General features: G+C 36.5%; 8 protein-coding genes, 1 long non-coding RNA gene and 1 pseudogene across 11 annotated transcripts; 4 read left to right on the top strand and 6 right to left on the bottom strand.

Moving 5' to 3' along the window:
• The first annotated feature begins 26,699 nt into the window (after positions 1 to 26,699).
• LOC129370867 (transmembrane protein 106B-like) lies at positions 26,700 to 37,232 on the top strand. 2 transcript variants are annotated; one of them, XM_055047092.1, is made up of 8 exons: positions 26,700 to 26,799; positions 30,639 to 30,845; positions 31,493 to 31,556; positions 31,703 to 31,862; positions 33,345 to 33,485; positions 34,254 to 34,303; positions 34,380 to 34,433; positions 35,750 to 37,232. In XM_055047092.1, exons 2-8 carry the CDS (start codon positions 30,647 to 30,649, stop codon positions 35,868 to 35,870), a joined length of 789 nt encoding a protein of 262 aa, XP_054903067.1. In that variant the 5' UTR covers positions 26,700 to 26,799; positions 30,639 to 30,646; the 3' UTR covers positions 35,871 to 37,232. The 2 variants fall into 2 exon arrangements, with proteins under 2 accessions (XP_054903067.1, XP_054903068.1); XM_055047093.1 differs by having other exon boundaries at positions 26,705 to 26,799; positions 30,642 to 30,845.
• A 3,387-nt stretch (positions 37,233 to 40,619) lies between these two features.
• On the top strand, positions 40,620 to 44,027 carry seraf (Schwann cell-specific EGF-like repeat autocrine factor). Its single transcript, XM_055047353.1, has 5 exons — positions 40,620 to 40,964; positions 41,874 to 41,969; positions 42,038 to 42,142; positions 43,512 to 43,607; positions 43,811 to 44,027. Exons 1-5 carry the CDS (start codon positions 40,742 to 40,744, stop codon positions 43,921 to 43,923), a joined length of 633 nt encoding a protein of 210 aa, XP_054903328.1. The 5' UTR covers positions 40,620 to 40,741; the 3' UTR covers positions 43,924 to 44,027.
• Positions 44,028 to 44,100: 73 nt separating this feature from the next.
• vwde (von Willebrand factor D and EGF domains) lies at positions 44,101 to 64,952 on the bottom strand. The gene is made up of 30 exons (XM_055047352.1): positions 64,702 to 64,952; positions 63,245 to 63,435; positions 62,220 to 62,451; positions 61,384 to 61,613; positions 61,068 to 61,157; positions 60,666 to 60,813; positions 59,894 to 60,108; positions 59,403 to 59,476; positions 59,016 to 59,295; positions 58,116 to 58,312; positions 56,870 to 57,567; positions 56,018 to 56,154; positions 55,752 to 55,904; positions 55,473 to 55,577; positions 54,976 to 55,090; positions 53,800 to 54,056; positions 52,734 to 52,953; positions 52,488 to 52,625; positions 52,209 to 52,406; positions 51,082 to 51,417; positions 49,894 to 49,989; positions 49,676 to 49,771; positions 49,502 to 49,597; positions 48,722 to 48,817; positions 48,543 to 48,638; positions 47,575 to 47,670; positions 46,821 to 46,916; positions 46,057 to 46,152; positions 45,115 to 45,212; positions 44,101 to 44,965 (listed from the first exon to the last, which is right to left on the bottom strand). The coding sequence occupies exons 1-30, from the start codon at positions 64,772 to 64,774 to the stop codon at positions 44,951 to 44,953; spliced, it is 4,968 nt and encodes a 1,655-aa protein (XP_054903327.1). The 5' UTR covers positions 64,775 to 64,952; the 3' UTR covers positions 44,101 to 44,950.
• Positions 64,953 to 65,429: 477 nt separating this feature from the next.
• On the top strand, positions 65,430 to 66,484 carry LOC129371002 (uncharacterized). Its single transcript, XR_008607117.1, has 3 exons — positions 65,430 to 65,606; positions 66,215 to 66,332; positions 66,446 to 66,484. It is a non-coding gene; the product is annotated as an uncharacterized LOC129371002 (long non-coding RNA).
• A 2,757-nt stretch (positions 66,485 to 69,241) lies between these two features.
• Positions 69,242 to 71,008, bottom strand: LOC129370955 (trypsin-like). Its single transcript, XM_055047261.1, has 6 exons — positions 70,934 to 71,008; positions 70,510 to 70,702; positions 70,242 to 70,427; positions 69,882 to 69,943; positions 69,656 to 69,771; positions 69,242 to 69,565 (listed from the first exon to the last, which is right to left on the bottom strand). Exons 1-6 carry the CDS (start codon positions 70,968 to 70,970, stop codon positions 69,413 to 69,415), a joined length of 747 nt encoding a protein of 248 aa, XP_054903236.1. The 5' UTR covers positions 70,971 to 71,008; the 3' UTR covers positions 69,242 to 69,412.
• A 3,695-nt stretch (positions 71,009 to 74,703) lies between these two features.
• LOC129370952 (kallikrein 1-related peptidase b21-like) lies at positions 74,704 to 76,828 on the bottom strand. The gene is made up of 6 exons (XM_055047256.1): positions 76,726 to 76,828; positions 76,311 to 76,503; positions 76,049 to 76,234; positions 75,369 to 75,430; positions 75,145 to 75,269; positions 74,704 to 75,055 (listed from the first exon to the last, which is right to left on the bottom strand). The coding sequence occupies exons 1-6, from the start codon at positions 76,760 to 76,762 to the stop codon at positions 74,906 to 74,908; spliced, it is 753 nt and encodes a 250-aa protein (XP_054903231.1). The 5' UTR covers positions 76,763 to 76,828; the 3' UTR covers positions 74,704 to 74,905.
• A 1,449-nt stretch (positions 76,829 to 78,277) lies between these two features.
• LOC129371039 (anionic trypsin-2-like) lies at positions 78,278 to 80,226 on the bottom strand. Its single transcript, XM_055047388.1, has 6 exons — positions 79,991 to 80,226; positions 79,590 to 79,779; positions 79,320 to 79,505; positions 78,961 to 79,022; positions 78,740 to 78,861; positions 78,278 to 78,658 (listed from the first exon to the last, which is right to left on the bottom strand). The coding sequence occupies exons 1-6, from the start codon at positions 80,025 to 80,027 to the stop codon at positions 78,509 to 78,511; spliced, it is 747 nt and encodes a 248-aa protein (XP_054903363.1). The 5' UTR covers positions 80,028 to 80,226; the 3' UTR covers positions 78,278 to 78,508.
• Positions 80,227 to 83,988: 3,762 nt separating this feature from the next.
• Positions 83,989 to 85,703, bottom strand: LOC129371040 (anionic trypsin-2-like; annotated as a pseudogene).
• Positions 85,704 to 91,307: 5,604 nt separating this feature from the next.
• On the bottom strand, positions 91,308 to 93,064 carry LOC129370933 (kallikrein-1-like). Its single transcript, XM_055047217.1, has 6 exons — positions 92,997 to 93,064; positions 92,570 to 92,776; positions 92,323 to 92,497; positions 91,965 to 92,026; positions 91,744 to 91,865; positions 91,308 to 91,662 (listed from the first exon to the last, which is right to left on the bottom strand). The coding sequence occupies exons 1-6, from the start codon at positions 93,031 to 93,033 to the stop codon at positions 91,513 to 91,515; spliced, it is 753 nt and encodes a 250-aa protein (XP_054903192.1). The 5' UTR covers positions 93,034 to 93,064; the 3' UTR covers positions 91,308 to 91,512.
• Positions 93,065 to 101,902: 8,838 nt separating this feature from the next.
• arl4aa (ADP-ribosylation factor-like 4aa) lies at positions 101,903 to 107,406 on the top strand. Of its 2 annotated transcripts, none has more exons than XM_055047332.1 (2): positions 101,903 to 102,036; positions 105,431 to 107,406. In XM_055047332.1, exon 2 carries the CDS (start codon positions 105,533 to 105,535, stop codon positions 106,133 to 106,135), a length of 603 nt encoding a protein of 200 aa, XP_054903307.1. In that variant the 5' UTR covers positions 101,903 to 102,036; positions 105,431 to 105,532; the 3' UTR covers positions 106,136 to 107,406. The 2 variants fall into 2 exon arrangements, with proteins under 2 accessions (XP_054903307.1, XP_054903306.1); XM_055047331.1 differs by lacking the exon at positions 101,903 to 102,036 and adding an exon at positions 102,364 to 102,683.
• Positions 107,407 to 139,571: the final 32,165 nt, after the last annotated feature.

Genomic DNA, 139,571 nt, shown 5'->3' with positions numbered 1-139,571 from the left:
AAAATGTCCGTTTGCGAACAATAACCTACGTCTGAAAAGAATTCACTCTTGAAACACTTTTTTTTCTGCTCTTATCTTATGAGCTCAAATATAACTTTGGGAAGGTTCCAGAGTATGCACAACTTTTTTTTTAATAGACGTTACGTGAGCACAACCAAATCTTCTCCTCTCAGCTAAAGAATCAAAATCCTGATGAATTCTCCACTGCCACAAAGGCTGCAGCAGAAAGGTCACTCATGTGTTTGTCACTCAGAAAACCTTGACAGCTTAACAATAGTGCAGGAAGTGCCAGCCGATGTACTGTTTGGATGTCTCCTTTTTTTGCTATGAAATGTCAGCTGTGAGCAGCAAACTGCAGTTGGACAGATGGAGCATCAGATGGGAGAGACGTGTGTGTGGAGCCGACAGGGTGCAAACTTATAATCAGCTGCCACCAAAATACTGGCAAAGAAATTTATCAGCTGATGACAAACTGCTCTGCAAATCAGATTTGCAACTGATCAGATTACGAAGAGAGCATCTCTCAGTTTGCAAATGTGCAATCAGAGAAGTCCTGAAAAGAGCAATTACTGTCTGTAGTGGGCATTGAAATTGGTTCAACAAAGTCATTACATAGTGCAACCAGACAAGCAGTCATCATTCGTGTTGCATCACAGTTAACATTTCACATCAATGAGCAGCAAAGGACAGGTGTTACTTTAAATAAATGTCTTCTTCATGCAAGAATGATCAAAGAACTTTCCCCATCTATCAATGCCGGCTGAAAACCACAACTTAAAGACTGATGCACGTTAACAAAATGCCACAGATTAACTACAACGTGCAACAATATTAAGCTATAAAATCCAGCCTGTGTTTGTGCTTAGTACAGTTTTCACAAGGTTAACAGAAACTAACGAGCAGACTGGGGCCATTTCGTTTTAAGACAACAAGAAGAAGAAGCGCTCGACCAATAATTAGAACAGTGCATATTTTAGCTGGCATAACAAAATGCAGGGGAGGCTGTGAGTGGACGCTTTCTCTTTCACCTGCTAATTTACAGCAGGACAAAGCAGGACGCAGAGATCAATCCTCATTGATGTAAGCAATTTAGATTAACAAGTGAAACTTGTGTCCGTGCCCAGTGCTTGAACAGAAGCCAGCTGAACGTCAATTGATTGGTTCTCGAACATGCTTTCACCTGATGCTGGAGGATTCTTACAGAGAACTTAGATACTATGTAGTAACCATAAGGTTGGATGTAATTACATAGTTCTCTGGATCATTTCAATCTGAACCAACGTGACCTCAAATGGGTTTTTATAGGAATCTCACAGCAGTAGATAGCCGCCTCTTTGTGGTTCTTTAATTAGAGATTTTTTGGTGATACAAAACATTCATAAAAAATTTGCCTACTCATCAATTTAGTTTTGTAGAGAATACCTGGACTATTTAAAAGATAATGCACCTGAAATACCTACTTACCGGCTGACATTTGCAAATCAGCCAATCCAGGAGTGCCAGTCATTTTCCTCACCACTGATTGCCTGAATGTTGACTTCTGTGTTGGTATTGTTTCCACATATTAATGCAAATTGAGGTACTTTTGGTGTTTGAATCATTAAAACGGGCAGGTAACACTGTTTTTAGATGGGCTTTCAAGTATTCACAAATTTCAGCAGTTTGCAAGCGGTTACTGAGAGTCCGGTGTAATTGGGAAAAGTTATGGAGAAATAAAAAAAAAAAAGATTTTCCAGTTAAATAAAATAACGTAAACCGCTATAGTTCAGGATCAGTCTGCTCTTCTCACCAGTGGAAGCAGTTTGGAAATAATTGGGCTCGATTTAATCTCAGAATTCAACAGGAAATTGGATTTGGCACACATCATGGACCATGTAGGAATTTTAAATCATATTATATTTAATTATCAATTAACTTTATAGAAGGAGATAATACCAGGATTTTTATGAAATAGTAATATTCCAATTTACAAAATACTTATGTTAAATACAAGAATAATCAGAAATGCTTCCCTGAACCCCAGCTGGCCTGAAGAATACATTTCATTGTTATTTAACCTTGGAAAGAAATGAAGATCCATTGCATATGATAAGCACTAAATTTGTCTTCAGTTGTTTGTTGGTAGTATGTCACTTTAACCATGGCTTGTTTTTCTTTAAATAGAACATCAAGCAATAACAAAACTACACTAAGGGATTAAAACTGTGATGCATAATGAAAATCTCAGTGACTCCCTTTGAAAAGCAAAGGCGTTCCTTTTTAAAGTGACATTACTCATAATACTCAGCAGCGTTGTCTGAAGCCTTTCCAGTTTCTCCCGTTTGCTTCAGATTTATTTTTAGATGCTCTAAAATTACCTCAGGTTTTGATTTCATGTTTTCCACTTCTTATGATAGTGAAATATCTGATGATTGAGAGAATGTGATTTTATCCTCAGTATATATGGCAGTGTCGCTGCTCAATCTGCTGACAGTGTGTGTTTTTTGTGCTGCTCACCCTTGCGTCACATTCGCCTCCATGCATATTTTTAGACATCTGTGGGCTTTTCCATATGTTGAATACAAACACAAAAAACATATGCAGTCTTTAATATTATACTTCATTTTTACATTTTCAAACAGACCTGTGCTGTAATATTAAAGTCAGGCTAAAATAAAATGTGAATCATATTTAATCCAGTTTCTACTTCTTAACCTGCTGCTGAGAAAATCTGCCCTTTACAGGTAAATGGCAGTTTTTTAATTAGTTTTGAGACTATAGCAACACTTTATTATGATAGTGGCTTATGAAACCCAGAGTGTAATATAAATCTATAAAAGGTATTTGAGAATATTAGAACTTGTCGTCGTAAAAAGAATTTATAAAGGAGCCAAAAACGGGGTCAGGCTGTGCAGGAAGTAAGATTTTGGCATAAATATTTGTGCAGTCTACAGCATTATTCAGATCTTTTTCTGCAGCAAAACACAAAAACAAACTGTGCACCATTCGTCAGATGCAAAATTGGTTTGGCAACATTTTGTTTTCCTCAGTTGTGCAGTTCATGTGCAGTCTGATAAATTTGTTGCAGTCAATAGCCCTGATCCAGTAGAATAAAGCTTTTGATGGTTAAAAAATAAAAACAATAAAGTTCAACATCTTTATTGTTATTTTGACACAGAATCCCAATAGGGTTTTTTGTTTGTTTTGTTTTCTGTGAGATTATCATGAGATTATTATTACTATTATTTTGTATAGCCAATACAGGCAGGCATGTATCGAATACTTTTGGTATGAAACCATTAAACCCCTATTGCTCATCATTAATAGTGTGCAGAATATGGTGCCCACTATTCCCACATGCTTTCTTAATACATGTTCTGACATGATGGAATAATGACAATATTCTAATCATATTGAGCATTCTGTAAAAATAGGTGAACATTAGATCATTTATGGTGCACTTAGCTTCCTTCCTTTACTTTAGATTATAAGCATGCCGATCACCTCTACTGTAAGCAGGAGCTGGGTAAAATATTAACCATCCCTTTAATGTCGTTCTTTTAATTTGCTGCAGAAAAACATTTTCCCTCGTGTATTATTGTTTCATTTTTTTTTTTGCTGTTGCAAGTTACTGTTATTTAATTCATCATTAGACCTTAATTTGCAGAGGTTATGTTGAATTATTCAAAAGTGCTTCCTTAGGTTTTTTTTCATCCCGGTAATTTGCTTATCAGGGATTTGTGGTTTCTTTCCTAATAATTAAGAACAGAGCAGAATAATCTATCAGCATTCCTGCAGCAATGAGGTCATTTGTTTCTACCTCTCAGAAGGGATGTAGGAAAGTTCTTGAATAAACTTAAACATTCCCAGTGCAATTCTGCGTTACATTCTGTAAACAAAATAAATTATCCTGAACAGGACGTGGAACTTGTTTGCAGTGGGTCTGTATTAGTTTATTTCCATTGAGGTAGTTCTCATGCAATTTGTTTGTTTTAAGCAACTTGAGGTACTTTTAAGTTTTGCTTGACTGAATGAGAATTTTTACTGCAGGAAAGAAAATTAATCTAGAGCAGGCAAAGTGAAAATAAGGTTTTATATTTTACATCAACATAATTTGGGGGCAAAGGGAACTTTTCTTGTTTTTGTCATTATGAAAATAGGATTTAAAGAAAAGTACATTTATTGTTTGTAAATTTATCCTGGTTATCAAAACTACAGCAGCAGCACATATTCTGCATACCATTATTAATATTACAGTAGGTGTATGGAGGAACCGAAATGCCAAAATTAAAAATACAGTAAATAGAAATATTTACTCTGCAAAAACAAAGATTCAGTTTAGATGCTTAAGATCTGTAAAAACAAATGTAGCATAAGTTCCATGTTTTTAGTTTCTACTTGTAACAATATTTTTAGTTCTTCAATATGGTGTTAAATTGTTAAGTGAAAATATTAAATTTTTTATGATGTATAAATATAGGATGTTTCTCAATTCCATTAGGCTACACACATCTACACTTTTGACACTGTTTCCTATTTACATTTCTGTGGTAAGATGATTAAAAAAACCTCATTTACATCAAATTATCACAAGTAAAAAAAATACATTCCAATTTTTCTTTTTGCATTGGATAGCATGGTCATGTTTAAGAATGCTCTTTATATATTTCTATATTTATTTTTAATCCTGGTGATCCAAGGTCAGCACAGCAATAGTAATAGAACATTTTCCTAATACAACAATTTCATGATCTTTTAAAGATGGTGCTTTAAATAAAATTATTTGAAAAGGAAAATACTTCAAATATCACCTCGATGTTATCATATAATAATATAAATTAAACATTTTTAAAAATAACTATATAAAAGTTGAATATTCAATTTTGACCATGGGTCTAAAAACCTAAAATGCATTTATACAATTTCCAGTTGAACATACAGGATTTTAATGTATTTGATCATTTAAATTAAAGTGTGACTATAAAATAAAAAGAAAAGTTCAAATAAAATATGTTATCTCTAAATTCTGTATCAGTTTTTATGCAGATGGCAATTAAAATAAATAGAAAACCCCCCCAAAAAACTATGTGGCACTTCAAATCATAAGTTCATTTCCAAAGTTGATTTAGTGTTTGAAGTTAAATGTATTCATTAAAATAGAGCATAAGTGCCTGTGCTTTACTCTCCAGGTGTGGGAAGAAAAACAGAAATGTCTCCACATAAACTTCTCGTGCCGATTCAGGTCACTGAGAACATTTCGTTAGTGATACAAGTCTTTCACTCTGTTGTATCACATTTAGCTGCCAGCACCATGTCAAGTACAACTGCTGAACTCAGCAGCGTTTATGATTACAGTGTGATGAAGACGGAGGAGAAAAGTCATCACAGTAATCTCACAGCAGACCAAACACCATTTCAAGGTAAACTGCCCATAATCACCAGGTTGAAAATAAGGAGATACATCTTGCTTTTAAAGGACAAATGACACTATCGGCCCTGCGACGTAATGGCTACTGGATATTCTATGGCTTTCAATGGTTTTCTTCTTGCTCTTTTTACGAAATGTCAAGGTTGCTAATTGAAGTCCTGTAGACTCTGACATCTGAGTTGTGGATCTATGTCTCTCCTCCAGATTTGTCATAAACCTCTGGCTGCCTCCTTCAAAGCTCTCCTTGTCCCTCCTGTCTGCCTCATCTTAAAGGTTTGCTGTAGACTTGGATGTACACTTTCCAGTTTCAGATGATGGATTGAACAGTGACCTGTAAGGTTTTCTGAGCTAACCCTGATTTGACCACTTCTATAACCTTATTCCTTGTCAAAAGCCAGTTGACAGCTTTGTATGGGACAAGTTAATATTATATGCCCCCCAATCACAGCATGCTATGTCTAGTAGAAAATGAATGAATATTTGTCATTTAAAAATATGACTGCTCTTCCCCCTTATTCTTCTCTCCCATATTTCCCTCTCCTTTGTGCTCAATACTATGGTTTTTAAAGGTGACCTATTATGCTTCCTTAAACAGGTTCAAATAGGTCTACATGCTACACAAAGCATGTTCATTAGAAAATCACTTAGATAATGAGATTTCATGCTTTTCAGTTCTGCCTCTGATGCTCTTCTCAGAATGAGATGTTTTAGGGCCTCTGTCCCTATGATTGTAAAAAAGCTGCTGGCCACACCCCTAAATGGTGATCCTGCCATTTGCACTTCTGCTGTAAAAAGATGCGCAATTATGCAAGCATACATCTCTAGAAAGCAGAAAACGAGTCTTCTGAAAACCAATGAGAATGCAGCAGATGGTTTCTGAATGATAAACAACAAAACACTTTTCTTCAACATCAGAAATTACACAGTGCGTACAGAGGTAAAGCCAAATGGGGTGGAGTTCCGCTGGGGTTGCTAGGTAACGGGCTGGGCTTCAGTGGGGTTGCTAGGTTACGGGGAGAATTCCGCTGGGGTTGCTAGGTAACGGGCTGGGCTTCAGTGGGGTCGCTAGGTTACGGGGAGAATTCCGCTGGGGTTGCTAGGTAACGGGCTGGGCTTCAGTGGGGTCGCTAGGTTACGGGGAGAATTCCGCTGGGGTTGCTAGGTAACGGGCTGGGTTAGGGTTAGTGGGGTTGCTATGTGAGGGGCAGCACTTGCTGATTTGTGATGTTACATTCATGCACCATCTTGTGTTGGCTGAACACCGAAACAACTTCAGTTTGAATGTGATGAAATAGAAAACTTTCCTCTGACTTTTGCTGCCTTACAGTTTAATAGAAAGAAAATTATTTAACACTCTTTATGTTCTGGTAAATTATTCCCTCTGAGTATTTGTAATATCCCGAAATGTGCACCGTTTTGTGTAAAAATCTAACAATGTTAGGGCTGCAACTAAGGATTATTGTAGTAATCAATTACTCTATTGATTATTTTGACACATTTTGCAGATTGTTTTTTTAACCACTTCAAAATTTTTCAAATAATATTGGAAATAAATTAAAAGTTGCAAATAAGTAAATAATTTTATTACTTTTTTGAAAACAAAAAAACTATCGCCTAAATGTTACAACATAGCATTCCTTTAATAAATGTTTGATGATTTGCAGTGAAGAATGCATCTGCAGCTATGAAACACTTTTAATAATCTGTTGATAATTTTTTGGATTAATAAATGTACAACCAAAGGTTCTTAATGATTTTTTTTTTTAACAGAATTTGTACTGGGTGATGCTAGAATTACTATTTGAAGAATTCTGGGCAGAACATATTTATAGATAAAGAAGGCTTTCATCTTAAATCCAAATATAAACATCTCTGGAAAGAAAATTAAGAGCCCACGGCACTGAACCTCATTGAAAACCTCCCGGTTATTCCACCAAATATTGATTTCTCAAATCTCCCTCAGTTAAAACATCAGTATTGCTGCTTCTAAATTAATCTGAATTTGTTTTCTTTGCGTTATTTGAGGTTTAAAAGCAATGCATCTTTTTTTTGTATTTTGACCATTTCTCATTTTCTGCCAATAAATGCTACATTTTTGCTTGAAACTTCAGGGACATGTCAGTAGTTCATAGAAAAAAAAGAACAATGTTCATTTTACTCAAACATAAACCTAGAAAAAGTTAAATCTGAATTTTTCCCCAGAGCTGTACAAAATATAATATTCTCTGGCTGCAAGGAGTTGCTAATTTCAGTTAATTTAATTTGAAATGTAATTTATTGATGCATTTAAATTCATCACAGTTCTACTAAAAAGGTTTGGACATTTTATGAATATTCTTTGATAAAATCTCAATTTTTAAGAGTCTATAGACTAGCCCGAAAAAATTACCTAACCAGTAATGAACAACAAAAAATAAAAAAAGAACAAAGATGAAACGGTTGTGAAAGTGGCAGAAAAATAATAAAATACTGTTTCTGTGGAAAAGTTTTATCTTTCAGAGCGAGAATTGGCTTAACAGCTAATCAACTGATAAAATAGAGCGAATTTTTCAAAGACACAGCTCTTCAGTGAATCTGAAAATGTTATTTTATAATTGATACGGTTTCTAGATCAGGGTGGGTTTCATGTGGGTGACCGTCTGACTCGCAGCACAGAGCGAAGGCAGAGTCACACAGCGCCGCCTCGAATCTGGGTCTCCAGACGATGACTCACAAGGTGCAGAGGGGACGCGGCGGTGCAACATTGCTTTGACTCGCCAAGTCACAACAAAGCTCTACAGGAACCGCGTTGATCCTGTTCTATACGCCACCGCCACTGACACAATGAGATCAGCGTGGAGGAGCTGTAGGACATGGTTTGGAATCTGCCAAACTTTGTTATTGGAGCTGATTTGGTTTGCATAGGCAGCAAAAGCAATACAAACACAGTAATGGAAAACAATAGGAGGAAAACTACAAAATTCTCTGAAATTTATACTGCAAAGCACCCCTGGCAGAATACGACGCGTCTCTGGTGTAGTCTCATCGTTCATAAAGCTCCCCGCAACATGATTAACAACTGAATAAGCTTGTATCTGTTGGCGAGTTTTAAAATATGAATGAATTTTATGGCAGAAGCAATAAAAACTGTCTTCTTTGTTTGGTTTGATTTAATATGCTTGGGACTCTGCTGGTTTAGCGGAAGGCTATTATTCATATGACTTTATTTGCTCCTGGTATTATGCAAGTTTGTTTGTGCATACTGCCCATTCTGATGAAGCAATGTTGCTTGTGCAAACAGCTGCACAAAGCTCAGAACATAAAGGATCATTTCAACATTTCTGCTAAATGATTTATGTTGGCGATGTTTGTAAAGCAAAGCAGCTTCATATTCTGAATCTTAGCCCCTCCTAAATCAGGATGCAAATTCAAATTTAACAATAGTCCAAATATTTTGAGAATCTAACTCTGTGTTTTTGCATTGAAAGTTGATAAAGCCAAAGTTGTACACAAAATCACACAAAAGGTAATTTGGTCTAGTTTCTCGTACAAATATCTTCAATCATCATATTCAATAAGATGTACTAGTTCCATTGGCAGATTTTCACTTACAAAACATTTTTCCAATGTTATAATCTGACAATGGAACTAGTACTTTTTCCATCAATAGAAAAGAAAGACTGAAAAAAAGCTCCTATACCTTGCTGAAAAGCTACCTAAAATTTAGTTTTGTCTTATTTTAAGTGTATTAAGATATTTGCACTAGAATCTAAAACATAAATACTGGTAATATTTTACTCTGACCATCTGACCTTTGAAGGAAACTTTACAGAAACACTGCACTCAGCATGAAAAGTCAATATGTTCAAAGAAGCATGCACAAAACTGCACAGAAAGCCTCTCCATTGAATCCGTCTGAAGTGCTGTTAGAGTTGTAATAATAAGATGTGAAGTTTCAGCAATTGCCTGGGGCAATTACAGTGGGAGAAATCTGAGAACAAGTGAGTCCTGAAAGGAAATGTACCAAAGACACTTTGATTCACAGCACACATTTTATCCAGTAACTGTTTGTTGCTTACAACAATCCAACCTCGGGGTTCACCGATCAAAATTTTGAGGTAAATTTACAGCCAGCCATCCAGTAACACTCCACTTACTAGTTGAATCTGTTCTGGCACGCCACTGAAGACTCCAGAAATGTTTTATTGTTGCAAGAGAGTGTTATAGATCTGAAACAGGGTCTCCTACCAGTGGCATGTGCCAGAAAAACCTCCCAAGTTCCACTCTGACCTGTAGATTACATCCAAACCAAGTCAGAAAAACACAATTTCAAAATTAAAATGAATTAGCATAATATTAAAACTATAGCATCTTTAAATTATAGAATCAGTATCAACTTATTTGTGTAAAAAATACAAGAAATTCATTTTGGGTTTGCATGCTCACACCAGCTATTGTCCATTAGAAATGTGTCAATATTCTGCTAATGTAAAAAAAAAAAAAAAAAAAAAAAAAAAAGAACAAATTTGCAGTTTAGTTTTCACTAAATTAGAAACTCACGTCAAAATCACAAGTGAATGAGATTGTTCTCCTGATAAGTCTTTAAAACACATGCCGTACCATCATCTTCCTACCACTTCCTGTCGCCTTTTTCTTTGTCGTTTGAGCCAGTAGTAACCTATGAATATATATACTTTAGAAGTGATGATAGTTGATATATGTATAGCTTTATTTTGCATTGTAGTAAAGTTGATCGAGTTGCCTGAAGGAGTTGCAAATTTTAGTTAATTTCATTCAAAATGTAATTTATTAATACATTTAAATACATTACAGTTCTATTTCAAAGATTTGTACTAAAAACGTAAAACTCTTAGTTTCATTAAAAATTATATCCAAATGCCAACTATTAGGACTTATAAGCATAATTTGATCCGATGGAGGTAGAATATTTGCATTTGCATCATTTGTATAAAGCATATTTTATGGTAAGACAAAAATGACTTCCAGCCAAGGCAAGCGGAATCTGCTGAGAAATCTCTTGGTCCAACCATCTTTGTCATCTTCTCAGAACTGCCTTTAATGTGGGTAAGCCCCACCCATCTGATCCTGCTCGCAAATGCTTTCAGTGTTGTATGAAAGCATTCGCGACTGGAAACATAAATCTGCTCCATCTCAGCCGTATCCCTTTTTGGTGCACTTAAACTGAGATCTGATTACCATGCATTTTGAAACCAAAATCGTCTTCTCTGCAAGCTTCATCAAAATAATCCGCAGTGTGCGTATGTGATCTGTAATCCACACTAATGGATCTTTAAGGGAGCACAAGGTGGGTAATGGCTTAACGAGATCAGTACTGAGATCACAAAGTCTTTCGAGGAGACGTCTGCAAGGTGAATCGGACTCAGTCATGCCAACTTGTGTTAAAAACTTCAGTCATTCTAAATATTCGACAAACATTTCATGTCCATATTACGAAAAATATGAGAACAGTGAATAAAATTACTCTTGCTGCTTTTGAATGAAGAGCCCACTGCATTGAACTGCGTCTAAAACTCTTCCTGAGTTAAAACATTAGAATTGTTTCTAAATGTATATGAACTTCTCTTTGCATTATTTGAGGTCTGACAGCCACACACATAAAAGGAGAGAAACTCACTCCCCACTGGTAATGAACTTGAGATCAGGTCAGAAACCTCTCCACCTTATTTAATCCAAGCTTAAGAAACTGCTGAGAGTTGAGGAGAACTGGATCATTCACAACCAACAAAGTGTTACTCATTTGTATTTTCTAGTCGAAGGAAAACGTCATACAATTAGAATGCCAAACTATGTTTCGTTAGGGTTGGGACTTTACAAAATAAAAGTTAATTCCTTGTCAATTTGATAAATAATCTCACTCTTTAGTAAGCAGATTAATAGTCACTGTAACTGTAGTCCATGTAGAGCTGTGACGATTCCTCGAACGATTCGATTACTTCAATTATTAAAATTCCTCGAGGCAAATTATCTGACTCACAGCTTTGTTAATTATGTTTTATTATTTAGTGCACCGTGTTCCAGTCGGAGGATTATTTGTGTTGTGCAACACAACAAATGCGTGGCAGAGAGTGTCGCGGCGGTACATAGGTGGTAAATGTGTTGACAAAGGAACCAAATCCAGTTGTTCACATGGACATAAAAGCTATAAATAGCTGGGAAAAGTGAGAGTTAATCTGTCAAACTGAAGATGAATACATGAACTAAAAACTGAAGTATAGATGTTTCCTTTAACAGATGTATCTGTGAGCCTGACTCTTCATTAAGAAGTTGAATAAGATTCAGATTTTTTGTCCAGATTAATTTAAAAATTGAGCTATTATTACATGCTAATTTTCTCAGCTACAAAGAATTGTTAGGAATCCTGAAATATGAAAAATCGGGCTGATGTTTATATCTGATATTAATACTGCTGTTATTGCAGTATTTATTTTTATTTGATTACAATAATTGATAGAATACCTGATTACTAAAATAATTGTGTACAACAGCCCAGTCTAAGAGTAATCCTATGTCATTCGATTGAATCTTGTAGATTGGCTGCAAAGTCCCTCTGACTTTTGAACACATTTCTCAATTCTTAAGTCTGAAAGTCACATTTTAGAGCAGACATTAAATCCACAGGGAGCAAAAAAGGTGAAGGGTTCAATCATCCATCAAGAAGGTGACCACTCCAACTTGACCTAATCAAGTGATCACTTGTCGATTCCAATAAGTGTGATGACACAGGAGGGACGTGGTCCTTTCACCATTACATCAAAGTTTCTACTTTATTTTGCCCAACATTGATTACACCCACTCTCCAAAATGAGACAAAGCAGCTCAATCGACTGATGAACTCCTCATAGTACATTGAAGCCTCGAAGACAAGGATGCATATTAATGCAATCATTCATTTGGTTTGCATTCATTTACAGATCCGCCTGTAAACAAACTAAATTAATTCAAGATTTTAAAAAGATGATAAGAACTCTGGTGTGCTCAATTTATTAGGCACAAGGCCTTAAACATTCTCCAAATAAACCATTATATCAAAATATTTTCAGGTTTGGACCAAATCAATGAGTCTTTCTGACCATGCTGCTTTGAACTGAGTGTGATGCAAGAATTACTGCACTTCTTTTGTAAAAGAACTAAAACAATCTTAGTGGTCATATTTTTGCCTCCTTTAGTTCATCTCTTTTCACCTTCTGCCAGTATTTGATAGATTTCCAACACCTACAGTGATCAAAACAACAGATAAATAAGATGTATACCATAAATTCACCTGCAGTTCAGACTGACCTTCAAGAGTGCTGTAGTATAAAAGTTGCACATGAATGCATCGAGAAATGTACCGCACCTAGTGGCCTGATGTCACATTAGCAGAGAAAAAGAAAAATATGTGAAGCAAGTTATTCAATGCTGACTTTTTCCTCTGACAAATGTTGTCAGTATTCAGAAGTCACTGGTTGAGTCAAGCAACCAATTTGGGGGTTTTTGTCCTTGGAAAATTTTGCCAAAAGTTGAAAAATAATATACAAGTAGTATAAGAGAAAACAAGAAGAAATCCCTGCAGTAATGTAAACACTGAAGTATGATCTCCAGTGTTGTAGAAATAGTGGGAAATGTACTGACAGCAGAAACAGGAGATTCTTCTAAAGCTGTACCAGAAAAAGACAGGTGAAGGATGTTCAACTTAGCTCTAAAAAAACTGATAGATTGATAAGTTTACGGTACATTCCGCTATTTGGTTGGTGTACTTATATAAGCAAAACACTTGCATGACGAGTGGCATCTACTGCTCAAAGCATGACCCAATGGAGTTGGTGGCTACAACTGATTTTATTGATTTCTTAAGAAAGCTAAATTACTCTCACTGATAAAGTTAAGCAACTTGAAGAAAACATTTTGTTATATTCACATCTTCACCAAATACCGGCTCTTGCCAAATTCAAGTTTTGACCATTTTTCTTCATGCAAACCCAAAATGTGACCAACATATAAAATGTCCAGCGCTGGAATCGTCTTTTATTTATTTTTCAAACAGAGTTTATAAAAGGTTAGATTGCATTATACAAAGGAAACGGTTGCAATTATGATAGGGCACATAAGTCATATTTGATATATGCAGCATTTTATAATTACTGAAGGTAACATAACTACTAGTGCTATAAAATGACACTATCTGCCTAAAAATATGCAAAACTGCTCCTTTAACATGCCAACTTTACTTTTTAAACAGCATCATCTTCATGACAGCAAAGATCCAAAAGAGAATTAGCCTCAAGCTGAAGGTGTTACAATTCGAGTCAAACTTGGAGAAATAGGATAGTACCCCAATATGTGTTGCTGTTGTAGACAGACTCCACCATTTCCTCAGAATAGGTGTCATACTGAGCACACCACTCAAAACCAATAATTTCCTACAATAAATTCACAACTACAGAGTTTGTAAGATAATAATCACACAGTTTGTGTCCCAAGCTTTAAATACACTCTGTCAAATTATTCAGTGGCACCAAAACCTTCAACAACACCTCATCACATTTCATTTTTCTCTCAAAGACAAATAACAATTAGATGTTTTGCATGAGGTACATTCCTGCAGCGGTGGTGAATAGATTGATATAAAAAAAAGAAAACTCAAGCGTGGGTGTAAAATATACATTTACAGTTTTCTTACAATCAGAGCAAATCTAATTGCTCTAAGATTACAATCTAACAGCAGTGAAGGTTTTTCTTATTTAACCAGTCACTGAATTTTTACTGTCAGCAAGTTCCTAAACTCAACAGCTTGTCGTAAATTAATAGGCTTTGGTGTGTGACGGGTTTGATGCAATTACAGTTCGTTTCCATGAGGGAAAATGTGAGCTTACATAACTGAGCTGTTTCAAGTTATGCAATTCTGCATCTTTTTCTCCAACTCTCCTGTGATATTTAGCCACAGGTCTTTCCAAATAATAATTAAAAAAACATTTTCTATTAGTTTAGTCTAAAAATAATTTGAAAATGTATTGACTATAACAACTTAATATTCATGAATGTGGATGTTGGGATGAAACTATTTTATAAGCAAACAAAGTTGTTTAATCAATAGATAATTACAGTCCACAGTATGTGGGTCAATATCCTTATCGAAAGTTGTCCGAAAAGGGGAGGACAAATGTAGAATGAGGTCAAATGGGAATCGGTGTTTATCAGTGAAAACTTTATAATGTCTAAGATTAAACTGGGGGAAAATGTTTTTGAAATAAAACAGCAGAGCAGTTTTGGGAAATGCATCGATTTTGATACAGCTGAAAAACCATCTCATCTTGGCGCAACTTTTTAAAAAAATTTTTAATCAAAACACGAGTTTTTTCAGGATTGGAGTCTAATTTCAATTTGCGCAATTCTATTATCAATGGAAATACAACTAATGAAATTTACTGTAGCATCTCTTATCTACATTCATCTGTACAGTCCATGTTTCTTTGTAGCTTGTGAAGAAAGAGCCACTGTTCATGCATGCAATACAGCCTATGGTGCAGAAAATCCCAGAATCAGGCCTCAGCATCTTCACGGATCTCCATAATTTAACCCTGTGTGCAAACCAGAGCAGTGAGTGAGATACTTCAAGGTCACTGTCCAAGGCAGACAGGGGGATGGGGCTTTTCAGCGAGATGAGAAGCCATAACTCAAAATGATAGGCTTGGCTGTGAACTGCATCCACAACTGGTCTGCAGACTGGTTACCAGACAAACCTGAGATTCCAGAAGTTTCCTGTTCACAAGTAGGACAGTAAACTTTAATTTCTAATGCAGCTCATGCTTCCTTTAAAGTAAACAGCTTGTTCTTTCTGGATCGTACAAACACTCTTGGCACTGTGTAGTTTAATTAGAGGCATGAAAAACTTGGCATCCTGATTTTGTCAATACCATTACTGACAATTTGACCTAAATAGATGATGGCTGTCTTAAACTCTGCCAAAATAAGATAATGCAATTAGATTTAAAGATTTATGAACTACAGAGAACAGCTATTTAAGAGTGGCAAAAAGCAAACTTTTATTGGCAATTAAAAAACCGGGGATTTTTATTACACTAGATTTAGTGACAGACAGCTACAGTGGTTTGGTGTTCTGGGATCTCAACATTATTTTTCTCTCTGTCCAACATGATGATAATAAAATCCAACCATATATTTCTGTTACAAAATAGTGACTTTGATCAAAGAATTTACCCAGGAGAGATAAAATTCAATATCAAATCAATGGCCAAACCTTTGGACAGACACCAACCCTAAGAAATCATTCAATTTAAAAAGTCACATAGGTCTTTCTTAAGTGCAGTTATTGTTTGTTACCTTTGTTGCTTTATGGTCTTTTAGGATAAATGTTTAAATCTCCCATTATTTTCTCCACGAATATGATCATTGTGACTAATGACCAACATCAACCAGGTTTTAAACATCTTTTCAATATGGCAAAAGAAACTTAAAATGCAAAGTGCATTTTGTAACGATATTTTTCTGTACTAAATGTGACAATAGAGCTTTGGAACCAACGTCACTGCGTACGTTTACAACTCGCGCAGTCGCTTGGTGCCATCTTTGAAGGCCACAGACCAAAGCAAACTTTATTCTGGCGTTTTCATTGCGTTACCGATTTTAGTCTTTTTTTTATTTTTTTATTAATTGGCATTTATCGAAACCATAAATCAAACTTTATATTGCGATAAGAAATTTTTCACAATAAACAATTTGATAAATTGTTTTCTCCACTATGAATTATGGAGAAAACTGTAAAAATAACATGTTAGTCTTTTTTTTTTAAACATTGACTTAAATTTAAGGAAACCATAAATCAAAATTTATATCATAAATGATAAACAATATAATTAAAAAACATTTTAATTTGTATCATAAGAATTTTTTTATAATAAAAAAAAAATCCACCACTACTGTAAATTTTACAGTTTTATACTAAACAATAATTTTTTGGACCATCTTGGAGAAACATTCGCCAAGCAAACTTCAGTTTTAACTTTAAGACCGGAGCTTGTATTAGACTTTGACTTTTTCTTACATGGCAAATCACTGCAATTAATAAACAATTTAAACAATTTATCGATGAAAAACTATTTAATCTTCACTTTTAGAATCTTGACTAGTTGCTCTCATTTTATGGTGCCGCGACGCTGTTAACGCCTGTAGGAGCAACCCTCAGTCCTCTTGTTGCTGCCATGGCAACCATCTTGAAAAAAAAAAAAAAAAAGGAGCCTGACCTGATGTTAATATGAAGTGACAGGCAGGAATGTGCTTGCGTGTGTGTGTGGGTGGGCTTTTATTATATTTTTTTAAAATTAGATACCTAAACACTTTTCTTGTGCGTTTGCGTTGCCATGTGCGAGCATGTCCGCGTTTCTCTGTGAAGCTCATTAACAACTCTGTGTGCCGACGCCACGCTTCTTAACTGAGATTTGAACAACGAAAAAATGAGAGTGGCGGCGGCTTTGAGTCGTCGCCTAAAAGGTTACGACGGTCGTGTCAATTTGTTGTTTCACTGTGTGCACAAAAATAAAAACTAAAAAGCCTATTGTGTCTTTATGTTGTTCACAACTAAAACATCTGAACAACTGCGAGGACTGAGATCATTAATTACTTAAGCTTTTGCAGGATTTGTGTCTACATAAGCATTTTTGTTGGCTGTTTTGTCCAGCATGGTTTTCTCCAGTAGCATTCTGGCAGATGCAAACTCTGATCTCTACAGTTGATTTGGTTCTAGAAAAGCTCCACCCTCACAAAGTGATCCCTTCCCCCACTTTGCTGTTGTGAGGCAATAAATTAATCCAGGGCAGAACAATACATTTACTTTCCATCTGCCTAAAGAAGAAATAAAAAGAACAAAGCAGTTAAGTGAAATTAAAAAAAAATTTGAGGATCTGGAAAGCATTTATTTTTAATAAACATAACTCTCTCAAGTTGAATATGGCTTTTTCTTACATCTATATTTGATATTTTACAGGTAAGGTGTTTCAAAAAATTACTTTACATTATAAGTAGTTCAACACACATAAGAAATTAACTTCTGTTTTTCTTCCTTATATTATTTTTCCAATATTCTGCTCAAATGTTTTCAAGCATTTAAAAAACAGCAATGCTGTGTTCAAAACTAATAAAACAAATACAATTTAATTCTAAGTAGTTAAAAAGATGGGATTTAATTTCAGGATTTGGAGAATTTTTTTTTTCATAATTTTAAACTGAATGTTTAAAATTAATCTCCTTTTTAATTTTAATCTGAATGCATGACTATGACATCATGTAGATTGTGTGTTTTGATAGAACCCTGTCAAAAAATAAATGCAAACATATCAAATCTGTGAGCAATCTATTCAAAGCACACTTGGCATGTTTCTTTTTGTCCAGAAGAAAGGTTAATAAACAGCTGTGTTATTTTACCTGCATTTCTCGGAGGACTTCCTTATGGATCCGGATACTTGAGATAAAAAAGTGGCTAGATGATATGACGCCATCTAAAAAAATGGTTAGTGTAAAAAAGAAATTATTAATTACAAGGGAGACGGTATAAAAATCAAATGGACAGAAAATGTTGTAAGTGAATGCAGAACCTGTCGAAACCTAGCTAACCTAGCTTCTTCCTAGGTGCTATGCGTAGTATGCGTTCCAATTAGCTCGTAAGCTAGGTTTGACGTCACATCCGAGGTAAGGGTTCAGGTTAAGAAGTAGAAATTGACATTTTGATAGGAATTTTAATATGGCGACGCCTGTAAACGTTATTTTCCACAACTAAACACCACTGTTAATTTTTAAAGATTCGGGCGCTACATGTAACATTGACTTTAGACGCACTTGCCCACACTGTGTCTTGTAAAATAAACATGTTTCCATCGCATCTTACCACCGTTGACGCGAGGAGCGGCCATCTTGAAACACAAAGTCAGGTTTACAAGTCGTAGCTGGGGAGTATTCGGAGTTGCTCCCAGTCTCCCTGTGGGGAATCCGACTTCGGAGGGTGTTCCAGTTTGCTTTTCTGACTGGCGTGTCTTAATTTCCCAGCCCTGAGTGCAACTGTAACTCAGCCTACTGAGTTACAGTTGCACAGGTGTAAACAATCAACAGGTGTAAACAATCAAGCAGAGCAGCAGGGGGAGCACAGCACGTTATAAGATGCAAGAACAGTGGGGAGGTTCCCACATTCTGTTTTAAGTCTTTTATAATGAATTAATAAAACTATTTGAAATTATGTTTATCCTTAAGTGTGCGTGCCCTTATAGTAATATATTGAAGCACCTTTTGATTTTATCAAAGCACTCAGTCATTTTATGGCGTCAATTTGGGAATCTATCAGCCTCTTGACCTGATGATATTTACCCAATCTTCTTTCCAAAAACTCTGCTGAAATCTGCCAGACTGCTAGACAATCATGACCATGATGCTGCCACCATCATATGATGATATGTATTAAAATATGAGACAATGACAATAAATTTATTTTAAGAATCAAACTTTAAAAAAAATTCTTTATACTTAATAGTTTTGCGTGAAAACAGGTAATGTTTTGCTCTTCGACCTAAGTGTTTATTTTAACATGGAACATTCTAAAACCTGCTTCAGAAATCTGGTTAGGCATATGGATTTGCCAAGAAATTAGGTTTTAAACCAAAATTCCCACTACAAATCTAGGTCCCACTAATCCCCTTTGCCTTTAATGGAAGCCAGGTCTATTCTATGCATAAAAAATCAAGCTGCAGCAGATATGTGGTGGTAACGAGGTTATATAAAAGCTTTATAAACTGCAGAGAACGCAAAACAGAGCTGCAACGGCTAACAGTAGCTCTGTCCTCCCCTGTTCCCAATTCAAGCTTCAATTTGGTAAATTAAAAGGTGATCAAGGAGATTAGAGTAAATACAGACTGCCACATCCCATTTGACACACTAACCCTGCTGCCAGAAAACCCTGTTTCACACAGAATAAAAAGCCTTTCATTGTCAGTATGGAGGGTGTACCAGCAGCCGTGGTTAATTTAAACAATAGCACTTTGAAATCACATCTTATGCTTTTATTTTAGGCTCCTTCTCCTGCACATTCGATGGTACAGGAGAGAAATGATGTGAGATATTCTTTTGAAATGCAACCAATGGACCCTCAGGAGCTCCTCTTTGGTTTTTGCAGATGATGGTTTTGGGTTGGCACTGAAACAAATGGGATTAGCATTAGCTTCTGCAAGTCTTCGGCCATATTTCTCAGTAGAAAAAAGTTTAATCGCTCCATCCGGGTCTCAGTTTCTGCCTCAAACGTAAAGGTTTTGTGTCTTTTTCCCAAAGTCTGACGTTAGGATAATAATAAATATTGTTTGGTGGGATGCAGGTTGTTCTCTGGTCTATTGTGGTGAAGACCCAAAAAGCTAATTTCTCAGTTGTCTACTTTCCAATCCTCCAGTTATAATAAATGCATCATGATCAGAAAACAAATCTACACCACGGATACAAGTGGCTAAATTTAGCTTTTTTGGTAAAGTAGGTCAATGCATCACTTGTATAATAATTTGTAACACAATGTATATTCAGCTTAGAGTTTAAAAAGTTGGCTGAAACTTTGGGTTTTTATTATGAGTTCTTCACCTGCCTGAGAACCTGCATTAGTTTCCCAGTGGTAAGTGCAGATGCTCAACTGGAAGGTTGATGTAATGTACACTGCTGTGGATGATGGGCTGTGAGGAATCTAATTAGACAGCCATTCAGGCCATTTTAAAGGAGATGTAAAACAAGTTAGGACAGGAAATTGTGTTCTAGGTTGGCTGCTCTGGCTTTCACCACATCCATCATGTACATTTATGGAGACAATATGGTATTTCCATCTGAAGGGTTTTGCATACGATGGTCAATGACTAGATTAAGCATTTTTGATAACTGAGAATGGAGTGGTTATTTCATGTCATTATGCTACAGTATCTAAGATTTAGAGCTGGGAAAGGTAACTTTAAAAAATAAGTTTCTTACAAATGTGTTTAAACTGTCATTGTGTGACAATATGAGACGGATGATGGATGTGTGACAACATCAAGTTTCTCCACCTTTTCCCTGAGCTACTCCTACCTTCAGTAGAAATTAATCGTTCCTGATCAAAATAACAAAACAACCAGGAGGAGTGCCCTATCGCTGTCAATCAAACTCTTATACACGCTGCTAAATGTGCTAATAGCAAAGAAACCACTGACAAATTGTTTATCTGCCATCATTGGCCATGCTAAATAGCCATAGCCTACTTCATGTTGTAACTTGAGTGTTTTTTTTTTTAGTAATTTTGATTTTAGAGATCTGGCACAAATTTGAATTAGGTGTGGCTAATGAAATTCAAAATCTTTTTGAAAAATATATGATTTATTCAAAAGGGGGCAGTTACTTTTCACTGTTTTTGTGAAACTTTTTTATTTACAAACAAAATCCTCCTTTGAAAATTGCCTTTTGTGCAGTTTGTTTGGATATCAAATATTTAAATGTAAGCTGGTAAACATTTTTTTCACAATCTTACATTCCGACTTAAACTTTGTCTTATATAACAAATGAAATTTCTTAATACATCCGGCTTGTTATATAGCTATATTCTTTATTGCAGATATATTTTCTCATCTTTTGTTGCTGCAGCCAACCCACGTCGTCCCTCTTTATTAAAGAAAAAAAAGAGCATCATATTGGATTCCAGCTTGAGTTAAGCTGAAATGCTGGATAGTGCCAGAAGATGAAATGCTGTATAAACAGGGTGAAAAATATCAGCCTTCAAAAAATAATAAATTAAAGGCTGACAAATTTGGACGAAAAATGCGATGTGATTCAGTCAGCCCTTCAGGCAGCCAACTGCGGATTACAATGAAATCTTTTGTGCTCCAAAAAAACATTGTAAACTGTGTCAATTTGCAAAACGATGAACTTAGCAGGTTCTCCATCCATTCAGCCTTTCAGCTCACAGCTCACAGTTTCCAGTAGGAAACATCACTTAGAGCTTAGAGTTGAATCACAGGTCAAGTGTGAAGTAGCTACAGGACACTGCGAGTTGCCAGCACAACTCGCCGCACATCTGCTTGCAGTTGCGTGGCAGACCCCCTCCTGGGGCCGAACGGCCTCTAAAGTGTCTCAGCTCTGTCAGTGATGAAGGCTGCTGAAACCATAAAGGAATAGAATATTTATATTCTCAGCAGCAAACCAATTCAAAGTGCTTTACATGAATTAGAGGAAATACAAATAAAACTACAAACCAAAAGAAAGAAAAAAAGATGAAAGTATAGAACTACATACTAGTTCCTCATGTTTAATAAGAATAAGAATAAATTATGCATAAAGTAGTGGTCTCTCTGGATTCTTGTTCTGATAAAACTAACTGTTGGTTCTCCATGTTTGATTATTTTAGTAAGTATAAATCTAAATGTTGGTTCTCTTTGTTTGCTTCTTGTTCCAGGTTGTTCAGTAGACATTAAGTTTGTCTGGCCAACCCAGTGATGCCAACCCTTTGGAGCATTAAGTTTGTTCTAGATTTGTAAACTAGCAGGTGTTTCTATAGATCTTATTCTGATATTAAAAGTATAATAAGACTTTAGACTTTAGTGTCTCTCAACAAGTTTTTTTATATTGAGGGTAAAAGTTTATCTTTGGATTCATCCATCCAGCTTCTTTCCGACATTCTCCTGATTATGAATAATCTACACTGAGTTGAACAGGACTCTGGAGCTCTACTTGAGTGACTTTAATGCTGCTTTAAAGAGCTCCTTCAGAGATGTTTATGTTCGCCATCACTACTCAGTTTATGAGCCGTACAGCTGCATGTGACTGGAACTGATAGTTATACACCTCTCAGTGATGCCCTGTAATTTCTCATTAGATCCAACAGACTCTGCGTCGCATGCTTGCCAAGTGAGTCGTGGGGGGCTCTCACCATGATGCTGGAAATTGCTTTTAATATACTATTAGAGGTCTGTCAGTCAAATGCGTACTATTTCACTTCTTTGAGAGCAGAAGTGAAGGGGACTCGGCGGCGGCGATGTTTCATTTTTCTTTTTCTCTTTCAGGTTAAGAGCCAGTTGACACCGGACATGAAATACAGCAGACTCAGAATATCCTCCACTTCACCTATGCAATAGGGAGTGTCAAACATTCCCACAGAGGCCGCGTTCCCGGTTTGAAGTGTTGACACCTGAAGTAGGTTGTCATGTCCTCACTACTCACTGCTTCTTATCGAGGACCTGCAGGCTGCATTTTCACTCAGCAGACCTCAGACCAGATCTGCTGTTTTCAGCTTCCAGAGAGACGATCTCTCGGTGTTTCTGTGCACTTTGAATGTGCAGAAGGATTTAATTCATCTTCACCGGCTAGGCGAGCTGCAGTGAGTGTCTTAAAGGTGGCCATGCTTCCTTGAACAGCTTAGGATTGGTCTATGAGCTTTTTTTTTTTTTTTTTTTTTTTACAAAATTATTCTTGGATAAAACATTTTTCGGTCTGATCCGTTCTGGCCATTATAACTCCTTTCAGAATGAGCTGTTTTAGAGCCTCTGTTATTTTAAATTGAACTTTGCTACTGCTGGCCATCCTCCCCAATATCAATGTTTACACTCGCACATAAAATTTGCTGCAAGCAACTTAAAAAGCATAAGTGGAACCTCTTGCACATCCAACAACAATGCATTAAGTGGTTACAGGATGATAAAGCAACGACAAAACCTTCAAAATGTTTATTCGCCATCATAGGTGGCTATGCTAACTTGCTTAGCATTCATGACAAGCTCTGCTGATGGTGGGATTGATTGACAGCATTAAGCTCCGCCTCCTGGCTCTGATTGGCTGTTTCTAGTTAGCACTGGAAGAAAGCAGAGGAGTTCATTGTAGTCACATATTATCTGTCTCATACTGTCAGAAAATAGTGACAGTTTCAACAAATTCTTTACAAACTGTCATTTTATTTTATTTTATAAAAGCTACATACGGCAGCTTTAATTAAAAAAAAAGGAACTATATGAAAATCAAACTTGAACCAATATTTCATGCACTGTACAAGATCTCTAACCTGGTGAGATAAAAATATTCACATTGGTTCAGATCAGAGAAACAGAAATCAGCTCACAGTGATGTCCTCCTTTCAACTGCAACAATAACTGGTTTCCTGCCAGAGAGCCCAGTGAGCTGACATTCCCACCAACGCCTCCTGGCATATCAAGAAGCCGGTGGTAATTTCTAACTCGGTTAATAATAGAAGAGGAAGTGATCTGATCCCGAACTCTCAGATCCGAGCTTCATCTTTTTCATGTCAGCCCCCAACCCCCTCAGGTTCAGCCCTCAGTTAATGTTGCTTCTTGCTGTACACTCATCATATAATCATTGTGAAACTCTGGGGGATTCACAGTGTAGATGGTTGGCAGAACATTTAGAAAACACTGAGAGTGCACGTCATTAAAATCATATTTTCTCTCAAGCAGCAAATCCGAATTTAGGCGGGGATATTCAGAGCTACTGCTGATGTTGATTTCTGTCGTTTAGATCTGGCTCTGGGACAGATGTGATGATGCCAAATAGGACGAGAAAATCTGCATCAAACAGAAAATTTATATATCTTTTTCTACATTTATATGTGATTTATTTGGGTGAGTGAACTGGAGAAAGCTGCACTATCTAACTTTTATAAAAAAATATATATATATGTTTTTTTTTTAACATAATTTCTGAAACTATCACTACATAATGTGTGTTATGAGATAGATAATCTGCTCCTCTGCCTTCTACCAGTGTGCTCAATGTTAATTAGAAACAAGCAATCAGACCCAGGAGGCGGGTCATCAACCCTCCCTCACTTCCTCTCTGCTACAACAGCTAGGATAACTGTAGCTATTGTAGCTACTGTTATGCTAGCGACAATAGCTAGCATAACTGCAATAGCTAGCTGTTATGCTGATTATTGCAGCATAACTGCAATATTAGTTGTTCAATCTCCAAACACATGCTGGTATTTGGAGACCAAACATCCGAGACTGACAATGATAAGGCTCGTAAGCATAGCATTGTTAATGCTAAGGCTAGTAAGCATAGCATTGTTAATGCTAAGGCTAGTAAGCATAGCATTGTTAATGCTAAGGCTAGTAAGCATAACATTGTTAATGCTAAGGCTAGTAAGCATAGCATTGTTAATGCTAAGGCTAGCTAGCATGGCATGAAAGGACAGCAGATAAATGGCTTTCCAGCTTTCTAGTAAGGGTGTGTTGTTTCTCTGCATTAGCGCATTTAGTACTCAGTACATATTGATTGACAGTGCTAAGACCCTCTCTGTGACTGATTGGTTGTTTCTGGTTGGAAGCAATGGATTTCTTCAGATTGCAATAGTTGCTCAGGAAGAAGATTATCTGTCTCATAACAAACTGTCACTAACAAATATTATTTATAAAAGTGACATACTAAAGATAACAACACATAATCACAAAAATAAACTGGAAATGTCTCAGATTCTTAAAAGTGATTAATACATAGAGTTTGTAGCACCAGTGGAGCAGGAATTATAATATATATCAGTCATTCTCTGTCTTCCCCAAACTCACCTATGTATGAAATATTCAGACCGGCCTCTCTGAGATCACAGAGATTAGGACAGATTAGATTAAATCCATTATAATTTGATGTTAGCTCCTGGGTTTTAATGACCATGTTGATAAGAGGCTCGCTGCTGTTAAATTATGATCTCAATCGTGGCAGCACAGCGCCATCATCTGGATGATGGAGTACCTGCACAGACATTCCTGGTATCTTGGTATAAATTGAAAAAAAAAAAGAATATTCTTTTAAAAATTCAATTAATTGATAAGAACTATTTATTACCCAACCCTATGTTATTCATTCAACACCTGTACTTTTTCATATTTTCCTTTGTGTTAGATTTTTATCCACCTTTCTTTCATATTTACTTTTCAAAAGTAAAATTCTTAATGCCGCTTGCTTAGGTTTTGCCAAATTCATTATTAACAAACATTAACACTGCAGATGCTCCTGTAGAAGAAGCGTTACAGGGCAATTTATAAATTGTTTTATGCATGAAATAACCAATTTTTTTTTTTTTGTGATATTAAAAGGTTTTATTGGAGGTGTTTATGCTCTCCACAGAATATGTGGAGAACACAGAATACACCATAGACTGTACAGCCTTTATGCTTAGATTTTTACATTTAATCTACATTTATTATTATCTTCCTTACTATTTGCTTGTCCAGCATGGTGACAAGTAATAGGAAGGGCATCATATTTATAACACAAAAAAAAAACAGGAAGACATTCTTTTCTACTTTGAAGCTGAACATATGAATTCATAACAATAAAAGTTAAATCACACATTAAGAAAATGCAGCTATTTCAGGGTGTTGGTTATAATTTTATTGAAATGTTTATGTGCCATTCATTTCCATCTTTTTCCTGCAGGTTTAGACATTTTCCACATATTTTAAGACATATTCACCAAATAATGAGGTAAATCTTGTCAGATTAAGAATAACAATGGAAGCACTTGTTGCAAAAGATCCTCTCTAAGCCTAAACCTAATTTCTGTTGGCTGACAGTCAGGTGACTCAGATTTAAAACTGCAGGAATCCTCATGCATAATGGTGTCTGGTTCACTACAAACAGCACAGGGTTTCCATACAAAAGCTGCAGACTATTTTGAATTTTTAAGACAAAAATATCACATCATTTTATCTTGATAAAGCCAATTTATTGCTTCAGTATAATTTGTGATTAATAAAACACTGCAGTAAAATTACTCATAAGTAATTTTTTCTTATAAAGTTACTCAAGTAAATGCAACAAAATATAACAGCAAAACTTTGAATTTGAAGAAAGTAACAAAAAATAAACATCCATCTATCTTCTAGTTTTGGCATTTAATAAATAAAAATTATTTAGGGAATTATGGCCTAAAATCAAGATTATGCCTGTGTTTTTAATGCATTAAGTATTTGGTTGCAACTATAGTGTTACAAAACCATCATGTCAATGAAGACTACTCTGATCAAAACTACAAATACAGTTTGGGAGAAAGTTATATTCATTTCCTAGTATTTTTAAGAGAAGTTTAGTATTTATGTGTTTAATAAAAATACCAGATGAGAATACTGAATGCTATATAAATAAACAAACAAATAAATAAAGCTGATACATCAAATAATATTAAAAAATGGATTGGGAAATGTCAACAATACTTTTCATCATGCTTGAAAATGTGGCCAGACATTCACCAATCAGAGGCTCTGATGCTGTTGATCTGACCAATCAGGAGAGGTGAGGGGCGTTTCCGGCCTCATTCCGGTCCGCTTCGTGAACCACAACAAACACGGAGGATTTACAGCGGATGGTTCAGATAAGACGCATTTAAGGTAAGACCCTAAGTTTGAAGAAAAAAACAAAAACAATCACCTGTGTAGTTTTTCCACTTATTTATATTTAACGGTTTGGATTAGAGGCTAGTCTCGCGCGTCGTCGAGCAAATATTTTAGTCGTGAGATATAAATTTGAGCGTCATATTAACGCCTCCAAAGAATACTCTCTCTTCTAAATGTGGAGGAATAAATTAAATAACATAAAAATCCCGTTTAGCGTCGAGATTAAACGAAGCCGAGCTATTCTGTTGTTATTCCCCGGCTGGTCGATGCGTTGTGTTCGCGGTTAGCTCCAGAGGAAGCAACATGGCGGAGGCCTGGTTTGTTTTAAAATTCAACCCGCAAGCAGACAAACCACAGCCTGTTTTCACCTCTCAGTATCACATATGTTGGGTTGAAATTGGTTAAAACTCTCAGTTAACGAGCTCGACGGAGGTTGGTGTGGCCTAGAAATCAGCAGGCCACGACAGACTAAACCTATTAAACTGTTACGTGGAATGAGCCGTGGATTTCCAACCACATTTTAACCAAAATAACCAAAGGGCGCTTCTGGCAAAGTTTGTAAAGGCACACCAAAATCAAAAACTGCATCATAATTGTGCACGTTTTCTGCAGCAATCCTCATGCATAATGTCTGGTTCATTGCAAATAGCACAGGGTTTTCATACACAAACTGCGGACTATTTCGGATTTTCAAGACAAAAATATCACATATTTTTTTTTCTTGATAAAGCCAATTTGTTGCTTCAATATATCTGTAATTGATACCAGACACATCTGTATTCCTATTTTTCCCATCTTTATATTAACAATTTATTGCATTTAGTGGGAATTATTCAGTTATGTTTAATAATAGCACACCAAAATCAAAAACTGCATCAGAATTTTACTAGTTTTAGTGAGAAAGGTTGTTATGGTGGATGAAATTAGAAATATTTATATCCTCCTTGTCCCTTGTAAACTTATGTTTAAACTGGCTCTGTATAAAAGCATAAACTAATTTTAAAACATAGATATTTAGCCCACTTAATAATTTTAATAGCCTCCTTCTCCTGATGCTGCAGAATTAAATTTTTTTTCCTACATGTGTTAAAACTGCCATCATATCATGTCAGTATGTTGTGAAATCATTTAGCTGTCTGAAGAAATGCAGCACAATCAAGTCATCACAACCAATTAGAGCCAGGAGGAGAGTCTCAAAGCTCTCAATCAACCTAATGTATTCGCTGCTAAATGTGCTATTGGTGAAGAAACAACTTACTTCTTCAGGAAAACTGTTTATTTGTTGATACCGAGCCTGGTAGACTGCTGGCTGCAGCGCCACAGGAGGATTATTGACAGCGCTAAGCCCCTCCTCCTGGCTCTGATTGGTTGTTTTTAAATAGCACTGGAAGAAGGCAGTGTGAGTTTTCTGTTTTTCCACAGATTCTGTATTATACTCTCACAACAGTGATAATTTCAGCAAATGCTTAAAAATGATTTTTATAAATTTATTTTCAGCAGTTTTAAGTGCTGACAGTTGAAAACTAAAGTTTACATATATTGAATAAAAAGTTGCACACCTTTTAAACTTGAAGTCAGAACAATTTTCTCTTATTTCAGCCCAGATTTACAAAGATGATTTCTTTTTGCTAAAGGCTCAAAAATAAGAGAGAAAGAAAATAGCGTTCAATAAATTAGAATATTGAAATAAGTTTAAGTTTGCTGTTAATTATGGTGGCTTTCCATTTACGCATATTAAAAATATTTAAAATGGTAATATGACATTAGACCAATAAAAAAAACTTGATTTAAAAGTATGTTTATAATACCTGCATAAATGTTATTTTCAAAAGCCAGTTTTAATACGAAAAATGAGTTACATTCTAAATTATTGAATATAATTTTATATATATTTCATGCTTTTAGAATGAGAGGTTGTATTTGAACTCTTTGACTTGGTTCAAATTTGTTGATTTTCATTCAACTGCTAGAGTTACGACCCATTCCTCCTGACAGAACCGGTTTAACCGAGTTGAGTCATTTCTGCCCACAACTTCTCTATAGGATTAAGATTAGGGCTTTGTCATGGCCAAGCCCAAATATTAAACATACCAAGCTCATTTCATGAGGACATTTCAGCAGTTCAAAGTGCTTTACATGGTAAACATTTAATACAACGTACAAAGAAGAAAGAAACATTGCATTACAATGCGGGAAAAGCCCAGATTATGCAAATTTTGCACAAATTGAACCTTGTCTTCTTTCTTTGTATCACAAAAAAATGCCTTTTTTAAATCTAGTTAGATTTTAAATATTTTTATAATTGACTGTTTGCACATACTTTCCTAATGATGCAAAATATGATTCTAATATAAATCAATTTATAAATAAAAGCTTGCAAATATACATGTGAGGTTAGAAAAGTCAAAGATGAACTGCTGAACTGTTAGAGCAAATATGACAGCTTAAAAAAGTGCTCTGTCTACAAAACTTTACATTTAAATTGATTGAATTGAACAGTTTATGCTGTTGTTATTCACAACAAATGATATCTAAAGAAACTTTACAAGAAAAAGCGTCTAAGGCATATTATTTACATATATAAAAATAAATATACTGGTCAAGACAACAAGCTTTGAGGACAGGAGGGAAATTCAGATTTAATTGCACGCAGCCCCATTTCAACCCTAATAACATAAAACTAAGGAAATTCAGCTAATAGGTTCATGTTCTATAGTGATCAAGCATGTGGCAGCAGTGGACAGAAACAACTTCCTTTTAACAGGAAGACAGATCTTGTGATATAAAGACATAAACCACAGATAGATTGGTCTTACACTACTTTCACTTGTGTGTTGTGAAATATAGCCAGACATTTATACTTTGAGCTCATATTTTCAAAAAATACTGATCCAGAATTTTTTTAAACCATTTTTTTCAGCTTTTTGGTTTTTTTCTAACATTTCTGTCATGAACTTTAATATTTACCAGGCTAACTGAGGCTGAAATTGAGCTTCAGTTTGTTCAACATGATTTCCTGGGACTTGCTGTTGAACAGTTAATGAAGTGCATTTTATTAGCAACACCTGGCTAGGTTTTCTGTTTTTTTCCCCATCTCCTGAACCTGGTAGAGCCAGTTTTGTTCTTATCTAATGCAGGTTGACGGTGTGGAAACTGCTGTTTTGTACATTCATGGTTACATTTAAAGAAGTCCTGGAAAAAAGGAGTGGGCTCTTCTTTTCACAGTGACGTCAAATTTAATTATGCAAATCGTGTCATTCAAAAACTAGAAAATACTGCTTCAGACTTGCCCTCATTGTGTGAATATGTTAAAAACATATGAAGCAGAAACATTTGTAGTCATTAATGAGTCTCTGTCAATGAAGACTAACTGATTTTGACTCAGGAGTTAATTTTGTGGCACTGTGATGAATTCACCTAAGAAATTGTCTGTTAAACTTTTGCTTTTGTGTTGGAAACTAAAACATATTGATGAAACCAGCTGGGATGTAAATGTTGAGAAAATGTGTACCCACCAACAAAGCCTACTATTGACAAAGGACAGTTTTAAAGCTATTTAAGAAATAATTATGCCTATTAACTAGTTAGCTGCAAAATAACAAAAGTATTAGTGCATCCAATAAATATTTGATTTACTAATAAGCTTAGTGTTTGGTGTCACAAAGAATCATTTCATTTGCACCAGCTGCAGCTTGTTATCCTGGGAAAAAATTTTGTGGAATCGGTCCAAGTTTCAATTTCACATCCAAATGGTTCCCTGGCACGTTGCTAGTCAACCGTCACGCTCCTCTGTCTCACTTACTCTCACTCTGTGTTATCTTTTCTGTTTTCAGCAGCAGCCATGGGCAAGGCCCAGTCACACTTGGCCAAAAACAAAGACGAGAGTCAAGACGCGCTGACGGCTGCTGGCGAGTTCAGAGACGGTCAAACGCAGGACGATGAGAAGCATGGAGACGTGTCTCAGTTCCCGTACGTGGAGTTCACTGGCCGGGACAGTGTCACGTGCCCGACATGCCAGGGTACTGGCAGAATCCCACGAGGTAAATGCTTCACTTCATACAAGGCTTGATTGTTTAGCAAGAAGGTCCTGACCAGCTACTGTGTAATTATGTAATGCAAAGTTTTGGTGTCTGCAGAGAAAATCTAGGATTGTTAAACATCTAAGATTTACAAGCTTGACTAAACATGTAAAAAATTTTGGCAAAAATTATTAATTGTGATTGATTTTTTAAATCATGAACTAATTTAGTAATTGATAAATTGTTAACTGGACTATACAGAAAAAGGGCCATTTCGCTAAAAGAACAATTATGTCAGTAATTAAACCAAAACTGTATAAAAAAATATAGAAATTGAGAGTTTAGTCACAAAACAAATATTATAATTTATCAATAATTTTTTGAGCAAATTCATCATCCAGCAAAATTTGCCACAGTGGCAGAAATATTCTAAATATAATGTTAAAAAAAAAGTCACTCCGAGCATAAAGCATAAATGTAGAAAGAATAGAGCTGTTGTGATAGATCGGCACATTGTCACAGATATCTAGAAATGTTTAAAATACCGGGGCCTATGCAGATATTATTACACTGAAACATTTAGCATTAAGTTCTGTTTACTGTAAAATGTTATCTTGTTTCTTACTCAGTATGCTGCAGGACTCTGAGCTGTTTTGTTTTTCTAACAGGTCAGGAGAATCAACTTGTGGCTCTGATTCCATACAGTGATCAAAGGCTGCGGCCAAGCAGGACGTAAGTCTGCACTCACCCCGTTTTATGGATTAGCTGTTTTAGTTTTCCGTCTGATAAAATGAAACGATTCAGCAACCACAGTAGAAAGTGGTGGAAAACCATCAGCTGGTTTCAGGTGCTCACTTCTTGTTTTCTTTCTTCCCCAGGAAGCTTTATGTCACCATATCTGTGGCTCTCTGCCTCCTGCTGTCCTGCCTCGCGGTTTTCTTCCTCTTCCCGCGGTCCATCGACGTCACGTACGTTGGAGTCAAGTCTGCCTATGTTTCCTATAATCAGGAGCAGCGAATTGTCTATCTCACCATTACAGTAAGAATTAACCTAATTTATTTTTGTCATTTTTAGCATTTCCATGAACGATGCAAGGCCTGTCAGAATAACAAATTTTGCTGGGCGGTAAATTGGCCCAGAAGTTATTGCAATAAATATTGTTGTTTTGAGACCATTTTCAAGCAATATCACCTTAAAAATACAAACTCTTACCAAGCAATTTTGGCCAAGTTTTATTGCAAATATCTTAGTTCACATGAAATAAAACAAAACTAACTCACAAGTAGCTTCACAGCAAAAAACAGGAGCTGATTTTAAGTAAAATATTTATTAATATTGATTAAAAATTACTAGCTCCACTTGTAACAAGACATCTTTCCCATGTTATAAGTTAAATGATCTGCCAGTGCAAGTAATACTTCCTAAACAATTATAAACAAGCTACTACATCGTCCTGAAAAGAAGCTTCTGAGTTAGTTGTCTTATTTTAAGTGTACTAAAACATTTCCACTAGTAACTAGACCAAAACTACTTGGTAAGATTTTGTTTTTGCAGTGATATTGATAATGTCATAATAATGCAAAAACAAATTCTCAAAGGTCAGTAAACTTTAAATTCTGATGAACTTTTAAAACTGGAGATGAAAGAAAATTTAAATATAAAAATAAATGAAAAAACAAACAAATAAAATTAAGTATGATGTCTCTGTAAACAAAGTTGTCCTTCAAGAAAAGGCTAGTTGAGACCAAAGCACCAGACTGAAGACTTTTATCATACAGTTTTTGGTAAAAAAAAATAGAGAAACTATAGAGTTTGTTTTAATTTATCATGCATTTGTTTGACTTATCAGTTGTTACAACAGGCCTACACAGCACAAAAATAGAAAAACAAGCACTGCTAACTAAAGAAGCTAAGGTTAAAACAGAATGAATCCATATATTTGTTATAGTTGTTAGACTGAAACCAAACCTTTCATTTTAAACATGGTTAGGTTTATGTGTCATGAATTAGACACTGAGGTAATTTATGTGTACTGTTAACTCTGACAGAAAACAGTTGTCCATATATGGTCTTTCCTCTTTCAGAAATGGGTTTCCAGGGTTTGCCCCAGTGTATGATAAGCCTGGCGGGCCACCAGGTTTACTTGTGTCTCCATCGGGCTCAGCAGTGCTCTTTTTTTTTTTTTTTAATGTTTGCATTTTTTAAGACTTTATAATTGGTGATAAGGTATTAACCTTCCAATTTTTTAATAACATAAATATTTACTGATATTTTCAAATTTTAACTCAAAAACATGTTGGGCCACAGGATGAATGACTGTCCTAGTGCCCAACTGCCAACTCACCGAGTTTTCTGGGGGAAACCTTGGCTTTCCTTTTGTCAAAATGCTCACCACAGCGGATTAAAATGTCCAAATAGCCTAGTGATGTGTAATAAATTCAATCAAAGTTGGCTTTTTAAATGTTCGTACGAATTTTGTGTAAGAATAATTTTATTTCCACTTGAATCTCTCCCCAACAGAACACTCTGAACATCACTAATAACAACTACTACGCCATATCTGTGACCAACATAACGGCACAGGTGCAGTTCTCCAAGACGGTGATTGGGAAAACCAAAATCAACAACACGACGGTGATTATGCCTCTGGATGAGCAGCAGGTAGGCCCAACACCAATAACTACACTGGTCAATGGAAACAGCTTTTAAGAGATGAAGTAGCAGTCACCTGCTTTAAGCTGAAGCAACTGCAGTGAAGAAAATCCAATCAAATGTACAATGATAAAAAAGTTCTGGATAAATTGACTTATAAAATGGGGAAAATGTCTTTGCAAACTAGTCCTTTTTCATCAATGTCATGGAATTATGTACGTGAAAAAGCTCTCGTATTTCGCTCAAAAGTTGCTCATAAGTTTGTTTTGTTTTATTTCAAGTGTACTGAGATATTTCTGCTAGAAAGCAGAAATAAAAAATGGTAAGACATTGTGTTTTTGCAGTGCAGGCCGAGTCTGAAAAGTTCTTAAACTACTTTTTAAAGCATCTCAAATGATTCTGCCCTCAAAATTAGAGATGCACTAATTGGATGTTAATGTTTGTATTGGTTCTGATATTGAAAAAATTTGTACTTCGGGTATTGTGACAGTCCATTAGAGCAGATCCATTCAGTGTAATTCTATGCTGAAACGATGTCAAGCTTTATTGTTTATCTTGCATCATATTGAGGATTCCTAACTGCACTTTCTGAGGCATTTCAGAGAATTTGTTGAAGTTTATTTTTACATTGCTTTTCCCAGCTTCAGTTTCTTCATTATTTATTTTTGATTGGGTGTTTTACTCCTAACTGAACAAATTAATGTTGTTTTTTACATGTTTAGTCAAGCTTGTGAAGTTACTGATGTTTAATTGTTCTCTAAATGTCTTATTTTGCAGCTTGACTACACTGTTCCCACAACCATCGCTGATGAGATGAGCTACATGTTGTGAGTATCCAGGTTTTCTTAAATATTAGTAAATTCTTTATATGTTTCATACTAAGTTGTTTTTTCTGTCCTTTAGTGATTACTGCACCTTACCAACTATAAAAGTCCACAACATAGTGGTCATGATGCAGTGAGTATGGCTTTAAATTTGAAGTTCTTGTAACAGTGAGGGATTTGTTTGAGCCTCATTAGTCGTGAATATTTTCCTGTTCCACGCTCACATTGTTGCACCCACACATGTTGAAGAACCGCCTGGAGCCGAAGCAGCCCAAGACTTCTGCTTCCTCCTCCATTCATCATCTTTATCAAAGCAAGCGTTTCTCCAGAGCTTAATTAGCTCACCTAATTTTATTTGCTCAAAGTCATGAAGCAGGTCTCTATCTTAATATGATCACCCTGAAGTGCAGAAGCAGAGAAACTGCGGCTGCTTTTCATTAGATTTGCAGCTAAACCTTGAAACATTTCATTTATCCATTTTTTTATGTGATTTTTATGGCAAGGACAAAAAATGGAAAACTATTGTATTTAGATGTGAAAGATGTGGAATTAGAATTTATCACTACATTTTGTAACACTTTTATGATAGTGATATATATTTTTAAATGATTCCATGACACAGTATTCAGAGGTCCACAAATATAAATACTGCTCTTGCTACTTTATCGGCTTCTTTAGAACACCAGTCACATAACGAAGTGTGATTTTTATATCACTAAACTACGATGGCATATTTGGGCAGTTTTAGATAGAACAAAGAGGAGTACATTTTTATCAAAAAATTCTGAAATGGAGCTGGAAAAATTCTGAAAATTTTTGGGGGAATTTCTGAGTTGAATAGTTAAAAATTTGCTAAACATTTTTTTAAGAATCTGAAATTTTGAGATTTTCAGAAATAAAAAAATGCAGACATTTCTTAATTTGAAGTCAGAAGTTTGCTAAAAAGAAAAAAAACCCTTTAGATTAATTCCAGAATTTTCTGAGAAAAAATTTATAAAATTCTGAATTTGAACAGTTGAAAATTTGCTGCAAAATAAATTCTGAAATTTTGAGATTGATTTCAGAAATCTACAGGGAAGTGACATTTCTGAGTTTGTGTGAAATTTGCTAAAAGAAAATCAAAAATTTTGAGATTGATCTCAGAAATATTTGAGTTAAAAACTTGGACATTTCTGAGTTTGAAAAGTAAAGAAAATGTTTTAATTTTGAGATTAATGTCAGGAATTTGCTAGAAAAAAACTGATGTAAAAAAATTACTGAACAATAAACAAAAATTACAATAAAAATTTAATAGGATTCAATGCTATTTTATTTTTTGCTACCTTCTCAGCCTCCTACAGCTCCCCCTAGTGGCCGACCACTGAAAAAACCACTGCATTGAGGCTAAACTTGAAAACCAGTCAGTGAGGAGTTGTGCATAAATCACTCAGTGTTTTGTTTTTGTTTCAGGGTCACGGTAACGACGTCGTACTTCGGTCACGCGGAGCAGGTCTCTCAGGAAATGTACCAGTACGTGGACTGTGGCGGGAACACGACCTCCATGCACGGCCATGTTCAGGTCTACCAGTAGGAAGGAAAAAGTGTAAACTCCTTTCTTAGTGAAGATAGTTTCTCCTAAAATACTCATCGGGCCCAAAACGCCGGCCTCCTTCACTGTATTTTGTGCTTTGAAATTTGACGTTTTCCCTTTTCAGACTGCAGAGTTCCTCACTGCAAAAACACAAAACATTACCAAGTTTTGCTGCTCTGGTTTCCAGTTCAAATATCTTGGTAGACAAAATTAGCTTACAAGCAACTTTTCAGAAAGACATAGGAGCTTTTTTTATTTTAAAGTCAATAATTCCTTCTTACTGTGCCGTTACCTAGCAACCCGAGCCTTGCTGAGCCCGTTGCCTAGCAACCCGAGCCTTGGTGAGCCCGTTGCCTAGCAACCCAGCATTAGTTCCACTGGCAGGTTGTTTCACTTTAAAGTAAAATAATCTAGCACTTTTTCCATCAATATTAAGGACTAATTTACTTAAAATAAACTCCCATATCTTCCTAAAAAGTTACGTGTAAGTGAGTTTTGTCTTATTTTGAGTGAGCTAAGATATTTGCACTAGAATTTAGACCAAAAATCACGGGGTAATATTTAGTTTTTGCAGTGTTCCTCCACATTAAACCTGTTGGAATGCAATAGATTCGATGCACTTTAGAGCGTTTTAGTGGAAGCTGGATTGTTACAAACCTCTTTCCTCCGTCAGTAAACTGAGACAGAAAACCACTGGACTACATTTCCACCCATACATAACCTTTTTTTATTATTTTATTTCCGTTATGGTCCTTTGATGTAAATTAGTGCAATATTAACAACGGCTATCTCGTGTCACTTTTTCTTTTCTTTCTATTATCATCAACTACAAATGTGAAAAGTTTTAAAGGAAACTAATTTTATCTAGTGATTTAAAAAAAAAGTGTGTAAAAGGGAAAATGTTGTTTTGGTCCAAATAAATAAAGGCTAAAAATACAGGAATGTGCAAATGTACTCTCTGTCTGGGTTGTTTTAATAAAAATGTAACTTAAATCAACTTTATTCCAACGTAACGGGAGCTTTGTACAGTTTGCTTTTCTTTTTTTATCCACTCTGCACTGTGCAACTTTAATACTCAATCATGAGTTCATCTCCTGTTTGTTGTTCCCCTTTTTACTTTAATCCATTTAATGTGTTCTGAAACTATTAGTTTTTCCAACCCAACTAAGTTTTTCAGTCTAACTTTATTAATAATCATCCAGGTTGATTATTGTTGAAACCTTAATGTGACTTTTCCTACCATTTTTACACTAAGCGCCGTCGTTATTATCGTAACAGTATAGATGTGCATAGTTTTTAACATCAGCAGTTTGTTTTTTGTGGCTTTTGATGCATGAAGTGGAAAATAAAATTATAAGTCGATTCTGTAAGTTTCTGTGTTTCTGTTGGGGAAACTGTTAGTTTTCCTTGCTGCCACTGGGTGGCGCCAAGACCATGTTGCTTTATTAAAGAAAGAGATTCATTTTAGTGAACATTGAATCCTGTTAAAGTGCCAGATTTAATCAGTTATTTAAATTATGGTGTTTCTGGAGTACAATGAAATGTTTACACATCTTGATAAATGTTCATAATTCGACACAGTACATTCAAAACTATTGACGTTTGCATTGATACTGTACAAATTGCCAAAGAAAACCTTGCAATAAGGCCTTTTTAAAACACATATATATGACTAGACTTACAAAAATGATTTTATCCTGGATAATCTGAGCACACAAATGCTGTATGGAGGTAAAGAAGTGAAATACTTTTCTAGTCTAAAGTGGTTTTTATCCTACAGATAAAACTTAACGGGATAAACCTGCAGATAAAAACCTCGTTAGTAAAAGAACAGCAGCTAAACAACCAATGGTGCATCAAAAATATTCTTACTGAAAAATGTCTGGGCCAGTAAATGTTCTATGACAGCGTATTGGGGTCATTGTAGATTTAAAAATTCTGCCAAAATATGTTATAAATACATGCAAGAAAATGTCTGAGCTTGAAAAGTTTCACATTTTCTACAAAAAAATTATTTTTTAGAGTAATTATAGAAATTTTCTAGAAAAACAGGGACATTTTTGTTTAAAAAATGTTACATTTTCAACTAGAAACTCAAATTTTCAAATCAAACATTTTTTCTAACAAATTTTATTTTCTGTACACAATTTCTGAGATTAAAAACAAAAACTTTCTTACCTTTCAGACTGGGAGACTTATTCAATTTCTCTAGACAAAAAATCTGAAAATCTGTTTTTTAAGCAAATTTTCAACTTTTCTTTCTCAGAAATGGCCTTGTTTTTGTTTTTTAATAGAAAATTTCTAGGATTAATCTGAACATTTCTGAGTTTTTTTGTTTTGGCTGAATTTTTATTTATTTTTTATCTTCAGTAGATTTTGTATTTAATGTCCATGTCTGAACACTATTTTAGTATTTCCACTAAAATAGTGCCAGTGTATTAAATACACTCAGTCTTTTGTAGCTTTCTAAAACGTGGGTCCTGTTATGCTCACATCTGCTCAAACCATCAAAACACCAGTTAGCTTTCTGTCTTTTCCTGTAAGAGGTCAGACCCAAAGCAACAACAGAGCAAATGTGTCAAACTAACTATACGGAGAGAAATTATACACGTTTCAGGGTGAAATTACTCTTTTATTCTGCTTTACGTTGCATTTTGTTCCCTCCATGTGGTGAAGTTTTGAAGATACATGAAGTTTGTTTATATAAATTATTTTCTCAATAAAGCGTATTCCTCAGCATCACAATAACTATAATAACAGAAGAATCATTTTCCTCTAGGATCCATTTAAACGTGTTAAAACTTTCCGGAGAGTTTGTAGCTAACGAGCCAAAGTGGCTTCCGGAGCAGACGGCTACATCCTCTCACGTCTGTTGTTGTCATTAAAGCAAACCTTCCTCCATAGTTCATATATATGTCCAGCATTTTTCTTTAACAAGCTGAAAGGAAATGGCTTTTCCACATGTGCTCTCTCAGTAATGTTTTGTTGGAAATCCACACAGGTGCCCTCTGTCTGAAACTAGCAACTCTGAATTTGAAGTTAAAGTTTATTTGAGGGCTGATCCAACCAAGTGATAAAATATCAGATTTTATCAATCTACTGGCAAGTTTTTAAACAGGAAATGTGTTTTTTTTTCTGTTCCCAGGATGAAGATTTATTGCAGCAGCATTAAAGCTCATCTCCTACTCCTTCCCATTAATATCCAATAAAAAGAGCATATTTTTGAGCATTCAAACATTATCAACATGTTTATTAGTATATCTTAAACAAGTATTTGTGCTACCGTCTTAATTATCATGAGTGCAAATGTACTGTTTCCATAGTTATCTCTGTTCTATACATGTGGCAGCCATATTGGATTTTCAAGTTGACGTTATTGATGAGACACTTTCAAACTTTCCAAGATGAATCCCTATTAAAATTTAATTATTCCAACAAGTCACATGTAACACTGTTGAAATTGAACTTATTAAAATAGACACTTTAGTAGACGCATTTCCAGTGGCTATATAATTACGCAAATTGAAATTTGGAAAATAAACTTGCTGTATGGAAACATGTTGAAAAAAATTTATTATGCCTTATGACTTTTTTGAAGTCATAAGGCAGTTAGTGTTCTTCGCAAAACTGCAAATACGCATTTTTTGCATCACATGAGTCATGTGATCAACAACCGAATGTCACTACTGGCGGAAACGACAAAGACGAGATCAGGAAATGGCAGACAATAATGGTGGCACATTTTTTAAATGCTTATTGTTTGAACTTAGGAGCATGAGATTTAACGGAAATGTCACAATTCCTAAAATTTTTTTATTTTATTTGAAATTTACTAAAATTTAGATTGATCTTTAAAAATTTCTACAAAAAATAATTCAAATTCCAAAAATTCCACGTTTGTCCTTATTTTACAAAAAATTTGCAAAAGTGGAAACTCAGAAATATCTTTTTTCCCCAAAGGTAATGTCTGCTTAATTAAATAATTTTACCTTTTTTAGTTTTGGCAAATTTTCAACTTTCGGAGTTAAGAAATTTCCAAATTTTTTCCTATAATTTTCTTTTAAAATAATCTCAACATTTGAGACTATTTTTATAGAAAAATTTGGACTTTTGCAGCTTACAAAAAATCTATTTTTTTAATTTGCAAGTTTCCAATTTGCCTAAAAAGTTGAAAATTGTTGACTTTTCAAACCCAGAAAGTTGTTTTCTAGAAAACATTTAAGATTTAACATTTAAGTTTTTTCTCACAAATTTTTGACTTTCCCACTGGAAAATATCAAAGATTATTTTCTAGAAAATCTTTGAGCTGAATCTCAAAGTTTGAGATTTTTTTTTCTTGCAAATTTTGAAGTTTTGGAGCTGAGTTTTTTTTTGGGCAGAAATTTACTCCTATAAATCAAAGCCATATATTATATTTTTAAGAAAATATGTTTTTTTGTGTTGTTGTACCTAATAGTCCCAGGTGAAGTTTCCTGTTTTTTTTTTTATTTTAGTTTCCTCTGTTTTTTTCCCTTTTTTTTTGTAAGTTTCTTCTGTGTTTTTTTTTTTTTTGTTTGTTTTTGTTTTGTTTCTTTTTTTAGGTTTCCTCTTTTTTTAGTTTCCTCTATGCTATTTTTATTTTATTTTTTAGGGTTTCTCTATGTTTTTTTTTTTTTTTTTTTTTAAGTTTTCTCTGTTTCTTTTTTTTAAAGTTACCTATGTTACCTCCAGCTGCGGCCGGTCAGCCAGCCCCCCGGAAGGCGGCGCTCTCCCCGCCCAGGTCTCATCCTCATTCGGCCCCGCTCCAACTGGAGCCTCGGTGTGGAAACTGGAGAAAAACCGCTGCGTTTCTTCCTTCCCAGCCTTCAAATAAAGCGGAATAACCACCAACCATGAGCCGTTTTGTCCACACTCCAGCCCTTCCTCTCCTTGTCTGCCTGCTCGCTGCTGCCGCTGTTTGCTCCGGAGGGTCGGACGCGCCGCGCGGCGTCGCGCTCGGGTTCGTCTTCGACCTCCAGGCGAAGTGCGACCCGCCGTGCGAACACGGAGGAGTCTGCATCCGAAACAACAGCTGCCTCTGCGCCAAGGGCTACGAGGGAGAGACGTGCCAGTACGGTGAGGAGCTGACGATGTATCTAGGAAAACTCTTTAATCCATCCGGGTACTTTAATTGTTTGATAATAATACAATCAATAGTTTGCATTAATGGCGTGTTTAAAATTAAACTGGATAATTTCACATAATTGCAGTAACTAGTTACATTTACTCAGTTACATTTACTTGAGTATCTTTTTTTTATTTGTATTTTTTGAAAGAATGTACTTTTAGGATTATTTTTAGCATTCTCTACTTTTTACTGTTACTTGAGCAATTTCATTATGAAGTATTTCTGGATTTTCTACCCACAAACATATTTTAACCAAAAATTCACCAGACACAGACACACAGAGAAAGTTTCACAATTAAAATGTATCATTTTGTTATTTTTGCTACTTATATGAACTATTGTCATTTTCATCCTTAAAATACCAACATTTCCTCTTAATTAATAAAATACTTGTAAGCTAGTTTTGCCTTATTTCAAGTGAACTAGGATATTTTCAATGGAAAATAAACCAGAATTACTTTGTAAGATTTTGTGTTTTTGCAGTGTATGAGCTCATTTATATTGAACTACCAATGGAACCGTTTGCAAACCATTATTTCCTGGTTTGCAAGCCAGGAAATAATGATTTTTCACCAATATGCTGACTCTTAAAGAGCAGTAAATTTGGTGTGTAGTTGATAAATTGAAGGATTCTTGATATTTATTATTTCCTTTTTTCTCAATGACATTTTTCACAATTCTGGCTCATTTAAAGCAAAGAAAAGATATTTTTAACAAAGTGAGTTTATGTTTAGTTCAAAAACATATAATAGATTAGTATAATTAAACTACAGTGTTCATTATTCTTTTAGAAAGTCTGAAATTCAGATTAGAGGTATTGGAAAATGATAAATAAGACATTATTGATTCCATTCCAGCAAACTGTTTCCCCAAATGTAAAAATGGCGGCGCTTGTCTGCGACCAGGGAAATGCAGGTGCCAACCTGGATATGGAGGAAGATACTGTCACACAGGTCAGATGATTGACAAATCAATCAATAGATCCATCAGTTTGTCATATTAATCATTACATGTTCCACAGTGACGTGTGCGGGCGGATGCTGGAACGGAGGGGAATGCAACGCCGTCAACGGAGAGGCCAAATGCATCTGTCCGTCCAGCTGGAGCGGATCAAAATGCCAGGATGGTGAGTTTAATGGCTGCACCTGGTCATGTGATCATCACAGAAAGGTCACAGAAAGGTCAAAGGTGCTACATGCACTGCAAAAACACAAAATACCGTCAATGAATTTTGGTCTAGTTTCCAAGGCAAATATCTTAGAAAAACTTGAAATAAGACAAAACTAACTCATAAATAGCTTACTTAATTAAATACTTAAATAATTACTTGATACTGATGAAAAACTTCCAGTTCTATTGACAGATTATTTCACTTCTTACAAAGGAAATGTTTTAAGTGAAATAATTTGTTGGTTAAACTATTAATTTTCATCAATATTTTACTTAAAACAAGCTCCGATATCTTACTGAAAAGTTATGAGTTATTTTTGTCTTAACTCAAGTTTACTAAGATATTTACCTTAGAACGGCGGTGAAAATGTCATTGGAAGTAAAGTTTTAGTTATCTAAAATGCTAAATTTGAATTTACTGCAGAGCTTAAAGAAAGCTATGAAAGGTTTTTTTATACAGTGTGAACAAAGTCTGGGTTTGTCTAAAGGAAACAGTTTGAAATCTCCACAAAGAACAAAACCTTAAAAAATAAATATATTGATCACAATTACATTGAAAAAGATGGAAATACATCAACAGGTCTATTTCAACTTTCTCATAAGACAATCATGTGGCAAAAATGAAGATTAAAAATGGGGCAAAATAACGCGTTTCACATCGTGTTTTTTCATCCCTTCATAAAAACCTTCCTGGATTTTTTTTTTTCATGAATGACGCCATGGAAACCATTCAGCTGTGCTAAACGCCTGCATGGACTTAGCTCCGCCTTCAACGATGCAGCTCCTCCTTTGAGCTGCAGTCCAGAAACTAACTGTCCCACTCAAATCCTTCAGACTAGCCAGCAGCAAATAGCAAACATCTGGTGAAATTACGCATCTGTTGGTCTTTTTTATAACAGCTGTGGTAAAAAAAAGAAAAAAAAAGTGTTGTTAAAGGGTTAATAGAGGAGCCATGTTGTGATGACTTCCTGAAGGTGGAATTTCAGAAAGAGCAGGAGTTTCTTAAAGAGACAGTGACCCAATTTCAGTTACATTTAAGTCATTTTTATAACAACTGAAGCTGACATGGTTACTTGATTGTTCTATAACTTTGTGCTAAATACATAATGCTGCCCACTTAAGAAAGATTTGCAACTTTGTACATTTTTGAACTTTTTTTTTAAGTCAGTAACTTTAGGACACAGCAATCACAAAAAACATCTCAACATCCTGGATGAACCGATGTGGGATTTTGTTCTCTTTGGATGGATTGATTAAATATTCAGTTTGTTTCCTGGCTTCCTTCTTGAACCTTGAGCATTTGTTTGGTTTTATCCTCCAAACAGCCATCTGTCCCCAGGGCTGCAGGAACGGTGGCGTCTGTGTGGCTCCAGGAATCTGCAGCTGTCCAGAAGGATGGCTGGGAGGAGCGTGCCACAACGGTGAGTTCAACACTTTCATCGTCTTTTCTGCTCAGATTTGATTTTTTTCTGCCTTTTATGAAGGCATTCATAAAAGATTTAAAAGGCAGATTTTCATAAAAGGCAGATTTTTTTCTGCCTTTTATGAAGTTTATGAAGTCAGCTTGGGATTTCACAGAAAAAGCTAACAGCTCTTGGTTTTGTTTCCTTTGTGTCGGGTTCAGCGGTTTGCGGTCAGCCCTGCCTGAACGGAGGGAAGTGCATTTCTCCAAACAAATGCCGCTGCCGGCCGCCTTTCTCCGGTCCTCGCTGTGAGGAGAGGAAAAAATCCCACTAATCATTTCCAGACTCCAAAATCAGGATTATTCTCTTGTAGCTCAAACATTGTTCTGGATAATATGTATCACCTTTTTAAGAAATAAATGAAACATTTGTACCATGCTTGTTTTTTAAATACTGTAATTTGTCATTAAATCATAAATCATGTTGTGTCAAACATTTATTTACAAAACAAGTAAATTTATTTGCATTATAATTGCAAAACATTCATGTTTATAATTATGCTTTCAACAATGTAGGCATTAGATGTAAATAAATACAACATACTTATATAAGCGCTTTTGTATTAATGTAAAAACATAACTAATTTATTTTTATGGCAGAATCATAAAACTGAAATGTTAATACATTTTTGCCATCAAATATTTGCTGAAAGTTAATGTTTGTAAAATAAATCTGAGTTAAAATATCATAATTGTGAACAGTTAAACAAAAACACTCCTGTTGTGATTTTATAAAATGAAACCTCGATAAATCTTTAATGTCACATGTATTTTTTTAATAATTCAACTGGAAAACAAGAAAATCTGTTTTTGCAGTGAAGCGTTTTGTAGAGATTTTGTCACAATCTGAGATGTCTGGAGAATATTTGCAAGAACAAATGTTCTCAAATCAAGATGTTTGACAAAACTGAATGATGCGTTTCAATTAAAAATTAATCATTTGAAGAAACTGAAATAAGGTTTTGTTTTTCTGTTGGTTTATACAAGTTATAACAATAATAATATTAAAGGAAATGCTGGAAAAAATATTTTTTATTATGGTTTTGTTTTTTAAAATACAAAACTATAAAATTCATCCACTGCTTACAGAGTCGTATATATTTAAAGTACTTTAAATGAATTCAACAGATTTAACTTTTAGCCTTGAGGTAGTGAAATGCAGGGACAAAAACACAAGTGCAATAAATCATTTCCCTCAGCTGAAATGTGCACAAATTAGCACATTTTGTTCTCCATCATACATTCAAACACTAAAACACATCCGGTTGTTTTCAGCTTTTTGCAGTAATTCTCTTCATCTTCTCATGCATGTGAAGCCTGTGAAGAAGACAAGACTTTAAGAAAACCAGGTTTACACAGAACATTTATTACATACAAAAGATAGAAAATCACCTCCTGTGATTCTGCAAACGCCTCTAAAACCATAAAGTAGTTCAGTTTTTAAGAATGGTGACCTCCCGTCTCACCTTTACGGCGCAGGTGAGGCCTTTGAAGCCTCTCCGGCAGTGGCAGTAATCGGGCAGCACGCACCGCCCGCCGTTGAGGCACGGCCGCCTGCAGGAGGCTGAGCAGAAACACACCGTCAACAAAAAGGTTCTGCAGAAGTGAGTCTCCGATGAAGTTTATTCAAATTCACATACGACAGTTAACGACTGAGAACATAAATGTTCCAGTTAAAATTAATTTGATTGATTTATCTTCTCAAAATCATGAAAAAAATGAAAATGTTTGGAAATTTTTAAAAACAAACAATAGTGTGTGGAAGTATTCACAGCTTTTTCTGAAAATTCATTTAAAACATTTAAGAAACCTAAAGAACGAAAAAGCAAACATAAGACATGGGTGGACAGGTGCCTGATTTTTATTAGATTACATTATTATATTATTAGTGAAACAATCTCCAAGTGGAACCAGCATTTTATATAATTTCTATTCACATTTTCTTTATTTACAAACATGAAGAAACGTGTTTCATCTGTTTCAGCTCTTTTTTTCCATTAATTTTAAGGAATTATTGATTTGAAATAAAACCAAAATAAGTTACAAGTAACTTTTCAGCAAGAAATAAAACGTAATTTTAAGTGTTTTAAGATATCTGCATTAGAAACTAGCAGAAAAAAGAATTCCTTATTGAGATTTCAGAACGGCTTGTTTAAAGAATAAAAAGCAAACAACATAAGACCTATAAATATTAAAGTATTTATTATATTATTAGTGAACTTGCAATTTTTCATAAATTTTAAGAGTTTATTGACTTAAAATGTGTTTTTTTTCTTGATGAAGACATAACATCTCTGAGTGCTCTATTGTGTGTAAAATGTTGATGAAAACATGAATTTATTCCATTTGCAGTAAGTAAAATCTTTTTGCAGTATCGTCTGGGGGGCCGGTGTCATTTATCGACTCACGTGTTTGACAGTGCAGACCTTCCCAGCCGACAGGACACTGACACGTGTTCGCTCCCACGCACTCGCCGCCATTTTTACACTTCTGCAAACAAACGGCTGCAACGCAAACAGGCAGAGTCAAGTCTTTCAAAACTTATTTACACTTTAGAAACACAATGTTTGATATTAGGGATGCACAGATTGTAGGAGTCGAAATTTATGCATCAAAGTGTAATAACGGATTAGTTAAAACAAAACATTAAAACAAGATTTATAAACGATTTAATAAAAATAAGTAAATCTTCATCTCCACATTACACAGATTTTACATTTTATATTATACAAGATCATAAAACAGATGCATTTATGCCTGAAATTATATCTCAACAGAGCTTTTTGCACCTTATTTTAAAGTTTTGCTCTGTACTAATGAACAAATGAGTCGTTATCATCTTAAACAAATGATTACATCTTCAAATTCTGGCAATATGATTGTTACTTTTGCTTTTCAAGTTTCAAATTAAGATTGAAATGATACTTTGGTTAGTTAGTGATCTGATTAATTTAATCAGCATTTGATTATATTAATTATACAACAAAAGGTTTGGGAGACAATAGACTTGTTTTCTGTCTTCTCTGCAGGGTAGAAGTAAAATAAATTCATCTGAACATGCAGACTTTTTAAAAGGATCTTAATTGTTTTAATAAATTATTCCAGAATAAACTCAAATATCTCGATTATTTTTGATTCCGGCAGCATAATCTGTGAATAGAAATAAACTCACGCATGTTGCATCTTTTCCCGCTCCAGCCTGAAGAACAAGAGCAGGTGTTCGGTCCGACACACTTTCCTCCGTTCATGCACGTCGGCTCACAAACACCTGGAACAAAAAACATTTTCTCATTCTTAAAGAACCCTTAATTTTTTTCTTACTTTACTCCGAAGAAGCCGCATAATCCCATTATCATTTGAAATGTTGAGTGATAATCATTCAGTCATTCAGAATGTTTTCTTAGAACAAAAGGAGAAAAATATCAAATTTTCTTAAAATATTGTGTGATCAAAGTTTCCTTAGTTCAGCTGCTGTATGTTGAAAAGCAGCAGAAATCCAAAGAAAAATTGTATCAGAATCAATTTTATTTACAAAGTTTGTGAACAAAATTAAGGAATTTGACTTAAAAACAAATATATAAGGAAGGAAATAAAAATATAGGTTTTCAAATTTTTTATGTTTACTTCCAAAAATATGGTTTTAAAAATAGGGAGAAAATGTTAAAATAGTGAAAAACTGATTGTGCATCAGAGAAAGACTCGTTTTTGCAAATAATCCTCTGTTGCGCCACCATGAAGGTAAAACTGTTTGTGTCCAGGATGTGTGGGGTCTGCAGAGAAACTAGCTGCCATTTTCCTGATGCTACGGCTATACAGGAAGGTCAACCGTCTGTCTTCCAAAGATTGCAGAAGATTTGATGACCTTTGCACTGAACTGAAGTTGCAATACAGGCTCAATAAAAAAACCCAACAGACTGATTACTTACTTTTTTGGCATCTTTTTCCTGTGTAGCCCTCTGGGCAGGAGCAGACGTTGTTTCTGATACACTGACCCCCGTTTTTACAAGGCGGACTGCAAACAGCTAAAACAAAACAAAAAAGAACTAACTTCTTCAACAATAAGTTGATTTTTTTTTTAATGCAACAACCATCTTAGAAGTAACAGAATTTACATTTACCCAATTATATTTACTTGAGTAACATTTTTTGAAAAATTGACTTTTAAGAGTATTTTACTACCCCGTATTTTTTATTTTTACTTTAGTAATTTTATTTGGAAGTATTTCTGCTCTTACTTGTGTAAAATTTCTGTGGATTTTCTGCCCACTGAATGAAAAACACTGGATAGAATTTTAACTACCCACTGTTTTAACCTGAATTTGGTTAAAATTCAGCTTAATTTTAACCAAAAATTCACACCTGAAGCTTTTGTTAAAGTTTCACAAGTTTATTTAATTGAAGGAAACTGATTTGGACATATTTTATTTTGGCTGATTTTGTTATTTTTATGAATTATTTTAATTTTTGTAATTAAAAATACTCCACTTAACTTTACATATTGGTTTTAAATATGAAATGATTGATAATTTGATCAGATTATTAACCAAATACTTGGGTAATTTCTTCAAAGGCTACTTTTTACTTTTACTTGAGTAAAAATATGTTGAAGTAGAATTACTCTTACTTTGGCACAATTTTTGAGTATTTTACAACCTCTGCAAAAAAAGCACACTGCAAAAACACAAACTCTTAAGCTTAATATTTTGGTGCACTTGAAATGAGACAGAAGTTTACAAGCAACTTTCCATCAAGATTTAGGAGCTTGTTTTTAGTCAATATTGTTGATAAAAAAGTTCTAGTTCTAGTTCTAAGTGAAATAATCATGAATATTGAGGAATTAGTTTTTGCAGTGCAAGGAGAGGTGTGTCTTCCAAATGCTTTAACTAAATATTACCAATTTGGCACTGAGAGCCAAAGAAGCCAGTGGGACAGGCGCAGACATTTGGCCTCAGACATGATCCTCCGTTGAGGCAGACGGGGTCACACTGAGCTGCAGGGGAAACAGCTGTTAGCTTAGCTTATGCTCCGTCTCTGAGGTGAAGCCTGTCTGCGTTATCGGGTTTCCTTCCCTACCTGAGCCGCACGTTGGTCCGTACCAGCCGTGTTTACATCTGCAGACGTCTGGAGAAACACACTCACCTCCGTTTTCACAGTGCCTGCTGCACACCACTAGGAGAAACAAATCAGCCCAGTCAGCCCTGATGAATGGAAACATTAGCATAGAGCTAATGAACTGGATCACGCTCTGTCGGGATGAACCGCAGACGTGTTGCTGACTGGAGGACAACTTGGGAGATGTGCGAGAACTTCACTGCAAAAAACACAAAACCTTACCAAGTATTTTTGGTCTGGTTTCTACTGCAATTTGGTTCTGATCTCAGTACATTTGAAATAAGACAAAACTAACTTAAAAATAACTTTTCAGCAAGACATACAATCTTGTTTTACGTCAGTGATTCCTTAATATGGATGAAGAAGTCCTAGTTCCACGGACAGACAGATGATCTCATTTATGACAAAACAAAGACATTCTCCCCATGTTATAATTTCTCGAAAAGTTGCAAGTATTGGCATTTTTTAAAACTATACCAAGACATAACATGTTGTCAGTAAAATGATGTACAAGTAGAACTTTTTAAGAACTTTATACTTAATGAAGGTCATTTTGTATTCTTGAAGGTGAAAATTACTTTTTACTTTTTACTTTTTTCATACAAGTATCTGTACTAGTATTTAAGTAGAAAATGTGAGTTCTTTTGACACATCTGTAATAATGGAGTTGCAGCAACAAAATGAACATTAAAAAAGATCTATAGCTGGAAAAACTGTTTAAAAAGTCAAGGTGCATCTCACTGATTTCGCATCTGGGCCCCACGTAGCCATAGGCGCAGGTACAAAGGTTTCTGGCCAGACAAGTGCCTCCATGTTGACACGGCGGCTCGCAGCTCGCTGCACAGCAAACACAAAAACACCCAGCAGTAATTAGTGAGACGTGTGTCGATTCAGCTCAGGATCTGCTCAGATTACCTTCCTCGCAGGTCGGCCCGCCGAAGCCCACAGGACATTCACACACGTCGGGTTTCACACACCTGCCCTGGTTCTGGCAGTGAGGCCGACACACGGCTGAGAGGCGGGGTGAACACACACAATCAGACGCTGAGATAAACAGGACGAATCTGGAGAGGTGCTGATGAGCTAGTTTTTCTGCGCAAATCGACACAGTGAGAAAGCTCCGTCACTCTCACCTGTGTGACAGTTGTATCCGGTGTAACCTTCTCTGCAGGTGCAGGTGTTGGGCAGAGAGCACTCCATGTTCTGCCCACACGGATATCTGCAAACAGCTGAAACAGAAAATACATTTTCAACAAAACCAGTAAAATAAGGGAGAAAAACTCATAACCATAACAAAATTGTTCCAGAAGTTAAAATGATAAACAATAATATTGTTGTTTTGAGACTATTTTTAAGTAATATGTTGATAATGACATAATAATGGAAGAGCAATAAACCAGTAAACAGAAACAACAAATAATATTAATTATGACGTATCTGTAAACAAAACAATTTTCAAAAAAGAGGGAAACCAAAGCACCACAACTCAACGCTTACATGAAGATGTTCACGAACAGATGCAAAGTAACACAACCATACATTTTTGAAAAGCAGAAGTGTCGCCTCCTGCACCACAAACAAGAGTGCAGACACTGTGTGTGTGTGTGTTTATCTGTGTACTGTTATTAGAAAGAAACTTGTTACAGTGGATGTTTTATTTTATTTTTGTATTGTATATCTTATCAAAGGACTGCAGAGGCTATCATCTGGTAAAGCACGTTAAATGGTGACGTTTATGTTTGAGCTGTATATTGTCTTTGTCTAAGTAAAGATTGTTATTGTTAAGTGGTTTCTGAATGGTAAGTCAACAACAAAACACATTTATTTTTTTTAACCAGCAGGCATTCTTCTGGGCACACAAACCACGTGACCAAACGACCTGAAGTTCAGCCAGGTGACGGGCGGGGCTCGGATGGGTTTGCTAGGTAACGGTAGTGTTGTTTAATTTGACTAAATGAATTTTCCAGACACCCAAAACATTAACTTATTGCTAGAAAACATCCAGATGTTTTTTTTAAGAACTTTTTTTTTTGTTTAGTTTTTTTTAGAATCAGTTGGAAGAACAAAAATGTGTAAAATGTAAATTCTGCATAATAAATCATATTTAAATTTAAAACTGTTCTTCATATTGATTTTATTTGCAATTGGCAGGCAATTATAGGTGGGCATCAAATTGTACATATTAATAACCTACATCAGCCGATCACAGTTTACAACAGGTGTTTGTCCGAAACTAAAATGGCGGCGTTGCGCTGTTCTAAATGTCGCAGTTTGACGTCATAAATCGGCGTCGTTCTGAAGGATTAAATACTTATCGTCACCTTTACATACGACTCCATCCCCGGCGTAGCCGAGCGGGCATCGTCCACACCTGGGGGATCCTGAGCGCGTCGGTTCACAGGTAACACCGGGAAAGCAGGGAGAATCAGAGCAGGTCACTGTGCTATGCTGCCCCCTGTGGACAGAGGGGGAAAATGCTCGAGAACCAGTGGGCTGTTTGTCCCTGAAGGAAACTCTCCTAGTGTCTGGTCTCCACTTCCTGTCTGGAGGTTGGTTGTTTGAGGCAGGAGAAGAAGAAGATGAGGAAGACGAGGAGTGGGTCCTTTCATCGGTGGAATTGGTCCCAGCATATTTTCCACTGGTGAGTTTTTCCTGACCTGCAAGTGCAAGACACTTAAAGTTAGAAAAAGTGACTTTAAAGCCGACAAAAACATTGCCTTGATTTTATACAAATAAGACTCAGATGTTAGTTTTTTTTAATAAAAAAAAAGATCATGATGAACATTAAAAATATTTGTGAGGAGATAAAGTTATGTTTTTCAATCTTTAAATAAAGAAATATAAAAATCATTAACTCCACAACAAGCTTTTTTATTATTTCTTTTTTGAGTTCGTCAAGAGATTAAACTGTAATTTTATGATATGTTTTAGGAAATATAGAGGAAATGTTTTGTTTCTTTTATTCTGATGATGCTTTAAGTATAATAAGCTTCTATTTACACTTTGTGTTTTTGCCACTGACGAGAACTTAATTATTATTTATCCATTTCTGTGCTTGTCTTTTATCCTTTTTCAACTTCTTTATGGAAAAGCAAAAAAATGACCAATAAAGAAATAAATATTAAATATATATTTATTTATTTATTTATTTATAACTGGGCTCAAATGTTATGTCTTTCTCAAACTAGTGTTTTTTTCTCTGAACAATGTACTTGGTGGGTTTAATTTAAATAAAGGCTTGTGCCAGTCGCAGTCTTTCTTCATCGCCATTCTGAAGCATATTTTAAATCAGAATCCTAATATTCCCATCCCCATGATGCAATCTTGGACTTTAATTAATATTGAACGTCTTTGGTTAAAGTGGTATTTTGGTCCAGATGTTTCTAATTTTGAATCTTTAGTTCATAAATCCTGATATGACTTATCTTAAGTGTGACATGAATCTCACCCATTTTTGTGCACGTTTGTCCGTTTCCTTGGAAACCAGGAGGACAGGGTCCACAGGCGAACCCGGCTGAAACATGGACGCTCTCGAAGCACAGAACCCCCGTGTAACACGGCGCCCTGCTGCACGGCGAAGGACCCGGCGGTTTGGGTCTCTGAGAAACCTGCGGCGCCGTCACTGGAGAACCTGCAATGTTTTTCTCTGTGTCGGGGCACAAAGTTCAGAACAATAAGCTGAAAGACGGGTCATGTTTAGCTGGAGAAATGTTAACACTGTGCGTACCTTGGCACATTTTCCCATCACCTGTGGATCCTGATGGACAGGATCCACAGGTGAAGGAGCCCAGAGTGTTGCTGCAGCTCACTGCAGGGAAGCACGGCTGTGACAGACACTCGTCTATATCTTCCCTGCATGTTCGTCCTAAATACCAATGAAACGTTACAGAGACGAATAACGTTCTAAACCACCACCGAGCATATAGGCATCCTATTCACTTATAGCTAAAATAACAAGCTCAGCTCTTCCTACCCGTCGTTCCAGGAGGGCAGATGCAGGAGAAGGAGTTGGGTCGGTCCACGCAGCGACCCAGCCTGCAGGGGTTCGGCTTACAGTCGTCTATGTCCATCTCACACCGCCGACCCGTGAACCCATCAGGACAGACGCAGACGTATTCGCCGCTTCCGACGGGGGAGTTCACGTTGGTGATGCAGGACGCTGCGTTGAGACAATCGCAGGACTGCACAGAAACCTGAGGGCAAAATAAAATCAATTTTCTTTGTATGTCTGCTACTGGATTAGATATTTACATCCATCTGTGACAAACTTGGTCCCACAAATGCAAAAAAAGAAGATTTTATCCATGAGTTTCAGTTAATACAGGGAAAGATTGGTTATGTCTGACAAAATCATACACTTATTTTATTTAACAATTAAACAATTTCACCACTTATGTTCACATAACCTTTTCTTTTTACTGTGAAAAGCAGTGTAGTGTTCAATAATAATTAAAAAACAATAATATTTGGCAAGAAACATAAATGCAGAAAAATAACTGACATAAATTACAGCACATCTATCCTTAAAAATATATAATAGTGCTACATCTATGTTTTAATATGCTTTTATATAAATTACTCAATAAGACGACAAACTAGAATTTTAAAGCTAAATTTTGTTGTAAATTTATTTTAAATAATACAGATTTTTTCAGTTGACTTTGAAATTTTGTGCATTTTTTTACTTTTTGGCTTTTTTCCCCACAACTTCTCACAATTAATTATCATTGTTAAGAGTCTGAAATATGTAGGCTCTGCCAAAAATAATTTATTTTAATGTGCAGTTAAAATAAATATCAAATTAAATTATGTACCGTTAGCACCCTCTAGTGGTAGGAAGTTGAAACACTTCCTAGGGAATATTTGTTTCAATTAGGACTAATTTAGTAATACTGGATTATTATTTATGTTCCAGTTTTTCCTCAAGAGCTGAAACACATTTTTCAAACTTTAAATGTTAGATTATTTTGAAACTCTTCACAGCTGATTTTGATCATTTTAAAGCGTCTAAATAATAAAATGGTTTGTGTCGATCTCACCTGGACAGAGGTGAGCGTCTCCGCACTGCACGCATCACTGACAGTAAACTGGAACGTGTGGGTGTCTGAGGGTTCAGAGGTCGCCTTCCACATCAGCAGTCCGGCTGAAGTGAGCGAAGCCCCTTTTGGACCCGAGACCAGGCTGAAAAGAACCGTGGAGCCTTCAGGGTCGTGAGCCTGTAGCTGGTAGATGAAACTTTCCTCCTGGAAGGAGCGGAGAGGAAACTCTGGCGGCTGGAACAACGGAGGCTTGTTTTCTGGATGAAAAACAAGAAACAGCTCAAATATGGAGGGGGATTTTTAAAAGAATCATAATTATGAGGCTCAAGTTAAAAGTATGAGTGTGAGATACAAGCTTATTTTTTTTCATCAGTGTGATGGAAATGTCTTCCATAAACTCTGCAGTCTGCAGATTATTCAGTAACTCCTGTGAGATTTTGTCATGTTTCTAAGCCCCGGCTGACCTAGTTTGAGCTTCAGAGGTAAAAGTTAGCCAAAAAGTGTAACAATGAGATCTGCAGCCTTAACATCAGCGCCGAAGGACAGATGTGACTTCAATCAGCTCTGAGCTGCTGACAAATCATCCAAACTGCCTCCGGTGAGCAGCAGCCGTCTGATGGAGGACACGGCTGAGCTGTGAGGCGTTCAGGTGTGATTAGAGACACGGTCCAATCGCTCTGAGAGGAAGACAAGCTCGGACTTTGGATTTTCATACACACGGTGTTTTACATGTGGTTTTCTACTTTGACAAAATCCAGGCCAGGAATTAAAGAAAAAAGTTCCTTCACTTTTTTTCCTGTTAAATCTGTGTTTTTAGTTTGTGTCAATTTGAATATTATACAAACTACAAACTTTATCCTGGTTTGCACCGGGATAAAAATGACAAAAAGAACAAGGACCAACTTATATCCACTGTAATACAGGTAACATTATTTTTGCATGTTTTTTGTACACGATTAATCTTTAATCTGACAAGCATATTTAACCTAAAACAGAAACACTCAAATTGTAAAACCATCTGCAAATTTACAAGATACAAAATCTTATGAACATTATTTCAGGTCCCGTCTATCTAAGAACTTTCTCTGCTTTCGTGCATCATTATCCAACTATTCTCCGTTCTTGAAGTCTTTTTGCGCTGATTCAAGTCATTAAATGTGAGTTTCCTGCACATACTCTCAGCTTTGGACCATGCGTGTTTAGAGAGGTCTGGACGGCAAGTGAAGCAAGGGCTGCTGGGATTGGATTCCCCTTCATTGTAGCACAAATCCCCAATGATGCAGGTCTTCTCCTGGTGAAAAATCATTTAAATTATCACCATCAAAACATAATTTGTTGAGGATGCCAGAGAAACAGTTAATTAATTGCATTATAAATTAAATAATTTGCATGATTTATTATTTCTCTTGTCTTTATCTATCAAAAACTGGATTATAAAAGTCTGGTTTCAACCAGCTATTTTTTGTCAAGAGACTTGATTAGTTTAGTTTCTCGGTTTAATCTTAAGTACAAAACAAATTCAGCGAAAATAATATTTGATTGTCTCCAACTTTCTGCTCCAGCTCCGTTACGCTACATCCTTAAAAACCCTCCATCACCGACCGAAACCGACCCGAGGAGATTAAAGCTGCAGCTGCGTCACGGTTAAAGGATTAGGAAGAAGGATGTCTCACCCGCAGGGTGCACATGATTTCTGTGTCGAGGCTGCAGATCTGACAGCCTCCGTCATACAGAGTCAGGATCTTGGCGTTGCTGTAGCTGTAGCCATCGTTTGAAACCTGCCATCAGCAGAAGTTGGATTATTGCGGCCCACACACACACAGAGCCATGGAAAAGTTGTAGTCTCCATGTATTTACAACATCCAGCTACAGTGATGATAAGACACATAAACTGATGATTTTACTGAAGCTTTACCAATTCATTTTAGAACAGAGCTTCAGGTGTGACTAACTTTGATCTGCCAGCGCGTAACGGCTCGGTTTGTCACTGCGTCTGCAGGACCCCGGTTGTCCTCCAGGGGGAGCCGGCACTCAAGACCTGTTTCATTCAGGAAAGTGGCCTGAACAAACCAAGTAGCAACCGAGACCGACTCCCCGTCTTCAACCTTGATAAGAGATTAAAACAGAAAATAAGAAGGAACATAAAAAAGGACTATAAAAGCCACAGTGTAATAGTTTAATTAATGGAATAATTAAATGGAAAATGAGGACAAAGTACCTTTTCTTTAACGAACTCACACTTGAGCTGGCTGGAGTCCTTGAAATGGTGGCCATAGACCTGGACGGTGGAGCAGTCTTCCTGACGGACGTCACAAAGACCTTCCTTCCTCAACTTGGTGATCTCTGGAGTCTGGTCTTTACAGAATTAGCATACGGTCAGTTGAGGCTTAAGAAGTGGTAAAGAGCAGAGCATCCATTGCTTTAACTGTCACTGGATCCTCGGAAATGAATATTCATAAAAGCATTCCTGGTTTCGTTGATGTTAAAGCGGATCTATTATTCAAAATTCACATCTTGCATTTTCTTGCCCTTCCGTTAGGATCTGTACTGCTTGTTCCTGTTTGTGAATGAGAACATGATTAATTGTTGTCCTTTCTCCTTGCAGTTGAAAATAAGCTTATATACCTTACAAAAAAGTTACTTATCAGTTAGTTTTGTCTTATTTCAAGTTTGCAAACATATTTGCACTCGGAACTAGACCAAAACCACTTGGTAAGATTTTGTTTCTCAGTGCAGCCCGTCACCTGGCATCCCAGCCGGAGATCCAGCAAGTTTGGTCAGCTGGTTTCACTGCTGGTACAATGACTGCTGGAAAATTCAAGTGTTTTGCTGCAAATTGCAAAGATGTGCTGTTGTATAATCTGTTTGCAGCCCTTTTCAAGTAAGTCTAAACGGCTCTAAAACAGCTAATTCTGAAAGGAGCCCACATTAAAATCTCTTTATCGAGGAATGATTTTGTGCAAAACTCATAGACCTCTCTTAACCCATTCAAGGAAGCTCAACAGTTCACCTTTACAATCTGAGTTTTTTGGTATAATCTCTTGGGTTTTGTGTCTGCTGTGTGTTTTACCCGTCAGCTCGCTGCAGTCATGTGAACCGAACCCAGGGAAGCAGACGCAGCCCGACTCGGAGCACTGGCCGTTCCCATTGCACAGGTCCGGACACCTCAGGATGGACGCCGCGTCCCGGTGCTCCTCCCATCTCCTCCGCTCTTCCACCAGCTTTCGCTCGCACTCGTTCTCCAGCAGCGGTAAGGTGGCGTTCAGCCACGTCGGCTCATCTTTCAGCTGCAGGTCGGAGACGCACATGGCCACCGCTCGGCTGATTGTTGGGCCCGCTAACAGGAGCCGGCAGCCGACGGCGACACTCGAGTTTCCCACTGTGCGCTCACACTGAGCCTGAGCCTGCTGCTGAGTTAGACCAGCAGGAGTCGGCCATCTTGGGAGTCCGTCTGGCTGAACGGAGAACTCCTGATCCTCTGGGAAGAGGTATGAGAGGCTGTCCGGATGTGGCAAACTTTCACTGCGCCCAGAAGTGAGCTGTGGTTTTTTATTTTCTTTCTGTAGCTCCACTGATCTGATATATTTATCTGTGACATCCAGAGCAGGGATAAAGCTCAGAAAATGAATAAGTCTGTGATTGGAGCAGCTGGATTCAGATCTGAGAGATGGTTTCAGGTGATCTGCTTGACAGTTGCAGTATGTGTGAATGTTTGGCGTGTTCACATCGGCTGGCATGGAGTCAAACAAGCTGCTGCCTGCAGGGAGTCTGAAAGAAACACAGAAGAAGTCAGAGTTTAATCCAGAGACAACGAGAACAGAAGTAATTGCTGTATTTTTGTTACTTGTCATATATTACAGGAAAATAGAACATATTTCACCAAACATGCACATTTTAATATTTTGGAGCTGAATTTTGGAACATTTTCAGTCCAAAATTTTAAAATAATTTAAAATAGTCCTCCATGTTATGGAAACAGACGCTAACATCAGCATCATTGGCTAGCTGCAGTAGGCAGCCATATTTGATTCCAGTGCTTCTTCTGGAATCAAATTCTCACTTTGTCAGATTAGTGTTTTTCACCAAATATCCAAATTGCTTTGATGACTGCAAGTGATTTAAAGGCAGTGGATGGTTCTTCAGTGTTATTTACCTTCAGAAAAGCTGAAATAGCCATTTAAAATCTCATGCATACAGAATAAAGGAGAACTTACTCAGCTAATGAAAACTAGTGTGCTCCTGAGCGTAGTTTAGCTTAATCTGTGGATCAGTTCACAGATATTGTGATTCTTAAAACACAGCTGAAACCCACTGACCTCCACTCAGATATGAAATCCTGCAGCTGCTCCAGCACAGCGCCCCCTGCTGAGTGGAAGTCATTGTCTGGCCATCCATCATATGTCCCACACAGACCCAATGTGTGGTTCTGGTCTGAACTGGGAGCCCTCAGAGTCAGACTCATTCCCCAATTTGAGACATCTGCACGAACAAATGCTCCAGAGGAAAACGAGATCTGCAAAGAGAATCAGAACAGAAGTTTTTATTCAAAACCTGCAGATATTAAAGGTGACCCTTGAACAGGTTAATAGGATTTTCATTAAATTTTTTGCACAAAATCATTCTTAGGTCATTTTTATTTTATTCTGCTCAATTCAATTATTTCAGAATAAGCTGTTTTATGGCGGCTTGTCACTTTAAATCCAAATAAACTGCTGCTGGCCACGCACCCAACTCTATATTTACACTCATATGTGCAATTATACAACTGTACGTCTTTGAAAAGCAGACATAGAGCCTAATGCACAACCAAAAAGAATGCAACAAGTGATTTCTGGCTGAAAAGTCAACAACAAAACACTTGCCATTGTGCAGTGGTATCGTGGTAAAATGAGCTAGCCAAATGTACTGTAGCTCTTGGGTTGCTAGGTAACAGACTGAGCTTCCACGGGGTTGCTAGGTTGCAGTGCTGATTTCTGTTGTTGCATTTGGAAGGTTTTTGAAATGACTCATTTTCCAGGCACCAAAAACATTTTTAAATGGCTAGATGTTTTTTTCAGAACTTGTTTTGTTTTTCGAAGCTGTAAAAACCCAGGGAAGTACAAAAATTTGCAAAATGTGAATATTGTACAATAGGCCCCCTTCTAAACCCGTTAGAAATGATAGAAATGTAGATTTCCAGTTTCATTCATGATGAAATGCGGTTGCTGTTGACTCACAGTGACTTTGCGTCCTTGGTACGACTCGCTGATCCGAAAGCCGCTCTTTAGTCGTTTAGCGTTTCTGCTCTTCACAGACAGACGGGGCTTCGTCTCGCCCATCTCGCCGTCACACATGTCGAACGCGACAACGTCGCCGCCGTCCCACGCCGCAAATCCGCACACGCAGGAGGCGGCGTGCACCAGGCTGCCACATTCCCACTGACGGACATGGACCTCAAAGGGCCAAAGGTCACTCTTGTAGAAAACAAAGGTGCCTACTTGATAATTCTCGTAGTAGCTGAGGAAACAACAAGATATGTTTTCAGCATAGTCTGAACTAACAATGCAAACAACAATAGTATTAAATCATTATAATTATTACAATAGATGATTAAAATTAAGTACCTGCCATCAAAAGTGATCATGTGGGGGTCAGTGAAGGAGTAGCAATAAGCTGGGGGAACATCAGTAATGATTATCTGGAAATAAAGAGTTATTTTTATTCCTTCCTTTGAAGGTTATTTGTTTAATTATTTAACTTGACCTTTATTTTTATGGTTTATCTCACTGAAATTCAAGGTCTACTTTGAATTGGCTTGCTACGTAACCAGCTAAACGCTAAAAAAACATTGACATATATTTAAGAAAATGACTAAATGTTTTTTTTAAGTCACTTCTAATTTGAATTAGTTCTTGAATTTCAAATACGATTCAAATTAGATCTGATTTGTTAAACAAGTAAATTTACAAACACTGCAACAGAAATTTGACTCAATTAGATAAGCTGATAAATATAACAATTAAAATAAGTTAATAATAAATAAATAATAATAAACTGCCTTTTATATAATTAATGTGAACTAAATGGAAACGAATTCAAGGTGCGATGTGCTTACCCGAACAGGTTCTGGTGAGTATCCGTTCCAGAGAAAGTTCTGCGAGACGACGGGTTCCACAGAGATGTGACTGGTCCGTTCACCGTCTTTAATAAAGTCCGTGTTGGGACTGAAGTGGACCAGAACCCGGCTACAGACCCCGCCACTGCAGCGACCCCGAGATAAATCCACTTTACAAGATGACAGAGACAAATCTGCACCCAACAAATCCTCATCTGTGGAAAAAGGATGCAATGTGAGTTTGAAAAGATTTAAAAGGCTTAAAACTGTGCAGTTTGTTTCAGAAAGATCAAATTCTGCAACCATAATTGTATTGGGGTGAACATTGAAAGAAATCAGATTTTCCTAAACTGAGAAAATGTGCAAAAACATTTTACTTCTTCAACTAAAAAAGTTTTGGGCAAATAACTGGGAAATTTTTAGAAACTTTCTTACTTGTACTAAACAGCTGCCTCAGCCTTAATTGATGTCAGATTATAGTCCATGATCTATGTAGCAAGTAATAAAAAGTCACTTTTACCTTCATAAATAAGCACAAATATCGCAAATAATACCACTTGGATTTTTACTGCAAAGAATTACAAAAAGTATCACAAAACCCTGGAGGGACAGAAAAGATGTCCAATATTTAATTTTAAGGATTCACTGATTCCTTAACAGTTTTTGAACAGGTTTTATCGATACCGGCCCTTTAAGAGCATTCACGATCCTGATTTGGCCCAAAACAAAAATGATTGTGACACCATGACCTACTAGTTTTTTTTATCTTTACCTTCACTGCTTGTGCTGAGATGCAGAGATAAAACACAGTTTTCTGCAGAAGAGAAAGAGCCGTCCGGACATGGAACCGGAATCGAGCTCTCAACCAGCAGCCGATGCCGCCTCCCGTTCTCAGGCACTCGGCTAACTTCTGGTTTTAACTGCACAAAGAAGTTTTAAAAGAAGAGTAAGTGACTTTATATAGAGGCTCTTCACTGATCAGTATAAAAATATCAACAGGAGTTTTAAAAATAATGGAAAATAAAGTCATTTTTTGGCCAAAAGGGATTTTAGCAAAAATTGACTTGGGCCATGATTTTAGAAAGGCGACTATATGTAATTAATAAACTATGTAGATAAAATATACTTTGCATTCGGATTTATCTTTTTATAAATGAACATACGTATAATATACCTTTATTCCTGCAAAGAACTCCTGACTTTCCACGGGAGAGCCTTGAATATCTGGTGATTCCAACAAGAAACTGGAGCTGGAGCAGTAAATCTAACAAACAGGCAGATACACAGTCATTTTGGTAAAATCTTTTTAAGCGTCTTAATCATATTAGCACCATTTGTGTTTGTTGCCACTGATTGGCTGGACACCCAACAGCAGAAGATAAATTCAGCAGTAGTTCCAAAACAGTTTCCACTTACGAAGGAATATTTGGTGGTTGAACTATTTCAGCCATAGGTGATGAAGATGGAGTGAAAGCAGCCCAGAGTCTCACCGTGTCCCCCAGTCGGAGGTTGAAGCCGTCCAGCTCAATGAGGGCGGAGGTGTGGATGGTGGTCTCCTTCCTGAGCTCCTCCTTCCTGCCCTCAGGTGAGAGGCGCGACCAGGCCACCACAAAGCCCACAGAGCTGCTGGAGCTGCTGTCAAAGCTGCACCTCAGGTACACGGTGTGACCTTTCACCTCTGAGACGATCACAGGCACAGAGGGAGCAGGAGGTGGCTCAGCTGGGAACAGAGAGAAACAAGAAAATCACTGGGAGTAACAAATCAGTTGGATCCAACTGTGTATCCATCTATTAACAGATGGATACAACTAATGGATATGATGTATTCGTCTATGTATAGAAAGAATGTATTAAACATCACAATGAATTCAGCTCAGAAACATTTAGTGTGAACAGAACATTAAAATAAACATTTGCCTTAATACAACACAAGAGTTAATTCAATGTTCAATGCTGCTAAGCATTTTGGGAAATAGTTCCCCCTCCTGTCTTTTTCTTCTTTCAATTTTGTTAAGCGCTATCCTAAAAACTCTAGTTTATTTAACTCTAACAAAAAGTTAACAACTTATTGCTGTGAGCTTATCTCTCACAAACTCTCACATTTAGGTTCAGAATCTAAAACTCACTAAATTTATTTGATGTAAATAGTAAAAGATAGACACAACTGAATGCGGCTCAAATGTTTTACAGTGAACCAGTTTTCCTTTCATTCAGAAACTGACAGAGACTCAAACCTATTTCCTACAACCTTAAATAAGCAAACAATATATAAAACAATTTTTTTTTTAAAAAGAAAACACAGAATCTGCTTCCTGTGTGTATTTACCTTGTGCACAGTAGCCCATGCATCCCGGTGTGGGCTGCAGCAGGTACACATAGAAATCTCCACAGCTCCGGACAGAGACCGGGACGCGGAACATGCAGCAGTCTTTGCTTCCGCTCTGAAAGATCTTCCAGGCAGCGCAGGCTGTCAGCTGCTTGACCTCCAGCGACCCCGGGAGCGTCTCACCATCTCCCAGAGACAACCACACCGGAGCCTGGGTCCCACAGTGGTTTACCTGCGTCACGCGGATGTCAAGGAATACGTCTTTACAATGCAGCTCAGAGCATACATTTTAATCAACATACTGCTTGAAAAGCTACATTTAATGTATATTTAACAAATTATTTTGTCTGTTTAACAAAACTCAAGGAACATGAAGACACACACTTGATTAAAGGGAAACTTTTGTGCTTCCATTTGGGTTTCTACTGCCTCTAAGAAACCAAACAATAAAAAAACAACACCAAACTGTTTTTTGGCCATAAGTTCATGTTTTGAATGAGCAGTCTCAAAAAAACTCCAGCCAAATCCAGACTGTTACTTAGCAACTCAAGCTGAGCTTCAGCATGTTTGGTTAGCTGGATTTACCACTGTATTTTGTTACCAGAAACCACTTGCTGCATTCTTTTTGATTGTGCTGGACACTCTACTTCTGCTTTTCAAAGGTGTATGGTTGTATAATTGCTCATCTGTTTGAAGCCATTTGTACATAAGTGTTGAACCACAATAAATGGGACATTAACCAACATATTCAATCAGTATTGATGGTTTTAATGATGACACTTGAAATCTAATGCATGTTTTTGGTTTTCACAACTGTTGATGTGTTTGATGTTTTCTGGTTTGTATTTCACAATGTAAAGCACTTTGAACTGCCATGTTGATAAAATGTGCAATACAAATACTTCCGACATCCATCATGGCGCCTGGATGATTTAGTGACGTAGCTGAAAAGGGTCAACACACACAATATAACTCCTTTCTAAACATCCCACCCAAAAAAAGAAAAAAACAAAAAACCCATTTACCTCCACACACTGTGTGGGCATTCTGGCACGCTTGTCAAAAATCTGAAACTGGTACCAGCCTGGAGTGAGTGAGTGGTCGCAGATGATGTCCTGCGGTGCTGACTGCTGCAGGCTGCTGGAGCTGAAGGTGGTGCTGCGGTGGGGGTTCTGGAGAACCATGTGGCCGTCAGGCAAACACTCCGGTGGGAGCTCTGCAACGACAGCCAGAGACTCCCGGTAAACACCGGAGCTCTAATACTGCCAGAACATATGATGAAGTATTTATGGAAAACTTCTGACTATGGGGAAGCTTTAATGCACTGAGCAATAAAACATAACAGACAAAATATATTATTTTCTCTAATGGGGCTTAACATGAATATTCCTAGCTCATATAAAAAGAGGAATATTTGCTGGTAAAAGTTGTGACTGATCCTTTAGCAAAGAAGCAAATGAACTTGCTTCTTTGCTAAAAAGAAAAAAAAAACTTAGACAAAATAAATGATTTTGTAAGTCCGACATCACATTAAACCAACTTAATAAATTACGTTGGCTCAACTTAATTCTACACACAATCGAATAAATCAAACTGAAACAACAAATAAATGTTAATTACTGCAAATTAAACAAAAATAATTCACAATGTGCAAGAATAAACAGCTCTCACCAGTTATTTTCATTCACATTATGAAGTTAAAATAACAACGTATTTGACTTTAGAATAATTTTAATTCTTGTTTCAAACTGCATTAACAAAATTTCTGATAATTAAATTGATCAAACATCACAACAAATTCAAGCACATTTAGTGTGAACAGAAGATTAAAATAAACATTTGTCATAATAAAACACAAGAGTCAGATCAATGTAAGGCTCTTCCATTTCAGTATACAAAAACATGCCGCTAAGCATTCTGGGAAATAGTTCCTACTCCTGTCTTTTTCTTTTTTTCAATTATTTTAAGTGCTATCCTAAAAACCTTATGTAACTTAATAACAAGTTAACATAACTTACCGCTGTAAGTTTCTCTTCCACATTTGGGTTCAAATTTATTTGACTTAAAGAGCAAAAGGAAGTAGACACAACTAAATGCAGATCCAATGTTTTACAGTGAACCAGCAACAGGAAGTCTGAGAGACTACTTCCTGAAAGCTTCCTGACAGTGAAGGATCAAAAATTATTGGCTTCATCATAGATTGATGATGGGAGGCATGAAGGTGAAATGAGATGTTAAATAACATATTTTTGTAATATAAGTATAGATTTTAAAACAGCTGCAAAGTTTAGTACTCTGTTAAATGTGGATGCATGCAGAAAACTACACTTTAAAATAAGACAAAGCTACCCCATAAGTAACTTTTCAGGAATTCCTAATTGGCAGACAATTTGACTATGACATGGGAAAACTTTTATAAGTCAAATTAAACATAAAGTTACTTAAGATTTCGTGTTTTTGCGGAGAAGAAGTGAGAACCTGCCTGTCGGAGCCTGCATTGCGTTTGGTGGTAAAAATACGGCGCAGAGAAAAAGCCTGAGGAGAAAACGCGTCATTCTGTGTCCGCGTGACTATTACACCGACCAGCGCGAGCTCCGTGTTTGGATCAATAAAGTCACGAACTGCGTCGTGTTTTCTCCCCCACAATGTTTGTCTGTTTCAGTTGATTTGAATCCATTTGGTCCTGGAGAGCAGAAGCTGTCCGATGATTGGAGCAGGAGGGCTGCGAGTTAGGAGGAGCGTTGGTCCGCTCCCTGAAACAGAACCAGCTGTGCACAACACACACACACACACACACACACACACACACACACACACACACACACACACACACACACACACACACACACACACACACACACACACGCATTCATTCTCACATTTTCTCACACATATTTGTTAAACTTTTTATTTAAAACCTGTAAAATTAAGATTTTTTCCCCTTTTCTTCCTGTTATGTCGACCCAAATTTGCATCTAACATGCGCCAAAAATGTTAGGTTTTTAGCCGATTGCTTCTAGTCTTTAAACTACGGAAGAGGATAAGGGCCAGGGGGGAAAAGAAAAAGAATTCTGAGATTAACGTCTGAATTCTGTGAAGAAGTTTTATTCGTATTAAATAGTGTTCGTTTATGTATCATATAAATGTACACAGGAAAAATAGGAGAGTAATTTTTTAGGAGTTAACATTATTTCATCAAAAAGAGTCAAATTTATACATTAGAGAGTGAAATCATTTCAGTTGGTCAATAGAATCGGAGTAAAAAAATAGAGGAAATTATATCGGAGTAAAACAAGACCACGCCCACTGAAGTTCCTTAAGTTTCGTTTCTTCCGCCATCTTGTCATCCCGCAGTGGAAACGGAGGCGACGGTTAGCTATGTGCCAGGTAAGTCCCCAAACGTTTATATATATATATATATATATATATATATATATATATATATATATATATATATATATATATATATATATATATATATATATATTATATATATATAATTAAGACTAAAGGTGTGATAAAGTGCTGCTGTATGGTTGTGGGGGAAGGAGGGATGCAGCGAGGAATTAACATGGTTGGCTAACTAGTTAGCATGTGTACTTCAGCTATCTTAATTTAGCAGTTTACAGCAATGTAAGCAGAAAAAACATCAGTGCTGTCCAATGCTTCGTCCATTATTTTATTTTCACAAGTCGAGGCTGTCGCTATTTTTAAGCTGAGAGACTGAGCTGTACTGTCGGAGCTAGCTCTGCTAGCATGTGGAGTCAGTATTCCGCCCAGAAAAAAGCGCGAGAAGGCTATGCTAGTAACTTCTCTTGAAATTACTAGCATAGTATTATTTTAGTGAATCCTAGGGTTGCAGCTCGTAGAGCAACGATAAAATAAAAAAAAAAAAAACAGAATTCAAGTTGTGCTTTATATGCAAATTGTGTAAGTTGTCACGGTTGTCTTTGTTTTGACAACTTTAAAAACATTTGTCATTCACCTACTTTTAGGAGCATTATTACAATGCAGAAGATGGAAGTGGGTATTTGGCTTGGAGACTGAAGTTTGTACAGAGGGAAGCTTCTAATGGACAAAAAAATGTCCCCAGACTGTCACAAACCCAAACAGGTATATGTATTTATATTTGTACACATTTCATCCTGCAACCAAACTGCACAATAAGTTCCCAAGCCTTATTTATGAATCCTAACATGGAGTCTCACATATATATGTTTTTTTAGGGGGACCAACAACTGATAAGAGAGACTGTTTGAGAGAAGACTATCTTCTGACAGATCGCTTGTCTCTTCATCAGCTGTGTGCTTCATCAGTGCAATCACTGATGAAGCACACAGCTGATGAAGACTGTTATGAGGAACATGAAACAAACTTTCAACTCTCGTCAGAAGATGATTCATGACCCAGCGAAGTCATCTAGTATCTTTTTGGACTTCCCAAGATTCCTGGACATAGGAGGATTGGTATGTTTATTTTCACTTCAGTTTAACCAACAAAGTTTAAATAAGAAAACTTAACAAAATGATTTTTAAAACTTTCACTTCATCTATTCTCCAGGTTGAGCAAGATTTTATGTTGATGTTTGGGGAAGCCATCTCTGCAAAGTTCCCTGAGAAGTGGCCCACTGTCTACAAGCATAAAGTCCTCAAACAAAGCCGCAGTCTCACACAGTCTGATGACCTTCAGAACCTTCTTTACAATGCTGAAGGCACAACAGAAGTGGAAAATGGTAAGTTTGCAATTACTTATAAAGAAAGTGTTTTATGTAACAGAATTTTATTTGAATTGGTTCAATATAAGTGCACCTCCTCCTGCTGTTAGTTAGATTTGGTAAGCTTTCTCTAGAAGTATTAACATGGTTGCAAATAAGAAGTTTTGGTAACATGTTTCTTTAACTTTTTCTTCTAGGATGGGACAGTGACATGTCATCCATTTTGATCCTGGTGTACCTCCTGCCACAGTCACCTCCTGGATACAAGAGACCAGGAAAACTCTCAGCCAGACAAGTCAGTGAACATCTTGTGAAGTTTGTCAAGGTAAGGTTAGAGTAAAGGAAACATTTATGAAATTGGTCTTCAATTTCATTTCAAGTGACATTTAAGATATCCTGAAAAGTAATTTGCCTTATCTATTAGAACCCTGTCTTCTTTGAAACCTAAGACTAATAATGTTTTATTCTGTTTTTGCCACAGACAAGAACCAGCATCAAGGAGCACCTTGATGGCATCGCAGAGAGCTGTCAACCATACCTGCTTGCAGTAAGGACTCAGAGGAGCGTGATTTGATGAGCTTTTTAAAGCTCACTTTATGTTTGGCACTTCATTTGATCATGATCTGGTCAATGTGTACAAGAGACGGACCTCATGTTATTTATGTAGAGAGCTTTACTGTTCCAGAGCTTTTCATTTCGAGGTGTCATACAGTCATGAAGACGCAAATGTTTAAATTGTTCCATGCTGTTTTCTGTGAACAATAAAAAATGGCTGTCCAAATTCTGATTTCTGGTCTATGCATTGTACTCTTACAAACAGCTGTGTGTTATAGCTGTAAAACAATTGCTTCGTCAGTGAAATAGTTACATTTGGTACTACTTTAGAATTTAATTAAATGTTTAACTGCACAATATGGAATAAAATGAAATTAGGACTAAAATTTTATACTATATGGAATAAAATGTTATTCTAATTTATGTAAATTCATTTTTAATTAGATTAAAATTTATCTCTACTTAGAATAGAATGCAATGCTTTTTGGAGTAAATTATATTCTACTTGGAGTTAAAATACGGTAGAGTATTTTTTCTTTTAAACAACTTGGAGTAAATTCTCTTGGCATTGATTAAAATTTTTGCACTAAATTGTGTTGATTTTAATCTGTAATTTCAACTCTTCCATGAGAGTAAATTTTACTCTATTTAGACTGGGACCAAATGTTGTCTTTTTTAGAGTAAATTTTTTTTCAAATTGTGTAAAATTTACTCTGGAAATTTTACTGTGTAATGTTTTTTGTATCACAGTCAAGGTGTTTTTCTGTTTTTCTGTGTGTAATGAAACAAGATGTCTCTACTGAAATAAGTTTCCAGGGTTGCTGAACTTCCCCAGACAGTTATTTGGGAACTCGCTGTTTTTCCCGTGGCCTTCCCTGCATGGACATAGAGTGTTTAGTTTTCACATCCCATAGACATTACAGTGAATGAGTATACAAGGTTCCATATGTTTTCCTTTGTTTCTTTTGTTTGGTCTTAGAAGATTGAGTCTCCACCTTGGTAGTAAAGAGAGATGAATAAAGTAACTATGCAACTCTGAGTTCGTCAGAGCGGATCCTAATTTGTGCCTAATGCAGTGTATTTCTTGCTCTCTGTCTGCAGATGTATTAAAGATTGTTTTTGCTCCTTGACTTTTGTCTGGACCGCAGTTTCTGAATTGTGCACTTCACAATTCTGACATTTGAAATTAAAGTCAGAATTCTGACTTTTGAGAAAAAAGTAAACATTTTGAGATTAAAGTCAGAATGCATGCATTATCTATATGTAACCCATTTCATGCACAGCTGGCAGTGAATATCTATCTGAAAGCCGTTTTCTTGTGCTTTATTTTTATTTTGTAAATGCACAGATTTGTGGCAACAAAAGTTACCATTACTTAGTTTTACCTGTTTAAATATTTTCTTAAAACTTATTTCATTTCAGATTTTTACTTTTGACCTCATTTCCTTTGTACCTTCACTAAAAATACATGTATTACTTTTAGATTAGGATTTTAGTATTTGTTAATTGTATTATGTGACTTCTGTTTCATTCTTTTTGTGTGCAGCTTTTTAGTCATGTTGGAGTTTAAAGTTCTTTAGAACAAAATCAGGAATAGTAACTCCAAAGTTGCAGTTTAGATGCTGCATGTTAATTTCTGATATAAAAACCAAATAAATGAATTGCTTCCTGTGTTCTTCGTGTGATTTAAATCTTGTCACATTTTTAGACTCAGTTCAAACTTTACCATGAATGTAAAGACAATCAGCCAGGATATGTTTCTTTTCATGCATTTATTGATTCATTATTTTTTATTTCTGAAACAGAGAAAAATCCGTTACGGAGATCAATTCTAATTCTACAAACATCTGGATCAAACTAACCAAGATGCAATGATAAAATTATATCTGAGAGGAAATTTGATGAGAATAATACTCCATGACAGTCATTTTTTTAGGCTAATTGTTGCTTTTATCCACTCCATGTATTCACACACATCCATGATGGAAACTGCGCTCTGACATTCATTGACTGGTACACCAGGAGAAATCACACCATAAATCTTGCCGTTGAACATCACCCCTGAACCAGAGTCACCCTGTAGAAAAAATTATAATATATTTATTTATGTTGTAAAACAGAAAAGTTTTCTGATCACTGTATAGAGATACTGAATAAACAAACTTACATAACATGCATCCTTGTTTGGTGCTGCAGTAGAGAATACATGCCCATATGGCTTCAGGAGATGGGAACCCTCAACAACCTTCATGTCGACACACTGAAGCCCTCCTGCTCTAGCAGCTTTGGGTATTGTAGAGAAACATGAGAATCATAAACATGTTCTTCACTTGACCTTCTCGGTAGAGACAGAAACAAAGATTTTATTCTCATAACTTCAATATTTGTCTCACATGGCTTATTACTGGGGCGGATTGTCGTTTCTCCCTCTCCTGCCAGCTGAACGACATCATCTCTAAAATATAATTAGAATAAAATGTAAAAATACAAGATAGCAATGTAGAAAATTAATTGTTACAAAGAACAATGGAAGAACAGAACATAAATCCATGAAGGACTTCATGTACTGACACAGGAGTGTCCACCTCCAGTCCCCAGTTTAATTGTCCTTTGTCCTTTAAATGTGTCTCTGGTCCAACAAACCTGAGCTAAACTGCTGGCCTGATTACCTGACTCATGCATCAGAGGCAGCAGGACTGGAGAAGTGGAGACAGAAAATCTGGAGTCATGTTTTTGATCAGAAAAAGACTTACTTTTTAAGACGATTACTGCAGTCTGGAAGCGAAGCAGGTGTGACGCCTCTTGCTGGTTTCTGAAGCTTCAGCAACATGATGTCATGCTGCTTGCCTTCGGAAGCAAAAACCATAGGATGGCCTTCAATTCTGGGAGCATATGTTCTAGAAATCCCTGGATGAACTTTTAATGTTGCTGCTTTAATCCTGCAGAAAAGGTTAGATTATAATGCACACACACAAAACCTGATCATCTACAGATAAAACTGTGTTAATGCCTCTTTCCTACCACCGTGCCCCCGACTTCCAGCAGTGAGCTGCAGTCAGGATCCACTGAGGGTGGATCAGAGATCCTCCACATAGGATGGTATGAGTACGATTGTTGCCCGTTAGCCGAACGTGATAAAGACGCTCCGCAATACCACAGACATGACCTCCAATGATTCTCTTCTGCAGAGAAACATCTGAGTTCACTGAAACACCTGGAGATGAAAAAAGGAGGACGTTACTCAGAAACCAGGTGTAAACATGACTGCTGCGTCAGAAAAAGGATAAACAGTTAAAGATTAATAAGCATCACAGTTCATATGCAAAGAAGTTTCAATCTGAAACAGAATCAGAGGGAAGTTTGAGAATCACAGACAGCAGCAGCCTCCCTAGAACCAGTGGAAGTGTCTCCAGTTTCCCCAGTGTGTCCAGTGTTTCTGACTCACCCAGCCCCAGCAGCAGCAGAACCTTCAGCAGAGCCATTGCTGGTCCAGCTTCCTGTGAATGTCTGCAGTCCTGCAGCAGCTTTTAAACTCTGTTCACGACTTCCTGCTGGAAAGAAAGCCACCAATCACAGGACAGACACTGATCTGAACAGTGATCTGGACAGAGGAACTTTAACATTTCATCGTTCTAAAGAAACTAAAAAAGTTTTTGTTCCATTGTTCCATTGGACATTATCCAATCATTTCAACTTTCATAACTTAAATAATCAGCCAATGAAACAAGAACTTTTTCATCAGTCTTAAGGAATTGACATAAAACAAGGAGCTCCTATATGTAGAGCACCACAGTATTTAGCCACAGATGCCACCACAGTATTTAGTTTTTTTAAAATATAATTTTGAAATATTTTCAGATACAATTTATTCTATTTTCGCAAATAAATTAACAAATTACATTTTGTTTGCAGTTCATTTAAAGTGCTTTCCTGAGGTGGAACCTTTGTTTGGGGGTCGTTGCTTCCAGGTTGGTTTTGGGATGGACTTCCGATTTGCCCCAAACACAATCTGGAAGCTAAAGGCAGCGCTACCTATGTCATTGCTGACTCCTCTCTATTTGTCCTTCAGATGGTGTCATCACTGTTACAGCAGTCCTGACCCTCGGGACCTGTAACATGTATTTGGCTGCATAATTGCTTGTAAATTAGTTTTTCCTTATCTCAAGTGAACTGAGAGATTTACATTAGAGACTAGACAAAAAAATAATCAGTAAGTTTTCTGCTTTGGCAGTGGACAAGCGTCCAGTGGATTTTACTCAAGTGAAAACTTGATTGTAAACTTAATGAAATAAAACAGATTTTTTGGAGAAAGAGAGACTCTTGTTTTCAGGTTCATGGCTTTTTTTTTTTTTTAGAGAAAACTGGTTTCCAATCTACAAAAATTCACATCTGCCTTTGCTCCCGACAGTAGAATCAGTTTGTTTATTGATGAACTGTGAAAATGACCCCTCTTGAGAATAAATAATTCTGTGTTTTCCTCAATCTCTTTAACTATTTTCATGCTTGATTGCACATACATTCATTCATATAGATAACATGCTCACAAAAGCTAAAGCAAAAGGAAATGACATGTTAGTAAAAACCCTCAAAGCTAAAGCTAAAGGAAATAAGGGAAGACCCTCTTTATGGTGTAGATTAGATATAGTCTAACAAAGGGAATTACACACTTGTTTGATGCTAAAGATTAACAGTCTGTGATTTGACAAGAGATGTGATTACATATTCATCTGCTAATCAAAAAAGCATCTGTTTTATGTGACTAAAAGATTGGTGTAAAGTGGAGCTAATGTGCTGACAAAAATCCAGTTAAGGACAAACATAAATACAAAAAAACCCAGAAAAGAAGCCTGATGCTACATTGTGAAAAACAAAAAGAACAACGGAACTAAATGGCCTTTGTAAAAGAAACTATGAATCTTGAAATTTTATAGACAAGAAATGTTACAAGAAATTCATAAAGAACAGTCTGTTGTGGACAAAAGAACTTGAGTGAGCTGGTTTGAGCCCATCACTGAACAATTTATGTCACTCTATCTGTTCCATTTGGATTACGTGTAATATTTGTTAATTTTCTGCATTAAAAACTGGTTTATATTTAACCAAAGCTCATTATTTCTCAAGGCAGCGAGTCGGATCCTGAAACTGGTAAACGGAAAATCTGAAAATGACCCTTGTTGATAATAAATAATTCTGTTTTCCTCAATCTCTTTTAGCGATTCGGATGCTTGATTACACATAAATTCATTCACATAGATAACATGCTCACAAAAGCTAAAGCTAAAGGAAATGACATGTTAGTAAACACCCTCAAAGCTAAAGTTAAAGGAAATGCCTCGGTGCACCAATGAGTTGAATATTGGGAGTTTTTGCAGCTGATGAGTTGTGTCTCTCAGTGGTTAACCTCTGCTTTATCTAGCAAGACTGGAACAGGTAGATTCAGTCAGGCTGTCACCCTCCTTTCTTGCCAGGAGTATGTGGTTTGGGGAAAACTGCCATCCACTGCACCACTGACATTTGGGAACACTGTGATTATCGAGCCGTCATCTCCTCGTTCCACTCTCAAAAACATTTTAGTGGGTCGGGTAGTCACACCCATGTGGGAGGATTGTTGGCTCCCAATGGAGGTTTCAATCCAACAGACAAATCTCTGATACTGCGCCGAATGGAGGTTTCAATCCAACAGAAAATCTGTTCTGTGCGGCATGCTAAAATACTGCCTAAATCAGCGAACTCAACAAGCTCAGCCTATCACCGTTCTGATCCTGTACAGATGCTGAGACACAGTGGTCTACATGACATCAACATAAAGAGCTGTGAGATATCAGATGAGTTCAAGAGAAGGTCTTTTCTTAGATGGAGATGAAGGGTATCATAAGGAAGTCTTCACGAGTGAATATGCCTGTCCATTTGTTACGGTGTGGAAAAAGTCTGGGGACATGAGGCTATGCACTGACTGGTCTGTTACATTGTTGCAGTGAAAATATACTCTACTTTGTACTGGTACTGAATGTCCCTATGCTGTTTTCCATTTTGTGCAATTCTAGTGGGGTTAATGTAACCAAGTTGTATCTCTCTTTTTCTATAGTTGTACAAAGTGTCTTTCTTTTTTGGGTATTCATGTTGTTCCTTACCTGACTGAAACATCTTTAAGAAAACCTGTTTTCATTGTGTTGCTTTGGGACAGGAAGCCCCTCCATTTTTTCTGTGGTATTGTCTTTAAATTATTTGCACCCTTCGCACCCTCCCCTTTTGATCTTCAGTGAAGCCCAGAAGTTTTCAAGGTGTGCGAGAGCTAGCCTCCATGCTAGCCTCTCTCCTAGCTCTGTGCTAGCTTCCATCTTGACATCACGAACTTTTTTCCTGAGACAAACCTTTTCTATTTGATTATCAGTGAAAAACAATGTAACAATAAAGTATTTGACATATTTTGGCAATACTAACATCTTCTTACCTTTTCCAGATATTACAAAATTTACAGAGAATTTCTGTAATAAAAACAAAACAAAAACAAAAACAAAATTGCAATGTCTGAGCAGTTTTACATAAATGTGTAATTTACATTTTAATTTCAACAGTGAAAAAATATTTGTTCACTTCCTCCTTTATATTGTAGGCGATTTTTGTGTCAATGTTTAAGATTTTTTTCTTTATTGCATCTTTGTATAAGCCTATTAAAAGTGTTAAAATTTTACATTTTAATTAACAATGACACTTTGTTTAACTGCAGTAACGGAAAATTCTCCACAATAATTTTTGTTAAATTTGTGGCAACCAGAAGCTACAATTAACTGATTTTTTTTGTTGTTTTTTTTCTGACCTGTTTTTAAGTATTGTCTTAAAACTTATTTCATTCTGGATTTTTACTTTTGAACTCATTTCCTTTGTATCTTCATTAAAATATTTTTTAAATTATTTTTACATTAGGACTTTTTCATTTCTTGTCCTGTATGACTTCTCTTTCATTATTCATATTTCTTTGGTCTTGTTGGAGTTTAAAGTTCTTGAGAACTAAATCAGGAATAGTAACTCCAGAGCTGCAGAGTTTGTATGCTACATGTTCAGTTCTGATATAAAAGACAAAAACTGAATAAATAATTTATTTCCAGCTCTCCTCCTTATGTGATTTAAATCTTGTCGCATTTTCAGACTCAGTTCAGGGAAAATATCAACTGAACCAACTGAACCAGGAACGTAAAGACGACCAACCAGGAAATGTTTATTTTTTATGCATTTGATTTATTTGTAATTGCTGAGAAAGAGAAAGATCCACTAGGGAGCTCAAGGATAGATGAGAAAAACAAAGTTGTTGATTTATTCCAATTCTACAAACATGTGGATCAAACTGGTCAAGATGCAGTGATAAAATTAGATCTGAGAAGAAATTTGATGAGAATTATATTTCATGACAGTTTCTGTTTTATTCATTATGAATTGTAGATGTAATCCACTCCATGTATTTACACACATCTATGATGTAAGCTGGTCTGTGACATGCATAGTCTGGTACACCTGGAGAAATCACACCATAAATCTTGCCATTGAACATTGCTGCTGAACCATAGTCGCCCTGTAGAAACAGTTATATCAATATATTTATGTTGTAAAAAAGAAAAGTCTTCTAATCACTGCAGAGAGATATTGAAGAAACAAACTTACATAACATGCATCCTTGTTCAGTGCTGCTGCAGAGAATACATGCCCATATGTCACCAGGAAATGGGAAACCTCAACAACCTTCATGTCAACACACTGAAGATGTGTTGCAGGAGCATCACTAGGTACTGTAGAAAAACATAAAAATCAGACACATGCTGCTCATTTGACCTTCTTGGTGGAGACAGAAACAAAGATTTTATTTTCATAACTTCAAACTTTCTCACATCGCTCATTATTGGGGCCGGTTGTCATTGCTCCCTCTCCTGCCAGTTGAACAACATCGTCTCTAAAATACAGTAAGAACATTTAAAAATACAAGATATTCTAGGCGATTTTTATGTCAATGTTTAAGATTTTTTTCTTTATTGCATCTTTGTATAAGCCTATAAAAAGTGTTAAAATTTTACATTTTAATTAATAATTACACTTTGTTTAACTGCAGTAACGGAAAAGTCTCCACAATAATTTTTGTTAAATTTGTGGCAACCAGAAGCTACAATTACCTGATTTTTTTTTGTTTTGTTTTGTTTTCTGACCTGTTTTTAAGTATTGTCTTAAAACTTATTTCATTCTGGATTTTTACTTTTGAACTCATTTCCTTTGTATCTTCATTAAAATATTTTTTAAAATTATTTTTACATTAGGACTTTGTCATTTGTTATGAAGAACAATGGAAGAACAGAAAATAAATCCATGAAGGACTTCATACACTGACACAAGAGTGTCCACCTCCAGTCCCCAGTTTCATTGTTCTGCATCCTTTAAATGTTTCTCTGGTCCAACACACCTGAGCTAAACTGTTGGCCTGATTACCTGAGTCAGGTGTGCTGAAGCAGAGGCAGCAGGACTGGAGAATTGGAGACAGAAAGTCTGGAGTCATGTCTTTTATCAGAAAAACACTTACTTTCTAAGATGATAACTGCAGTCTGGTAACTGAGCAAGTGGGACATCTTTTACTTTTCGTTGAAGCCTCAACAACATGATGTCATGCTGCCAGCCTTCGGGAGTATAAGCCACAGGCACGTTGGGGAGACTGATAATCTTCTGTCTAGCAGTCAGTGGGTGAACTCTCAACTTTGCGATTTTAATCCTGCAGAAAAGGTTAAATTATAATAAATAGACAAAAAACATGATCATCTGCAGATAAAACTGTGCCTCTTTCCTACCATCCTGGCTCTGACTTCCAGCAGGCATCTGTAGTCAGGACCCACCCAGAGTGGATCAGAGATCCTCCACAAAAGTATTTATTGGTACCATTGAAGCCCTCCAGCCGAACGTGAAAAAGACGCTCCGTGTCAGCACAATTATGACCACCAATGATTCTCTTCTGCAGAGAAACATCTGAGTTCACTGAAACACCTGAAGGAAAAGGAGGACTTTACTTAGAAATCAGGTGTAAACATGTCTGCTGGATCAGAAAAAGGATAAACAGTGAAAGATTAAAAAGCATCACAGTTCATATGCACAGAAGTTTCAATCTGAAATAGAAGTTTGAGAATCACAGAGAGCAGCAGCCTCCTTGAAACCATTGGAAGTCTCTCCAGTTTCTCGACTCCAGTGTGTCCAGTGTTTCTGACTCACCCAGCCCCAGCAGCAGCAGAATCTTCAGCAGAGCCATTGGTGGTCCACCTTCCTGTGAATGTCTGCGGTAATGCAGAAGTTTTTAAATTCTGTTCACAACTTCCTGCTGGAAAGAAAGCCACCAATCACAGGACAGACACTGATCTGCACTGTCACTGGACAGAAGAACTTTAACATTTCATCATTCTAAAGAAACTTGAAAAAAGTTGTTCCACTGACAAATTATTTTACTAATGTCCAAACATTTCCCCTCTCATAACATAAATAATCAGCCAATGATACAAGAATATTAACATGAAGGAATTGACTTAAAAAAAGAAAATCCTAAATTTGGCTATAAAATATTTGGTAAGTTTTTTCTTATCTTACATGAACTGAGAAATTTACATTTGAAACTAGCCAAAAAATAATCAGTATATTTTCTACGTATGCAGTGCACAAGCTTCCAGTGAGTTTTGCTCAAGTTAAAACTTGATTGTAAATATGATGAAATAAAATTAATATATTTAACCAAATCTCTTTTTTTCTAAAGGTAATGACGCTAGGGTTTCAGTCGGGTCCTGAAACTGGTAAACAGACCTGGGTGTTGCAAAGAGGAGAAAATGGGTGAACTACAACAAGTTTTGTCTTGGTTAGTAATTCTGGCAAGCTTTATGAACTCCACATATCTTTATCAATACAAGGATGCAAAATTGTTCATTTTAGAAAGGTGTTTTTTAAATTTGTGTTCAGCTAATTAAGATTAGAGAGAAATCCAGATTTTAAAAAGAACACATTATCTGTTATTTACATTTAATATATATTTGGAACATTGTTTTTTCTTTTCATTGTTCCCACATGTTTCTTTTCAGTTATTTGGATGCAGTATGATCCAAATAACTTAAATTATATTATTTTGTTAAATTGTAATTTCTGAGACTTTTACATAATAAGCAAGTTAAATAGATTTGAATTTCAACAGTGAAAGCAAATATTTTTTAACTTCTTCCTTTACATTGCAGGTGTTTTTTACGTAAATGTTTTGAAGATGATTCTTTTTTATGCTTTGTGTAGGCCTATAAAAAGTGTTAAAAGTAAAAATTGACAATGACACTTTGATTAACTGCAGTAAAAGAAAATTATCTACAAAATTTTTATGTTAAATTTCTGCCAACAAGAAGTTACCATAAATTGAATTTACCTGTTTTTATTTTCTTAAAACTTATTTCATTCCAGACTTTGACTTTTGACCTCATGTCCTCTGTATCTTCATTAAAAATATAATGTCTTAAATTTATATTAGGATTTTGTCATTTGTTTGTTGTATTGTTATTTCAGTTTAATTATTTTTGTGCACATCTCTTTGGTCTTTTTGGAGTTTAAAATTCTCCATATCAAGAATAGTAACTCTAGAGCTGCAGAGTTTAGATACTGGATGCTCATTTCTCATCTAAAAGACAAAAACAGAATAAATAAATTTCTTCTGGTTTTCCTTTTTATGAGATTTAATTCTTGTCACATTTTCAGACTCAGTTCAGGGAAAATATCAACTGAACAAACTTTACGATGAATGTAAAGACAATCAGCCAGGAAATGTTTATTGTTCATTCATTTATTGATTCATTTTTCATTTTTGAGACAGAGAAGGATCCATTAGGAAGATCAAGGACGGATGACAAAAAAATCAAAGCTATTGACTTATTCTAATTCTATAAACATGTGAATTAAACTGATTAAAATGCAAAGATAAAATTATATCGGAGAGAAAATTTGATGAGAATTACATTTCATGACATTTTATGTTTTATTTATGGGCAATTGTTGTTTTTATCCATCCAATGTATTCACACACATCCATGATGGAAACTGGTTTCTTACATGCATAGTGTGAGGTATCAACAGAAATTACACCATAAACCATGTCGTTGAACACCACTGCTGAACCATTGTCGCCCTGAAGAAAAAAATTATATCCATGTTAAAATCAGGAAAGTCTTCTAATCACTGTAGAGAGATACTGAAGAGACAAACTTACATAACATGCATCCTTGTTCGGTTCTGCAGCACGGAATATATACCCAAATGACCGGGATTGGGAAATCAGAACAACTTTCATGTCAACACACTGAAGATGTTTTGCCATACGACCAGAACGTACTGTAGAGAAACATGAGAATCAAACACATGTTCTTCATTCGACCTTCTCAGTAGAGACAAAAACAGATTTTATTCTTATAACTTCAATATTTCTCTCACATCGCCGATCATTGGGGCCGGTTGTAGTTTCTCCCTCTCCTGCCAGCTGAACAGTATCACCACTGAAACACAATTAGAATAAAATGTAAAAATACAAGCTGACAATGTAGAAAAAATATTTTTATGAAGGACAATGGAAGAACAGAAAATAAATCTATGAAGGACTTCATGCACTGACACAGGAGTTTCCACCTCCAGTCTCGATTTTCTTTGTCCTTTGTCCTTTAAATGTGTCTCTGGTCCAACACACCTGAGCTAAACTGTTGACCTGATTACCTGACTCAGGTGTGCTGAAGCAGAGGCAGCAGGACTGGAGACAGAAAATCTGAAGTCATGTTTTTGATCAGAGAAAGACTTACATTTTAAGACGTTTACTGCAGTCTGGAAGCTTAGCAACTGGTACATCTGTCACTGGTTTCTGAAGCTTTAGTAACATGATGTCATGCTTCCGGCTGTCTTCACGATACAGCACAGGAGGTTGTACAATTATTTGCAAATTTTCTTGAGCAGTCTTTGGATGAACTTTTAAGAATGCTACATTATTCCTGCAGCGAAAAAATTAGATTATAATGAACACATAGAAAACCTGATCATCTGCAGATAAAACTGTGTTGATCTCTCTTTGCTACCTTGGCCCCAACTCCCAGCAGCTTGCTGCAGTCAGGATCCACTGAGGGTGGATCAGAGATCCTCCGCAGATGGTCGTTGACTTCTCATTGGTTATTGCCATCCGAACGTGATAAAGACGCTCCGTGTCAACACAGTTTTGACCGCCAATGATTCTCTTCTGCAGAGAAACAGCTGAGTTCACTGAAACACCTATCGAAGAAAAAAGGAAGACGATACTCAGAAACCAGGTGCAAATCGATCAGAAAAAAGATAAACAGTTAAAGATTAATAAGCATCACAGTTCATATGCAAAGAAGTTTAATCTGAAAAAGAAGTTTGAGAATCACAGAGAGCATCAACCTCCCTGGAACCAGTGGAAGTGTCTCCAGTTTACCCAGTGTGTCCAGTGTTTCTGACTCACCCAGCCCCAGCAGCAGCACAATCTTCATCAGAGCCATTGCTGGTCCACCTTCCTGTGAATGTCTGCAGTAATGCAAATGAGTTCTTACAAATGAGTTTTTAAACTCTGTTCACAACTTCCTGCTGGAAAGAAAGCCACCAATCACAGGACAGACACTGATCTACACTGTAACTGGACAGAGTAACTGTAACATTTCGTCGTTCTAAAGACACTTTAAAAAAGTTTTTGTTACACTGACAAATTATTTCACTAATGTCCAAACATTTCCCGTCTTATAAATTAAATTATCAGTCAATGAAACAAGAACTTTTTCATCAATATTAAGGAATTGACTTAAAACAAGCAGATCCTATATTTGACTGCAAAGCTGTTTGTAAGTTTTTTCTTATCTCAAATGAAGTGAGAGATTTACAGTGGGTTTTGCTCAAGTGAAAACTTGATTGTAAACTTGATTAAATAAAACTGATTTTCTGGAGGAAGAGAAACTCTTGTTTTCAGGTTGATATATATGTATATTTTTAGAGAAAAATGTTTAGTTTCCAATCTACAAAAATTAACATCTGCCTTTGCTCCTGAACGTAGAATCAGTTTGTTTTTGATGAGCTTTGAAAATGACCCCAGTTAAGAATAAATAATTATGTTTTCCTCATTCTCTTTTGAGCTATTTGCATGCTTGATTACACATACATTCATTCACATCGATCAGAAAAGAATCCCTGATCCTACATTGTGAAAAACAAAAACAACAATGGAACTAAATGGCCTTCGTAAAAGAAACTATGAATCTTTTGATTTTACTGATAGGAAATCTTACAAGAAATTCTTAACGAAGACTCTGTTATGGACAAAATGACTTTTTGTCTTTGCTGTATCTGTTTTATCTACACACATGCACACGGCTGCATGCTGATGTAAGCATAACATTTAAGACTGAAAAAAGTCACACATAAAAGCTGATGAAGGAAGGCCAAGACCTTAGAGAGGAAGCAGAATGAGGAGAAATCAAGCAGAACTCATGCTACAATCTTTGCTTCGCTTAGTGTTACCTCTGTGCACTGAGTGGATCCCAGCACTGCATGATGAACATCACTCTCTACTTGTTCCATTTGGATGACGTATAACATTTGATCCTTTTCTGCATTAAAGCCTGTTTTATATTTAACCAAAACTCATTATTTCTCCAGGTAATGACACTATGTTTTCAGTCGGGTCCTGAAACTGGTAAACGGACCTGGGTGGTACACAGAGGGGAAAATGGGTGAACTACAACAATTTTTGTCTTGGTTAGTGATTCTGGCAAGCTTTATTAACTCAACATATCTTCATCAATACAAAGATGCAACACTGTTCATTTTAAAATGAGCTGTTATTTACATTTAATATATAATTGGAGCATTGTTTTTTTAAAAAAGCAAAAAGCCTCAAAAGACTTGAAATTCCTAGTTTCAGACATGAGACTTGAGTTGGTCCTACTGCTGTATTAAAATAATGTTAAATATGTTGTACTGGTCCTTTACCTGTTGTGAGCTGCTGCATAAATGTAATGTAAACATATGACGTATTAAAACGTTTTATTTGTTTCACTGTCTGCAGCCTTGCAGTAGAATTCATTACAATATGGCACATGAAATCATTTAAAAATTTTTTAATATTTCAAATATGTCCTGAACTCACATGCTTTGTGTACAAAACGTCACAGAAACTAAGTTTACTCTCCCTACCTGCTAATAAAAAAAACCACCCAATTTATGTGGCTAAAAGTTAGTTTGGTGTAAAGTGGAGCAAATGTGCTAACAGACATCAAGTGAAGGACAAACATACATTAAAAAAAATAAAAAAGCCCTTTTGCTACATTGTGAAAAACAAAATCACTAATGGAATTAAAATATCCTTTGTAAAAGATACTATGAAACTTGTGATTTGATAAGAAATGTTACAAGAAATTCATAAGGAACACTTTGTTATGGACAAAATGACTCTGTCTTTTCTCTATGTTTTATCTGCTGACATACACACAGCTGCACGCTGACATAACCATAACATTAGCCAGTTAGTATCTCAGACCATGCATCATTCATGACCCATTTCATGCATAGCAGATGGTGGACATCTATCAAAAGCCATTTTCTTGTGTTTATATGGATTTTTATTTTGTAAATGGATACAAACCACTGACGCGGACACTAGTGCATTTTTAACTACTGCCCATTCACTGCAAGTGTAAGAAAACTTTGTTAAATCCAATATGGTAGACAAATGAAAAAGCATACTACCAACAGTCCCGAAATAGGATTTATTTCTTTATGGAAATGCATATATGAGGACAAGGAAAGACAATATATATTTTTATGCTTTTGTTTTTTATTATGCCAGTTGTGGTCCTTCATAATTTGTGAACAAACCCAGATACAGCGATTACACCATATTGTAGAAAGTTAACACAGCAATCAAACTATCAAGGTGATTCTTTGCACTTCCTAATTCAATCCTAAATGTAATATTTATTTATTTATTTTATTGGTTGAATGCTTTAAATTAAATTTAATAACATTGTCATTCTCAATAGATTACTGCTACAGTTTCAGATCTACAATCTATGTTACAGTTTAACCATTTTTAGGGGTCCTGAATGTCTTGAGTGCCCTACCAGCAGCTACTGAGTTTTCTTTGTCTTTACATCTCAACCTTACAACTATAGATCTATCAGAGATAGATCTAGAGTCTAGAACATAGAAAAACAATGTAGAGTTAACCCCTCTGAGCTTTTGGATCTTTAAAGCAGTCTGCAGCCAAGCTGTTGTGTAGGTTCAACAGTCAGATATGATCAGGGTTTATTTAGTAAAATAGCAGCTAATTTGCTTCTTTCATAACTTCATAACCAGCGATTTTCTCTCCTCGTTTAACAGTTTCAGTCTCAGATCAATTCAGCCCTCCAGGACTGTCAGCAGCAGAAACAGCAACATATACCTATCAGAGAAACAGATTTCGTTTGCTTTGAATTGTCCCCACATGGTGACAATGATGCAGTATGATCCAATTAACTCTTAGATTCTTGAATATGGGTTGTTGTTATGTTTTTACATGATGTTTTAAGATCTTGTTCAATGTGCCCCATTTTAACATTGTGCCCACCCAACCCCCCTTAAAGGTTTCTGCACTGACCTGAGGCAAATCTTTTCTGTTTAATTTGATGCAATATTATCAGTGAAACACATTGTAACAAAAAAGTCTTAAACAACTTATTTTAGCAGCACTAAAATCTTTTTGTTCTCCAGATTTTACTATAAAATTTCTAGAGAACTTCTGTCAAAAAAAATTTTGAAAAGTAAATTATAATTTTTGAGAGTTTTATATAATAAACAAGTAAAATAGATTTTAATTTCAACATTGAAAGCAAATATTTTTTAACTTCTTCCTTTACATTGCAGGTGTTTTTTACGTAAATGTTTTGAAGATGATTTTTTTATTGCTTTGTGTAGGCCTAAAAAAAGTGTTAAAATTAAAAATTGACAGTGACACTTTGATTAACTGCAGTAAAAGAAAATTATCTACAAAATTTTATGTTAAATTTCTGCCAACAAGAAGTTACCATAAATTGAATTTACCTGTTTTTATTTTCTTAAAACTTATTTCATTCCAGACTTTGACTTTTGACCTCATGTCCTCTGTATCTTCATTAAAAATATAAGTCTATTAAATTTATATTAGGATTTTGTCATTTGTTTGTTGTATTGTTATTTCAGTTTAATTATTTTTGTGCACATCTCTTTGGTCTTTTTGGAGTTTAAAATTCTCCATATCAAGAATAGTAACTAGAGCTGCAGAGTTTAGATACTGGATGCTCATTTCTCATCTAAAAGACAAAAACAGAATAAATAAATTCTTCTGGTTTTCCTTTTCATGAGATTTAATTCTTGTCACATTTTCAGACTCAGTTCAGGGAAAATATCAATTGAACAAACTTTATGATGAATGTAAAGACAATCAGCCAGAAAATGTTATTGTTCATTCATTTATTGATTAATTTTTCATTTTTGAGACAGAGAAGGATCCATTAGGAAGATCAAGGATAAATGAGAAAAAAAACTATTAATTTATTCTAATTCTACAAACATGTGAATCAAACTGATTAAAATGCAAAGATAAAATTATATCGGAGAGGAAATTTTATGAGAATTACATTTCATGACATTTTATGTTTTATTTATGGGCAATTGTTGTTTTTATCCATCCAATGTATTCACACACATCCATGATGGAAGCTGGTTTCTTACATGCATAGTGTGAGGTTTCAACAGAAATCACACCATAAACCATGTCGTTGAACACCACTGCTGAACCATAGTCGCCCTGAAAAATAATTATATCCATGTTGTAAACAGGAAAGACTTCTAATCACTGTAGAGAGTTACTGAAGAGACAAACTTACATAACATGCATCCTTGTTCGGTTCTTCACACGGAATATGTGCCCAAATGACCGGGATTGGGAAACCAGACAACTTTCATGTCAACACACTGAAGATTTTTGCAATACGACCAGAACGTACTGTAGAGAAACATGAGAATCAAACACATGTTCTTCATTCGACCTTCTCAGTAGAGACAAAAACAGATTTTATTCTTATAACTTCAATATTTCTCTCACATCGCCGATCATTGGGGCCGGTTGTAGTGTCTCCCTCTCCTGCCAGCTGTACAGTATCACCACTGAAACACAATTAGAAAAAAATGTAAAAATACAAGCTGATGTAGAAAAAATATTTTTATGAAGGACAATGGAAGAACAGAAAATAATCTATGAAGGACTTCATGCACTGACACAGGAGTGTCCACCTCCAGTCTCGATTTTTTTGTCCTTTGTCCTTTAAATGTGTCTCTGGTCCAACACATCTGAGCTAAACTGTTGGCCTGATTACCTGACTCAGGTGTGCTGAAGAGAGGCAGCAGGACTGGAGACAGAAAATCTGAAGTCATGTTTTTGATCAGAGAAAGACTTACATTTTAAGACGTTTACTGCAGTCTGGAAGCTTAGCAACTGGGACATCTGTCACTGGTGTCGGAAGCTTTAGCAACATGATCTCATGCTGCCGGCTGTCTTCACGATACAGCACAGGAGGTTGTACAATTACTTGAGAAGTTCCTTGAGCAGTCTTGGATGAACTTTTAAGAATGCTACAGTATTTCTGCAGATAAAAAAATTATTTTAATGAACACATAGAAAACCTGATCATCTGCAGATAAAACTGTGTTGATCTCTCTTTCCTACCTTGGCCCCAACTCCAAGCAGCTTGCTCCAGTCAGGATCCACTGAGGGTGGATCAGAGATCCTCCACAGATGGTCGTTGACTTCTCACTGGTTGATTCTATCCGAACATGATAAAGACGCTCCGTGTCACACAGTTTTGACCGCCAATGATTCTCTTCTACAGAGAAACAGCTGAGTTCACTGAAACACCTATAGAAGAAAAAGAATGACTTTATTCAGAAACCAGGTGCAAACATGTCTGCTGGATCAGAAAAAAGATAAACAGTTAAGATTAATAAGCATCACAGTTCGTATGCAAAGAAGTTTCAATCTGAAATAGTAAGTGTGAGAATCACAGAAGCATCAACCTCCCTGGAACCAGTGGAAGTGTCTCCAGTTTCCCCAGTGTGTCCAGTGTTTCTGACTCACCCAGCCCCAGCAGCAGCAGAACCTTCAGCAGAGCCATTGCTGGTCCATTCTGTGAATGTCTGCAGTAATGCAAATGCAAATGAGTTTTTAAACTCTGTTCACAACTTCCTGCTGGAAAGAAAGCCACCAATCACAGGACAGACACTGATCTGAACAGTGATCTGGACAGAGGAACTTCAACATTTCATTGTTCTAAAGAAACTTAAAAAAGATTTTGTTCCACTGACAAATTATTTCACTAATGTCCAAACATTTCCCCTCTTATAAATTAAATTATCAGCCAATGAAACAAGAACTTTTCCATCAATATTAAGGAATTGACTTAAAACTAGCAGATCCTATATTGACTGCAAAGCTGTTTGTAAGTTTTTTCTTATCTCAAATGAAGTGAGAGATTTACAGTGGGATTTGCTCAAGTGAAAACTTGATTGTAAACTTAATTAAATAAAACTGATTTTCTGGAGGAAGAGAAACTCTTGTTTTCAGGTTGATATATATGTATATTTTTAGAGAAAAATGTTTAGTTTCCAATCTACAAAAATTAACATCTGCCTTTGCTCCTGAACGTAGAATCAGTTTGTTTTTGATGAGCTGTGAAAATGACCCAGTTAAGAATAAATAATTATGTGTTTTCCTCAATCTCTTTTAGGTATTTGCATGCTTGATACACATACATTCATTCACATCGATCAGAAAAGAATCCCTGATCCTACATTGTGAAAACAAAAACAACAATGGAACTAAATGGCCTTCGTAAAAGAAACTATGAATCTTTTGATTTACTGATAGGAAATCTTACAAGAAATTCTTAAGGAAGACTCTGTTATGGACAAAATGACTTTTTGTCTTTGCTGTATCTGTTTTATCTACTCACATGCACACGGCTGCATGCTGATGTAAGCATAACATTTAAGACTGAAAAAAGTCACACATAAAAACTGATGAAGGAAGGCCAAGACCTTAGAGAGGAAGCAGAATGAGGAGAAAATCAAGCAGAACTCATGCTACAATCTTTGCTTCGCTTAGTGTTACCTCTGTGCACTGAGTGGATCCCAGCACTGCATGATGAACATCACTCTCTACTTGTTCCATTTGGATGGTATAACATTTGATCCTTTTCTGCATTAAAGCCTGTTTTATATTTAACCAAAACTCATTATTTCTCCAGGTAATGACACTACGTTTTCAGTCGGGTCCTGAAACTGGTAAACGGACCTGGGTGGTACACAGAGGGGAAAATGGGTGAACTACAACAATTTTTGTCTTGGTTAGTGATTCTGGCAAGCTTTATTAACTCAACATATCTTCATCAATACAAAGATGCAACACTGTTCATTTTAAAATGAGCTGTTATTTACATTTAATATATAATTGGAGCATTGTTTTTTTTAAAAAGCAAAAAGCCTCAAAAGGACTTGAAATTCCTAGTTTCAGACATGAGACTTGAGTTGGTCCTACTGCTGTATTAAAATAATGTTAAATATGTTGTACTGGTCCTTTACCTGTTGTGAGCTGCTGCATAAATGTAATGTAAACATATGACGTATTAAAACGTTTTATTTGTTTCACTGTCTGCAGCCTTGCAGTAGAATTCATTACAATATGGCACATGAAATCATTTAAAAATTTTTTAATATTTCAAATATGTCCTGAACTCACATGCTTTGTGTACAAAACGTCACAGAAACTAAGTTTACTCTCCCTACCTGCTAATAAAAAAATCACCCAATTTATGTGGCTAAAAGTTAGTTTGGTGTAAAGTGGAGCAAATGTGCTAACAGACATCAAGTGAAGGACAAACATACATTAAAAAAAATAATAAAAAAGTCCTTTTGCTACATTGTGAAAAACAAAATCACTAATGGAATTAAAATATCCTTTGTAAAAGATACTATGAAACTTGTGATTTGATAAGAAATGTTACAAGAAATTCATAAGGAACACTTTGTTATGGACAAAATGACTCTGTCTTTTCTCTATGTTTTATCTGCTGACATACACACAGCTGCACGCTGACATAACCATAACATTAGCCAGTTAGTATCTCAGACCATGCATCATTCATGACCCATTTCATGCATAGCAGATGGTGGACATCTATCAAAAGCCATTTTCTTGTGTTTATATGGGTTTTTATTTTGTAAATGGATACAAACCACTGACGCGGACACTAGTGCATTTTTAACTACTGCCCATTCACTGCAAGTGTAAGAAAACTTTGTTAAATCCAATATGGTAGACAAATGAAAAAGCATACTACCAACAGTCCCGAAATATGATTTATTTCTTTATGGAAATGCATATATGAGGACAAGGAAAGACAATACAGTTAGGGCCAGAAATATTTGGACAGTAACACAATATTTGTGAGTTTGGCTCTGCATGCCACCGCATTGGATTTGAAATGAAACCGCTACAACAGAATTCAAGTGCAGATTGTAACGTTTAATTTAAAGGGTTGAACAAAAATATGTGATAGAAAATGTAGGAATTGTACACATTTGTTTACAAACACTCCACATTTTAGGAGCTCAAAAGTAATTGGACATATAAACATAACCCAAACAAAAAAGTTTTTTCTCAATATTTTGTTGCGAATCCTTTGGAGGCAATCACTGCCTTAAGTCTGGAACCCATGGACATCACCAAACGCTGGGTTTCCTCCTTCTTAATGCTTTCCCAGGCCTTTACAGCCGCAGCCTTCAGGTCTTGCTTGTTAGTGGGTCTTCCGTCTGAAGTCTGGATTTGAGCAAGTGAAATGCATGCTCAATTGGGTTAAGATCTGGTGATTGACTTGGCCATTGCAGAATATTCCACCTTTTTGCTCTCATGAACTCCTGGGAAGCTTTGGCTGTATGCTTGGGGTCATTATCCATCTGTACTGTGAAGCGCCGTCGGATCAACTTTGCAGCATTTGGCTGAATCTGGGCTGACAGTATATCCCGGTACACTTCAGAATTCATCCGGCTACTCTTGTCTGCTGTTATGTCATCAATAAACACAAGTGACCCAGTGCCATTGAAAGCCATGCATGCCCATGCCATCACGTTGCCTCCATGTTTTACAGAGGATGTGGTGTGCCTTGGATCATGTGCCGTTCCCTTTCTTCTCCAAACTCTTTTCTTCCCATCATTCTGGTACAGGTTGATCTTTGTCTCATCTGTCCATAGAATACTTTTCCAGAACTGGGCTGGCTTCTTGAGGTGTTTTTGGGCAAATTTAACTCTGGCCTGTCTATTTTTGGAATTGATGAATGGTTTGCATCTACATGTGAACCCTTTGTATTTGCTTTCATGGAGTCTTCTCTTTACTGTTGACTTAGAGACAGATACACCTACTTCCTGAGAGTGTTCTGGACCTCAGTTGATGTTGTGAACGGGTTCTTCTTCACCAAAGAAAGTATGCGGCGATCCACCACTCGTTGTCTTCCGTGGACGCCCAGGCCTTTTTGAGTTCCCAAGCTCACCAGTCAATTCCTTTTTCCTCAGAATGTACCAGACTGTTGATTTTGCTACTCCAAGCATGTCTGCTATCTCTCTGATGGATTTTTTCCTTTTTTTCAGCCTCAGGATGTTCTGCTTCACCTCAATTGAGAGCTCCTTTGACCGCATGTTGTCTGGTCACAGCAACAGCTTCCAAATGCAAAACCACACACCTGGAAACAATCCCAGACCTTTTAACTACTTACTTGATTACAGGTTAACGAGGGAAAGGCCTTCTGAGTTACTTGCAGCCTTTAGAGTCCATTGTCCAATTACTTTTGGTCCCTTGAAAAAGAGGAGGCTCTGCATTACAGAGCTATGATTCCTAAACCCTTTCTCCGATTTGGATGTGGAAACTCTCATATTGCAGCTGGGAGTGTGCACTTTCAGCCCATACTATATATAAATTGTATTTCTGAACATATTTTTGTCAACAGCTAAAACAACAAAACCTGTGTCACTGTCCAAATATTTCTGGCCCTAACTGTATATATTTTTATGCTTTTGTTTTTTATGATGCCAGTTGTGGTCCTTCATAATTTGTGATCAAACCCAGATACAGCGATTACACCATATTGTAGGAAAGTTAACACAGCAATCAAACTATCAAGGTGATTCTTTGCACTTCCTAATTCAATCCTAAATGTAATATTTATTTATTTATTTTATTGGTTGAATGCTTTAAATTAAATTTAATAACATTGTCATTCTCAATAGATTACTGCTACAGTTTCAGATCTACAATCTATGTTACAGTTTAACCATTTTTAGGGGTCCTGAATGTCTTGAGTGCCCTTCCAGCAGCTACTGAGTTTTCTTTGTCTTTACATCTCAACCTTACAGCTATAGATCTATCAGAGGATAGATCTAGAGTCTAGAACATAGAAAAACAATGTAGAGTTAACCCCTCTGAGCTTTTTGGATCTTTAAAGCAGTCTGCAGCCAAGCTGTTGTGTAGGTTCAACAGTCAGATATGATCAGGGTTTTTTTAGTAAAATAGCAGCAAATTTGCTTCTTTCATAACTTCATAACCAGCGATTTTCTCTCCTCAGTTTAACAGTTTCAGTCTCAGATCAATTCAGCCCTCCAGGACTGTCAGCAGCAGAAACAGCAACATTATACCTATCAGAGAAACAGATTTTGTTTGCTTTGAATTGTCCCCACATGGTGACAATGATGCAGTATGATCCAATTAACTCTTAGATTCTTGAATATGGGTTGTTGTTATGTTTTTACATGATGTTTTAAGATCTTGTTCAATGTGCCCCATTTTAACATTGTGCCCACCCAACCCCCCTTAAAGGTTTCTGCACTGACCTGAGGCAAATCTTTTCTGTTTAATTTGATGCAATATTATCAGTGAAACACATTGTAACAAAAAAGTCTTAAACAACTTATTTTAGCAGCACTAAAATCTTTTTAGTTCTCCAGATTTTACTATAAACTTTCTAGAGAACTTCTGTCAAAATTAAAACTTTGAAAATTAAATTATAATTTTTGAGACTTTTACATAATAAACAAGTAAAATAGATTTTAATTTCAACATTGAAAGCAAATATTTTTTAACTTCTTCCTTTACATTGCAGGTGTTTTTTACGTAAATGTTTTGAAGATGATTTTTTTTTATTGCTTTGTGTAGGCCTATAAAAAGTGTTAAAATTAAAAATTGACAGTGACACTTTGATTAACTGCAGTAAAAGAAAATTATCTACAAAATTTTTATGTTAAATTTCTGCCAACAAGAAGTTACCATAAATTTAATTTACCTGTTTTTATTTTCTTAAAACTTATTTCATTCCAGACTTTGACTTTTGACCTCATGTCCTCTGTATCTTCATTAAAAATATAATGTCTATTAAATTTATATTAGGATTTTGTCATTTGTTTGTTGTATTGTTATTTCAGTTTAATTATTTTTGTGCACAGCTCTTTGGTCTTTTTGGAGTTTAAAATTCTCCATATCAAGAATAGTAACTAGAGCTGCAGAGTTTAGATACTGGATGCTCATTTCTCATCTAAAAGACAAAAACAGAATAAATAAATTTCTTCTGGTTTTCCTTTTCATGAGATTTAATTCTTGTCACAGTTTCAGACTCAGTTCAGGGAAAATATCAACTGAACAAACTTTATGATGAATGTAAAGACAATCAGCCAGAAAATGTTTATTGTTCATTCATTTATTGATTAATTTTTCATTTTTGAGACAGAGAAGGATCCATTAGGAAGATCAAGGATAAATGAGAAAAAAAACTATTAATTTATTCTAATTCTACAAACATGTGAATCAAACTGATTAAAATGCAAAGATAAAATTATATCGGAGAGGAAATTTGATGAGAATTACATTTCATGACATTTTATGTTTTATTTATGGGCAATTGTTGTTTTTATCCATCCAATGTATTCACACACATCCATGATGGAAACTGGTTTCTTACATGCATAGTGTGAGGTTTCAACAGAAATCACACCATAAACCATGTCGTTGAACACCACTGCTGAACCATAGTCGCCCTGAAGAAAAAAATTATATCCATGTTAAAATCAGGAAAGTCTTCTAATCACTGTAGAGAGATACTGAAGAGACAAACTTACATAACATGCATCCTTGTTCGGTTCTTCAACACGGAATATATGCCCAAATGACCGGGATTGGGAAACCAGACCAACTTTCATGTCAACACACTGAAGATGTTTTGCAATACGACCAGAACGTACTGTAGAGAAACATGAGAATCAAACACATGTTCTTCATTCGACCTTCTCAGTAGAGACAAAAACAGATTTTATTCTTATAACTTCAATATTTCTCTCACATCGCCGATCATTGGGGCCGGTTGTAGTGTCTCCCTCTCCTGCCAGCTGTACAGTATCACCACTGAAACACAATTAGAAAAAATGTAAAAATACAAGCTGACAATGTAGAAAAAATATTTTTATGAAGGACAATGGAAGAACAGAAAATAAATCTATGAAGGACTTCATGCACTGACACAGGAGTGTCCACCTCCAGTCTCGATTTTCTTTGTCCTTTGTCCTTTAAATGTGTCTCTGGTCCAACACACCTGAGCTAAACTGTTGACCTGATTACCTGACTCAGGTGTGCTGAAGCAGAGGCAGCAGGACTGGAGACAGAAAATCTGAAGTCATGTTTTTGATCAGAGAAAGACTTACATTTTGAGACGTTTACTGCAGTCTGGAAGCTTAGCAACTGGGACATCTGTCACTGGTGTCGGAAGCTTTAGCAATATGATCTCATGCATCCGGCTGTCTTCACGATACAGCACAGGAGGTTGTACAATTACTTGAGAAGTTCCTTGAGCAGTCCTTGGATGAACTTTTAAGAATGCTACAGTATTTCTGCAGATAAAAAAATTATTTTAATGAACACATAGAAAACCTGATCATCTGCAGATAAAACTGTGTTGATCTCTCCTACCTTGGCCCAACTCCAAGCAGCTTGCTCCAGTCAGGATCCACTGAGGGTGGATCAGAGATCCTCCACAGATGGTCGTTGACTTCTCACTGGTTGATTCTATCCGAACATGATAAAGACGCTCCGTGTCAGCACAGTTTTGACCGCCAATGATTCTCTTCTGCAGAGAAACAGCTGAGTTCACTGAAACACCTATCGAAGAAAAAGAATGACTTTATTCAGAAACCAGGTGCAAACATGACTGCTGGATCAGAAAAAAGATAAACAGTTAAAGATTAATAAGCATCACAGTTTGTATGCAAAGAAGTTTCAATCTGAAATAGAAGTTTGAGAATCACAGAGAGCATCAACCTCCCTGGAACCAGTGGAAGTGTCTCCAGTTTCCCCAGTGTGTCCAGTGTTTCTGACTCACCCAGCCCCAGCAGCAGCAGAACCTTCAGCAGAGCCATTGGTGGTCCAGCTTCCTGTGAATGTCTGCAGTCCTGCAGGAGCTTTTAAACTCTGTTCACAACTTCCTCCTGGATAGAAAGCCACCAATCACAGGACAGACACTGATCTGAACAGAGGAACTTCAACATTTCATTGTTCTAAAGACACTTTAAAAAAGTTTTTGTTACACTGACAAATTATTCCACTAATGTCCAAACATTTCCCCTCTTATAAATTAAATTATCAGCCAATGAAACAAGAACTTTTCCATCAATATTAAGGAATTGACTTAAAACTAGCAGATCCTATATTTGACTGCAAAGCTGTTTGTAAGTTTTTTCTTATCTCAAATGAAGTGAGAGATTTACAGTGGGATTTGCTCAAGTGAAAACTTGATTGTAAACTTGATTAAATAAAACTGATTTTCTGGAGGAAGAGAAACTCTTGTTTTCAGGTTGATATATATGTATATTTTTAGAGAAAATTGTTTAGTTTCCAATCTACAAAAATTAACATCTGCCTTTGCTCCTGAACGTAGAATCAGTTTGTTTTTTGATGAGCTTTGAAAATGACCCCAGTTAAGAATAAATAATTATGTGTTTTCCTCAATCTTTTTTGAGCTATTTGCATGCTTGATCACACATACATTCATTCACATCGATCAGAAAAGAATCCCTGATCCTACATTGTGAAAAACAAAAACAACAATGGAACTAAATGGCCTTCGTAAAAGAAACTATGAATCTTTTGATTTTACTGATAGGAAATCTTACAAGAAATTCTTAAGGAAGACTCTGTTATGGACAAAATGACTTTTTGTCTTTGCTGTATCTGTTTTATCTACTCACATGCACACGGCTGCATGCTGATGTAAGCATAACATTTAAGACTGAAAAAAGTCACACATAAAAACTGATGAAGGAAGGCCAAGACCTTAGAGAGGAAGCAGAATGAGGAGAAAATCAAGCAGAACTCATGCTACAATCTTTGCTTCGCTTAGTGTTACCTCTGTGCACTGAGTGGATCCCAGCACTGCATGATGAACATCACTCTCTACTTGTTCCATTTGGATGATGTATAACATTTGATCCTTTTCTGCATTAAAGCCTGTTTTATATTTAACCAAAACTCATTATTTCTCCAGGTAATGACACTACGGTTTCAGTTGGGTCCTGAAACTGGTAAACGGATCTGGGTGGTGCACAGAGGGGAAAATGGGTGAACTACAACAATTTTTGTCTTGGTTAGTGATTCTGCCAAGCTTTATTAACTCAACATATCTTCATCAATACAAAGATGCAACACTGTTCATTTTAAAATGAGCTATTTACATTTAAAATATAATTGGAGCATTGTTTTTTTAAAAAGCAAAAAGCCTCAAAAGGACTTGAAATTCCTAGTTTCAGACATGAGACTTGAGTTGGTCCTACTGCTGTATTAAAATAATGTTAAATATGTTGTACTGGTCCTTTACCTGTTGTGAGCTGCTGCATAAATGTAATGTAAACATATGACGTATTAAAACGTTTTATTTGTTTCACTGTCTGCAGCCTGGCAGTAGAATTTATTACAATATGGCACATGAAATCATTTAAACATTTTTTAATATTTCAAATATGTCCTGAACTCACATGCTTTGTGTACAAAACGTCACAGAAACTAAGTTTACTCTCCCTACCTGCTAATAAAAAAAACACCTGTTTTATGTGGCTGAAAGTTAGTTTGGTGTAAAGTGGAGCAAATGTGCATCAAGTTAAGGACAAACATAAAATCAAAAATAAAAAAAGCCCTGATGCTACATTGTGAAAAACAAAATCACTAATGGAATTAAAATATCCTTTGTAAAAGATACTATGAAACTTGTGATTTGATAAGAAATGTTAAAAGAAATTCACAAGGAACACTTTGTTATGGACAAAATGACTCTGTCTTTTCTCTAGCAGTAAAAATGTCTCGGTTTAATTTCATCATTCTGACCCAGTGCTGGACTAAGTGCCCACTTTGCTACAAGCAGCCTGAATATTTGGCTTCAGCTCAAAGCATGAAGCCAAATATTCCACAATTAAATAAATCAAAATGTCCCAAAAGCATATGAGAACTGGCACGATTATGAAGCTATTGAAGAAAATCTTATTTTATTTAATCTTAAAATTATTAAAAATATTCAATATGACTTAAAATTTTAATTTAGAATAGTGAGCGGCATGTAAAAGCAAGAATTTTTTTGTATCATTTGGTCTCAAGCCAAGGCATTTATTTACATTTGTTAGGCAAGAGTGTTTGGTTTGGAAATTTGTTGACAGTCCATAAGTGAACCTCCGAGTGCTTCAGGAGGGAGTGGAAGAAAGTTTGTTTTGGTCTGTGGCCTTTAAAGATGGCGCCGGGTGACTGTGCGAGACGTCAATGTCCCACAATGTCTTCTGCAGTGATGATGGTTCCAAAGCTCTATTGGCCAATAGTAGATTGACGTTTCTTTGGCAAACTTTTTTTTACATGTGAAAACCTAATTGAGGAAATAAAAAAATTATCCTCATTTCATACAAAAATCCTATGAATTATTTTTCAGTTATTCTGTAATTCCTACATTTTATGACCTAATCAAATTATTTTCACAGAAGAGTCAGCTTCTAAAAACAGCTGCTGAGTGTGAGACGGGACCCAGTTTGGGAAAACATGTTAATGTAATTCCTGTTTCATCCAAAATCCCACAGTTTGGCTTGGGTCTGTTTCCCTGAATACCCTGAAGCACCATCTGTTGAAGTGATTTAAAGTAGTGACTAATGAAACGTCAGTGGCTGGCCTGTTGTGTTTTTATGTTTTAATCATTAGTGGAACTTAAGTTGTGCTAGAAAAATTGCAAATGCTTTTTTATCAAGTGCGGTTTAATGTTGGCCCACTGTATCTAATTATCACATGCCATAAATTGTACTTTTAGAACTGTATTTTTCCTCTTACTTGAGTAAGTTGTTGGTTGAATCTCTAAAAATATACATCAAAATTTGAAATTACACACACACACATACTGAAACATTGTAAGTATTAACAAGGAACACATAAAATGCATATTAGAGAAGTTAAATTCTCCTCAACAATGAAGGTTATACTTCATTGTTAAAACTATATATTTTAATTTGTGATTAAAATATATAGTATATTCTAGAATGTACAATACACTTTTTTCCTTTATTTTTGCAGTGTATATGGTGAAATAATTTCTTAGAATGTCTGATGTTTTGCTTTTATCATAAAATACAATCAAAACATCAGATTTTTTCAGAAGTTTAGTTCGTAAAAAGTTTCATGTTGTAGTTTGACAGTAATCAGCTTGCTCCGTCTGAGAGTTTGCTGCAGAAATCTGGAAGAAATATCATCTCTGCAGACCCTGTCTGGGCCCACCTCCCAAAACTCGCTGCAACCCGAAACCTTTAACCGATGTCAGCCAGTTCAAACCATGAAGTAGATTCAAACCATGAAGTAGATTAGTTTAATTATATTCTTCCAGCACACAAAGTTTTATTAATTTCCAGTCAGTGTGATCATAACTTCTAAAAACTTTATGTGATTTATACTAAGCCTGAATTCATAAATAAAAATATGTAATATATGCAAGCTTCACAAGAAAAGAGTTGTGTAAATTAATCCAATCTGGCATCTAAATTACCTGGAGAAATTTAGACCAACTGCTCAAAATTTATTAAGAAATAAAATAAACAGAGTTGTTTCATCTGCTGCCCTCTGCTGGTTACTTAGGCACAATTATCTTTGTATGGGAGTTTCTGATTTTCACTACAAAAACACAAAATCTTACCGAGTATTTTTGTCCAGTTTTTGGTGTAAGTTTTTATTTTTTTTGCACACTTAAAATAAAACAAATCTAACTTACAAGAAACTTTTCTCCTAAATATATGAGCTTGTTTTAAGTAAATAACACCTGAATATTGGTTTCAGAAAGCACTGGTTCGACTGGCAAATTTTTTTCTCTCATAATAACCAGAAAATATTTTGTTATAAGTTTAAAAAAGAAAAAACTACTAGTACATTTTTTTTTATCACTATTCAAGAATTACTGACTTACAACAAGCTGCTGTATCTTGTAGTAAAGTTCATTGTAAGCTGGTTTTGTATTATTTCAAGTATACTGAGATATTTTCACTAAAAACTAGACAAAAACACAAAGTAGGATTTGCAACGTTAGTTAAGCTGCCAGAAACTGGGAGTTAACTTGATATTTCCAGCATTTTGTCCAGCATGCTGTTCCTGGACTTCAGCTCAGCGTTCAACACCATCATCCCCCAAGACCTGGTGGGCAAACTGGGCCCCTTAGGAATTAACACCCCCCTCTGCAACTGGCTACTGGACTTCCTCACTGACAGAACCCAGGCTGTCAGAATGGAGAACAACACCTCCGATGTCATCACCCTGAACACCGGCACCCCTCAGGGCTGTGTCCTGAGCCCCCTGCTGTTCACCCTGATGACCCACGACTGCCGTCCACACTTCAGATCCAACCACATCCTGAAGTACGCGGACGACACCACAGTGGTGGGCCTCATCCGGGACAACAACGAGACGGCCTATAGGGAGGAGGTGAGGCATCTGGTGGACTGGTGCAGTGGAAACAACCTGATCCTGAATGTCAACAAGACCAAGGAGATCATCGTAGACTTCAGGAAATCCAGACCCACCCACACACCACTCCTCATCAACGACTCAGCAGTGGAGGTCGTCAGCAGCACCAAGTTCCTGGGGGTGCACATCAACGACAACCTCAGCTGGTCTCCCCACATCTCCTCACTGGTGAAGAAGGGCCAGCAGCGCATGCACTTCCTGCGTCGGATGAAGAGAGCATCCCTCCCGCCCCCCATCCTTCAGACCTTCTACAGAGGGACCATCGAGAGCCAACTGACCAGCTACATCTCCATCTTTCTGGGAGCTGCAGGGCCTCTGACTGGAAGTCTCTACAGAGGGTGGTGAGGATAGGGGAGAAGATCACGGGGGCTCTGCTCCCCTGCATCAAGGACATCGCAGAGAGGCGCTGCCTATCCCGCGCTCACCAGATCCTCTCCGACCCCACCCACCCCAACCATGGACTGTTTTCCCCTGGCGTCTGGAAGAAGGTTCTGCAGCATCTTGTGCAGAACAACCAGACTACTGAACAGTTTCTTCCCCTGGGCCATCAGACTGCTTAACGCCACATAACACCCCTCCACACACTCACAAACCAAATGACCCCCCATGGACATGGTCAATACATGCACTTTAGTTTAGTTTTGTTCACAACACGGAACCTGTGTATTTTATGGCACTTGTATTGTATTGTATTTATTTATTGTGTAGTATAAGGTTTTAGCTCTGCTACACTGGTAGCCAAGTAACGACATTTCGTTGTCAAGAGTCACCTTGTGTTTTTTTGTACAATGACAATAAAGGAAGTCTAAGTCTCTAAGTCTCTAAGTCTTTTTAGTAAAATATTACAGACAGAAACCCATGCTATGTTTGAAGCCTTTTTCTAAATGTAGCACAGCTTGTAATACTTGTAATACTTTGGCTTTGCCACAGGGTGGGGATATATTAAAAAATATGAATCTTCCTCTCCACAATTCAATGAAAATATGAAACAGATCCTGAATTTCAAACATATACACACCTGTAAGTATATTTGATCCATTTTATCCCTTTTTAGACATTAATGAATGATTTAGATAATATTTTCTACAGTGCACAGCAGCAGATCTGAACTGAACACAAGTTTCAGAGACATTTTCACACAACTGAACATTAATGAACCACCAGAGCCTAAGTGGAGTCCCAAACTCTTTACATCTTAATAAAAGTTTGAAATTGGGGTATTTTGGATTTTTACAACGGTTTCATAAAATATAACATACTGTTACAGATTTCATATTAAATTTGTTCTATCTGAATAAACTGTGAAGCAAAAGTTTTGTACCAGAGAACCGCATATCAACCAGATAACACTGGATATGTTTCTTTTTGTTGAAGTACATTGTGTTGCTAATACTAAAATATACTAATATGTTTAATATTTATCATATATTGGAAGGACATAAGAGTAAATCTTTGCTCTTCCAGAGACACAGATAAAGTAAGGCTCATGCCTTACCTTTCACACAAAAGCTTTTGTCTTTATATGCCCCAGATGATACAATGTGCAATGTGGAGTTCCACAGGGTTGTGTTTTGGAATCTATCATATTCTTGTTTTATTTGGTTCCTTGTTATGATTTTTTTAAATCACAATTATGAAGCTGATGTTCAGTTTTAGTATTTTTTGTGTCAAAGCTCAAACTTAAAATCCAAGTTATAAAACACCCATTAAAAATGCAGCCAGGGTGAAAATATTTATTTAAAAATAAATGCTTTTTAAAATAGTTTTAGCATAATCTGAAAATAAAACCTTTTAAGCTTAATTTCTATCATACTTTATGATAGCAAAGTCAGCTTTTTTGTTTTCATCTTAATTAATTTCAAATGACTTTATTGTAAAGGGCTTTCATACATTCTCTCATTTCATAGAGCTAAAAAATGTGACTTTACTTTTTAACTTTGAGTAAGTAAGTATATGAGTAACAGAAGTGTTTTATAATTGTTTAATTGAATGTGTAGTAATCTTTTACTACACATAGGTTTTATGTAATGAACTTGTTAAATAAGTTTCAATCGTTTTGTAGGCAGATTGTTTTTTCTTCAGCTGCTCAGATTAAATTTAATAACGTGATAAACATTAAAGTGCCTCATAAAGTGAAGCAGACATGGCAGAGGCGTCAGGTTCTCACAGCGTTTAGTTGAAAGCAGATGGCTTGGCGAGTTATGAAGCTCTCTGAACAGCTGTTCATTCACTAAACGCAGAATTACAAACTCGTGAAGCCGGCACTCACTTGAAGCGTGTCTGAAATAGTTGTATGCATGAGTTTAAAGGCTCGTCTGTGACTCTGCACATAACTGACTGGCTAAATATAAAATAAATGGCGTATCGGTTTTCTGCATACCGCTTGAGCTTTATGCTGCCATGTGTGCAGTTTTTAAATTCCTGATGGATATGGAAACTCTAAGCAACAATAACAAAAGTTTTATTGTCATTTCTCATTAATGCTTATATACACGAGCTCTAGGTCAGCACACAACGACTAACCTGAAGCAAAATCTGTTTTAAAATCAATATGTGGACTGTTTGCTGAATCTTTGATTTCTTTTGGTCATAGCAGATCCTGGATGTTTGGAAACCAGAGCAAACCCTCTTTATCTCTCCATGTATTTGTTATTCTATTTTCATCCTCTCACTTTTAACATTCCTTAATTTGGTGACTTAATAATCTGGGTGTGTGGGTTGGGTTATTACTTTTCTTTTCTGTGGTTGTTTTAGTTTTCTTGCAATATAAATGGAATCTGAAACCTGTTTGCAGCTGCGATTTTGAAATGGTCTCAAAAGATGAAGATGATGTAATAGATCCCAGTGTTGTGTCAACCTACACTGGCAGTCTGTCTTGCTGCTTTGTTGAAAACAATAAATATATATCTTAAAAAAGGAAACTTGTTTTTTCACCAGCTTTTCCATTAGTTATCAATGTAACAGACATAATGCTGTATTGTGCAGAAATACCCTTTGTGCATTTTACAGTCAGTTGGTTTGTTAAATCACTCAACTTGTCCTAAATTCATCCTTGAATTTGATTGTAGAATATCTAAGCATAAAATATGTGACTGATTTTTTTTTTCCTTTAATTCCCCCCAAACCACTTTGAATTGTCTTGCGTATGAGTGACGCCATATACAGTGAATTCTGTATATGGCGAACTCTGAGTTGTTTGTAATTCAAGTGTACTATGATATTTGCACTAGAAACTACCCAAAAATACTTGTGTTTCTGCAGTACGCATCCATTTTATTGGATATTATTAAAGAGGCAGCCAGATGGGTAATAGAACATAAACCCTCTTTCAGGTCTATGTTTAGGTTTCTGGATGCAAAACAAACTCCACAAAATCACTAGTCATTAAACACAGATAAAGCCAAAGTAGAGACATTGTGTTGGACAACAACCTTTAGCAGCAACAGCCTTAAGCAGCTTCTTTGGCTCAGTCAACATTGCTTCGTTGCTTGAAATATGCTGTTTGGGGAAAACTTCAGCAGTCAGACAGATGAATTAATTACGGGGTGATGTACTCCATTTTCTAGTTTTAGTGAGAATACGAGCAGCAGCTTTCTGGATTAGCCATCTGTTTGACTTTCTATGAGAACAGTTGGATGAGTTTCTCAAGATATCAGTATTTGTTTACTTGGCTGGTAGAAGACTGACTTTGTAATTGTCTTTATGTGTCTGTGAAAGTTCAGGTCCACCACCAAACCCAGATTCCGGACATGATCTAGTTGTAACATAACTAAAAACTACTTCTACCAGTGAAGTTTTGTCTATGTTAAGCTGAACAATGTTATAACTTATCCATGCATTGATTTATTCTGGAATATAGATTCATTTTATAGTGGTTTACAACCTTGTATTACTTCTCTTTACTTTTCCACTGTAATATAATGGTTTGTTGTTATGTTTTCGTCATGCAAAGCACTGTTGTACTTTGCATGACAAGTGCAAGTGCACTGCTGCTGCAAAGTACAACAGAAAAAAAAACTCAACTTGACTTAAACCACTAGGAAAGATTTGTTTTTCTTTTAGCACAGCAAAGCAATAAGCCTAGTGGGCAGGGTGGTATAATCCCCAGCTTGTTTAGTTCTTATATTACGTCTGGAAGAAAAGAAACACATGCAGGTTATGCAACTCGGTGGCCAGCAGTGTTGATCCCCTTGTGGGGCTTTGGAGAGTGTGGCGGCGTTTCCTGCTTTCTGACCAATCACTTTAAACAAAAACATGCGGGGATAAGCGGGGCGGCGCTGTTCCCGCAAACGACACACATTCACTGTGAATGTGGCCTCGTTCTCTCTCAACCACGCACATACAGGCAAGGAAAAGCAGGGAAAACACGACGATTCTGCACGCCAAAGCAAACGGTATGTTTAGTCTCACGTCTGGATCCGGTTGTAGCTAGCTTAGCTGTCCCGGTAGTATTATTCCCAGACGCTTTTTTGGTCTAAAACACCCAAATAGGTTGGTTGGGTGCCGTGTGTATGCGCGTATTCTAGTTATCCTGTGTATCTTGGTTCTATCAAGCGTTAAACACATTGACAAGCTTCGTATTTTTGTTGTAAATGTCTTTAAACTCGCTGTATGGGTGTTTAGGATGAAATGGTGTGCCGAGCATTCTGGGCAACAGGTGATCCCGTGTTTCCAGGCACAGAACGTGAGTGGCAGTAGTTTTAGCCAATCAGCGGAAAGAGATAGGATCCCAGGAGCCAATCAGATTTGTCCGCAGTGCCGGTGTGGGTGTTGCCCCAGCCGGACAGGATACACAAGCAGTAGCAGCGGAGTCATCAGCCATAGATCCACACGGGGCGCGGAGGAGAAGCAGCCAGCCACGGGGGGTGGTGCTTCGCTGTTGTTAGGAGGATTTTTTTTTTCCGCCTTCGTTGCTGTGAAAATAAGTAGTAGTACGCCGTGAGCTGGGTTTCAGATCGAGTAGACGACAGGAGAAATCACATCTCAGCTGGGAGAGGATTAGATTTAATATTTTAACCTCAGAGGATTCTCTCACTGAGAGGTAAGGGAGTGCTACATCAAAATAAAAAATGTTTTTTTTTTGGCGTGTTAATTTTCTGGTGGGTTGGATGAAAATGTAACTCTAATTACACCCAGATTCATTTTCAAATTGTACAGTATATTTCCTAAAAATGCAGCTGGTAGATTCATGGTTTTACCTTAAATACAGTGTTACAAAGACAAAGTAGAGCAAATGAAAGCTTCATGTCAATCTATTATGAATAACCTTTGTTACAGCATTCCAAACATGCAGGGGAATTACAAATTTGGAAGAAAAGCTTACAAGCTATTGTTTATTTATTTATTTTTTTCCAAAACACTTGTGTAATATTTGTCCCTATTACAAAATTAAAAAAATAAATGACTTCATTACAGGCCTTTATTAGTTTTAAAAATATTGGAGAAAAAAATGCAACCCACTATAAATGCATAGTTTCGTAAAATGGTATGTCACACTGATTTTGGTTTGATCAGGGCCCATAATAGGCCCTTTTTAACTAGTTGTCCAATCACAATTATTAGAAATGGGCTGCCATTTCTGAAAGTAATTTATGAATTAAATAAAATTATATGTGACATTTCTGCATTGGAGCAAAGGGATATGCAATCTTTAAGTAGAAATGAAGGGGCTTGTTTAGGATACAATTTAAAGGGGCGAGAAGGCTGTTAGCAGATTTTTCTAGCATGAGTAATACAACAACATTTCCGTGTCTCCTATATATTTCTGTGAGTTGGAGGAAAAACTCAGGTACAAGAAGACCAAAAGTATGAAATGGTAAAATCTTGATGGTCAATCTTAGATTTAATCATTTGGCATCTCTTACAAAAGTTTGATGGTTTTTACTTTGCATCAGGCGCAGTGCTGCCTCCAACAGGTCATTTGTATAAATTTAACACCATTCTTCTGTTTTAGTTGCAAATCCGCCAATGTAGCTCAATTGATCAAATTTCACCAGTAGTAGGTGCTAATTTCCACCATTATTTCTGATATGGCTACTCAAAATAGCATTTGACTCAAACATCTTCTGATCTTAAAACGCTACGTTGTAGCTAAGCGAAATTTTAGCGACGTTGCCAAAAAATGAAATAAGTTGATGGTAAGAGTAGAAATAAAATCGTCTAATTATAGCTGCAATTATCTGCAGTTATTATGATATTTCAAATTGTGGGCACCCTTTCATGCCAGTAACAGTAATTTTGAGCAATTATAAAAATGTGAGTCATGTTTCTGAAAAGCAAAGGCCTGTTTCAGAAGCCATCAATGGGGCAATAGTCCTGTTTTTCCTTTTGATGGCTTTGAAAATACATTTAGTGAGAAGTTTGTAAATGTACCAATTTACAATTTAAAAGTCTGGCCTGTTTATACCAATTTCTCACCATTATTCTAAATTTCTACTTTAGAATAATGGTAGAATACTTTATACTACTATAAAATAAGTTCTTGACCAGTTGAACCACCTACCTCTATCTGTGCATAAGGTGAAGTAAATTGTAAAGTAAAATGCTTGATTTCAAATTGCTTCTTACGTCACATTTGCTTCATCTGAATTATTTTTTTAACACTGTACTGACAGCGACTCAAGATACTTCTGAGTCTTTTCCTCAGTTGAAACTTCACCACCGAAGAGTGTTGTTTTGTGAACTATTGGTCACATTTTTAAAGCTTAATTATGTAAACCCCAGACTGTGCGTCTCTGAAGTCATGCATGCTCGACTAGCCTAGACGTGTTTAGGTTTCCTGGCAAACTAAGTACAATTACCATCAGAGTTCAGAGAAACTCTGCAGGTTAAACATTGAGATGTTTTTGGATCCAACACACTTTAATCAGATCAGGACTCCAAATGCAAACAGATGGTTAGCTTTAAATGTAACTACCACAAAGATATTGTGGTCTTTACACTCAGAAATCATTAAAGAAGAATGGGAGTTTTGGGTTAGGGGCTTATGAACACTTAAAAAAGTTTAACATAAACAATATGAAGAAAGAAATGATTGCAAATCGATTTACATATATATTCTGAATATATCTCACCCATCAAAGGGATACTGAGACTTTTTTATTTTGTCAGATGAATCAAAAATATTGTTTGGTATTTTGTGCTCTTGTCATCCATGTAAGTGACTAAGTAAAGCTGGGTAATATTGGCAAAGATGATAAACTGTCCCAAATCTTATCAAGATAAACGATAAAGTTGCTGCTTTAAGACCGTTTTCAATGGCATAATAATGCAAGAACACATTTTCATAAAACAATAAACTTTAAATTCTAATGAATGAACATTTAATACTGGAACTGTAAGACATTTTAAACATCCAAAATAAAACAAACAATAAACAAAATTAATTTTTATGTCCCTGTAAACAAATTTGTCCTTCAGAAAAAAGGCTAGTTGAGACCAAGGCACCAAATTAAAAACTTTTGTCATCCAGTTTTTGTTAAAAAGAGAAAATGATAAATCATGCAAAAGGAAATTATTGAGCTCATTTTAACTGATCATAAGTTCAGCTGATTTATTGCGACAGGCGCACAAGGAGATCTGTCCATTTATTGTGGTTCTGACCACAAGTTGGAAAACCAAAATCTGATCTTAATCACACAGAGATTAACTGATTTAACAATAATTCCTCCTTTGGTGAATGTCGGATCCGATGTCTTCGGTTTGGTTAGACTAAGAATTGAAAAGCAGCATCTTTGCCTTTTGAATTCTGTCTTTTGCACCAAAGTAACACAGAGAATTTAATTTCAGGTAATCCCTGCTGTCTTTTTGGACTATAAGCGCCTGTGAAGATTACTTCCGGATCGCCTTTTGTGAACCTCGTTGGTTTCCTGTTCCTCCCGATGTGAAGCGATGGGGAATGGACTGTCTGAACAGCCTAAGTTTTCCTCCAACATGTCGTTCTTCCAGTCCTTTCACATCGCCATTCTTGGACTAGACTCTGCTGGAAAGACGACAGTGTTGTACAGACTGCAGTTCAACGAGTTCGTGAACACGGTGCCGACCAAAGGCTTCAACTCGGAGAAGGTGAAAGTGTCCCTGGGCAAAAACCGGACTGTCACCTTCCACTTCTGGGACGTTGGGGGTCAGGAGAAGCTCCGCCCCCTGTGGAAGTCGTACACGCGATGCACGGACGGCATCATATTTGTGGTGGACTCTGCAGATGCGGAGCGCATGGAGGAGGCCAAGACCGAGCTGCATAAGATCGCCAAGAGCTCGGAGAACCAGGGTGTCCCGGTGCTGGTGGTGGCCAACAAGCAGGACTTGAGGGTGTCACTGGCGCAGGGGGAGATCGAGAAGCTGCTGGCGCTGAAGGAGCTGGGCCCCGCCACGCCCTGGCACCTGCAGGCCTGCTGCGCCATTATCGGGGAGGGACTCCGAGACGGTCTGGACGAACTCTACAGGATGATCCAGAAGAGGAGAAAAATGCTTTCCCAGCAGAAGAAAAAGAGATAAACTCCTACACTGCAAAAACGCCAAATCTTACAAAGTATTTTCTTGTCTAGTTTCTAGTGCAAATATCTTAGTGCACTTGAATTAAGACACTGCTAACATAAAAGTAACTTACCAGGAGATACAGAAGCTTGTTTTAAGTAAATAATTTCTTGATTTTGACCAAAAAAAAAAGTACTAGCTTCTTTGGAAGATTTTCACTTATAGTATGGGGAAATTGTCTTCTTATAATTGACAATTTCCCCAATTGTCACTTTTTTTTATAATTGGGGAATTTGGTAGTAAATTTACTGTCAAATTGAAATTGGCAGTAAACTTAATGCCAGTTTCCATTGGCAGTAAATTCATCTACCAGTGGAACTAGCATTTTTTCACCAATATTAAGGAATTATTAACTTAAAACAAGGTCCTGTATATTGCTGAAAAAATACTTACAAGTTAGTTTATCTTATTTCAAGTGTAATAAGATGTTTGCTCTATAAAGTAGACCAAAACTGCCCTGTCAGATTTGGTGGTTTTCAGGGTAATAAAATTAGAATTTTTTTTTCTTTTTTTTTCTCCTGCTGTTATATTATGAAGGAACTATTTACCCCACATCCCCCAGTGGATTTCCAGTTTCACTGCAGGTTCATATTCACTGGGCTAAGTTTTATTAGTCCAAAGGTGAGCTTTAGGCTTCCCGGTCGTGGTCGGATGTCAACGCTGTTGATCAGGAATTGAAGGTGAAGAATTAACAGTAGGACGAGGTGAAGGTTTCAGATATGTGTAGATGTGTTTTATAGCGGAACTACGCAGCACTGAAGGTTTTGGGGTCTGGAAAGGTGATTAAAAATGCTTAAAGGATGCTATGTGATTTCGAGCGGCTGGTTTTCACCCATATTACCAAAAATAATTCAAGGCTTTGACTCGTTGAAGGGGGGACAAAAAAAGAGGTTGCACACGAGAGGCAGTTGTATTTAATTGGTTCAAATGTTGTTATATCCTGTACATTTTTTTTCCACACTGGATTTTTTTTGTTGTTTTGGAAAGAAAAGTATTATGAATTATTACAGTATCATCTGATTGTTTGCTGTCTATCTAGATTTTAAAAAATGCACTTTAGATCTTCACCTTTTCTGGAGTTTACAGATTAAAAACGGATCATATTGTGTTTCAACTTTTATATAGATATTTGGACAGAAAATGCTAATGTACAGTAGTTTTTTCCACACTGGTTGACATCAGACGATATATATGCATTACGTTTTTCTAAATAAAGTATGTTTGAAACAATACTGGAGTGGTTGGTAATACTTTAATCAAAGATTCGAGACCTTGAAAAGCGATGCCAGGGAAAAAATTAAAGGAGAGGAGCAACTAAACCAGTTCCTGCAGAGGAGCGGCTGACGTTGCAGAATAAGTTGTTCTGTGGCTCATTTATGTGACGCTTCTAAACAAAATTTATGTTCAGTCAAGCTATAGCTTCTAATCTTCACTTTGCAAACTTGCCTTTGGTTTCATTTTATGCAGCCTGCACACTAATTGCACTGACGGATGAACACACCCAAAAACTGAGGGCGTGTTTTAATGACTGCAGGAAGATTATAGCAAGTCTATCTGCAGGTTTTCAGTTCTAAAACGTCTGTGGATTAGCCTTCAAATTAGCCATAACAAAAAGCAAAGACTTGTGAATCCATGGCAGATACAAGGTCTACAGACACCGTAAATAACTAAACTTGTGAAAACCCTTTTCTCCTCCCTGCCTTTAGGGGCGCTGTTTATTGAAACAATACTTAAGTCAATTTAGTTTAATTGACCCTAATGTCAATTAAACTTACATTGAACTGGAAAGTGCACTCTGTAACTTTAAAACATGCTTTATGGAATAGAGAACCTATTTCTTTGATGAATGTTTACATTTAAATGTGAATGCTAATTTTTGTTTTTATTAATGACAATTTTTTTTAAGTCAGGTTTTTCTTTTTTCCACCCCCTGTTTCAACCCAGGATGGTGAGCCACCAGGTCACCACAGCTTTGTTGCAGGACTTTATTGATCCAAATTACTTTCCTTTTCCTTTCCTATTGCCTTGGATCATGAACTGTCACAATAACAAATTTTCCTGGACGATAGAAGTTATTGCAATAAATGATGATGTTTGTTTAGGGACCATTTTCAAGTCATACAATGGTAATAATGGCATAACGATGTGAGAACACAACAACAAATGAAATGAATTATAAAGTCTCTGTATACAAAGTTATCCAGCTGACACCAAAGCAGCAGACTGAAGACTTTTATCATCCAGTTTTTTGTAGAAAGAGGTAAAAGAGAAAAATGATAAATCATAAAAATAAAAACTGTTAAACTTGTTTTAATTTATCATGCAATTAATTGATTATAGTGAAAAGCCTTCAGCCGATGAGTTGAAGTGGACCAGAGTTTGCTTTTTTGGTCCATCGGAGTTGGATTACGCTTCACACCTCCACAAACTAACTTGACTTTTTAGGCTAATCAACTAGCTCTCCATGGTTTTTCCTGAGATCCAACTAAGAAAGAGGCACTTTAACAGGGTCTCTAACTGAACTGTCCATGACAGTGAAATAAATCATGTGGTGTGAATTCAGGTAAAGTCTGTAATTTGATAAACACATCAGGAGGTTTGGGTCAGTTTCTAAGCGAACTGTTTCCAATTCTTGTAAATGCCGTCGTCTTTGAGCCCCAACCAGGTGTGTTGCGTACGCAGACAAATGAACTCGACTCGAACAAGTAAAAACAACTTGGGAAAACAATTTCAGTCGCTCACTTCCGGCATTCATCATGGTGCCGGGAATGATGAAGTGACATAGTTGCTTAGTGTCAATAGAATCAAAATAGTTTCCCTTCATTTTTAATCCCACTGAGCAAGTTGTCAAAGGTGCTAAAGATCTTGAAATTCTTTTATTTTTACGTCATAGAAATCTGACATCTGTACAGAGGTATGTAGTTTTTTTCTTATTATTTCCACTGCCTATAAGCTGGAAGGTGTTGTTACAGTCTGCAGGCCAAGCCCAGTGGAACAGGCTGGGGCAGGACGCTGCGGGGATGGCAGCATGTCTGAGTATTTTTGGATTACAGTTGGATATGTGACTCTATGCATTAACACCACTTGTTTTTGCATCCCTTTGAAATAATTAAGCCTAACAAAGCAGCTGCTTGTCTAAAATAGCACTATGATGCAGGCGGATAATTAACACGTTACCTCACCACAAAGACAATTAGATGCTATGATTAATAAGATCTTTGCTTATTGTGACTGTCTCTAAATGGAGATGAGTAAACTACAGAAAATAAAACAGTGTGCTCTCCTGTTTGAAAGCACAAAGCAAAATGTTTCAACAGCAAAGCAGGAATGGCAATAGTTCCCTGACCAGGTGCGTCTTACCCAACTTGTTTGCAGAGGAAGGAAACCTTTAAGAGCAAAGGCATTGCCTCTGTTTCCCCGTCTCTGCCCACTACACCCTGTCTTTCCTTAACGTGCGTCCTGTCCTGCTTTGTGCACACAGCACTCAGCTCATAGGTTTTCTGCCAAGGCACTCACCGGGGGATCGTTGTCAGAGAGCACAGTTCCTCCCTTGGGTTTTGTTGTTGCTGACATGGTTTTATGTAATGCAGCTCAAATCACATTTTGCTTCATCGGACCTTTTACCCCTTCTTGTTATTCTTAAAGTGTTCAGGAAACCTTTATCAGAGCAACTTCACGCTGTTTCTTTTTGAAATTTAGTATGTTTCTTCACACCTTTTTTTTGTTGCGTTTCTTTGGAATTGGGGTTGTGCCACTATGAGCCTGGGGCATATTTGACTTTGGCAGTTATTTTCTTGGGTTGGATTGCGGTGCGACTCCATGCGTCAAGTACAACATGTTCTGATACGGAGTTACTAGGTGGGCGGAGCTGCTGGGACTTCACGTTTTCTCAGAACCTTCTGAGTTTTCTCTTAAGGATATCTTGGTCGTGTTGCTCAGCATGGTCGCACCCTTTATACAGTTTAAGATAGAAACTCCTTATCATGCAGTCCCTTCTACATGCCACTGCTCATTTATTAGCCCGTGTCTTTTTTTTTTTTTTTTTTACAAAGATGTTCATAGAAAACTAAGTTTGTTTTTCTCATTATGAACAAGAAAACAGTTGTAAATCCTACGAGTCACAGCCTCTGCTGTTATTAGGAAGAGACTAATTACAACTTGGCATGAAATTGAAATGCATTCTTGTTGTAGCCAAGAAGAACTCAAAGAAACATTTACAGTTTAAGGGTCCTTAATTGCAGTATTTATGCATGTATTTTTAAAGGCGCAGCATCATTTTATAGAAAAATCAAGTAATTGTTACTTTCGGCTGTAGAAATGCTTTATTTTTATAACTTAAATTATTTAGAGTGCTTGAGTTTGATAAATGTTTAACGTAAACCATTGCTTATCGGCTAATTGGAAACAATGTCTGAAAGTTTGCTTGGTGTGTTAACAGGAAGCATAAAAACATAGGGAGTTTTCCTTTGCAAAATATTCACAGTTTTTGAGAAAGACTAGATGTCAAATTTGTCTTTGCAGTTTGTCATTCATCCTGATACACACAGATTAAAATTTTACTAAGATGCTAAAACACAATATTTTGAATCAAAGTGGAAGTTGTGTGAATAATTACTCAGCTGCTGTCAACAATAGATAGTTAATGGTGAGGTGAATACTTTAAGACGAAAGCGACAACTGTGTCTGAGACTTTTATTTTGGCATAAGACAGGAAGTAGTTCTAGAGTAAACTGTTGGTTTCTTATTTGGTTAATTGGAAGCATAAAGTGTGAAAACTTTAGTGTGAATATTCCTTTGCAAGATACTCGGAGTTTCTGTGACAGACTATTATCAAATATTTGTAAGATTTCCAAAGTAGCCATAATTTGAAGTTTAAAGGTGTTGAAGTTCTGCATCAGACTGGTTCTGTTCGCTGGAGATTGGCACCAGTTCCCCTCCCAGCCTCACCAGCAACAAGAAAATAGAGGGATCGATGGAAACTGTCGAAGTTAATCTATTGACGTTGAAGTTATCAATAGATTGACGTATTTGTGTAGCAAACGTAGCTTTTCTCAAATAACTTTAAGTGGAAATACAATGTCCAGGAGGATCATATTTACTCCTGTTAAATATAATAATGTTCTGCTTTCAGCTGATGAAAATATTTAAGATTCAAATATTAGTCAAATGAGTTGGTCATTTATTGGTCTGTTACTCAGTTTTAATGGTCAGCCATCCAAACTGTGAAGTGTTGAGCTACGCTAATCGATGCTAGTGCTAAAGGTCTGTTTGTTTTGAACGTGTCTTGTTTGCTTTAGCCTGCAGGAACAAACTGTAGAGTTAAACACTGCAGGTAAGATGTTAACTGCTTAGCTGGATTGTTTTCTTTGTCCATAAGAAGTGGAACATATTTCCTTCTTTAAAGGCAAGATTTATGCAAAATAATCAACACAAAGTTATTTATTGTTGTTAATAAGAACAGTTTGTCTTGTTAACTTTGAAGTTAACAGGACTTGTAAAGAACTTTGAAGTTTTTTACAAGTTGAGACAAGCCCAAGTTTGAAAACAAATCAAACTTGAGACGGAACATTCAAATAACTTGCTGAGAAATTAGATCAAAATCTAAGAACAAGTGCAGGGATACGAAGCTGTATTTTTTCTCTAAACCCGTTGGGTAGACTTTTAGGACTCCCAGCTTCACTCTGTGTCCCCAAACACAGCCTTACTAAGACTTTTGTGAAATCAGATATTTTCTTTTGGAACCAGAGTTTGTGCACATATGGGACTAACCAAAAACATTCCCATAAAAGATGCAACACAATTTTAAATGCATACCATAAGGTTTTTGTGTTGCCTGCGTGTCACTCCCCTCTTTATTTCCCAATAAACTCATCTCCAGGGGGTTCTTTTTCTCTGCAGGGTTTTCAGATTTTATCCCATCTTGTAAAAAAAAAGTGTGCAGTACGTGCACACTTGAAGTGTGATTATTATGCAAGGTTATCATGATGAGATTCATTTTTCTCCCTGCAGTCTATTGAGAGCTGGTGGCCTATTTACATGTGAATTCCTCCTGCAGCCCTGCTGAAAGTAGAAAACGGGGCCACCTGCAAGGGGACAGGGGGAGGAAGAGGCGCTGAAGACATGCACTCCTGTCTCTATAGTGTGTGGAAACGTCTGTTTTATTAATCCACAGGCTGCAGGAGGGAGCGAAAAACAAAGCTCTGCTAAAGTAAATGAGTTCAATCTACATTAAAATCATTTAGTAGCAATCAGAGGTGGGCAGAATACGCAAAGATTGTACTCAAGTTATAGTAGCCCCACTTCAAAATAGATTTACTCGAGTAAAAAAATATTTGGTAAAAAGTCTACTCAAGTACTGACGAACTGATTAAATTATCAATCATTTAATATTTAAAAATATTAAATCAGATGGACCAAACAATGTAGTTAAGTACAAATTTTGGTATTTTATGGACCAAAATGACAATCATTTATATAAGTAACAAAAATAACAATTAGGCAAAAGAAAATTTTTCCAAATCAGTTTATTTCAATAAAAAAATTGATAAACGTTAATAAAAAATTGCAGGTGTGTGTCTGAATTTTTGGTTAAAACAAGTTTGTAGAGAATCCAGAAAACGTACTCAAGTAAGAGTCGAAATACTTCATAATAAAATTACTCTAGTAAATATAAAAAGTACAGAATAGTAAAAAAAACTCAAGTAAATGTAATTGAGTAAATGTAACCAACTGTGGTAGCAGTAACAATATGGACACTGAGTTACAGCATTCAGTCTTTATTGTCTCCCTAAACATTTCAAACCAAAGTTAAATCCATTTATGAGGATTTCCAGAATCCTCAAGAGTTTAAGACCCAAACATCTCTGGTTTGCTTTTCCTGCCTGGGAAGTTCCCTCGTGAAAACCACCTTCCTGCTCTACAGCGCCCTACAGCGCCCTCTGCTCTGGTCACAACTATTCACTTGAGTGTTTGCTTCAAGCTGCAGTATGTCGCTTTTGTAAAAATGTTTTTTAATGTATTTGTTAAAACTTTGACCATGTTGTGACACTACGCTATGAGACAGATAATCTGTGAAAATATGAATCTCCTCTGCCTGAGTTACTATTGTTGACATACATTTCTCCTGGTCAAAATCATCCAATCAGAGCCAGGAGGAGGGTCTTAGTGTTGTCAATCATCCTCATGTACTCATGTTCTAATAAACAGATAAACGGTTTTCCATTACAGGATTTAGCTGCCATACTAACTAGCCTAGCATTCACAACAGGCCAGCTGCTACCTGCAGCGTAGCTGAACATGAGGTTGAGAGGGAGAATCGGTGGCGCCATACTGCGCTAAGACCCGCCTCTTGTATTTGATTGGTTGTTTCTAGTCAGAACAGGGAGGCAGAAGATCTTAATTTTGCTATGCTGTACTGTTCCAACATAGTGACAGTTTTAACAAATACGTAAAAAAATCTATATTTTGTAAAAAAGTATATATATTTTTGTTGTCCAGCTCTGTGCAAAAACTTAAAAATGATCTAAAAGTCCTTCACAACAATGTGAAAAAGTAAAAAACAGACAAAAATGAAGTTCTTCAAGTTATTGTAAGACAGGTCTGATAAAATCAAAGTCTGGCGAAACATATTGAATCTATTTATAGCACTAAAAACCAACTGGGGATCATTCTGCACCAAGATATCAAAATAAGAGCATGTAATGAACATTTAGTTCTGTAAGTTTGCAATGCAATGTCCTTTTTCTTGACTTAATCTATGTTCTCAGTGAACATAGACCATAATAGTTGTTCTAATCCAAATCACAAACAGAATATAAATTGTGTTTTCAAGTGGTTGCTTTTGCTACATATCCTGATGGGTTTAATGTAATGCCATTTTATGTCCTGCCTGTGTGAAAGCCTTGTTGTTTATATTGATGATTGCTCTTTAACCTCCAACTCTTCCCCCTGAGAGTGAACGACTGTCGACAGCTGGAGCACCACCAGTTGCAAACCGTTCGCTACTGAGAAAATGCTAAAATAGCTTTTTCTATTCTCTCTACCGCGTTGACCTGCAACCCAGAGCTTCACAGCCGCACATCATCCAGTGTCCAAACACAAATCTGGTGCACAAAGAGCTGTGTCCCCCTCCAGTGTGGGCATTGTGAGGCAGAAGCCTGTGAAATCAGTCTTTGGTGTTGTTTGGACAGAGGGGATTATAATGGATTTAGACTGTGGTCCCCAGTGCTTTCTGTTTGCATGTGGAGCAGAGGGGAAAATATGTGGCGGCCAGCGGATTCAGAGATGTTTGGGAATGCTTCAAAAATGATCCATAAACATCAGAACAGACATTTTGCACATCATTGTTTGGAAAACATCAGTTGTTGATATTTTAATGTGGAATAAAAATAAAGTCTGGAGAGAATCAGTGGAAATTCTGGTGGATCTCCTTCATATTTATTCACACGTAACTTGTTTTTTGGGCATAGAAAACAGTTTTGCCGTCTTGACGCTCTTGCCCTCTGTGTGCTAATTGAAATTCAAATCAGAAACTGTCTACGATTCACCTAAAAGCCTCTCAGCCGTGTCAGCGCTGAAGTGAATTCCCAAACGGAGGGGGGAGAGGAAGCAGCTACATGGGTTCACACAGAGGTCACAGCTTCTCTCCTCAGATATTTAATTACTCGTCTGTTATGAGATAAACTGCAGTGAAGAAGATGGAAATGGATAAACTGTAGCCAAGGTCAAAACAGAGATTCAAGCTAATATTTAACAAGCGACCATGACTGGCCTACTGAGTTATTTGTGTTTGAAACCTGTGTCTCCAAAGACGTATAATAAATTTAGATGTTTTACAGTAAAGCCTCACTAAATCTGATTGAGGCTATAAAAGACAGCTTGCAGTGGATTCTCTGTATTGAAACCCAGCATAAACACGCTTCTAGCTTAGTATTTATTGGTCCCAACAGCAAATCAAATATACCATTACATGCATTAATATGCACAGTGGAAACCTTCTTAGCATTAGCGCAGACACTTGTGTCTACAGTCTTTCTTATCTTCAGTCTTGGGCATGCAGCCAATGAGTGCCAAGGAGAATGTAATGTGAATTGGTTGCTTTGCAAACACCAGCCAACAGCCTGTCAAAAAGTCTGTGAATATGCAGGTTTTTGGTAATAATTTTGAGTTGCGTTCCATCGTAATCTGCTGATAGGTGAATCAGTGAATACTGAACCACGACTAGGTGGGTATCCACTGTTTGGAGAAAAAATAAGGATGCTTTTAAAGAGGCTACATTCTCAGAAAACAGAGACCTAAGTCTTTTTTATTGGATTAAAATCAAATTACAGAGAGAAAAAGATAAACCTCTGGATGGTCTTGGGGAGGTCTTCTCTCTAAAGGGGATTGTTAGGAAATGCTCATTGTTGGCAGACCAGCGCAGTTTAGGATGATCTTAATCTTGTTGTATGATGCACTGTGTACTGTTGGATGTTGCTGTCAGAAGATGAGTTCACTGGGATCATGAAGGGATGGGCGTGGTCACTGGGTGTTTAAGCAACGTTAAATTAGGCCAAGAAAATATTCCACATACCATTACACCACCTTCACAAACTCAACCGATACAAGGCATGATGGATTTATCCTTTCTTGTTGTTTACACCAAATTCTGACCTCTTCATCTGGGTGTGTTGAACCTGAGACTCATCGGACAAGGCAGCGTTTTTCTAATTGTCCAATTTTGCTGACCCGGGTTCTTGTTCTTAGCAGACAGAGGTGGGACTTGACCATCTGCCTCATATTCCCACGTTTCGTGTTCTGCATACCGTACTTCAGTTGCAACAAGTTATATTAGTTATTGTTACTTTTCTATCGTCTTGAGCCAGTCTCAACAGTATTCAATGAACTGCCGCTCATTGAATGGTTTTCCTTTTTTGGACTATTCGTTGTTGTATGTTAAACCCACAGGAGATGCCTCTCTGGTCCAGGAGGCACCGCAATGCCATGTTCAAAATTACTTCAGCTACAATACAAAATGGCATGTTTTTATTCTTCCATTTGGGCTTTTATTGCTTCTAAAAACAGTCCTTGTGCTTCAAAAAAGTTAATATTTTTCATATGTCTAGAAAATCTTGAGAATGTAATGTTGCAAATTAGCAGGTATTAACTGTTACCTAGCAACCCGAGCAAAACTCAGACTGTTACCTGGCAACCAAGGGGAGTTCCAGCATGTTTGGCCAGCTGGTTTTACCGCTGTACGAGCTGTACAATGGCTGTTGGAAAAGACAAGTGTTTTGTTGTTGACTTACCGTTCTGAAACCACTTGCTGCATTCTTGTTGGTTGTGCAGGAGGCTCTACTTCTGCTTTTCAAAGGTGTAGGGATGCATAATTGTGTATCTGTTTGCAGCCATTTTTATGTTCAACTGTGAACTACTCAAAGTAGCTGCTCTAACAGCTCTTTCTGAAAAAAGCTCAGAATAATCAGAGCTGATCAGACTGAAATCTTGTCTGACAATGATTTTGTGCAAAAAAAATAAAAATGCAATAAACATGTTCTGAATAGCCCATAGACCTATCCTAACCTGTTCAAGGAAGCATAATAGTTCACCTTTAAAAGCCATTTCTCCCTCATTCTGATGCTTAGTTAGAAATTATGCTCACTGCCTCCAGATGCCTAAATACATTGAGCTGCTACCTTGTGATTGGTCAATTTGTTATTCATCTTAACAAGCACAGTAAATGTGTGTCTCTGGAAAGCTGGCTACTGATCATGCACTGTTTTTAAAGTCAACTTTGAAAAGTCTGAAGACTGCTGAAGGTTCCTCTTGGTCGTGTTTGTGTACCAAATATGGAAAGTCTCACTTCACAGTGAGACCTCAAAATTGAATTGTTCTGATTGGAATCACATTGCATTGTAATTAGATCTGCAGTGAAACGGCACTGCTTCGTTCCAGAAGAGAATGAGAGGTCTTGACTTCACAGCTGGTTCGTTGTTGTCCTCCCCTCTGGGTAATGAAGCGAGCTGCTGCCGGCCTCCTCGTTATGAGCAGTGTCACTCCCCCGTTGTTGGCATTACCACTGACTGGGGTATTTAAAGGGCCACAACATGAGTTGAGTTTGTACTGGGACTTAATTAACTATAAGAAAGACATAGCTGAGTATTGAACTAGGCCTTTTTTATCTGGAATGAGGGGAGGATGGAGGTCAGAGATATTGATGTTCCTCAGTGATTAACAGTCTCCACTCCGGTCAGAACTCAGCATACAGAGATTGCCTTTCACTAATGGAGCTTCTGAGTTATTAAGCTGGAGGTTTCTGCTTGGTTACATTGATCTGAGAGATTTAAAAGGTTGTTCAGTCATGGATCACTTCCAAGGAGTTCTGTTTCTCTTGTCTTAGAAAAAACATGGCTCATCTCTGAATGTGCAGTTTGCATTTTGTCTTATCAGAGGAGGCAGATTAGGTTATCTGAAAAAAAAAAACACAAGCAAAGGTTTGGGTCCACCAGAAGTCTTATCAGTTGTTCCCTGCTGCCATGTCAGAGGCTTGGACTAAAGTGAAACAATCAGGTTGAGAGTTTTCTGTGAGAACCAGATTCCAGCTCTGTGGGTGAGGGGATGTGAGAGTGGGGGTGGGTTACGTCCTCTTGCCCTCACAGCCATGAATCAAAATAAATTAAAGCCCTGCCACTCAGCAGATATGTTACATCCAATGACAAGGCTCCTAAAAACTGAGATCAGGTTCCAAACTATTTTAAACTTTACCATAAAGCAAGTTTAAATTTAAAATAATTTATTTGTGTGTTTACAAAGGAAAAGCAGAAATAAAAAGAAAAAAAAGTGAACTTATTAATTTATTTATACCATTCTTTTTTACTTTGCCTTCAAACAGTTCTACAGTTCAGTTGCATGAAATGTTTCATATGAAAGTTTATTCTTATGGACCAACAGTGTAAAAGATATTTAGTAGCAGCAACATAAAGATATATAACAGATAAAGGTTGGTAGAGTAGCCAGGACTTTACTCTAGTAAAATTAGCACTACTTGAGCATATTTTTATTAAAGTAAAAAGTAAAACATTCAAGAAATTACTCAGTTGAGAGTACAAAAGTATTTGGTGAAAAGGCTACTCAAGTACTAAGTGAAATTTTGATATTTTATTTGGTCCTTCATTTTAAAGATCATATAAAACTCATGAATCTAAAAACTGCAGGTTTTCCAAAAAGTCTGGTGAATTTCTGGTTAAAACAAACATTCAGTGAAGTTACTCACTCAGAAAGTTTAATCAAGTAAGAGTAACAATAATTTGTAGTAAAATTACTCAGTTAATTACAAGTAAAAAGTATGCCTTACCAAAAATGCTTTTAAAAGTAAAATTCTTTCAATACATTACTCAAATAATTGTAACTAGTGATATTGAGATTGCCACAATAAAAGTCTTTTACTCGTGAGTTTGGAACATGGCAGAAAATCGTCTGTTGCTAGATTTTAGATTTTAGAGCCGACTGACAAAACCTGCTGGAGCGCCACTGGGGCTGCTAGGTGAGGGTTCAGCAGGTTAGCGCCTGCTGATCCTTGACGTCATATTCCGAAGGTTTTTAAAACGAGTCACAATCAAACACCAAAAAGACAAAAGAGAAAATTATTTATCGTCAGAAACTAATTGAGTGGGTTTTTTAAAGTGCTTTAGATGTTTTTAGAAGCAGTAGAAACCAAAATAAGTACAAAAACATGCAAAATGTGAATTGAACAGTTGAACCACAAGTTGCACTACATCTGAAGCGAAAGCCTTCGCATGTGCTGAAATATATTCTTTTTTTTACAAAAACATGCTTCATTTAGTGTGAAACACCTTTCTGTATTTTGCACATCCACTAACTAAGAGGTTTTATTTCTGATACCTAACGTAAAGAGCATGATAAACTCTGTGCAGCGCTACACTTCCTTTGTCTTTTGCAGTTTTTAGACGGCGGCGGTAAATTCACTGTGCAAGGTGTGCACAGCCTCTAAGCCAGTGTTAAGCCTCTTATCTCCTTCACTCCCACAGCCCTCTTTTGGTTTTGATCTCAGGTTTTACGAGGATTGTTTTCTCCCTGCCATGAAACGCATGGTGACATACGACAACACAGGAATTAAATTTTTTTTTTTAGATTCTCTCACCTTGTTGAGTTTAATTAGTTATGCGTCAGATCATTTTATTGACTTTAAGTCCAATCTTGGTAAAAATCGGCTTCATTTTTTTCCTGATTGATTGTTTATTTTTTTTCAACATGGCATTTAGCTAACATCTACATTTTCCTTTAGGCTGTTTGACATCAAAAAGCAGTGCAATGATTGCACCTGAAATTAGTCATTAGTTTGAGATGAATAGAATACGTCATTATTGGAAACTTCTATCTCAGAAGAATTTCAGGGCAAGTCAGAAGTTTTTAAAAAATTACTATTCACCAATTATTGTACAACTAATATTACAGACTAATAAAAGGCAAAAAGGGGTATTGATCTACAAAACAAATACCCGGATAGTAGAACGAATAACAACAAAGTCAGAAGTTAAACATTAAAATGTTTGGTGAAAGTGCCTTTTTATTTCGAGGAGTTTTGTTATGCACAGAGAAGCTATTATTCCAAAAGTAAGTGCTGGTCCCCTTGATGAGGAAATTAGCATCTTAAGACGTCAGCCAAGTAAAAGCTTGGGCACAAATGAGTCTTTCAGATCGACGGTCACCCTTAACATACCCCCAAGTTAGTTGGGACAAAAAAAAAGTCAATGTTTTGGAGTGGCCTGTTGAAAGCCCTGATCTTAGTACAAGAGAAGAATTTATGGGCCGAGCTGAAAAGGTGTGTGTGTGTGTGTGTGGTTGTGTGCGTGTGTGTGTGTGTGTGTGTGTGTGGGTGTGTGTGGGGTGTGTGTGTGTGTGTGTGTGTGTGTGTGTGTGTGTGTGGTTGTGTGCGTGTGAGCAGGGTGGCCTGCAAGCCTGATCCAGTTAAACCAGTTCTGTGAGGAATAATGGGCCAAACTTCCAGCAAGCTGAAGAGAGTAACTTGTGGAAGAAAACCAAAATGTTTGACCCAAGCCATACAACATAAAAAAAAAAACAACTTTACCAAATGCTAAGAAAATCCACAGAAAGCTCTAGATTAGAGGGACGTAGTGAATGATTAGCAACAAATTTATTTGCCATTATTCTGTCATTTAGCATTAATTCTACTCTCATAAGTAAATGTAAGCCTACAAATGTCCATGAGATTGACAACTTCACTCTGATACATATTCTCATAATCTTATATTCTTATAACTCATTGCACATTTCAATGCCATAAAACCTCTCAGTTGTGATTATGGGTTTTAAATAATTCGACATGGATTCTGCCCTTGAAATTCACAAATTTGTAATTTTAACCATAATCAACAACAAAATTTGAGATTTTTAAATGTTTTTGGTTTCCAATATGAGCAATTTTTTCTCATAGATCCATTTTAAATCTAGTATTATTTTATTTTTAGCACTTTACTTTACTGTTGGCCCAATGCTGAAATTAATTGGCACCTGAGGGCCACCGCATGTTATGAATGTACCAGCACCTTTAGGTAGACCAAACTAATGGTCTGGTTTAGAGCTCTAATGGTTTAGAGATTAAAGAATCTCTAAAGACTTCTGTGCAGATCATATTGAGTTTGAACTGTTAGCATCAAGTATTAGAAACGGCTGTGATTATAGAGATTGGCTGATGAAGAGTGGTGTAGTGTTATATTCCTGCTGCATCACAATATATAGATTGATTGGTCGATTGATTGGTTTTCCCTCCTACATCTGTTATTTCTTGACCCATAAGTGAGTAAAAGTCTGATTTGGTTCAGCAGATGGTCCTGTTTATTTAATTGGTTTTTTACTTGTTTTTATTTATGAATATTCACACATTAAAAAATGGAAAAATATAAATAAATGAGCAAACATGAATACTAAAAAAACATCCTTTGTATAAATTGGTATTCTTTTTCAATTTTAGTTGGCCTATGATTCACGTAACATCTGAAACAAAAACTTATTTAGGACAAATAATGACTGTAACACCAATAATTACAACAATATTTTTGGAGAAAATGGGAATTCATCCTACAAATCAGACATTTATGATTGCAAGCTGATTTTCCCATCTTTTAAATGAGCTGACATTAAAAACTCAACATGTAACAACAAACAAATGATTTTTATTTTACTGCAAAGCAGATGACTGGAATCATAATAAAATGCGTTGATTCCAGATATGCTGCTCACTCTGAGATTCGGCACTGAAGTGCTATTAATTTTTTTGTATTTTTATCAAGTTTGCTTTGCAGTTAGACATATGACAACACAAAAAAGCCTCACATCAGGTTCCGTATTTGTAATTTTTCTCAAGGATTAAGTAGGACTAAATCCACAGAAAGATCACATAACCTGTGGATCAAAACTTTTCACAATGTTGCAAGACGTTGTACACAGCAGCGGTTAGGTTTCACTTGATAAAGAGCTGCAGTCAGCTGCAAAGCATGTTGCCATACTTGTCTGGAAAATCACTGTCGGCTCACGTGAGGGGATGTGTCAGCTCTTTTTTAAAATAAAGTAATGGAAACAACATTTCCACATGCTGGGTTTTTGTAAACAAAACAGAAAAACAAGAGTTGGTCTCATTGTATCTGAGGCATATCAGATCAGACCGAAATATTTTGAATCGGACTGGAATAAACACATTTTGCACCGAGGTGCAGCTGCAGTGATTGAAAGAATAATCAGTGGTATTTACTAATGCTTCACCTGCTGGGATTCTGGCTGATAAAGTCTGAGTCAAAACAAACAACTCTTCTCTCAGGGAAGTGCTTGCAAACATTTCCTCATGGATGAAATTCCTTTTTATTTGTTTCTTGTCACCAACCTTTTAAGTTTTGTTGTTGTTTTTTCCCCCACAGAAAGTATTTCTGGCTTTCTGGTCTTAATATTCCTTGTTTTACTATTCCACAGAAAGTACTCCTCGCCGAGTGCATTTCATCAGAAAGGCAGTTCAAAGTGCTTTACGTCATAAAAACATCCCAGAGTCACAAATTGTGAAGCAAATGTAAACATCTTGTTAACAGCTCACCATCCACACTAAATGTGTTGATCAATGTTCCTTTAAATCGAAAGCAACTCTAAATAAGTGGATTTTTAAAGGCACTCAGTGTTTCGGCTGTTTTGCAGTTTTCTGGAAGTGTTTTCTAGTTTTGTGGCGCAGAAGGAAATGCTGCTTCTCCTCATTTGGTTCTGGTTCTGGTACTTCAGAGCAGACCAGAATCAGTAGACCTGAGAGGTGTGGAAGGTTGATACAACAACAGCAGACCTTTAATGTCTTGTGGTGCTAAACCGTGCAGTGATTTATAAACAAGAGTTTTTTAAAGTCTATTCTCTGAGCTACAGGGAGTCAGTGTAAGGACTTTAGAGATGCTACATCTTCCTGGTTTTAGTCAGAACACCAGCAGAAGTGTTCTGGATCAGCTGCAGCTGGAGGACTGATTTATTTAGACACTGTTGCAGTACTCAATACAACTAAAGATAAATGCATGGATGAGTTTCTCTAGATCTTGCTGAGACATTAGTCCTCTAATCCTGGAAATGTTTTCAGGTGATAAAAGGCCGACTTTGTAACTATCTTTATGGACTATGCTGTTTGCAGATGACATTGTGGTCTGTAGTGAGTTACAAGAAAAACTAGAAGTGGACATTTATACCAGAAAGAGAGCAATGAAGATAGTTGTGGCAAGACAGAATATGCAAATGAGTAAATAAGAGGAGAATAAGCATAAAAGTAAAGAAGGAAGAGGACTAAGTATTTAGGATTAAGGTCCAGAGAAATGGAGAGTGTGGAAAAGAGGTGATGCATGTTCAGACAGGTTGGAGTGAGTAAGGGATGAGTGCAGGATCAGGAAGGGCTGCATCAGAGGGACAGCTCATGTTGCATGTTTTGGAGATAAAGTCAGAGAGACATGACTGAGACGGTTGGACATGTCCAGAGAAGAGAAAATTATTATATTGATTGGAGGATTCAGAAGTTGGAGCCACAGGGCAGAAGGCCGAGAGGGGAAGAGAGATTTATGGGTGTGATTAAAAAGGAGTTGAAGTTAGTTGGTGTGAAGAAAGAGGATGCAGAGATGATTCACTGTGTTAGCGCCTGACGGAAACAGATGAAAGAGGAGATTTATAGAGTCCAGAGTTGGGTAGTAACTATTTACATCTACGTGAGTAGCTTTTTGGAAAAATAAATTCTTTTAATAGTATTTTTACTGCGTTTTTGTACTTGAGTTGGATTTTTACTCATTGTAAAAACATACACAGAGCTTAAAAAAAAAAAAAAACTCGCCAGTTTCTGAGAAAGCAATTTTTTTTGTGGTGTCTGAAAAGTGACTTGTTTCAAAAACCTCCAGAATATAACGTCAAAAATCAGCAGGGACTGCCCTTCACCTAACAGTCCCAGCAAAAATCTCGTTTTGAGTTGAAATTTAAGACTACAGTCTCAATCCAGATCTGAGCTAAGACCCTGGCGCCTCATTAGCTATCAGTCTTTGTGTCAAATAATAAAAAAAGAAAAAAATCCTTCAAACAAAGTATCTTTGTCTCTGAGCTGCGTTTGATATGCTGTGGAGAGGCCCCACAGCTCAAAGGACTGAAAGCAGAGACTTCAAAAGTACCCAGTGTCTACCTTTGGAGGAGACAGATGATGCCTTGTTCATCATGGAGGCCAGTCACCGATGCCCCTTAAATCACCACACTAATTATACAGGCCGCCTTCAGTCACAAGATGCATTATGCTGAAAGTAAAATACTGATGCAATCATTAGAAAAACTCCAATGCAATCTTTATGTGCTCGTTAAATATGCAGAAACATATTTCTGGGACTATCAGGGTGAAATCGTTTCTTCTTGCCACTGATGCAGTCGTCTCAAAAGTTGAACACAGTTAAATCAGGAAAACAGAAACAAGAACAAGGGAGAGACAGATCAAATTTGTTTAGCAGCGCTTCATAGTTTCTTTGTTGTGGCCAAGATTCCCTTGTTGGTAACAAAGTGATGACAGTGATTTTCAGAATGTGTCGCTCTTGGTATTTGCTGAGTTTTATCCGTTTCTTGGAATTAACGCTGACAGAGATAACAGGGAGACAAACATGTTGTTTGCTCTAAACAGTCTGTACCATCATCAAGTGCTTTGAAAGGATAAATATTGACTCTGTGGATATTTGTAGGTTTTATCTTATCGTTAAAGCTATTCTGTGCAACCAGGAATTGGACAACCAAAGTGTTTACCTCCAAACGTTGATAATTCCTCAATACACCAGATTAAAATCTGACTGAAGACTTGTAGTCCCACTCAGAGCTCACACATGCTCTACCACTTGGAAATTTAGTTTTTTCCAGTTCATGCATTTTCAATGGGAAGCTGTTTATAATTTAATAACCACTGCCGAGTCTCTAAAATTAAGCGACAACCAGATAGTTTTTGCTCCAACAGACCCAATTGTGGGCAGCCGTAGCCTTACAGCGGTTTTCCAGTTAAAGTGTCTCTGGAAATCAGTAAAAAACATATTTTATAGCTACTTATGTAGAACCTCTGCTCTCTTTTTTTTCTTCCCTAGAAAACACTATTTAAGCTCTACTTTTTTTAACCCAAATCTAAAGTTAGTGCAATACTTTTCAAATGTGACATGGTTTATTAATCAAACCTCAAAATTATTTCTCATACATTTTTTAACTTAAATTGGTTGGAATCATTTTTACAGGCCCAATAAAAATAAATACATGAAATACATTAATAACTTTACAATGGTTTATATTTGTTGATAACTATATAATTAAAATCCTTTAACCATTTAATGTTTTTTTCCCTGCAGTGGACCATCAAAATAGATTAAACAGATATTTTTTCTCAAATCAAGTAAACACTATCATATGATTGGTTGACCGCACAGACCAATCAGTTTGACTGGAGGAGTGTTAGCCCCGCCCACAACCATTAGGACGTAAAACCGACACATTTAAGAAATTGAGAACATGTTGTAGCATCCAAATCAAACAAATATGAATTGATTCTAATGTTTTTATTCATTTGTTTTAGATTTTAATTCTTCAAATAATTTAAATATTTTTGTCTTTTTTGAATTATGAAATAAATAATTACTGGCCCTTTAAATTCAATAAAGCCAATTAATAGGTGGGGCTAGAATTTCTCCTCTTCAGCTGATTGGCTTAAATTTAAGTTGCACTGACCAATTAGATGTTAGAATCGCTTTGATGCGTCATCATGACATATTTAGTTAGTTCAATAAACACTGAAATAACGCAGTTATTTGAATTTACGGCTTTCCAATGTTAAGTTTGTATTTTATTTTTATTTTTGAGGGTGTTCATTTTTCTTTGTTTTTATTTATTATTTATACCAACTAATTAATACAACACATTTTTAAATTGGTTTTATATTGTTTCTTCCTGGGACTTCCTGGTAAAATAAAAGTAATAAAATTACATGCATGACTGGATTTAAACCAGTTGTGCAGCTTTCAAACTGAGATGTACAAAATGAATCCTCCGATTTGGAGAAACTCTAGTTTGTTTTGGACTTTGGTGAACTTCCAGTAATCTCCTGTAAGATTCCGACAGAACTGCGACAAAACAGAACAGCACGCCTGTGTTCTGGTGCAAACTGTTCCACAAGTTCAGCAGCTTTTCACACAATGGGCTCTCCCCCACTGGGAGCCGCCATGACGCGTTTGGAAAACTCAAGACCCGTCCAACCGGAGCAGGTGCATCCTGACTCTGCAGGAAGTCTTTAGCAGCAGACTCTGACCGACCAACACGTGGGCACAGGCAGCGCTCAGGAAAAGCCTTATCAGCTTTTTTCTCTTTCTCTCGCCCAATCCTTATTTAATCTCACCGCCTGGAGGATAACACAGACCACCTTATGGCATTTGACAGAATGTGGCGTTTTGAAGGCATTCTCTTTATTTCCTGTTCAGTCAGCTGCTTTAAACCCTAATCTGGGAATGCTGACAAGATTCCCCCTTTTTATTGAGCTCCTTTTTCTTGCATCATGTTGGTGTTTTTACATGTGCCGTGGCTGATAAGAGAATTTTATATTTAGTCTTTTGATGATATCCACATTTGAAGGGTGACAACATATTTGCTTAAGGAGACAAATGATCAAATGAACTTTGAAACCTCAGGATGACGAGCGCCATAATTAACAGAATATATGAGAGGAGGATTGTAAAAGGTAATAATAGCAGTAATGCTATTATTACAGGATGGACATTTATTACTTCCTTACAGCTGTGGTGAAATAAGGTCACTAGCATAACAATGGCACAGCTTGTCTTAAATTGGTTTTGCATAATTTATGTTCAAAAGAAGGAGTGAATCAGTTGTTGCTGTGCAAACACTTCGATAATCTCAGTGACAAACTGGTTTCTGAATGGCTTGCATCTGTGTGTGGACAAAAGCTTTATGTTGTGAGTTTCCCACACTGAATGTGCTCATTAAAGTGTTTAGCAAAATGATTTGTGTTTTTAGTTCAAAAAAAAATAAATGGATAAATTCATTATCTCTTGAATAACATTAGGTTTCAGCCTCCAATTAAAGGTAATGATGAGGAACAACAGAGTCCATATTGCGCAGGCACTTTTCCCCTATTTTTTCACATTAAAATCTGTTTTTTGTGTGTTTTATTGGGATTGCGCTAGACAAAGTTGTGCATAGCTGAAGTGGAAGGAAACTATTGAGTGTTTTTAACATTTTCACAAATGAAAATCTGAAAAGTGTGGCATGCATTCTCTGGTTTAAATAACTTGCTAAAATAAACACATTGTATCTTTGGATGTAAGTTTAGGTTCACCGTCCTGCTGGAATATAAACTCCTCAATATTTAATTAGTGTTTGAAGTAAACCATTCCCATAGTATGGTGCTGCCACCACCAAGGCCCTGTTATTTAAACCTTAAAATAATTTCCCACCTTTTCCCAGCTATTGCTTCACTCACTCTTTGGTTACCTTGCAACGACCTGTTGAGTAACTGGAGCAGCAGCAGTTCAAGGTTTTTCCACTGTGCCTCATAACTGCTTAAAAATTTTAATAAAACTGTGGATAAAATGTTAAAAGTCATGCCACCAGTTTAGAAGTATTTCAGATTTTTAAAACAATAAACTAATCAATAATTATCAATATCACTTGATATGAAACGATTATGCTCTGATATGTTTTTCAGCCATCACCTAAACTGGGTTTTTCTTCTCTGAAGATCCTTTTAGCAAGTTAATAATTGAAAGTGAGCGTGGGTGAAAGTGGATGTCACCGTTTTATTCACTGCACTGAATGATTAGAGAGTTCATGGTCTAGTTTCCTCGAATCTATTCAGATAGATTCACAGGAGATTAATTATACCTCAGCAAAGAGCTAAAACAGGCTCAGATGAGTAAAGTTTCTAAAATAATATCCCTTCTTATAATCCACTGTTTATATCTTTGAGGAAATCTGTGTTGGCTATTTTTTAACTTAACAATATGGGTGTAATCGGCAGCATCAGTTGTTGCACATGCCTTCATGGATGCTGCTGTTCTATTTATGGAATGAGAACAGGCAGAATATGTGGGTTGGTTCGGTTGCCACGCTGTTTCCCTGCAGCTGTCCCCATTTCTCAACAGGGTAAAGCAGAAGGGCTGTACCCCCAAACTCACTCTTTTATCCCCCATATTTGTCTTTTCTCCCAAATGATCACTGAGACAAGAGAACACAGACAAGACAAGGCAACTAGGTCAACCTCTTGTTATTAAACTTGTGTGCGCTTGTTGAAACAAGCAGGAAAAAACAGGGCTCTACTTTAGCTTGGGTTCGAACAAAGGCCTTCACATCCATGGAAGAATGAAGCCCTACTTTATTTCCTAATGAAGCGATGATGGAAAGCCGCACACTCTCCCAGTTAGTTTGCCTATTGACCAGGAAACTCGTTGGTTTCCGCCATTACCTCATGGGAGTCCAACTGTAATGAGGACGGAGAGCCAGTCTATAGTTAGATTAGCGTTTCTGTTTTGGATTTCTGTGATTTCATCAAACCTGTTAGAAATTGGCATTTTCTAACAGGCTTTTATCATGGGTTTTCCATTCAACTGGTTAAAACTTGTATGATTGGAGCAATCAGCAGCTGGATCTGTGGTTTCATTTTCTACTTGTGTGTTCCTTAGAAATTTACACTTTGTTTGTCTTTGTTAACATTAGTTCCTATTTTATGTTTGAAATCTACAAAAAATTTTACGACATCCAAAAAAACCAAAAACAAACCATCAGCCTCCGGCCAACCACTTTGTTATCTTCTTCGTCATTTCCACCAGTAGTAATATCCAGCTGTTGAAAGAGTTTTTATTGCAGTTTTGTGACATATTTAAATTTTGATAAGGCTGAAAACCCATTGGGGATGCTGTGGCGGTGCAGGGATCAAGCACAACCCACATATGGAGGCCTTAGTCCTCGACGCGGCTGTCGCAGGTTCGATTCCCGGCCTGGCGACAACCGCATGTCTTCCATCTCATCTTAGAACAAAAACTGTCATGAAACATGAGGTTTTTGGAAATTGGCATGTTTCGATTAAGCAAATTTATTTTCAATTTGACCAATTATATGTTTAATGGAAGTAGTTTCAGTTCTTCCACGTTTACAGTTCTATCACAGCTGCACCTTCTGGTTCAATAGATTTCCCATTTTTCCATCCAGTAAATCACCCCCTGCATCTCCCAGCTTAGTGACATATTTGTCAGATCTTTGCATGATAGTATTTTTTCCATTCTCCTGTCATTTTAATTTACTTCTTCTCTGGTGTATGGTTTTTACGATTACTTTTATTAATTCACTATAGTTAAGTTAGTTATCTTTGACAGAAGAAGGGAAGAAACTTGCTTTTTTCTCAATTGTTGCCCATGTCTTAAAAATTAATGGAAAGAAATAACTGGTTGGTAAACATAACATCTGAGAATACTTTGTGGATTTTACTTAATGATCCGAGGACATACATTTCACTGAATGAGAAAAAAGAAAGAGGTCTGCCTCAGATTTATGATCACAGGAAGGGTCTGTGCTAAATTAAAGCTTCCATTTTGGTCTAGTGGATCTACAACCGCAGCACATAAAAGTCACATTGTGCTTCTTGCTGCTGATGCGCTTCGTACGCCTACTCTGCAAACAAACATCCATTATGAGGTTGATAGCCAGCAATGATGTCACTGAGCAAACGCAGAGGCCAGCGCGCTTTATGATGAAGCTGCTTTTGCCCGGCTGCAGCTCGCTGACGTTCTCCTGTGCAGATGCAATGAATTCACTCTGCAGGGACAATCGTGTAACTCAAAACCTCAATTTATGACAAACGAGAGCAACCGTTAAGGCTCTTTCATCGAGACGCCTTATCTAAAAGAAAAAATCGGTTATGGCTATCCATTGTTTAAACTGCATCAGGATTTGACCGCATAAATGGATGAAAAGGTGCAAAATTTCAGCTGTTTTCAGTTGTTTGGAAGCCATGCGTTCAGCCTTTGTCTCTGGATTTTCTTTCAGCACAAAAGCTAAACCGGCTTCATGGGAAGCAATCTCTTGTCAGAGACAAGACTTCGCACTGCAAAAACAAAATCTTACCACGTATTTTTAGTTTAGTTTCTAAAGAAAAAAGAAGCAAACCGTCCTTTTTGTCTTCTTAACACATTCAGATTCAGTTTATTTGTGATCTGTTATGTACAGAGGATATAAAAAGTGTACTTAACACACATACAAGGTGTAAGGATAAATCTGCAGTGTTTTTAAAGAAGTGGGCCCCAAATACAGCAGCCAGGAAGCAAGAAACATGAAGACAAAGGATTAACTTTCCTGAAGCTGATAAACCGAAACAATGGGCAGGGAAGGTCAAGTGTGAAAATGAGGAACTGATAAAGAAAAAAAAATCTCATCATAGAGCTGAAATAACAACATGACAGTAAACTCTGAGAACTGAAGAACAAATCTACCAGGACAGTGATCAACACGAGGCACTAAACAGGCAATCAGGGAACCAAATGCAGGTGAGGAAGTTAATGTGGCTCTTTTGCACAAAGAAAAAAGAGGAAGCCCTACAGAAAATAGGAAATGAGCAGGTTACAGAAAGGTCTCACTCTAATTAATAGTAGGATTAAATACCACAAACCCAACAGCACAGCAATAAATGAATAAAATGCTAACTGAGGGCCTTTAATAACACAAAGAAACACCAAAGTACCGAAGCTTCAGCATGTCAGGTTCTTGTGAAGTATCCTATTCTGCATTTCCATCACATTTCATCACATTACAAATGTATGCAAAACTTTGCCAATATTCCATTAAAGCTGTCCAAGAAATTACTGAAGAGTAAAAAAATATTTGCTAAAAAGTCTACTCATGTAACTGATCAAATTATCAATCATTTCATACTTAAAATTTAAATCAGATGGACCAAAATATAAAGTTACGTGGAGGTTTTGGTATTCTATGGACCAAAATGACAATAATTCATAGAAGTAAGAAAAAATGACAAAATAATGCAAAAGAAAATCTTTCCAAATCAGTTTCTTTCAACAAAAAAAAAACATATGAAACCTTAACAAACACTGCGGTTGTGTTTCTGCATCTGCTGAAATTTTGGTTAAAATATGCTTGTTTTTCATTCAGTTGGTAGAAAATCCAGAAATTTTACTCAAGAGTATAAATGCTTCACAATAAAAGTACAAAATACAGCATGATAAAAATGCTCCTAAAAGTACAGTTTTCCCAAAAATGTTACTCAAGTAAATGGAATTGCCGGTTTCCTGTTTTCTCCTAAACATATAATGATGTAAACAAAGTTTTTCAACCTGAAGTTTAAAAAAAATTTTTTTTTTAAATCTGATGCCAGAATCATTTCTTCTCCCTTTTCGTCTCTCTGTGTCTGGAGATTTTTAGGCTCCAGGAAGTGAGTCAAACTCAGGTTTACAGGTAAATTTCACACTGAGACAAGCGATCTGCACTTTCCGTGACAAAGAGAGATGAAGAGGTGGGCCAGGTAACACACTGTGGCTGGTACAGTCAGAACGGATCCAGTTAATGGGGAGGAATGCACTGGGAGAACTGTTGGAAAACTTCAAATGCCATTAAAACTGACTCATTTTCAGAATAACACCTGATTCATCCTTTAACCCATTAGGCCCTCAGCTCTGGTGGGAAATAACCACAGAAGTCTTCTGGCTTCTCTTTGAAACTGGAAGCAAACAACCTCTGTTTTCAGCTTAAATTGTTTTCACTCTAATGTTAATAGGATTTTACCAGTGCAGCTTTTACCAGTGCAAACTTTGCTGCATAAATTGTTTATATGAAATAATTTATTTTACCAACAGATTCCTGTGAAACAACTTTAAGGGCCTATAACTCAATATCAATCTTAAGACATAAATATGACACTTTAAGACTTTGGTTTTGTGTTTTGCTTTAAGTTTTTCTACAATCCTTTCATTTAAAATATCTTGAAGTTTTTTCTGGTCTGTGAGACATTTTATTATTCAGCTTTTAGTGACTGTGCCTAATTATGGTTATGAAAACCCAACTTTGATATTTTTCTGTTATTTCTCTGCAGCCTCAGTGTTTTTTGCTTTAAATTGACCATTTCTCCTGCTGTTTTGTTTACACCTTCTTCGTTCGCTTCAGCTTTGTTGTTACTTTCCTTCTCTCACAACTTCACTCTTTCCACTCCTTGTTCAGTAATCACCTCCCCTGCTTTAAAATCAGTCCATTTGCTCTTTGTCAGATCATATTAGCTGTGTTTCCAATACACTTTGTCAGTGTTCAGCTATTGTCGAAAAACTGTTTTGCAATGGTTGCATTTACGTTAAATAAGAAACACAGATAAAATCACATGAATAAATCTAATCTGACAAGTCATTAAAAACATGCTGCGTCATTGTTCTCTTCCCACTTCCTGTTGTCTTCTTCGTCTTTTCCGCCTGTAGTAACATTCGGTTGTTGATCATGTGACTTCTGTAATGCGAAAAGTACATTTATTGCCATAAACCGTAAAAAAACTTCATCCAAGCGCAAAATCTTCTTATCAAAAATGTTTATTTCCCAATTTCCCAACTTTAAGGTCAGAGTAATGCAGTTACTGTGAAACACCTGGACTTTTGTTTATTTCCACTTCTCTACTTGCTTTCTGTTATTTCTTCATTACTTTATAATAATGTTAGTGACAGTATCACTATCAAGTGATGAAAAAAAGTTTTTTTTAAATAAATGTAAAACTTTTTAAGAGCAGCAAAGGGACTTTTTCCTCTTACAAATCACAAAGTCCTTCTCCTTTAAACAACTAGATATGTAATTATTTTTTCACAACTGAGGAAAGATAATTGTCGTTTTCCAGCCATGTAGGAACCACCAGTATTTAGCCGGTGGTTATTTCCCCACCCAGCCTGCGGCACTCAACCCAGATTTACTATCTCTGTGTGTGGGAGAGAATGTGCGTGTGTCTGCATGTTGGGAAAGGCTTTTGCTCCCAGATCCCAACAACAATCAAGATTCCCGTCAAACCGACTCTGTTTATGGATTTAATTTAATCTGGTTTGTTATAATAAATAGCAACTGTATTGAAAGGGGCAGGGTTATGTAAAATAGACTTTTTAGAGCTTTACATCATGTTCCAATGTTATTATATACCTGGAGTGTTTTCTTGATTCTTTCGTGAATGTTTGAGAAATCCTTGAATCTCCATGGCAATCATTAAGCTGTGCAAAAACGCCTGGATGGACGTAGCCCCGCCTTCAGCGACAAAGCTCCTCCCCCAAGCTACAGTTTCCAAGCTACTGAGCTTTCCTATTACAGAGCAGTCATTCTCCTCAGTACCTTCAGACTAGCCAGCAGCTATTAGCAAACAGCAGCTGGAACTGGGCGTCTGCTGAGCTCATTAGTTGCTAGTAAAACACTGGTAAAATGTTGTTAAAGAGTCAATAGAGGAGCCAGCTCTTTCTGAATGCAGAGTTTCAGTTTTCAAAGCAACATTCATGGAGTTAAATTAGTTGTGTTTGATGTTTACTGCATCTTTATGGCAACTGGAGGTGATACAGTTGCTTGATTGTGCTATAAAATATCACTATGTGCCGATAAAAAAATAACGAAATGTGTAGAAATGATTAAGCAAACCTGCTCATCTGTTTTTTATATTTTTTTCCCTTAGTGTTGCAAAATCCTTTGCAGTTTTCAAATCAGCAGGGGCCACAAACCCTCACCTCTTAGTTCATGCATAATTTATTTGGATGTAAAAGGCCCCAATTATACTGTATGTGTGTGTGTGTGGTGTGTGTGTGGGTGTGTGTGTGTCTGTGTGTGTAGGGGTGTGTGTGTGTGTGTGTGTGTGTTTCGCCACACTCAGGCTGCACATTTAACTGTGTTTTATTTTTTTCACCAAACAGTCCTTTGAAACGAATACACTGGGGGATCAGAGACGGCAAAGTCAACAGAGCCACAACTGTGTAGGAATTTTTAATCCGCCAATTACGGCCCATGCATACATGCAACTCCCTGACTGTTTAATGCAACGAATGTCTGCAGGGAGCGATCCTAATGTGAGCACAGAGAGCGGTGTGAGGAATAGAGCTTCGTGTGTGTGTGTGTGTTTTGTGTGTGTGTGTGTGTGTGTGTGTGTGTGTGTGTGTGTGTGTGTGTGTGTGTGTGTGTGTGTGTGTGTGTGTGTGTGTGTCTTTGCCTTGCAGTCGGTGGGGGGTTATCTGTATCGAGCACCGGGTGGATGTTGGTAGTCAAGACGAGGTTTCTGGTGAGGGAAAGCAGCTCTCTGTGCCTCAGTGCTTTTTGTTTTCTCAGAAAACATTTTAATTTGTAAAACTATCACCTTGTGGGATTGCATACAAACAGCAGGCACCTGTGGGTGTCTCCCAGTAATGAATGTTTCTGTCAGGAGCTTCGGGGTTTTACTCCTTGTACTGTAAATATGAAAACTGAGAGAATATTATCCAGTATAATTAGACATGATTATATGTGACATTGTTATTCCCTTCAGCAGTGGCAGTGGAAATCTCTGGAAATTTACCTCACACACGTAGAAACCCCAATTTACTAAGAAACAAAAATCTGTTTTAAAGTTGTTACTCTGGCTTCCTAGAGAACAGACATTGAAATACTTCTCTGAGTTTATAAATCACTGACCAACTTACACTGCAAAAACAAAAAAAAAACTTAATTAACAAGTAGTTTTTGTTAGTTAAATTGTTTAATTTAAGATATAGGAGCTTTATTAATGTAAATAACTCCTTTACGTTGATGAAAAAGCTGACAAATTATTTAATTTAAAACATTTTTTACCATTTATAAGTTAAATAATCTGCTAGTGGAACTAATAGCTTTCATCAATATTAAGGAATAATTTACTCTAAACAAGCTCTTATTTCTTGCTGAAATGTTACTTTTGAGGTAGTTTTGTTTTATTTTCAGTATTTCCACTAGAAACTAAACCAAAATCACCTGGTAAGGTTTTGTGGTTTTGCAGTGTCGCAGCGAAATTTACTGAAAATTTGTTTTTGTTGTTCCAAATCTCTCAGATCTTCTGGTTTTGATCTATCTGTATCCACAGAACCAGAACCAAGCATAGAAAAGCATCATTCAGTTTTTATTCTCCACAAATTTGGAACAAACTTCCAGAAAGAGTTCTTCTAAATCCAGACTAAAAATGTCACCTGTTTAAACTTGCTTTAGAAACATAATAACTGGAATAACATATTTGTTTCGTATTGATGATTTTGATCATGGGACTTGACAAAATGTATTGTCTGTTACTTGTTTCACAATTGGTGACCGTTTAAAAATATTTGTTTATAGAAAAAAAAAACCTTGATTGATTTATTTTCATGTATGTTCAGTAATAAATGAATAAAAGGCCTGTAGCTTTCCACTCTCCAACTGTTGAGTGAGTTTTGCGTCCTCATCTTCCTCCTGATCCTCTTTGAGGATTCCCACCAGACGTGGGACCAGATGTAATCTCTGCAGGCCCCACCCATCTGGATTTGCTCTGCAAACTCTTTAAGAGAGAAGCAAAAGCTTACAAGGTGCCTGAAGCACAACAAGTGGCTCCTCTTGTTGAACGCTCTGGGCCTGCAGACGTATTACTGTTCTGACTCTGATTACGCAGAGTTCACAGCCCGATAGGTGACAGCAGTGGATCAGGAGGTACAGATAAATCCTGAGATTTGCATAATGGCTCAACTCCAGCAGTCCTCAGGCCTCATCCATCCTTTAAATGATTTCATAATCACTTTTCCTGTAGCTTATGAGGACACTCATGTCAACTTCTTATTCTTTGGCTGCCGTTTCTCCTCATCAATCCTCATTTTCTCCTCATTAATCCTCATTTTCTCCTCATTAATCCATCGTTTTTAAAGGGGAAATTTTAGGCAATAAACACCACAAGCTCTTAAAAACACACCCAGTCGAGTTTTGACAAGAAGTTAATGTTTTTTGTTGTCTGGAGAATCACTTGTTTCAAAATCCTCCACGATGTAACGTCACAAACCAGCAGGCGCTACTCGTTAGATAGCAACCCTAGCAAAGCTCAGACCGTTGCCTAGCAAGCTAAACAGAGGTCCAGGATGTTTGGTCAGCTGGTTTTACCTCCGTATGTGCTGTACAATGGCTGCTGTTAAAGACAAGTGTTCTGTTGTTGACTCCACGTGCAGCGGTCTTGTTAGTTGCGCAGGAGGCTCCACTTCTGCTTTTCAAAGATGTACGGTTGTATAATTGCTGGTCTGTTTGCACCTGTTTTTATGAGTGAGTGTATATTTTGAGGTGGGGGCGTGGCCAGCAGCAGCTTATTTAGATTTATAGTGATAAGAGGCCCTAAAACAAATAGAACTGACCAGACTAAAATGTAATTATCTAAGAATGATCATGAGCAAAAAGATTTATCGAACATGTTTTGCATGGCCCATAAATGTATTTACTAACTGGCATGTTCATGGTAGCATGATCATTGTTACTAGGCAATAAAAAGCTATGAAAAGTGAGTGGAGCTTAAAATCTCATTATCTAAGAATGAGTTATGTAATTAATGTAATGAAAAACATGTTTTGTATCGTCCCTGACCTGTTCAAGGTAGAATGAGTCATATTTTAGTCTCCTAACTTCTCTGTTTTTTTTAAATTTGAAGTTTAAACCATTATTATATAAACATGTAACAAACTCATTTAACTTCTTTGTTACCCCCAGTTTGTCACGATGATAATTTCTTTCCATTTTTAGTAAGACAAACGCCAAAATAAGACAGTTTGATAGGCATGTGGTAGATGATTCATTATAAAATTATGGATATCTTGTCTTTTAACAAGTCTGTGCTTACTTATTATTATTATTTTTTTAAATCATATGTCTTAAAAGCGGGGCGTCCACTTAGTTTTATTTGTAGCCCTGACCATTATTGTTTTACTACAGGTGACCAGATTTCTCCTGTTTTAAGCTCACACTGGACTGACGGCGTCTCAAAGTGCATCAAAACACTAAAACGCTTCCTAAAAGGCTGGAAACTACTGATCGAGAAATACTTTTACACCAATGGGCTGCTGGAAGGAAAAATATAAATATGCAAGAGTAGGTTGTATACTGATATAAGTCAAACTTTTTGGTTGAAAAAGTGATTTACAAAAGGAAGGAAAGGTCTTTTGTTTAAGTTATAGAGAGGGAATTAATTTACGTTTTCATGTCAACCTGAGTCTGTTGGGTCAAGTTGTCCTCTAGCGCCCTCTGGTGTGAGGATGTGTTAGTTGCATCCCCAGAACCAGAAACAGCGGAAACCCTGACTTCCTTTAAATCTCAGCTAAAAACAAACCTGTTTATAATTGTATTTGAAATGTAATATGTAACAATGTATTGTTTATTCTCTGATGCATGACTTTGTGTTTTTGTGTTTATGATGTAAAGCACTTTGAAATGCCTTGCTGCTGAAATGTGCTATACAAATAAAATTTCATTTGATTTTGATTTGATGTGACATATATATTTTCACATTTTCTCTACTGGAAGACCTGGAAGCCTAAAAACTTCTGATCGATCAAATAAATCTGTCTCTCTGGAAGAAACATGCCAAATAAATCAAGACAGGATTAAAATCTTTGGCTTAAAATAATCTGATTTAGAAGAGGCAGCCATCTGGAAATAGAAGGTAAACTATTTTGTCTGTATCTGAAGTAAATATTTACATCATTTGTGTTGAATTAGATCGTCCTCTTCTGCCCTCTGGTGGACACATGTGAGAAGCTGCATGTCTACTATGTTTTCTACTTTCCTCATGTATTTGGATGTAATAAAATAAGAGAAAATGTGAATACTACACTATATGTACATTTATATTTGAAAGTAATACTAAATTTGAACTCAGACAGACAGGTTTCTTCTTGTTGGTATTTTACTGGTTATATTCTGTCCCAGTAAAAACAATTTTCACTCTTTCAAACGCTCTAAAATCCACTTTATTTCAAATTATTCCTCATGTCAAACGGCGGTAAGATGTACTGGAAAAATCATTGTAAAACAAGACATTACAAAAAATCCTAAAAGAAAAAAATAAACTAACATTTGTCCTGAACATTTTTTCTTCATGACATTGGTTTCTTGGAAAGAAGGGTAAAAAGTACGTTTTTGTTGTCTTAGCCTCATAAAGCCATTAGAGGTCGCTATTGTTGCTTTAAATGCGGAGCTCGCTTGTGATTGACACATACAATACAGCACACTCACTTCACCCTTAATAATATAATTATAGAAGTATATTTACCATAATGTTCATGCTAGGTCATAAAATGAGGGATTTTGAGCTAAACTGGCTTTTAAACAGGAAAAAATCCTCAAATTGTGTCTGAAAATGCAATTTATCTTTTATCAGTGAGGAGAAAAATTTAAAATAGTATCTAGTCAAGTTTTATAATACCATAAAATTAATAATTCAGCCTGGAGTTGCAGTGACGTAAATATGCAATAGAAGAAGATTAAATAGCGGCTAAAATCTCGGAGGAGCATTTTCTTATCTTATACTTCATTATCACCCTGCCTGCACATGTATATGGGAGAAAAAGTAAACTTAAAAAGATAAAGATGCATTTAACAGGTAGGCAACAGATAGAAAGTTGGGTAAATATTGGTTTTAAATATGAGATGGGCAACAGGAAGATGGATGCAATAAAACCTAACACTTCTTCAGCCTACTGGACATAAAATGTTTACACACTTTAAGTATCTCAGGTGAGAAAATGTTCACCTTTTCCACTTCTGCTGCTGATCAATGCCACCAAAATATTTTATTCAAAACGACTGCATTAGATACATTATTTCATAATAATAAAACATGGAGCTATGTTTGATTTTCCAAGTTTTTCGGTTTTATGGGAGGACATTTTTCTGCAAAAAGTGAAAGATGCGCCCCAGAAGTTAACACGCCGTGAAAACGTCTTCATTACTGGATCCACTTCACAGATTCGCTTTCTCATAAGGCCAATTAAAGGCTTCGGTCACACCCTTTCCTATCCAGTCTGCCTCTAAACTCCCTGTGATCACACAGTTGTTTCACTGCTTTCTTTGCTTACTTTGTCATTTTTTGCACAGCAGTGCACACACTCGGTGGCCTGTGTGGTGCTGCTTTTGCTCACAAACCACACCTGAGCATCACGCCTGCACGGCAGCCGTGTTCGCCGCTGCTTTGTCTGCTGTTACACGTCAGGTCGTCTCTGCCTGTGATTAATTAGCATCCAGTTTGTTAACCCTTCTCAATTGGCAGAGGAGCACTCGGGCTAATGAGCCGACAGCGAGCTAGCAGCTTACAGAAACAAGCGCAGCTCATCCGTCAAGATCTGAAGGCTGCTGGACTCACACGTGAACCTGTGGTGTGATTCTGAGTCCAGATGACCGTTTTCATGATCCAAATCTTCTCAAAACCAGCTTAAAATATTTCTAAGTGTGTCTCATCTGGTTCTGGATGTGGATCTGAATAAATTCAGGGCAAAAACACAAAATTTTACCAAGTAATTTTGGTCTAGTTTCTATTGAAAACATGTTAGTACACTTGAAATAAGACAGAACTGACTTACAAGTAACTTTTCAGCAAGATATAGGAGGTGATTTTAAAAAGTTAATAAAAAGAAGAACTTTATAATCACAAATTAAAAAGTTGTAAGATTAAAACCACAAAGAGATTTTCTTTTTTAGCTTCTCAGTCTGTGGTGTGAAACTCTGGAACTGGAAATACGGCAAAACGTTAAACACATTAAACAATTAAAACTATTCCTGAAGAAATGGTCTATACTAAATACGAGAAACCATCTTGATATGTTGTTGCTGAAGCATTATTAGCACCACTATT

This window comes from Poeciliopsis prolifica, unplaced genomic scaffold, assembly GCF_027474105.1.
Source record: "Poeciliopsis prolifica strain line A6 unplaced genomic scaffold, Auburn_PproV2 SCAFFOLD025, whole genome shotgun sequence".
Taxonomy (NCBI): domain Eukaryota; kingdom Metazoa; phylum Chordata; class Actinopteri; order Cyprinodontiformes; family Poeciliidae; genus Poeciliopsis; species Poeciliopsis prolifica.
Note: the sequence above shows the minus strand (reverse complement) of the source record. Positions and strands in the feature narration are given on the sequence as shown.

Excerpts from the sequence above, each read along its gene's own strand:
- LOC129370933 (XM_055047217.1), bottom strand. The coding sequence starts at position 93,033 with ATGGCTCTGCTGAAGGTTCTGCTGCTGCTGGGGCTGG. Across the intron at positions 92,777-92,996 it reads TCTGCTGCTGCTGGGGCTGG|GTGTTTCAGTGAACTCAGCT; the intron begins GTGAGTCAGAAA and ends TTTCTTCGATAG. Across the intron at positions 91,866-91,964 it reads CGGCCCCAATGATCGGCGAT|TACGTTCTGGTCGTATTGCA; the intron begins GTGAGAGAAATA and ends GTTTCTCTACAG.
- arl4aa (XM_055047332.1), top strand. The coding sequence starts at position 105,533 with ATGGGGAATGGACTGTCTGAACAGCCTAAGTTTTCCTCCAACATGTCG.
- LOC129370867 (XM_055047092.1), top strand. The coding sequence starts at position 30,647 with ATGGGCAAGGCCCAGTCACACTTGGCCAAAAACAAAGACGAGAGTCAA. Across the intron at positions 31,863-33,344 it reads TTGTCTATCTCACCATTACA|AACACTCTGAACATCACTAA; the intron begins GTAAGAATTAAC and ends TCTCCCCAACAG. Across the intron at positions 34,434-35,749 it reads AACATAGTGGTCATGATGCA|GGTCACGGTAACGACGTCGT; the intron begins GTGAGTATGGCT and ends TTTTTGTTTCAG.
- vwde (XM_055047352.1), bottom strand. The coding sequence starts at position 64,774 with ATGACGCGTTTTCTCCTCAGGCTTTTTCTCTGCGCCGTATTTTTACCA. Across the intron at positions 60,109-60,665 it reads TCTCAGCACAAGCAGTGAAG|ATGAGGATTTGTTGGGTGCA; the intron begins GTAAAGATAAAA and ends CTTTTTCCACAG. Across the intron at positions 45,213-46,056 it reads AGGTCTGCACTGTCAAACAC|CCTCCTGCAGGCGGCCGTGC; the intron begins GTGAGTCGATAA and ends GTTTCTGCTCAG.
- LOC129371039 (XM_055047388.1), bottom strand. The coding sequence starts at position 80,027 with ATGGCTCTGATGAAGATTGTGCTGCTGCTGGGGCTGG. Across the intron at positions 79,780-79,990 it reads TGTGCTGCTGCTGGGGCTGG|GTGTTTCAGTGAACTCAGCT; the intron begins GTGAGTCAGAAA and ends TTTCTTCGATAG. Across the intron at positions 79,506-79,589 it reads TGCTGGGAGTTGGGGCCAAG|GAATAATGTAGCATTCTTAA; the intron begins GTAGCAAAGAGA and ends TTTTCGCTGCAG.
- seraf (XM_055047353.1), top strand. The coding sequence starts at position 40,742 with ATGAGCCGTTTTGTCCACACTCCAGCCCTTCCTCTCCTTGTCTGCCTG. Across the intron at positions 41,970-42,037 it reads AGGAAGATACTGTCACACAG|TGACGTGTGCGGGCGGATGC; the intron begins GTCAGATGATTG and ends CATGTTCCACAG. Across the intron at positions 42,143-43,511 it reads CGGATCAAAATGCCAGGATG|CCATCTGTCCCCAGGGCTGC; the intron begins GTGAGTTTAATG and ends TCCTCCAAACAG.
- LOC129370955 (XM_055047261.1), bottom strand. The coding sequence starts at position 70,970 with ATGGCTCTGCTGAAGGTTCTGCTGCTGCTGGGGCTGG. Across the intron at positions 70,703-70,933 it reads TCTGCTGCTGCTGGGGCTGG|GTGTTTCAGTGAACTCAGAT; the intron begins GTGAGTCAGAAA and ends TTTCATCTCCAG. Across the intron at positions 70,428-70,509 it reads TGGAAGTCGGGGGCACGGTG|GATTAAAGCAGCAACATTAA; the intron begins GTAGGAAAGAGG and ends CCTTTTCTGCAG.
- LOC129370952 (XM_055047256.1), bottom strand. The coding sequence starts at position 76,762 with ATGGCTCTGCTGAAGATTCTGCTGCTGCTGGGGCTGG. Across the intron at positions 76,504-76,725 it reads TCTGCTGCTGCTGGGGCTGG|GTGTTTCAGTGAACTCAGAT; the intron begins GTGAGTCAGAAA and ends CTTTTCCTTCAG. Across the intron at positions 75,056-75,144 it reads TGAACAAGGATGCATGTTAT|GGCGACTATGGTTCAGCAGC; the intron begins GTAAGTTTGTTT and ends CTGTTTCTACAG.